Source organism: Corythoichthys intestinalis, chromosome 2, assembly GCF_030265065.1.
Source record: "Corythoichthys intestinalis isolate RoL2023-P3 chromosome 2, ASM3026506v1, whole genome shotgun sequence".
Lineage (NCBI taxonomy): Eukaryota > Metazoa > Chordata > Actinopteri > Syngnathiformes > Syngnathidae > Corythoichthys > Corythoichthys intestinalis.
The window spans coordinates 46500288-46615384 of record NC_080396.1 but is presented as its reverse complement, the minus strand read 5'-3'; the positions used below and the strand labels follow the sequence as shown (position 1 = coordinate 46615384).

Sequence of the window (115097 nt, the reverse complement as noted above, 5' to 3'; positions counted from 1 at the left end):
TAATTTCATGGTTAAGCAAATGAGATATTAACAGTTAAAATATTTATTTACAGATACTTCTGTAACAATACTGACTCAGAGTGACACAGCAGTGTTATATTCTAAAAAGCCTTGAGAGACTTTTAGTAAAATGCCTTTATTGTGAAGCTAAAACAGAAGTTATATCTTTAGGTGTTGAAGCAGCTTGAGAAACTTCTCCTTGGTCTCCAATGTTTTGTTTGTCTTTTGTTCCTGGATTCAAGTTATCAAAATAATGAGTTGACCGTCAAAATAATGAGTTGAACATAATATCTTTCTAGTGATCACAAGGAAGCTCTAGCATATAGGGTTGGTCAAAAGTTCCTCACATCCACTACATCACCACCACCACTACACGATTCATGTGCCATGTGACTGTTGATGGCTGTCGTTTATCGACCAACAATATGAGACTAATTCACAGTGCTTTTAGTCATGCTGAAAATCTACTTTTCTATTAGGCTGGTCATCACCCAATGTGTTTGCACAACTACCGTAATTTTTGCACTATAAGGCGCACCTGATTATAAGCCGCCACTCACCAAATTTGACACAAAAACGGCTTTTGTTCATAGGTAAGCCACACTGCAGCTGTCCTCACTGTATTATAAGTGTCTGTCATAAGACCAAATGAACCACCATGAAGCTTTGAACCAATTGGCTGCAAAACCTCATTGCTTCAAGAAGCTTCATTTGGCCATAACTGCTCCCTTGGAGGAGACAGTCAACCTCTGCTGCCACCTGTTGTCAATACTGTTGTCGTCCAACATGCCTCCTAGCATGCACTGCAGTGCTACAGATGTAAATAACAATCAAAATTCATGTTCTGTGCTAATTATTTCTTCAGTTAGCGTTCCAGTTGTTTCATTAATTGCTAGTTATGGTATTTGGTAACACTTTATTTGATAGTGGCGCCAAAAGACTTATTATACAATCATAATTATGACATGACACTGTCATGAGAATTAATGAATGCTTATAACAGATGTCATTTAGTGCTATCCGGCAAATGATCTCACTTTTGAGAAATGTAAAAGATCCGAGCTGGACATAAATGGAGTTAGGGATTTAATTTGCCAGATGACACTTAATGACATCTGTCATAAGCAATCAGTAACGCCCATAATAGTGTCATGTCATAGTTATGACGGTCTTATTACAGTCTTAATACGCCGCTGTCTAATAAAGTGTTACCTATTAACCCAAATAAATCAACAAATAAGCCGCATTGGACTATAAGACTCAGGATTCAAAATGAAGGAAAAAAGTAGAGGTTTATAGCCCGAAACTTATGGGTAGTTCTGAGACTGAGACTTTGAATCCATGCTTTTGTGAACCATGCATATTCTCACCGTCAGAGACTGGGTTTTCTGCGCAAATAAATACATACTTACATACTTACACACGTGTTAGTTAGCCAGGAAAATTTTCAACAAGTCACAACACTATCCGAAATGTGTATGCGTATTGCTGAAGGGTTTGTTTTAAAATGGTGAAAATAAGATGTTAAATAAAACGGTTTTATACAGATCAACAGTTGATTTTTCACAAAAATGTCAAAGAATGAACTCAACATTCAGTATCACAGCAGCCTACAAGAGTCCAGAGGTCATGCTGGCGTTAGCAAGCATTCAAGGTCTTTTCACTCCCTCCACACTTTTTGTTCAATTAAAATCCCTGTGACTTTCACAAACAATAAAGAGAGTGCTGGCCTCAGCACGGCTTCACACACACATACAGACAGACTCGCACCAAAACGTTTGATCCACGCATAATGTAAACCGACGACAAATGAAGCAGGTGAGCAACGGTACAAAATAAGTTTATTGAGTAAAACTTTTTTCTTTCCACATCTGAGGTAAATGAACATTTACATCAACAGTCTCTTCAACAAAAACTTCTATAAAGACTTCCTCTCGTTCACACGCTACACATACACACCTAAACACACACAACACACACAGTGTGGATTAAAAGCAGGGTTTGCCCCTACTAACAATGTTTGCCATGAAAGTCCCTCAGGCACGTGTTTAAGCTGGAAGTCTCAAGATCCATACACATATAACAAGCTAAGAACAGTCACTTTAGATGAATTTCTTCATCGTTGCAAACCTATTTTCTAAATTCTTCTAAGACAATTCATTGTGTTTGTATTAGCATCATCATACCCTAATTATAGCGGGCTACAAAGTCAATGTGCAATCCTTTATTAAAGGTTAGAAAACAGCTCGCTAACATTTAGTAAAATGAGCCCAGTTTAGAGACAAACAGTCTTTTTTTGGTGGAATTGTCATTTTCAAAGTGCTGTAAGAACAGAATCTTGTGGTTTCATTCACTGTTAAGGGTGATAACTTTATGCCACCCTCAACCATGGTGATCTACTTCATAATGAGTACGCTGGATAGCTCATCTCATTGTACAGGGTTGCAAGTGAAACTGTTTGAGACAGGCAGGAATTTGTGAGGGACAAAAAAATAACAATCCACAAGGGATTTAAAAAAAAAAAAAAAAGGTCATACGCATCCACCGTCACCCCTCCCGCGAAACCTAAAAGTCACAATAATAATCTACAGCTAGTCTAGAAAATGAAACTCGTCAACAGTTCTGTAACACACTGCAAACACAAGCATCAGAAAGAAGATGTACAAAATGTCCTCCAACCAAAACAGTGTTCAATGTTGAGCATTGGCTTTTATGAACTACAGTGTGACCTTTGGAGATGTTTATTGCCAACTTCCTCTTACAGTGAAATATTGGAAAAAGTCCAAACTGAACCAGAATGCTTTGAGAAAAAAAATTGTAAAACTGCATCACACATTGAGTGATCTATAATAGCCTCTACTTATTTATAGTGTATACATATTTATAATTGACCCTGATGTAACAGCAGAGATGTGTTTGTGTTAACACTGAAACAAATTAAACAAATTTAAACAAATCCAACACGCCCATGTGGACAGTCGAGATCCATCATATCAATAACAAAAAAACCAAAACAAAAGTGCAAATCTGTCTTAGTGTCTCTCCCAGCAAAGACACAAAAGACAAATACGAAGACGCCATACTGCTTCCTTTAAGCTCCCAAAGTTACAAATTAGTCCAATCATCAGCATCATGATTTTTCTCTGTTGAAGTGTTTGTCAAATCTGCATGTCTGAAAAGAGAAGCATTTTATTATTTTCTATGGATAATCAGCTGAAGTGGTGAACACATATGTATTTTTGAATCTACAGTAGTGACTAAAGATTTTGATTTAAACTCATCTCTCTTTGTATTATTAATGTGGATAATGATTCGGTAGACACGTTATACAAACAATCACTTAGTCCATGGCTCGGCCGTACTCAGTTAACTTAGAATCAAAGTTTGAAATCTCAAAATTTTATAATTTGGAGTCATTTATGACAATTGTGCCGTGACTGTTTTGCAAGCAGATTGGGGGGTGAAAATCACTCAACACGCCCTGCATCACAGGATAGTCTTTTTGAGAAAATCATGCGAAAATTCTCAAATTTGGTACATGTGTACCCATTTAGCTTGTTTTACGTATGTTAATACCAAGGCTTTGAAGCACAATTATGTAACCCAATTTAGAGCTCAATCACCTATCTTGCGATTGTAGTGCTTCAGCCAGCAGGAGGAAGCATTTTGTCAGAGAAGTAGCACCCTGCAACGAGTTCGTATTGCAAAAAAAACCTCAACTTTGTGACATGAACTTTAGTCTCCTTTAATTATCTAAACCTCGCCTCCCCGGCAACACCGCTAGATGAAAGCTAACATTAATTATTCTACTTCAGCGGTAGGCTCCACAAGACTTTTGGGGCTATTCATAACATAATTTTACAAAATCAGTGAACCAAATGTTGATGCATGTTTGTGCCAATGGGAACCTTAAACATTCAATCCAGCAGAAAATACACACTATGATTCACCCCTGCCAAGGAGGTTATGTTGTCATTGTTGAATTTCTAGTTTGTAGAAGAGCACAAAAGATATTCTACTGATTTTAACAGGACCTTGTGGAGGGGTGATGTGTGGGCCAAAAGCGAAACATAAGTATTATTGCAGATCTGGACAAAGGTGCAGATTTATTTTCCCTCTTTTTTTCAGAAGGAAGCTCCTCAATTTACATCAAGATAGTTCCCTGGCACCAAGCTGCCACAAGAGAGTGTCAAAGTCGTGCGACAATAAAAGATAGTTTCTGACCCAAAATAGATTGTGAATAGGTAAATTTTAGACTATACACTTTGATGCCGACTCATAGTAGAATCAATTGGCCTTGGCGAAAGTCTGCTCCCTCAGGAGTGTCATTTTTTAGTAAATATTTGAGGTCATGTCCAGACTTGCTGGAGTCAAGTCTATGTTGCTGCTGATGGCTGATGGGCACCTTTTCTAGTTGTATCCACTATTCACGTTGCCTTGGTTACACCGCCAAATCGTCAGGCCTGGCCCTGGAACTGCTGCTCTCGCTCACCCGTCTTGGCTTATGCATGTCGGGGGGCTGATGCATCTCTGCTTTGGTAACGACAGTGAAGTCATCACTCTGCATCGCTTTCCCTTCATTTGCCAAAGCCTCCTCCAGTGAGAGGAGGTAGAGGCGAGCATGGCAGGGGAGTGTGGGAAAAGTGGAGTGTTGTGATTCTGGAGGAGGGGGTATAATTGTCTCCTCCACATGGGAGGAGGACGAGGAGATCCTTGGTGAGGGAGGAGGGTAAGAGCCGGGGGAGTTTTTTCCATTTGGATCCTGCAGCTCCAATGCCATGTTGCTCCAGTTCTGCTTCTCTTCTGGTAGCGGTCTGTGGACTCCGCCATAAAAGGAAGCAGGCAGCGACTGTAACAGGAGGTCATCCGGGTGGAACAACGTACGGTCCATCTTCACAGAACCAGTTGCCATATCGGGACTTAAAGAAATCACCTCCGCAGGACTGTCGCCGCCCCCTTCAGCTGTGCTGCCCCCGACCACACTCACACTGGCGTACGTGGGCAAACAGTCGAGTGCTGGTGGACTGACCTCCTCGGGAAGCGTCTTGGCGTCCCCAGCTCGTACTCCACCCAGCAGCAACGATTCATTGTCAGCGACAAATTCATTGGTGACGCTCTGCTTCACTTTTTTCCAGCCCAGGTGGTAAATCTCCAGCAGATTAAGGACCAGAGAGACACAAGCCACAGCCAGCATAAAGATGATGAATATCGTTTTTTCAGTTGGCCTGCGGAAACACATGAAGAACCATTTAAGAGGATAGTTAAAAACTGTCAAAACTCATTCAGCTTCATCAAGCCTTAGATTTGTAGATTTGGCTGTGCAGACTGGCAGTGTTCTGTAGCAGATTAGAGTGCCCCAGGTAATTGTTAGTTTCACTGTCATGGATATTCGGCACCTGAATCCAAGTGTTTACTACTACAACCTTACACACTCATCAAACAGGTTTTTCAGTGTCAGCGTTGCATCGCTTTGGATTAAATGTAAGTAAATGATAAAAATATAGGGATGACTTGTCACATCAATTATAAGAGTGAAAGATGGAAATCTTATAGGTATAGGTACATCAAATTTCAAGCTGAAAATGTATCCGTATAGTATAAACCAGAGGTCACGGAACCGCGGACCGCGGTCCGGTTCCGGACCCCCTAGCCGTCTGGGCTGGATCTCAAGCTGTCCGGACTAAAACACGTTGCAACAACAAAAATCATTTTTTCCTGCGGGTTTGCAGAGCGGAAGTGATGCGCGTGAGCCAGCCAATGGGAGTGAAGCATTTGAAAGTTATTTTTAGAACAGCATGTCTCACACTCGCTTTCCAGACTCCGCGGAGTGACAGCCAAAAACTGAGCCGAATGAAGTTGGAGGAAGAGGCGAAAAGGTACGGCAAATGGCGTGCTCAAAACTACGCAAGATTGATGCAGAAAACAGTGTTTAAGGAGGAGTAGACCAACACATTTTTGTTCATTTTACCTGGCAGCAGCACAAGACAGCTGTGTTCAGAGACAGTGTTCTGCCAAAATCTGCTACATCGGCGAAACGTCTACATTAGTCGAATTTGACACCCAAAGTACTACCGGGCGCGCTAAACTTGTTTTGTTTGGATGCATACAGGCAGAACGTACTGCTAAATGCCTTAAGAAAATACTTAAATGCAGTTAGACCAAATAAGGACGGTTTAAATACGCTACGTGACCAATGTGGTCAACTGCTTCAAAGCTAACACAAAAAACCACAATGGTTAAAAGTATGAGAGGGTAATACACGCAAAAAGTATTTTTCAGGCAATGAAAAGGTTCTAAAAAAACTAAATAAAAAGAGAAATAGTGAGTACTCGCCGCTTCTAACCGATGTGCGCATGCGTGCGGATGCTTAAGCAAGCGCGCTGAGCGTTGTGTAGACGTTTCGCCGCGTAGTAAGGAATGGCCGAACAACGGAAGCGCTTGTAAAAAGCAGCCATTTGAAAAGGCACTATAAAACGAAGCACGCAGCTTTTTCGCAAAGTTTCCCTATGAACTCTGCCATCTGTTCTAAAAAAATAGCGGAATTAAGGGCTCAATATGATCGCTTTATTACTTATTACTAATTAATTATTATTAAATATTATTTATTACTTACTATAAATCTATTTCTTATATTTTATTTACCTTTTTCAATGTTGTAATTATCAGCATGGCCACGTAAAGATACGTTTGTATTTTTGGGAAAAAAAGAAGCATTAAAAATATTTCCGGACCCGAGATTGTTGTAATTTTTTAATTTCAGACCCAGAGGATTTTTAATTCATGACCCCTGGTATAAACAAAGCATTTCTTGCAGTAGTAGTAGTAGTAGTAGAAAGTGTGCAACAAGCTGGAGAGAAAAGGGAAAAGGACACTGACATAAAAACAGCCACCTAGAGCGTTAGCATCACTATTTACAAGTTAATTTTGTATACAGAATATGTAAATTAATGAAAGCTTTGCTGTCAATAACTTTTGTGCAAAGGGAATGACATCGCTATTGTTTGTACAGTTCAATTTTCGTTGCCGTGTTTGAATAGTTCACATCAAGTTTTGAGCCATCTGGGTGGCATTTTTATTGTTGTTCTTGGGTAATGTCTTTCATATGAGTTCAGCCACCGTGGGAGTCCCCGCATGGACGGTCACGCACATAAGTGACAATATTTATCATTTGACTATTGCGCATGACATGGAAAATATAAGATATTATTTTATTTTTAGTTATCTCTCTCTGTGGGTATCCTTTTAGTTTTTTCTATTGTATTAGAATGCATAAGTCCAATGTGATTGTTTGGAGTTAGTGACAAGTATCAAGTATGCCACTCTATTATTATTATTATTGCCCAATCTAAATAGTCAGAAATGGCCTGCTCTCTTTGAAGATGCAATGTTAGTGACTCAACAAACATGCTGTTTTTATTTCTTTTTATCAAGAAAGGTTATGGTTTTGGATTTGCCTGCAATATGCATGCCAACTTAAAACCTGATTTTATTAATTATTTGCTAAATAAGAATTACGATTCAAAATTTATGTAGGCTGAGGAATTGGCATGTGCCGGTATAATATTCTGACGGCATGATAACTTTACGCCAAGATATCACGGTTTCACGGTATTACTATTATAGCTCTAAAATTTGCTACTTTGAGATATCTTTTTTTTTTTTAAATAGTTTTTTTTTTTTTTCCATTGAACATGATTTTTATTTTTCAAAACATATTAGCAAATTCCAACATATGTATAATGTTAAGTAAAAATAAATTACAAAAAATATATATATATATTCTCAATAAAATTATAATAAATGCAGTCCTTTGGGGGAGCCTCAACCCACAGCCACAGCTCAACATTATTACAATCAGAACAAAAATAACTGAATTATTTTCCATAAAAAGCATGTGTGTATGACTCATATAATGTTTACATTATACACACACTCTGAAGTATTCCCACACCAGTGATTTCATTTTCTTCGATGGAGGAAAAAGTTTAGGAGTTTCACCTCCTCCAGCCATCGGGTAGCACAGCTGACTCACTGACACTGAGCAACAACCGGTAGGGGGAGGGTTGAGCCTTACAGCTGCAAGCGAGGGATTTCTCCATGCATTTTTGGCACATAAAAAATAGCTAATACCTTAGGGACAGCATGACGGAAAAGTTTTGCGGTTTTGAAACCTTGACCTTTTCATACCATGATATACCTTGAAAACGGTAATCGGCACATGTCTATTGAGGAATCAAAGATAAAAGGCAGGCAGTTTGTACACAAGTAAAGATTATTAAAAAACTAACCTGGATATAAAGCAGTCCACTGTATTGGGACAGGGCCAGCGGTGGCATTTGTAGAGCGGTTTCAAGTGGAAGCCATAGAGGAAGTACTGTCCCAGGATGAAGCCGACCTCAAACAGGGTCTTAAAAATGATGTTGAAGATGTAGGTCCTCAGTAATGCCCCGCGAATGCGGATTTTGCCATGCTCATCGCGAATGGGTGGCTTCTCTTTCTTCCAACCGCCCCCTCCGTCACCATTGTGGTAGAGGGGGTCATGATCCTCCAGGTGCCTTCCCATCTTCCTGTTCTCATCTTCCCGCTCCCTCCTCTTCTCCTCCATGCGGACAATGTGCAGCACGTGCCCCAGGTAGATAAGGGTTGGCGTGGACACAAAGATGATCTGCAGCACCCAGAAGCGCATGTGGGAGATGGGAAAGGCCTCGTCGTAGCAAACATTCTCGCAGCCGGGCTGCTGCGTGTTGCAAGTAAAGTCGGATTGCTCATCACCCCACACTTCTTCAGCGGCTGCGCCCAGCACCAAGATGCGGAAGATGAAGAGGACGGTCAGCCAAACCTTGCGGGGGAACGACCACAAGGTTTGAGGAACACAGAAGAAGCTGAAGAGGGACACCTTTGAACGTGTCATACAAAGTGCTAAATATGGTGGTCAACAGAGCGACATTATGTAAGAGAACACAGAATCGGCTTAAGCCATCGATCAGTCACCTTTCCTATGACAGTGGAGTGTTCCTGAGCGTTCTCCAGCAGCCGCCCCAGAAAGCTCCAGTCACCCATACTTGACTCGCTTTTTAACCTGGAGAGACATGTGTTTCGGTAAGGGTACTAGTGATTAAAAGACTCGTGATAATAGGTCGACTTGGATTAATCGATGATGTCATTTTTTTCAGATGTTTTTTCAGCGATATTATGCGCAAGTTTAACACAACTTCAACATGTCTCAACCTAATGCAGGGGTGTCTAAATTTTTTTCTCTGACAGATGCTTTCAGAAAAAAACAAAGAATGCAAGGGCCAGCTAGAAATCCTTCCACTTTCATTTGTTAAACAGGATCAGAATCAGGTATTAAAAATAAAAGAAAAAAGATAGCGCAGGTTTTCAAAATGCATTCATATTAAGGTGTTAGATCCATCACTGCCAGCACTACAGTCAAACTGGATTGATTTGGATCAGTGGCAGTGAAACCTGATCACTCACTGCCAGCCTTCCCTGATGAAATGGATTTGATATATATATATATATATATATATATATATATATATATATATATATATATATATATATATATATATATATATATATATATATATATATATATATATATATATATATATATATATATATATATATATATATATATATATATAATATATATGGCGGAAAACACTCAGGTGACTTGAAGTTCCGCTCTGAGACCCCCAATTTGGCCAAAGTCAAAATTGTCTCATATGCATGTGTGATACATCATTGGAAAGCTTCAAATCTCAATTTTCTGGGGGAAGAAAAATTTTGAATTGGAGGGCACTTAAATAAAAAAAATAAAAAATTTAAACAACAAAACCCTATGTGGAGGTGAGAGCACGTGAGAGCAGAATTACAGATGCCATGACTTTAACGAGATATTATCACGTAATTACCTTGTTTCGATCCAAAAACTCCATGTAGCATGTATCAGTGCCAAGACACAGCTGTGAATGGCCACAGCAGGATTTTTGGGGGATTTTATGGGTGAAACATGGTAACATAACAAGGATCGCGATGCAGAAATCGCAGACATCAAGGAGTGGTCGAGATATTCTTTTCCATATATTTACCCTTTTAAACATTTTTTTCCCATCATTCTTTGTTTTTTATCCATTATTTATCATCTATAATATCAGAGAAAATGCGACAGTAACAATTAAATAGAATTAAGCGATAGTTATGAGGTAGATATCTGTGACTTTTTTACAGACACAATTTTTTTCATTGTGACGTAATTTGATTAAAAATTTAAAATATGCGAGAGAATAATTTTTTAAAGTCGTTTTTTTTTTTTTAACGAAATATTAGACATCAATTAATGATTCAAAGCTAAAAATGACAGACATTTTGAATAATAAATATAATTAATTACCTTCGTTTTATGGCTGGGTTGAAACAAAAGCGGTTGTGCAACGTCTGTAAACCGGGGTTTCCAGGGTAAAATGGACAAATGAGCAAAAGTTCGGGGGCTTAATGAGCGAATCTGCTATGGCAGCATATAGATATATTGTTTTATCAAACACAACAGTTCTTTTGGCTTAAAATACAGCAGTTTCTTTTAAAGAGGAGTGCAAGAGCAGAAACTGCTTTTTCAGTCTTGTCCGTGTTTTCTGCCATATATACTGTACATATATATACATACATACATACATACATACATACATACATACATACATACATACAGATACAGTGTATCACAAAAGTGAGTACACCCGTCGTGTTTCTGCAGATATTTAAGTATATCTTTTCATGGGAAAAAACTGACAAAATGACACTTTGACACAATGAAAAGTAGTCTGTGTGCAGCTTATATAACAGAGTTAATTTATTTTCCCCTAAAAATAACTCAAAATATAGCCATTAATATCTAAACCCCTGGCAACAAAGTGAGTACAGCACATGGGAACTACGTACATCCCTAAATGTCCAAATTGAGCACTGCTTGTCATTTTCCCTCCAAAATGTCATGTGACTCGTTACAGGAGTGCTGTCAGCATTGCTGCAGAGATTGAAGAGGTGGGGGGTCAGCCTGTTAGTGCTCAGACCATATGCCGCACTCTACATCAAATTGGTGTGCATGGCTGTCACCCCAGGAGGAAGCCTCTTCTGAAGACGGTAGACAATAAAGCCCGCAAACAAAAAGTTTGCTGAAGACATGTAAACAAAGCACATGGATTACTGGAACTATGTCCTATGGTCTGATGAGACGGGCGGGCTTTCTTCTATTAAATGTACACTTAAAAAAAAATAAAAAAAAAAAAAAAAAAAAAAAAAATATATATATATATATATATATATATATATATATATATATATATATATATATATATATATATACAGTGGGGCAAATAAGTATTTAGTCAACCACCAATTGTGCAAGTTCTCCTACTTGAAAAGATTAGAGAGGCCTGTAATTGTCAACATGGGTAAACCTCAACCATGAGAGACAGAATGTGGAAAAAAAACAGAAAATCGCGCTGTTTGATTTTTAAAGAATTTATTTCCAAATTAGAGTGGAAAATAAGTATTTGGTCACCTACAAACAAGCAAGATTTTTGGCTGTCAAAGAGGTCTAACTTCTAACGAAGGCTAACGAGGTCTAACGAGGCTCCACTCGTTACCTGTATTAATGGCACCTGTTTTAACTCATTATCGGTATAAAAGACACCTGTCTAAAACTTCAGTCAGTCACACTACAAACTCCACTATGGCCAAGACCAAAGAGCTGTCGAAGGACACCAGAGACAAAATTGTAGACCTGCACCAGGCTGGAAGACTGAATCTGCAATAGGTAAAACGCTTGGTGTAAAGAAATCAACTGTGGAAGCAATTATTAGAAAATGGAAAACATACAAGACCACTGATAATCTCCCTCGATCTGGGGCTCAATGCAAGATCTCACCCCGTGGCGTCAAAATGATAACAAGAACAGTGAACAAAAATCCCAGAACCACACGGGGGACTGAGTGAATGACCTACAGAGAGCTGGGACCACAGTAACAAAGGCTACTATCAGTAACACAATGCGCCGCCAGGGACTCAAATCCTGCACTGCCAGACGTGTCCCCCTGCTGTAGCCAGTACACGTCCAGGCCCGTCTGCGGTTTGCTTTAGAGCATTTGGATGATCCAGAAGAAGACTGGGAGAATGTGTTATGGTCAGATGAAACCAAAACAGAACTTTTTTGTAGAAACACAGGTTTTCGTGTTTGGAGGAGAAAGAATACTGAATTGCATCCGAAGAACACCATACCCACTGTGAAGCATGGGGGTGGAAAGATCATGCTTTGGGCTGCTTTTCTGCGAAGGGACCAGGACGACTGATCTGTGTAAAGGAAAGAATGAATGGGGCCATATATCAAGAGATTATGAGTGAAAATCTCCTTCCATCAGCAAGTGCATTGAAGATGGGACCTGGCTGGGTCTTTCAGCATGACAATGATCCCAAACACACAGCCAGGGCAACAAAAGAGTGGCTTCGTAAGAAGCATTTCAAGGTCCTGGAGTGGCCTACCCAGTCTCCAGATCTCAACCCCATAGAAAATCTGTGGAGGGAGTTGAAAGTCCGTGTTGCCCAACGACAGCCCCAAAACATCACTGCTCTAGAGGAGATCTGCATGGAGGAATGGGCCAAAATACCAGCAACAGTGTGTGAAAAGCTTGTGAAGAGTTACAGAAAACGTTTGGCCTCCGTCATTGCCAACAAAGGGTACATAACAAAGTGTTGAGATGAAGTTTTTGTATTGACCAAATACTTATTTTCCAACATGATTTGCAAATAAATTCTTTAAAAATCAAACAATGTGATTTTCTGGGATTTTTTTCCACATTCTGTCTCTCATGGTTGAGGCTTACCCATGTTGACAACTACAGGCCTCTCTAATATTTTCAAGTGTGAGAACGTGCACAGTTAGTGGTTGACTAAATACTTATTTGCCCCACTGTATGTGTATATATATATTAGGGCTGTCAAAATTATCGCGTTAACGGGCGTTAATTAATTTTTTAAATTAATCACGTTAAATTATTTGACGCAATTAACGCACTAGGCCCGCTCAGACAGATTTAAATGTCAGTACAGTGAAAGGCCAACTTGTTAATTGTGTTTTATGGAGTTTTTCCGCCCTCTGCTGGCGCTTGGGTGTGACTTGCATATGTGATGTGGCGTAATGTCGCCCTCTGCTGGCGATTCAGTGCAGCTGATTATTTGGGTTTCGGCGCGCTTTTCTGACGTGATTATATGTCGACGCGAACTCACACTAATAGACAGTGCTATTCAGATCAGCTAACGTCCGCATCCAGTATTCAGTGGCAGTTCTCATAGCCCCATCACACTGTTTGTGTCTAATACATGCATCGCTTGTGAGTTATATTCCTCCTTTGTTTATATTCATGAGCATTAGATAGTTATTGATGGTGTGTATTTGAATTTGTTCACATATATGGTGAAATGCAGTTACATTGTTAGATGCTTGTGAGCTAATTGGCTAGTGCTACTGCTCAAATGGACACGTGTGTGTACATTTTATGTTATTTCGTGATTTATGCAAGTTATTGACACATTGCCTTGTTATTTTCAGTTTTACAAAAATACAAGAAACGTGCTCCTGTCAAAAAGATATGACTTCAGTAAAGCCCATGCAACTTTGCCACACCGTCTGAGTTCTTTTTGGAACTTATGTTCAATTTGTGTACTCACACACATTGAGGACAGAATAGGGCTACTAGTTTATTTTTTGATTGAAAATTTTACAAATTTTATTAAAACGAAAACATTAAGAGGCGTTTTAATATAACATTTCTATAACTTGTACTAATATTCATCTTTTAAGAACTACAAGTCTTTCTATCCATGGATCACTTTAACAGAATGTTAATAATGTTAATGCCATCTTGTTGATTTATTGTTATAATAAACAAATACAGTCCTTGTGTACCGTATGTTGAATGTATATATCCATCTTGTCTTATCTTTCCATTCCAACAATAATTTACAGAAAAATATGGCATATTTTATAGATGGTTTGAATTGCGATTAATTGCGATTAATTACGATTAATTAATTTTTAAGCTGTAATTAACTCGATTAAAAATTTTAATCGTTTGACAGCCCTGATAGATAGATAGATAGATAGATAGATAGATAGATAGATAGATAGATAGATAGATAGATAGATAGATAGATAGATAGATAGATAGATAGATAGATAGATAGATAGATAGATAGATAGATAGATAGATAGATAGATAGATAGATAGATAGATAGATAGATAGATAGATAGATAGATAGATAGATAGATAGATATATTTACACTACTGAAACAAACTTTGCAGGATAAAGAATGTCCAGCGACAGCCAACCAAGATACCTTGATTTAACACATTGGAGGTAAATGGTACTTTTTAACTTAACCATTTAACCATACCAGGTCGGTGTAACGAGAAGATGATTGCAAGGATGCATCCGCTGGAGGGAAGGGTGACCGAAGAAAAATCCTAGATGAAGGATTTCTCTGTTGAAATTTTATTTTATGATAAAGAATTTATTGACCACTGCTTGGTCAATGTTTCATCTTGTAAGCAGACACAGTATTGTTTGTGTTTTCACAGAGGACTACGTCGGGCATTTGGTGAATTCAGGTTGCTCATCGTCTAGCAAACTTTTGCATATTTTGCACGTGACCGCAACTCATCACAAATAAAATGTTTCGCTTTAGAACATCGATGTGTAGCTTGCCACACGACTCCCCCACACGTCGGTTTTCGCCAGGATACCGTGTTGTTGCCAAAACACATGATTGGTGGTTCATTGACCTGAAGCTACAGCAATGACTGCAGATTAGTGAGGTCGAACAGTTGGTTCAACTCCTGTGAAAAACACCACACTAAAACAAATTAACGGAACATTTAACTGAATTAGACAGAATTTGAATGAAATCAAAGAATTATTTGCATTTCGTCTTTTTGCAAATCATTTCAATTGAGTCGTTCTTTCAGTTTAAATAGTTTTCTTTATTCAAGCACAGTGTTATTGTTCAAATTGCCTCATCTTACAGTTACTTCTAATAATATTAATCACACAATTACATTACTTTTTAAAAAGATTTTTATGCAATTACTCCTTAAATAACTTTTTGTGAAGGGGAGCTCATGCAATTTGTACTTGGCAACTTAAAAATATAAAAAGTCAAGCCACAGAGAAAAGACAATTTATGATAATAACAATTACTACATCTATCAAACTGGATTTTGAAAAAGTTCTTATTTGGAATAGCAAAGTATTTAAAATGGTTCCTTACAATTTAAACCATTCATGCACGGATGATCATAGTTATTTATTTATTTATTTATTTAACTCTTACAGGCCAACTTTTGAACTAATCACACTGAAATATGGACACACACAGCCAGCCCTCGGCTTAAAATAAATTGGAGGCTAATCGCTGCTAATGGCATGCAATGAGCTAACCACTATTAAAAACAAACAAACAAAAAACAACAATTTTAGAGTGTTACGTTGGGCTGTAATCGGTGTGCATTTCTGTTTCTATTCATTTTAATTTGATCAATTTAGTTTTTATTAACATTGTATAAATGTAAACATGTATTTATAATTATAAGACCTATATTAAAAATACAATAATGATTAATAAAACAATAAAATAATAAATGCTATATATATATATATATATATATATATATATACATATATATATATATATATTTTTTTATTTTTTATTTTTTTAATGACATTTAAATTAAAAGTCACTTGTCCTATAAAAGATTCATGGTCTTAAGTGTCCCCCCAAAAAGTTTTTTTTTTTTTTTTTTTTTTTAAATTAATTAATTAATTAATTAATTTTTTTAAATGACCAAATATCATCACTTTCTCTGTAGGTTTAAAGGTCTTAACTGTCAACTTTAGAATAGTTTTCTGCTGTAGCGACCGCTGTCCCTGAAAGGGTTAAGGATTAACAATGTAAAATGTTTAAATCAAGATGTGTAATCAAAATTGGAATTTTCCTCAATTCCTTAATGAATGCCTTCCATCCTGGTCCAATCATGGAATTTCGCTCCAAATCTACTGCCTCGCATTGAGATCAACCGGGTCAGATGTGTTCACATTCACTTTGTTTGGAAGCAGTCGAATAAGTATCAGGTATCAGAACTTACTTCGATATGGTGGCGGTGGTAGTGACAAATCCATCTACTAGAAAACACTAGAAAAGGGAAATCTGTAAGGGGAAAAACATTGAAAATTAGTTTATTTGCATACCAACTAAATGCAAAATATCCCGAAGTCAGGTTTAATGATCAGTGATGTTCTTTCCATTTAAGCCAAGTACGGTATGCTTATTTGGAGAAAACACCAAGTTTACATTAACAATACCGTGTTAACTTTATACACCAGACGTGTTCATGTTAACAGTTGCAAGAATTTGTGCGTGTGCGTACGCGTGTGTGTGCCACAGGGCCGGCTGGCCGCTGGACAATGGCTGGCCATCTGTGGGAAGTGAATGAGTGGATAACAGGTTGTCCCTGTTGAATGCTGGACTCATCACATCCCAGGAATGCTGAGGAGGGCAAATGTTTGCCTGGGATCAACTGATATTCACAAACGCGCACGCACGCACACTTACAGTAGAATACTCTACTACAGTATGTCTAATCCACCTAATTTTCATAGGTTGACCAAGCTGCCCACAATGTATTTGGTTTATTCAGTAAGTTTTCGCCAATTGTTTCTGAGCGAGACTGGATGAAAATGATTAAGTGTAAGTCTTGGATTCCTGAAGAATAATGTATGAATGTTGATGTCAAAATATGAACGAGCATTGAAATGTACACGTCAGTTTTTGGCTTCGGCAAAGTTTTAGAATCGAATGTATTTTTACATTTGAGAATTCGATCACATGATGCAGGGATGAACGGTTAAACTAAGCGTCATATTCATGTTATAAATATGAAAAAAGATAAAAACTTGGCCTTAAAGGCATCACAGGTTAAAAAAAATCCAAATGATGCAATTGTATCAGTGTGTATGGATGGCTTTTTTATTCAAAGCCTCTTTAAGTAAAAATTTTCCAGCTATACGACAGTAATTGATTTGCATACAGACATGTACATGATCTTTTCACGTGATGAAATGCCACCCACCCTGACGCATAATAGAGAAGCTGCCAGATGGACATTGTCCCAGCGGCGCCGTGCACTATTGATGGCACATAGGTCTTTGTGCTCAAACAGTTAAATGGTTAACTCTTGTCCGACTGCCCCCCCCTCAAAATAAATAGATAAATAAATAATGTACACACACAGAAGTTTAATGATAATCAGCTGACCTCCCATTTAAACATTTGGTTGAACATTCAATCACATGGAGTCAATGCACATGAGATGACATGCATATTAATAGATGGATGTAAACATGACATAGATCTTAGTTGCAGAAGGTGTCTCACTCCCCGTGCTAGCATACAGATGTGTGCCAAATGGCCTTAAAAGATTTATTCTCTGTGTACAATATGTATTGTATCTTGTACAGGGTACAAAATACAATACTTATTGGTTAAGTATTTTAAATTCTGTTATTAGAAACACATAACAAAACTGTAAACGAAGCTTAGTCGCGTGCTTTAAGCAGAAAAAAAAATGATACAAATAGAGAATTTAGCAGTTTTGCAATTCGTACTTACATAAATGCCTGTTATCTGCACCTTTGGTATAACTATTATTCAAATGTAATACTTGTGTGGTGAACAAATTGCACAAATCAGTTTTACGATTATATTTCAAAATTTACTTCATTTGACCTGAGTAGCAAAACAGATAATTTTTTGGGGCAATCTATGCATTTTGAGGGGAAGAAAAGCCAGACTGCGATGATCATTAAAGCTTCGGTATCTGACACACATCGATATTAGTCGGCAATTATTTGACTAGCGTAGAAGATAGCATTGTGCAAAGTAACCCCAAATCCCTGCTTTCCATCACCATGATGATTAGAAGTGAGACAACATGGGAGGTGACCCTCTTCCCTCCCACTTTCAACAAGAGCATCACTTTGCACCCACCTTCTTCCCACTCTCCTCCGAGCACATCTGCCCAAGGAAGTCCTCTCCAATCCTTCTTCTCCCACAGGTGGGTAGGAGGCAACCACTTGTGGAGTAGGGGTGATGAGCAGTGGGGATGGGGGAGTGGGGTGGGGGGCCACAGACAGAGAGAAAGGGAGAGAGACTGGCTGAGAGAGCAAGGGAGAGTTTAAATGAAACAAAAGAAGGAATGAGTCAAGTCCAGTGTGAAGAAGGCGCGCGTGGAACAACCAGTCCCACCAAGGCCAAGCACAGCGGCTGCGTCCCGCGTGGCCAGGGCCATCCGCCTCTGTCACATAGTGTGCCCCTGCACAGGGGGTGCACGGGGTGGTGGGGGTCGCTGGGGTGTTTAGTGTGGTGTGTGGCTAAGGGTGGGTGGCATGTGTGGTGGTGGGTGGGAGGGCGGAGTGAGTGCAGGCATGTGTGCGCCCAGTAGCGTTGATATTGTTTCAATTAATACCACAGTTCAGTTGTCACCAGTTTGAGAAGCTTTACGGCCATCATATTGTTTTAACGTGGAGTACAATTTCTGCTATCTATATGTCTGCATGTGTCTCAAATTTGCTTTTGTTCTTGACCTGAGAATCTAGTGTAGGGATAGACTGTGTAAGGTGTGCTATAACCACCGCTAATGAACTCCTAGAGCACGCGTTCACTCAAACCCATGAAAAGCCTTTGGGCTGCACTTGAACTCAGCATCAATAAACCGTGCAGTAAGGATGACCTTGAAAATGATTGACCTTTACCTCTCAGCAACCTGAAACCAAAATTTTGTTACAAACAAATCCTTTCATGCATGAATTGTGGTTTTTTTAATTCTTTTTTTTTTTTTTTTTTTTTTAATTACATTCATATAGGATGGGGATTTACAGCTTGTGGCTCAGGGACAATATTTTAAGCCCCCATAAAAAAAAAACAAAAAAACAATTGTGATATTAGTGTTGCCCGTACATATTTTGCACTGAGCAATACAAAAGTGTATAAATAATTTTTTTTTAAAAATGAATGAACGAATTGACTGATTCATTTTGGAGGGAAAATGTGTCGCTAAATAGCAATAGATAATAGTAAAAAAGAATGCAAATTAAAAAAATAATAATAATAATAAATAAATTTAAAAAGCCAATAGAAATAAAACAAAAATATAATTCAAAATACAACAAAATTATTTTTTTAAATTATAAATTGTAATGAATTAAAACAAAAAGTAAGAAATCGAAAAAAGAAGTATAAAGACATACATTCAAATACAGTGGTAAATACATAGAATTCCCAGAGCAAAACACACACTGGCCCCACTTACAGTGGTATGAAAAAGTATCTAAACCTTTTGGAATTTCTCACATTTCTGCATAAAATCACCATCGAATGTGATCTGATCTTTGTCAAAATCACACAGATGTAAAAGCAGTGTCTGCTTTAACTAAAACCACTCAGACATTTATAGGTTTTCATATTTTAATGAGGATAGCATGCAAACAATAACAGAAGGGGGGGGAATAAGTAAGTGAACCCTCTGCCTAAGGAGAATTAAAGAGCAATTGAAACCAATTTTTACCAAACAATTTAAGCCAGGTGTGTGCCCAATCACTGTTGAGTGTTTTAAAGCTGCCCTGCTCAGTATAAAATACACAGCTGGTAAGAATTGTCTTGATGAGAAGCATTGTTTAATGTGCATCATGGCTCGGTCAAAAGAGCAGTCTGAAGACCTGCGATCAAGGATTGTTGATTTGTATAAAGCTGGGAAAGGATACAAAACCATCTCTAAAAGTCTGGATGTTCATCAATCGACAGTCAGAGAAGTTGTCTACAAATGAAGAGAGTTTGGCACTGTTGCTTCTTTCCCAAGGAGTGGCCGACCACCAAAGACAAATTATTAAATGTGATAGTTCACATACTTATCTTTCCTCCTTCTGTCATTGTTTGCATGCTATCCTCATATAATATGAAAACCTATAAATGTTTGGGTGTTTTTAGTTAAAGTAGACACTGTTTTTTCATCTGTGTGATTTTGACAAAGATCAGATCACATTTGATGGTGATTTTATGCAGAAATGTAAGAAATTCCAAAAGGTTCAGATACCTTTTCATACAACTATAAGTGTGGCCAGTGTGTGTTTTGCTCTGGAAATTCTATGCATTTATTTATTTATTGTATTGCTTGAAAAACCTCTTGTGACCACATATGGCTTAACTCTGCTATTGACGGAAATAGACGTCCAATCCATTTCAACTGGGAGGGGCTTTAGGCGCTCATTCAATGCTTTCAATTTTCCTGTTATAAGAATAGGATGATTACACGTACTGCAAAGCCCGAGATGACAAATGATGATGGCCTCACATCAGTCTTAATGATTCTGGAGACGAAAGTAAAAAAAAAAGTGTGACTTTTGCGGCAACCTTTGTAAAATATCACGACGATTTAGTCATGCTGTGTTTCAGGCCACTTCTTGCTCTAGCCTTATGACCCTGTCCACGTTATCACTAACCTTTTTTAAACTCCTATAGATATCGATCACCCCATTCAAGTAATGGCTCCAAAATTGATGAAAATTAATGCCAATTTTGAATTTGCGTTTGAGGTGAATGTTTTATTTTTGTCCACTTGGGGTTGCTAGTGTCAGGTTTGTCACTAAAGTGTGTGTGTCTGTCAATGTGTGTGGCTTTAAAAGACAGAGGCTGAAATGTCACCAAAATTGCAACTTTGCGGTTCTGCGCACGCGCATAACATTAAAAATGGCCGCAAATGCACCAATTTCAAATTAAACACTACAAACTTTCTTTAAATAAAGGAATATTTACTTAAGTTTGATCATGGAAGGACATGTAGAAAAGTTCTCCTCAGACACATCCTACCATGTTAGCTGCACACAACAACTGCACCACGCTCTCTCACTGTTAATGACTTCGCCGTGTCTTTAAGCACTAATTTGCGCTATTTTCGTGTTGCACATGTATGTTTATGATGTAACTAATTTATTTAGCACCTTTGGATAACATTAAGAGTCCAGCTGAATGTAAAAGAGGGCTTTTTTACTGCCACAAAAGCTTTGGGAGTAAAATTTTATAAGGGAGCAAATTTTGACAAAACACTGTTATGGATGGTGGGAAAACTGTCCCTTATACCAAGTGCTTGTTCACTTGCTTGGCTGCAAAACAGTGATTTAGGGCTACTTAATGTTGTTTTCTGGTTTGACATAAATGATAAATTACATATTTTGCACCTCTTTTGTACTTCCCTGTCAGAATTTAAATTTCATTGTCCTCAAAGGAATGTGCCTTCTTTTGGAGTAGCAAATAGGCAGCTGACTCTGGACTCCGTGAAGCGTGTTGCGCCATGTGCTTGTGTAAAGAGTGCTTGGTCTTGACTGTGGAGATGTCTTCACTCTCTTCACTGCACTGCAAAATACAACAACAACAAACATGAGTTTGTTCCTCAGGAATTTGCACTTGGGGTGGACACGCTTTTGTCTAAAGGTGTGACTCAGAAAACATATACATATTGTGACAGTGGACTTCTTAAGATGAATACTCGGTAGACACTGCTTTCTTAATGCAAGATGCCTGGTGACTTAAAACAATAATTTTTATGATGATGTGCACACAGAACACAACAATGTTCAGATGGTGAAAATCTGGAGCTCTTTGTGGCCCTAAGAACAATTAGTGGTTTAGGTTAATAAAGTAAATACATTTTTAAATAAATACATGATTTAGGAAATGTCTGCTTGAGCTTAGCAAAAAAAAAAACACATTTATTAAGGTAAGGTTTCCTTTATAAATTTATTTACATCATCTAGGTGCCATTGAATTATACAGAGCAGTTGCAATACAACAGTGATCATACATTCAACTTAAAAAACTAAAAACTTCTAAAGGATTTTATACGTAAAATTTTCTCAGTGAAGTACATGTTGTTCTTTACATGGCATCTCATTTTGAAGCTGTTATGTCATTGTGACATTTACATAATTATATTGAAAAAGTATTGGCTGTTTGAATTTTTGAAACCCGAACTTTTAAACCAAGTGTCTAACAGCTACACTTCAATATACTTCTAAATTCAAAATAAATTATTCTGATGGGTTTTTTTTGGGGGGGACATGAGCGAAAATACACACTATTGTTTTTGTTTATTTATTTTTAGAATTGAGAATTGAATTCAGTTTATGAGTAATATTATCACCCCTGAATCATGAATGGTTTTCATGCGATTACCTTTCAGAGTTAAAATGAAGATTTACCCGTATAAGAGGGATGCTGCACTGCGACCAGTCAGTTCTACCTGCCCTTTTTCGATCGGAAGAAAACTGAGAAATGAATTCCTTGTGTGTTTCATAATGTTGTTGACAAGCTCTGTCATGGTCTTGAGAGCACATTTGGAGGTTCCTGGTCTTGTCTTTGTCTTGAACAGGGCCATGTCCTCCAAGGGTGTAGGTTTGCATAGGACGGTAGGGACATAACACTACCAACTTTTCAGGATGCTCAAATTGTCCCCACCAGCTTTTAGGCAACCTTATTTGTATATAATAAAGATACACGATAATATCGGTGGCCGATAATTATCGGCCGATAATGGCAATTATGACGTCACACAGATAATCCAGATAATAAAAAATTCAACCGATAATGTAATCCGATAATTATATACTTGATTTAGCCTCCAAATGTGCACAACCGAAGAATTCAGCACGCCGCCTCCTCAACCCCTCCCCTCTCTGAAGCCCCTGAGGGAGGAGGGGTTGAAGAGGCGGAGTTGAATATTATGGCGGCTGTTACTAAAAAAACGACGCTCTCGCCATTTGCGAAACATGTACCGCAGAAGTTCCAAGAGGCCGAAAGAAAGCGTCCTCATTCAAAATCACTAACCCAGCATCCATTTAAAACTGCATCACAAAGATTTTTGGAACGAATGCCAGGCTGTTGCTGCTAGCGGGAATGCTAAAGCTATTGTAAACACTAAGTTAAACTAGGGGCTTGTGACGATTCAGAGTCGGGTTGTTTGGGAAAGCAGCCCAAGGCGGGTGGTAAACTCGCATCTAAGGCTAAACACCGGCACGACTGGAGACCGATAGTCGGCAAGTAGCCGTCTTCCGACGGAGCCCGCCGCTCTGGCCGGTCCGGCAGGCCGGCTTCAGGACCTCCGGCGAACACCCCGGTTTCTCGAGCGTTCCCTCACGGCGTGTGAGCAGAGCCAGGCCCCGAATACACCGCGGCAAACCGGCCGGTGCGGGCGGATTATCCGGTACGAACGTAGCCGCCGCCGAGACGAGACACGATTTTTTTTTTTTAACCGAAATGACCCGAGAGCCAAAGCCCTGGATAAAAAAATAATGCAGTTTATACGACCACCATTCTTCATGAAAAACATGCCAATCCCATTTTCACCACTACATTTGGAAAAGTGATGTCCAGTAAGCAAGCTTATCATGACGGCACAGTGTTTAGATGATAATTTAAACATGGAGAAAACGAAGTCAGCCCGTCAATAATACATTCAGTATGTAAAATGACGAGCGGTTAGATGACTTTGTAATGCCGCCTTTATTTTCGGCTTAACAAAACTCAGGCACAAAACAACACGCACGGAGATGCGAGCTCCAACTGCATCCAAATAGTACTGCCGTTTATCAGTTTAGCTGCTGTAAAGCGAATGTCGCGACTCGTGAGTGCCGCAAATGTAAACAAAGCGCTGCAGAATGGGTACATGACATCTCGCTCTTTTGAGTTAATCATTTTCACAGTGTGCAACAAAGTATATAACATTAGCAATCACTTTTCAAATTAATTTAACTTATTTGTCTGCTCAATTACAGTCACCATAGATAATCTAAACTTATTGGCACTTATTAACACTTATTAATTTAAATATGCACATTCCTGTTGTAATGAAATAACAATAATATTCTGTAGCCACAAATATTCAAAATCTTTTCTTCTTCCAAGTCTTTTTTAGGATTAAGTATAATAATGTATTGCTTAAAATAAGACTGTTGAGATTATTTTCAGCTAGCTATTTTTCTTCCAAGAAATCTGAGAGAAATACACATGAAGTGCTGGCAGATAATTTCACTTAATTCCAATAGATTTACACTTAAAACTGACTAGTTTTAAGGAAGTGTGTTTTGCAGTGTATTAATGTTATGTTAGGAATGGCTTACTTTTAAAGGCATTTTTGTGCAACTTAGGTATTTACTCTGTAAGTAATTGTTGCCAAAAGTTTACCATTAAACAATGTCAGACAATGTCATTATTTAGATGTTGGAATTGACGACTTGTTCATATTTTATGTTGAAGAAAAAAAAAAAACAATACATTATATTTTTGCACAGTAATATTTTCTTTTATTTAAAATTTTACAAAAATCTTTTAATGGAATTATCGGCTTGACATTATCGGTTATCGGTAGGAATGAGGAGGAAATTATCGGTTATCGGTATCGGTTGAAAAATGTATTATCGTGCATCACTAGTATATAATGCAATGAGTTCTGTAATATAAGCAATTTTGTTTGATTTTGTCTTCCCACATGCTGTAAGGATATAATTGACGCCACTATTATTAAGTGAAAAATTTTCATTATGTTAAGACTTACATTTACCTCTTTTCACTTGCTGAATGTGCCGGTCCATTTTTCCCTTCAAATGCACGTTTGATTGGCTGATGACTTGCATTTATTTAAAATGTATTTATTTATTTTCTACATTACTTATTTTAAAATATTTTTATTTGCAGCCTACAGAGACATTTTTTTTCTGATAATCATACATTAATCATAGTCGAGGTAAAAAGTATGTTAATATAATTTATGTTCAAATATTGCAATTTAAATTTGCTAATAAAATCCAGACATTTATTCTGGAAATTTTCAGGCTGTTTTAGTAGTTTTTTTGAAAACAAAGTTTTGAATCGAACAGTGTATTACCTGACCAATACACATGACAGTTAGTATGAATCAATACAGAATTATATTGCATTGATCATTTGGCAATCAACTAATTAGGTTCATATTCGTGAGAAATGTAGCCCGGACCCCCGTTCACCCAATCTGTTTGGTCTTATTAATGTCCTGTCCCCAGCAAAAAGTATACATGCAGATTATGCTGTTATACCGTCCCGACCAATGTTGAGACCAAACCTACGTCCTAGATGTCCTCGTTCAACCGTCAACCAGCAATTCTACGGAAAAATATTGGCCTTTCGTCAGTAGTTTGTTAGTTTCTTTTTCACAACGTTTGCTACAAGCCCTCCTAGTCAAATGGATGGGACACCTATCGCCGTCAATTGTATGGGGGTAGATTTCTGTCTTTATTATTCAATCAATAAAAAAAAAAAAAAGTTGCTACAATCAAAAAAAAGTTGAATTCCAGCTAATGAATTAACACTTTAAAAAATACATTTTAAAAACCTCATCCTTTTATTACAGTTCCTCTCCGTGAGGCCATTGGCTTGCATCCTCTGATTTTTCTGAAAGGCAGAAAAAAACACCCTGGAACGACTCCCATACAGCAGAGGGCGGAAAGAAGCAGAAAATCAGTAAACGGAAGACAGTAGCTTAGCATTTCCGGTTTTGTTCGTTGCGTTGCTTCACGCCGAGCCCTTTCAAAGATACAATAAGTGCATTGATAAAGTTGTTGAAAAATATCGCGCAATGGCCCTTGAATCGCGCGTTACACAGGAAGAAATCAAGAAGGAAACTGAGAAGCCAATTGACAGAGAAAAGGTATGTATTGCAACACATGGGTGTCACAGTTTAGCTTTTAGCACAAAGCTAAAATAATGTGGTATGCTACGGTAACAGAGTTAGTTTTTTTCTCCACCAATCCTATTTCCTATTTTTGAGAAGGGTTTAGTCATTATTGTTATGTTTACTATTTATTTATTCTGTGAAATTTCAAAACGTGTTTACCCTCCAAAACCGTACCAATATGAATGGAGTATTTTTTTTTATTTTTTTAAAGACGTACTCCATGTAGCCCTACCACAACAAAACACACACAAAAAATGCTTAGTAGGGTCATCAGAATGTTGTCTGATGAATAATTCAAATCAGGATAATAATTCAGGAAGTATGATCATCATGACTGTAGCATTATTCAGCTTTTAACATTAGCACTGCGCTTAGATATAGGTTATAAATGCATTTGAGATTAATTTTGCCCCCCAAAAAGCACTTTGTATCTTAAATCAAAGATATAGGTTAATGCTAGAGGTGGGAATCTTTGGGCACCTAACGATTCGATTAAGATTCAGAGGCTACGATTCGATTATAAATCGATTATTGATGACCCCCCCCCCCCCCCCCCCGCTATTAGCTGCTTTTAATGTTTTGTACAATAGTTACAAAAACTGTAAAAAAGAAAAGAAAAAAAAAAGCCTTGCAGGCTTAAATAAACGACCATTTCAGTATCAAGTTAACAGTTAAAAACCATAAATAATATACTCAAATCCCCATTCTGTATTAGCAGCTTTAAACTACATTCTATTAATTTAATGTTGTGAATCAACTGTTAAAGTTGTTAAAATTGCTCCCGTTATTCCATAATTTCCCTTTTGTCTACTTTTTTTTTTTACTAAGTTTTAAAACTATTTTAAAGATAGATTCAAGTCAATATTTTACCGATTTAGGAGTATTTTAGCTAAAAAGTTAATTAGGTTCGCTTGGAATGTTCGGTACAACAGCCTTGCAGGGAAGTCTACTGCTTTAAGATGGCAGCCCTTTACTAACACCGGCATCTAGCTTTCTGTCCACGTGCTGCTATCGCCACCGAGTCGGTTGTGCATCTAGTCCTATATAAATATGATATCTACCGTAACATTACGTGGACGTATTTTGTTGCAGCTGTCGGCAGCAGGCAGGTATGTTGTGTTTTTATCTTGCGGCATGAGTTGAGCTAGAGCCGTGTGTTGAGCATTGGCATTACCTGGGCTGGGTAATGACAAGCATGATGTCTAGCTACTCTCGCTCCGTTCCTCATTGTGTCGCGAAGACCGCACGGCGCGCTGAGTGTTTTACTTCCACTTTACTTGACATATTTCAATAATCGGAATTTGGATGTTTGTGAATCGTTCTCGAATCTTCCACGGCCGAATCGCAAATAATCTAAGAATCGGAAATTTCGCACACCTCTAGTTAATGCAAATGTTTAGAATTAAAAAAGCTAAGGTGACTAAACTGTACTTGATGTTAGGATGTCCTATTGGGCGTCTATTGCCGTCAACGTCAATATAACATGACCTTTCAATGCTAGCCTTCCCTGTTGAAATAGGCTTGGTGTCTATAATTCTCAGTGGTCGTGAAAGAGGTAAGGGCTACAAGCAACAAATCTATCTAGAAGTGTGTGTGAATATACATGTACGTATGTGTGTGTTTATTAGAGGTGCACGATAATTGTCGGACCGATAATAGGAATTATGACATCATCCCAATAAATCCGATAACATTACTTATCGGCCTGATAATATATAATATTTTTGGCACGGTGTCGGTGGATTGGGATGTGTGCGTTTGTTTCCACTCCTGTTTTGCCTATATGCAAAGTTTTATTACAGTTTTAGAGGCCAAATTTTTCCATCACTGAGTGATAAACCTTACTATGGCAATTAGCGGTGCAACAGTTTGCGGTACAAAGCCGAACCGTACGGTTTGCCCTGTACGGTTCAATACGCCTTTATGAACCGCGCCTTTTCGGTTTTGCAATTAATGCATTCCGAACGCTTGTGGAATGAATTGATCGAGCTCTGTGTGCCTGTGTGTGACGTGAAGCACCGCTGTGGAGAAATTCCCGCCCCGCAAGTAAATGTCGGATCGCTGTCAAGCACCTGTGTAAAAGAAGCCGAGTAACGCCCTCTCTTGCTTACGAGCGAAGTGAAAGTGAAAGAAGAAAGAAAACAGATAGCTATGGCGAGCGGAGGAGTGGAGAAACCGAAGTTTGAGGAAGCACCGGCTTCTTTCAAATCTGCGGTGTGGCAACATTTTGGTTTCCCCGTGGACTAAAATGCGGAGGGAGAGAAAATATTGGAAAAAAAAAATGCAAGCATTGCTCAGCGCTTGTTCCCCATGCTAATGGCAACACTTTTATAACATGACTCCGGCACCTCAGCTGGCATCACCCACAGATATCACTTTCTCAGGGTAGGATGACACCAGTGAAAACACACGGCGGGCTTTGTTAATTTATTTGCAACGCTTGACCCGCGTTACATTGTTCCCTCACGGACATATTTCTCCAACAACGTAATCCCCGACATTTATGAAATGTCACGCAAAGCCATCGAACATGATTTCGCTAAAGCACATAGTTTCGCCCTGACCACTGATAGTTGGAAGTTGGACGTCCCGTGCTACAGAGTGCCACTACCTAACTGTGACGGTCCACTATAATTCATACGTGTCAAGTTGTACGGTCTCGTCGTAATTTGTACATGTGAGTAAGCCTGTCGCAATATGCAATAATTCCATTTATTGCGCGATATATAAAAATGAAGGCGGTAATTTTTCCGCTGCGATTTATCGCCTCGCGTGCACACATGTGCACGCGTGCGGCAGACGTGCTGTTAAAAGTTCGTTACCAACTGCGCAAAATGCATCTTCGTTCCAGGTCCGGCAAAAACTAGTGCCGGAGCCAATCGTTCCCATTATATCCCATTGTTCAACGTATACCGGCCGCGTCAGTGCTCCGGAGTGACTGTGGACCATCTATGGCTCGCCGATGTTGTTGACGTTTGGGCGCTCCCGTGAGGAGTGACCTTTCACGCGGGGCAGCTATTTTTCGGCACAACGCTGGATATTTACAACGAAGTCCGCCAAAACATTGTTACCGACTTGGCTGCTACGAATAACCTCACTTTGACAACGAACAGCTGAATGAAATTAAGAGCGCTGTGCTTCAATCTCGTCCTGTTTATGAAAGCCGTCATATGCTGGTGTTGTGTAGTAATGAGCAGACGTGACTTCAGCGGCGCATGCTAACTTTTTTAATGCGCGGTTGCGCGCACACACTAGATATCATGAAATGGCAAACTAGATGTGCTACCTCCCATGCCACTGGCTACGTGAGCCCAGAGTGATTATGGGACATGTAGTCCATATACTACATCGATGAATTCTAAACTGTCATTTGTCACATGAGGTTAAGAAGACCAAATCAATCCATACCATTGACTATAGATAATGTTGCAAATATTGTTAATTCAGTACGTGACACAGATGGATTCGGACCATAAATAGGATGTCTTGCTCATGTAGTAAACCTAGCTGCTAAGAGAGCTGTAGCAATCAGCGGTGTGCCCTGCCTCACTTTACAAACAGTAAAGATTGTTCTCAGCACTTTTATACAAATTTTTTTCATATCATTAAGAAGTAAGCACGTAAATATTATGCACTAAAATGCATGTTTATATGATGGCAATTTAATTTTTGCTCGTTAGCAAAAAAAAAAAACAACAAAAAAATGAAACAAAAAATACAATTGTTTTTTTTTTTTTTTTTTTTTTTTTTTACAGAGCATTAAATGTATTGAATCGGATCGAAAATCGTGTCCCCTGTATCAAAATTCGTACCGAACCATGACTTAACTGTATCGTTGCATCCCTATGGAACACCATTGCAGAAGCTATGACGGGAAAAGTTTTCATTTTCCTAAATGCTTAAGTTATTAAGTGCAATTTTTGTTAAAAAACACATTTTATTTATTCTGTGCGGTATCAATATTGTTTTTTACTTAAGAGGCAGGGTCTATTGTTTTTAGTTGTGATTTCTTAAAAAGTATATTTGAATTTAAGAGTAAATATTTATTGTGTTTAAATGGGTGTACTTGATCTATTAATATATACTGTATTCGCACTGTGTTATTGTAAATTGGTTAAAAAAAATTGGGGGGGCGCAATAATATCGCATATCGCAATAATTTATGAGAATAATTATCCCACACTAAAATTTGTTATCGCGACAGGCCTACATGTGAGCACTCATTTTTAAATGTGTACGCCGTACGTTACGTTCAAAATCTGCACGTTTTTCGTGCGTTATGGTTTTTTTTTTTCCATCCGTTCAGATTTGGTCACCGTTCCTGCAACGAGACAGTGTTCGTTAATACAACGCAAGAAAAGTCAAGAGGCACGGAGAGGGAAGAGTGTTTGTTGAGACGCTGTAGCAAATGCGATGCTAGGCTAGGTGGCTCCAATATTTCCTGACTTAGCCGACAGCATACAATCTGCGCCTAGATATCTCATGCATATAGAACTACATGTGAAATACAGACTCCGTAGCGTTAGTAAACAGCCGCCATTTTAGAGCAGTAAACTTCTCAGAAAGGCTCTGTTGTAGTAAACCTTAGGAGCGAACCTAAGCAACTTTTTATCTAAAATACTCCTAAATCGGCAAAATCTTGACTTGAGTCTATCTTTAAAGGATGAAACAGTTTTAAAATTTTCACATGTTGAAAATAGACAGAAGGGAACTAATGCAAAAACGGGAGGAATTGTATCAACTTTAACGGTTGATTCACAACATTAAATGACCTCCAAACATCGCAAAGGTTACTATGTTTTTGGGTTTGTTTTTTTTTTTTAATGAAAAAATAAAAATAAAAACATGGAAGGTATTACCTGTTACTTTGCCAAGTAACTTTTTTACCACTGTGTGTGTATTTCAGTAGTCAGTCACTACACTAGCCAAAGAGCTAAGAAGCTAAGAGGCATTTTAACAGTCGAACATGATTACATTTTAAGTGTTCATTTCATTTTTTAAAAGCAAAATAAAGGCAGTTAAAAAAAAAAAAAAAAAAAAATGCAAACCGAAACCGAACCCAAACCGTGATCCCAAAACCGAGGTTCAAACCGAACCGTGGGCTAACTGAACCGTTGCACCCCTAATGGCAATTAGCAAATGTTTGCATTTTACAGTGTTATGTTTACTAGTTCTCGAGAGGCCTTTTGGTTATTGATAGGCTTGCTGTCCTATAATTGCCAGGTTAAGAAAGACCTGGTCCGCAAAAGCCTCCTCTCCTGTTACACCAAATGTTTTATCTCCTGACAAAGCACAATACCTGTTGGGTTTATGTTTTAGTTCAGTGCTCATTTTTCAGGGGAACACATTGTCAATGATATTGACTGATTGATTGTGATTGATTCAAATGATATTTATTTGAAAAAATAAATATGGGCACTTTATTTGAAGTCAAAACTTGTCTTTTTTTTTTTTTTTGTTCATTATAATAATGTTCATGTGAACATGAACATTCTGGTGAGGTCAAAGGCAAATCTATTTTGAATCCACCACTAGTATTTTTGACCTACAGGTGTTCAAAAACTCAGGTTAATACAGGTTTAAAAATTCTATATATATATTATTGGTTATCGTATCGGTATCGGCGTTGAGGAGCAGGAAGTTATCAATATCGGTATCCATTTCAAAAAATGGATATCGTGCACCCCTAGTGCATATCTACATAAATAGACACACACACACCTCATATTTAGACTTGTGAAACAACAACAAAAATGTTCAGCAACAGCAAAAAAGTCAAGAAAATCGCAACCAAAATATCTCATTTTATCACATTGGATGACCAACTTTATTATTTAGATAAGTTTATGTAAATCAAAATTCCCACCTCCTTGATATATTTCTGATTAGGATACTCAAAACCAGAGGACCTGGACTCGCATACAAAAACGTGTCCAAATCTGTATTTGTTTTACGTGCAAGGTTTGAATATCTATTTAGTGACTATTCAGCATGATGCATAGCACGTCCGCCTTACAGTTCTGAAATCAAGTGTTAAATCCCGGGCTCCGACCTTCCTATGTGAAGCCTGTTCTTCCCGTGCTTGCGTGGATTTTCTCCAGGTAGTACGGTGTCCCCAAAACATGCATGGTAAGCTGATTAAACACGAAATTGTGCCTAGGTGCAAGTGTGTGTGACTGGTTGTTCCTCTCCTTGTGACCTGTGATTGGCTGGGAACGAATTTAGGATGTAGCCCACCTACTGCCCATTATTAACTGGGATAGGCTTTAGCACCCCCGCAACTCTTGTGAATGCGCTTACCAAAGTAACAACAAAACTAGCGTTATCAGCAATGGTTACGAAGGGTTTTTGGCCATATCACTACAAGAACAAGCTTACACATTATAGTTTAATGTTGTACCCCCAAACTTCTCTGTTTCAGACCTGTCCTCTTCTCCTGCGAGTTTTTACCACAAACAATGGGCGGCACCATCGACAAGAAGAATTTGCCCGTGGCAATGTTCCCTCCAGTGAACTGCAGATATACACATGGTAAGACCACAATGAGATCACTGCGAGCTAGGAGGAAATGTATGTCAATTATATTTTTAAAAAATCATTGCATTTTGCATCATATTGGTCACCAAGTCCCTTAACTTGGTTTGTTATCAGCCAGACCAGGCCCTGCAACCCATATGCATTTACAAGGTTTCCACGGATTTTTGACAAGACTTAAAGGCCTTGAATTCATTACTTTAAAAATAAAGCCTTCATTGGCATTAAAATGTCTTAAACACAATTTCAAAAGACTTAAAATGTGAACCACTAAGTATAATTAATTATTCAATGTTTATTCATGGTAAATACGAATACATGTGTGATTTCTGGTAGCGATATGGCGTTGATCTCATTAGTTCTTGTGACATTTCACGCAAGCGTAACTAAACAATGGCACAAAACACTGAAATTCAGCAAGATTCTTGACGATGCAGGTCTTTTGCAAGAACTCTTTACTTTGTACTAAGAATAAAACTGATAAATGAAGTGTTGTCACTTCCTCATTCTCTTAGTTGTTGATGTGGCTCAGCTTCCTGGTCATGCTGTTGGGCATGACTTTTAGCAACGATTGGACCACACTTCTTGACTTCCTATGGGTTTTTTTTCTATTCTTTCAATTTAGTTGTTTTTTTTTGTCTAGTTGGTCTTAAATTTACTTTCAAACAACATTAAAAGGTACTGAAATTACCTTGCCCTTTAGCTGTAAAAATCCTGTAACAAAGTAGCAGATACTACAGGAAAAATTGAGGATGGTGACTCCAAGGGGACACAAATAATTTCAAGATGCACCTCAATTGTACATTTTAAAGCCATGTAACAATGCATCCTCCACCACGATAGCGTCTTATGTATTTAACTACTGTCTTTAATGTGTACGACCGCTCCAGGATGGACGCTACTCTGCGAGAGCTGACCAGCCTCGTGAAGGAGGTGTATCCAGAGGCCAGGAAAAAAGGAACTCATTTTAGTTTTGCCATAGTCTATCCTGACCTTCGAGGGAAAGTGTATCGGTTAGTGGCAAAAGAGCGCTTTGTACGTCGATTTGTGTTTGCTTTGTTTACAGTATTGATTTTTTTTTTCCTGTTTCTGCTTCCTCCTTTAGTTTTAAAGACATTGGCAATACAGTGTCGGGAAAGAAGTGTGCTGACGACTCCATGACACTGCAGTCTCAGCGCTTCCAGATTGGAGACTACCTGGACATAGCCATCACACCACCCAATAGGGCCCAACCCCCTGGTCCGCGTATGAGGCCTTTTTGAGTGAATGCATTCTTACAGTTTTGCCCAAATGTTGAATTTTTCTTTTTTCTTTTAAAGTTTTTTTTTTGGTCTGATGCTGTACAATATGAAGTCAAATAAATGTGGTACCCCACCTTTTGAATGTATTTTGTTCTTCAAACAGTGTGCTGTAGCTGCCATAGGAGTGCACCCGATTACATCGAAAATCAAACGCACTATACTGTTCTTCTGTGAATTTTAGTTGTCATGAGACTAAATGTAGGTCTAGTAAAAACGTCACACCAAAACATCAAATATCACTTCAGAACCCTCTAAAATGCCTCCCTCCTCCCATGTTCCTACTATATAGTCAACCTGCTTAGCAATCAAAAGAGCTATTTCTCTTTCAATTTGCAACCCTGTGATACCAAATTAAAATTCTATTTAAATGCAATCAACTATAAATAGCATTTAACCCTTTTGGGGACAGTGGTCATTTATTCATCCATTAGCCTAACATTTACTGCCAGCCTAGGTAAGTATGTTGTGGTAGGGAGTAAAGACTGAAATTGCTATTGAAAACACGTCAATTCATGTCCAGTCCATTTCAACTGGAGGGGCTGGAAGCCATAATTCCATCGCTTCTATTGACGTCAATGCCAACCATACCATTAAGCTATATGAGGTCACAAGTGATGCATAAAACAATACAAAAATATAAAATTCCCAGAGCAACATACACATGGCTCACACTTACTTGAATTTATCTCTATTTCTTCTAGTTCCATTTGTAATTTTGTTTCATACAGAATTACATTGTCATTACTCATGGCTTCAGAAAACACTCAGGTGACTTGAAGTTCTGCTCTCAGACTCCCAATTTGGCCAAATTTCAAAATTGTCTTCTATGCATGGGTGATATATCATTGGAAACCTTAAAATCTCAATTTTGGGGGGGAAGGGAAAATTTGAACAGGAGGGCATTTAAAAAAAAAATTGAACAACAAAACCCTAACGGGAGGTGAGAGCATAATTAAATACGGCATGATTTTAACGAGATATTATCGCATACTTACCTCTTTTCGATCCAAAAAGTCCATGTAGCATGTATCTCCGAGTGTCAAGAAACAGGTGTGAATGGCCACAGCTGGATTTGGGGGGGATTTTATGGGTGAAACACGGTAATATAACAAGTGTCGCGATGCAGAAATCACCGACATCAAGGAGTGGTTGAGGTTGTAATATATTTACCCTTTTAAATATATATATATATATTTTTTTTTTTTTTCTTCTTTTTTTGGATCGATTATCATCTATAATATCGGGGAAAATGCGACAGTAACAAAAAAAAGTATAACTAAGCGATAGTTATGAGGTAGGTATCCGTGACTTATTTACAGACACTAATTTTTTCATTGTGATGTAATGTGTTTAAAATATGCGAGTGAATATTTTTTTAACTCAGTTAAAAAAAACAAAACTAAACTTTAGACATCAATGATTCTAAGCTAAAAATGGCAGCCATTTCGAATAATACACATAATTCTTTTCATGGCTTGGTTGAAACAAAAGCGGTTGCGCGGTGTCTGTAAACGAGCGTCTCCAGAGTAAATGGACAAATTAACAATTGTACATGGGCTTAATGCACCATGAATCTGATATGGCAGCATAGAGGCATATTGTTCTATCAAACACAACAGTTGTTTTGGCTTAAAATACAACAGTTTATTTTAAAGAGAGGTGCAAGAGCAGAGCAACTGCTTTTTCCGGCCTTGTCTGTGTTTTCTGCCATATATATATTCTTAGGTTACCATTTTCCCACAAAATGCATCCTTCAATTAATTAATTCATTTTATTTAACATTATTAGGATATATTTTTTACCCATCGCAAAATGAGTACAGGTAACACTAATAATTTCAAATGGAGGCTGCAAAATATGGTCCCGTGAGCCGCAAGTTATGAGACCCCTCTTTTAAATGAATGGGGGAAAATTTTTAAATAAAAAAAAAGTTTAAAAGAGGGCGGGGGACCATAACTCGTGCAGGAAAGGTTTTTTTTGTTGTTGTTGTTGTTTGTTTTTTTTTTTAAACAAACAAAAAAAACGCATTGGACGTGTTTTTCCAACGCCAGTACTCCAGTACAGTAAATTGCAGTAATGCACTCTTAAGATGGTTTACGAATTGTCACAAAACACCATAGAAGAAGAAAAACCGGAAGTCGTGACAGAACTGCTGGTTTTGCGCATGCGTGCTAACACCATCGTCTCAGTGTAGTGACAGCTGGTGATATTAGCCTTTTGCAAACGTGACGAGCATAGAACTGGAAGTCAGAAGCCAAGACAGCAATGTTTAAAAGAAAACTGACCGCCTTAGACTATCACAGTCCGGGTGCATTTGACTGCGCAGGTAACACAAACTCAACATTTAATGGTGGCTATAAGGGATGTAATATTGGCTCAGTGTTCGGCTTTGTAAAGTGTCGTAGTGACTAGCATTTTTTTCGATTCAGGAAGCCAACCCCTCAACTTTATGAGGTGTCTGTACACCAGTGGAACTAGTACATCAACTAAGTAGTAAGATTGTGGCAGATCTGTGCAGTGGTTGAGAACTTTGTGTGACTAGTCAACTCGTGCAGAAATGTTATGTAGTAGTGACGTAGTAGAGTTGAGTCAGTGGTCTTCTCTGTTTGACGTACGAGTCTAGTTGACATCTAACGCTTCAACGAGCGCAGGTATCATATCAAATGTCATACACTTATAGAAGGTGGTGAGGAGGAAGAGCACCTGACAGTAGTATATTAAACAAACGATGAAACTGCTTGTCATGGTGAACTTGAATCCAAAGGCAGAAGACTTTTATAAATGACTCCAAAATGTCTGTCTCCTGATGTCTATTCCCAGATGAGACCCAGTTTAGGAACCTTGTAGTGTGGCTGGAGGACCAAAAGATACGACACTACAAGATAGAAGACCGAGGCAGCCTGCGAAACATCCCTAGCTCAGACTGGCCCAAAGCATTCCACAGGGTGAGTTCAACCAACTGTCCCACTTCCATCGCTTATTTCCACAATCTCATGAGATCCATTAATTGATAAGCAAAGTGAGTAATTCGCAAACCATTGTTTTCCGAAGTAAAAACCTATTTGCAAAAGTCTCGTTTAAATAACTCATTCAGTGTCATTAAAGGAGGCAGGACAGAAAAGACTTGGGTATAAATGACAGGGTTAGTGTGATATTTGAACTCATTGACTGCCATTGATGGCGATAGACATCCAATGGCGTACCGCACGCAGGCTATTTTTAGACCGTGACGTCGCATCGTAAAGCGGAAGTAAAGCCGAAGTTGGACATTATAGATCCGCCCTCGCATAGACACAACGCAATTAGTGCTACTTTTCGCCGGTAATCTTTCAAAAACGAACATGCCGATCACGCATTGCTTTTTTGGAACTTGTAGAAACGACTCTAGACATTACGACCATGAAGGATGTTTTCTTCATACGTTCCCGGAAGCCAAAAAACTCGGGAGGAAAAAATGTGAAGACCGAATCAACTTGCGCGGACTTTAACACCAGCTCGGCGAATCCATTCACGTTTCATATGCAGTAAACATTATGTTGGGTTGGCATGGTCTTTCAGAGGACAAAGAGGTAAGCCATTTTTATATTTTTACTTTATTTTTTTAGCGTAACGTCGTGCCGTACTGCTTCTGTCTGACAATGAATGACCTGAAAAAAATTACAATGGTATCTGACTGCCACTGTTACCGTTTCTGTTATATATATATATATACATAAAAAACAACTTTAGTAAGGGGGAAGTGTAAATAAATTATAGGATTAAGATGTGTTATCAATGAAAAAATTAAAAGTGTTCGTTGGCTGTCACTGAGTAGCATTTGCGATCGCTACACAAAACTAACTAAATTACCCCCAAGAACGGTAAGAGATGTAGGACAGGATATATAAGAAAGACAGGACTGATGGTAAAGGATAGCGTGTTGAAACCGGAGAATGTCATTGTCAGTCGCGTCGATAGAAAAAAGCTAAAGCTATGCTTAGGTCGGCTCGTTTTTTTTCGTCTTTTTCAGCCTTCGACACTAAAGCCATCTCTTTAACTGAACATTTTTATGTTCTTCCACATCTATGCCAGTCAATTTGGCACCAGGCACATCATTTTCGGAGAGAATTGGTAGGGGGTAGCTCGGTAAACATCTCCTTGGTACACGATTTCCATTCATTTCCTATTAGGGACAAACGGTGGCTTGTCCTTGCTTAGCAACAGTAGCTAATGTCATGAATAATAATGAGCGGAAGTGACGTGTTGCTTGCGGTACGCCATTCATTTAGACGAGGAGGGGCTGTTAAAAGCATAATTAGCCTACTATGCTTTCATGAAGGAATACAGAAATGATAGCATGCAGTGGTCTGGTAGGCAACTGCTGGCCTGAACGGCAGCAATTATTATAAATAAATGTCACATTTGTGTATATTGATCAAACAGACTAGTAAAAGAAAACCTATGATTGCAGCTCTTGATCTTTTCTTCCTCCCTTTTTTTGTTCCTCAGAGAGAACAACAATGTTGTAGAGATTTGTTTTGATCCCTAATTTAGGCATGTGGAAGATGGCGCAGGCAGGCATCAGTAACGTCCTATAACGTCCTCCATCCATGTTCTTTGCACAGTACCTGCAGGATGTCAGCTGTCCATTCGGCACATCAGAGAGAGCGGAGGCTGTGGACTGGTTGCTGGGCCTGGCTGTGCGATATGAATATGGAGACAATGGTAGGAGAGCAAAAGACGTTGATTTCCTGTGTGTTTCTTGCCATGCAGATGTTGTTCAATAGATGGCGCCATTAAAAAAGGAATACATTGCCATCAAGCAATGAAAAACTAGCCAGGCTAATGAAAAACACTGGTCAGCCCAAAATTTGTTGCACTGTTGCAAACACTACAGCACATTTTGGAGTGCTGAAACTAAATATGAGCTTGATTTTTTTTGTAAGCTCTAGCTATTTTTTATCTTTATTTTTTTGAAAATATTTCAATACAGTATTTTAATTTGTTGTGCAATACAAAATTATTGCAATAATTGATATGATGATGATAATGATATTAATATGAATATGAAGACAATGGTAGGAAAGCAAAAGACATCGATTCCCATTGTATGTTTCTTGCCACGCAGATGTTGGACAATAGATGGCCACCAAGCAATGAAAAACAGTAGTCAGCCGAAAATGTTTTGCAATGATGCAAACACTACTTCTGTAATTTTGGGTGCTGAATCTAAATATGATTTTTTTTTTTCTTCTAAGCTCTAGCCTTTTTTTCCCCCAATTTAAACTTTGTAAATACTCCAAGATTTAAATTTGTTGTCCAATACAAAATCATTGCAAAGCAATATTTTTAACAAAATGGTTATATAGCTGGCAGTTAAAACTAGCCCCAAAGTCACAATATTTAGCAAAATAATGCCTGTATGCCAGCTTTTGTGTTATTTATGTTACGACGAGCTAAAGTTGGCAAAAAATCTGAAAAATGTTTACAATTGTGCAAATGACCGAAGAGTTACGATGGTGTTGGGGGAAAATATATTTTGACAATCGCCATGTCTAAAATACTAATGAAAAATATTCTTAAAATGCTGATTACATGAAAATTAACACATACAGAAAAGGTGACAGAATTGGATACCAAAAAATGGATGGAATCAGTTTAAGAATTGCTGCAACAACAAATGGGGGTGGGGGCGGGGGTGATTGTTGACCAGAGTAATTAATATTCAGTACATGCTGATCTCAGTACATGCTGATCTTGGTGTAGACACCAATGGGTTTATTTTGCCAGTACATAAAGTGATTCCATCTATACGACTTACGGGAACAGAAAAGAATTCATTTTAATCTCAAATGGCTAATGACTAACTACTCTTCTGTCAAAACACAAATTTCAGCACAATTTTTATGAATAATCAGGATCTGAGTTTGTATTTTGTTTCTCTTCCAAGTTGACAAGTACAGAAACTGTCCACCAATGGAAGCCTCCAGCGATAGCCGGGTGACGTCAGACCCTCTCGTTAACCTCGACAGTAGGCGTTACAACGGGGCAGATGCCTCCTTGCCCTTTCTCCAAATGTTCTTGTGGATGAACTAAGACCATGTCTTTGTGTGAAACAGGTGACTCGCCGGATTTCAAGGCGGGTGTGCTCGCCCTGGCCAACATCCTCAAAATACAGAGACACGACGATTACTTGGTGATGCTCAAGGTGAGTCCTGACAGATGTTCCTTGCAAATTGAATGTGCACACAACGTGGGGTGTGGCAATATATCTATATAGTGAGATGTTGCGATACTTTGTATCCCCATAGGCTACGATATGCTCCTGCCAAGAATCGATAAATCGTTTTAGAAATAAACTTCTCAAATTCTCCACTAGACCAAAAATTTCTACTGAAATGGTGTCTATGCTAACTCATTGACTGCCATTGATGGCGCAAGACATCAGAATTATTTAACGGGGAGAGGGCTGCCAGCCAAAATGAATTGGACGTCAAGGGCCGTCAATGGCACTCAAACATCTGCATTGAAAGCCAGTCCTCCCAGTTTGATTGAATTGGATGCCTATTGTTGTCAATAGTGTGCAATGAGGTAATAAACTAATTTTTTACAAGAATGTTACAATATTATAGTGTTGCTGTGTTTATTTAGAGCAGGAGTCGGCACCCTATGACACGCGTGTCAGCACTGGCACGCGAAGGGTTAACCAGTGACACGCAAGCACATGGCAAAATAAAATTTTAAAAAAAGCGCCTTTTTACCTGAAATTAAGACATTTTCAGTTGCGTGCCCTGTTATTTAGGGGCTTTACGGGAGCGCCCACCCCACCCTCTCTGCCTTATAGCTTTATATGTGAGCAATAATGGATTTTTAACAGACCTCCAGCGCTTCCTCAATTTCTCGATTCCTGCGCTCGTCATTTTTTTTTCTCTGTGCGCTTAATTCAGCACATGCTACTAACGTGTCACAAAGCCAACCAATCAGAGAGCTGGCAGAAGTACACTGTGTTACAAATAAGTTGCTAGTGAACAGGACAAAATGTAAGCGTCAGCATTTATGACTTTGAAGGTTAAAACAGCCCACTCTGTACTTTTCCTGCTGGTCTGTGTGTGTGATATGATGCTGCTGTACAGCTGTTATTACTGTTGCACTTATTTTCAAGTTTTGATATTTTCTGCAATATGCATTTATTTTTTTATTAAATTGATAAAGATGAATGGTAGTTATACGAATTCAATGTATGTCCATGTTTTTTTCTTTGGAGTAAAATTTCAGCTCTGTCGGATATAAAAATTCGGATGTGCGTCATTAATGTTGGTGTGGCACACAGATTGAAAAGAAAATTTGAAAGTGGCACTCCACACCAAAAAGGTTGCTGACCCCTGATTTACCGAAATGTTGGACTGAAACATTTTCCTAGTCTGTGAGAGGACAAAATGGCATTGTATACGACAGTACAAAAAAATGAACATTGTTTATTTCATTTAGAATTCGTTTTTCTCTTTATTGGCTGAATCATAGAATATCATAATTTGGTTTCCTGACCCGTGTATGGAAAATCGTATCATTGGTTCCTGATACATACAATGTGATTTAAAAAAAAAATAATTTTTTTTTCTCGTTACCTAAAAGGCTATTCGCATCCTTATCCAAGAAAGACTTTCACCAGAGGCCATTGCTAAAGCCAGCCAGAAAAGAGAGGTAAACACATTTGATTTCCAACTGTTCAGCCCCTTCAGGACTTTCCCGTAATACAATTCCCACATTCGGTCGTGTTTTTGTCCTTGTTCCTCAATTTCAATAATTGGCTCCGCTCTTCTGTGTTTAGGGTATCCCAGTAGCCTTAGAGAAGCACATCTTGGGTTTTGATACAGGCGGTGAGTATTTTTATTCATCTCCAAATAAGACTCATGTTTTTTCAAGGCGCATAAATGTGACTTGTGGTCTCATCACCAGATGCGACGCTAAACGAAGCAGCTCAAATCCTACGCCTGCTTCACATCGAAGAGCTGAGGGAGCTTCAAACAAGGATCAACGAAGCCATCGTAGCAGTTCAAGCAGTCATTGCCGACCCAAAAACAGACCACAGGCTGGGCAAGGTCGGCAGATGAAGCCCAGGAGGAAGTTGTGCAAGACTGCAATTATTATTTCAAAGCCTGTGGCTGACACCATTTTTCGTCTGTGTGGCACCTTTTGTGCACATTGATATCTTCCATTTTAAAAAGACTTTCGTTTAAAATTGATACACATGTTGTGATTTAGAAAAGGCAGTTATTGCCATACTGCAGATTAGTTTGCCTTTTTTTTTCTCCCCCCCTTTTTCTGCTCTTCCACACAGGTGCAAACTTGAAAAATAAACAATGAGTCAGTACCAAAACACATTTTATTGTTATAAATATCACATCTTATAAACCTATCTTATAAAGAGAGAAATCAGAAAGTGGGGATTAGGAGACTTTGGTGGTGCAGGGTATTGGTGGCATGGATGGAGCTGCTGCATTGTGAGAGACAGTGGGAAATGAGAGAAGCCGTAGTGATTGTAATTTGATTACATTCCTCAGTTTGGATGGCTGTTTCCTCCTGCTTCCTGTCCTCATACTACGCTAAATTGAGCTCATCTACTGCTGAATAGAAACTTGGCTCTTTTATTTCTTCTACAGGTTGTGTGCAAAGGGTTTACAGCTCTGTTTCTTAAACACAAATTTTTAAAATGTGATATTACTCTTAGGCTTTGGTGGCTACAAAAACAAACTTGCATATAAAAATTCATTTGGGGGAAAAATATGAGGTACAAAACAAATGTACAAAACATTTAATGTGCGGTTATATCTTTAGGAGGGGGGTGGAGGGTCTGATCCTCGGGAAGGTGGGAGGACTTGACACACACTCGGCTCAAAAAATGGCCCAAAAACTTTAGCACCAAAGGACCGTGTTGCTGCAATTCTGCTGTTAATGGTTCCCTGGAACACATACACAACATATTTTGTAGAATGTTAAAAGCACAGTATACAATTTTCAGAATGTTTGTATCAGTATGACCAGACAGTAGCTACATGAGTGTTAAGTGCAAGTATCACCCTTCCCAAGTGACACCCAAAACCTGAAGTGTCTGCGTGGGTTGAACAATAACAGCTTTTAAGCCAGTGTTTCTAAGCTGTCATCAAGCTCACAATTACACCACAAACCAACATCTTTGAAGCAGGCTGCTGTTATTACAGCTTTATGGAGTGTCAAGTACACTTGACATTTTGTGTGTACTGTATGTGTAAGGATTTGGGGTGGACAGGTTAGCAAGGTACTACTTTGGCCATCATCCTGTGTTTAGTGTGATACTTTGTACTTTACAGGTGTTTTACAAAAGGAAAAAGCTGTCAGAGAATCTTATGAATATAGCACCTTTGTCTATGCCTATAATGTAGAGTATAATAAAGCATAAAACTGGTGGCAACATCTTATATTATTGGCTCACCTGATAGGCAGTGGGATGTTGCTATGGCGATTCCATACAGGTGAGACCTCTGCTCTGGCAAATATTCATCAGTGAGCTTTCCACTGTGTTTATTGACTGTGATCACACCGTCCCTGTAAGAAAAGTGTAAGTGGCAAAATGGTAGCTTTCGTTAGTTGAGATAGGATTAAAATCAGTTGTGGAAAATGAAATGAAGATGCTGACCTCCTCCAGTCAGTGTAATAGAAGTGGTTTCTGTGGTAAACCATGCTAAAGGGATAGTTCAGTCCGGGGTTGATTACTCTTCGCCCTGAGCCGTCTGGCAATATACATTCTAACCGCTTAGTACCTGACAAAGAGACCATTTCAAACTATTAACAGCAATACACTACATACCATTGATCCCAAATACATATTTAGGATATTTTTATCGCTGAGAAATGTCCCATTGGGCCAGATTTCATCTGAACATTGTTTGGGTTACCTGTCCTGCCTCTAATGTGTTTTATTTACCTGCATCGGCCCAGCAGATTTGCCCAGAAGAATAGTCAAACGTCAGCGCATTAGGTAAACCAATTCCATCAGAAACCACCACCCGGCGGTTCCGTCCATCCACTGACGCGGTCTCAATTTTGGGAGCCTCTCGATTCCAGTCGGTCCAGTACAGAGAACTGCGAAGGGGCACAGGTTGGATTGGAGTTTTTGCACTTTAATATTTTATTACAAATACATTTAGTTAGTATTGTATGCATAGTAGAGTGACAAGCATCTCAGTAGTGGAAACAAAAAAATCAGTATTTGTGGGAAATTGTTCAGCAGTGTGTAGGGTTTCAATTGTGTATGAATTTTTCAGTATTTGTTCTATAACATTTTCTTCAGTGTGTGACAAGTTTTCAGTAATTCATGCAAGTTTGAAAAAAAGGTTTAGGGTGACCACCTGTTTGGTTTTAGGACGGACACTCAGCCATTTCAGTGATGTATCCGGCGTCCGGCACAACACATTAGCCGGACGCTATTTGCCCAGCTTTTAAAGAAAATGGGCCACGGTTCAGTTTATGTGTCGCAACTCAGCCCCACCGTTGTCAGAAATGGTCTGTGATTGGTCAAGAGTGGCGGCAGTTAAAAACGTCCTCTATCATTAGTTCAATAAAATGTAAACAAAGCTTCAAGTGTGGATATCTGACATCATTTCTTCACCGAGATTTTACAACAGCTGTTGCTAGTGGCAAACATGCCAAAACAGCAGACATCTTTTAACATTGAATGGACGAAAGAGCACGATTCCTCGTCAAAACCAGTCCAGACTCGTTCCACGGTTTCTGCACGCTTTGCCGACGTGACGTGGACATGAGCAGCAGGGGAAGAGCAGCCGTAGAACGTCACGTGGAGAGCGCGAAACAAGAAGAGTGAGACGAGTAGGAAAACTGCAGCTGGACATTGTAAAGTTGTTACTCTTATCAAGGGTTAACTTCTTTTGAGCAGTTCATTGCTCACATTGTTTTTACACAAAAATATTCTTGTTCTCAAGAATCCTATTTGTTACAAATGTCCCTTGTTAATACCGTTGTTCTGCCAAAATATCCTACACCTGCGAAACGTCGGATTTGACACCCTAAGTGCTACCATGCGCTTTCAGCTTGTTTTGTTTGGATGCAATCAGGAAGAACATACTAAAAATGCCTTAAGAAAATACTGAAACGTAGTAATATCAAATAAGGGTGGTTTTAATAGACTACATGACTAACGTTGTCAACAGAGAACCACTCTGCTTTAGAGCTACGACAAGAAAATACAATGCTTAAAAGGTATCAGAGGGAAAACACAAGCCAAAAGTATTTTGAGGCAATGGAAAGGTAAAAAAAAAAAAAACATAAACAAAAACAATAAGTATGCGCTGCTATGAACTGATGTGCGCATGCGAGCGCAATTGCACTGGGCATTGGTTGACGTTTCGCCGTGTAGGATATTTTGGGAGAACACCGTTTCAAAATAAGATTTGTTCTTGGGCACGTTGCAATTTGAAAACACAGTACTGTAAACTAAATAGTCCCAAAAAAGTTTGACCTTTAATTGGTATTTTTTTTTACTATTTAGTTACACAAATACAGTGGGGCAAATAAGTATTTAGTCCACCACCAATTGTGCAAGTTATCCTACTTGAAAAGATTAGAGAGGCCTGTAATTGTCAACATGGGTAAACTTCAACCATGAGAGACAGAATGTGTGTGTGTGGGGGGGTCGCATTGTTTGATTTTTAAAGAATTTATTTCCAAATTAGAGTGGAAAATAAGTATTTGGTCACCTACAAACAAGATTTCTGGCTGTCAAAGTGGTCTAACTTCTTCTAACGAGATCTAATGAGTCTCCACTCGTTACCTGTATTAATGGCATCTGTTTTAACTCATTATCGGTATAAAAGACACCTGTCCACAATCTCAGTCAGTCACACTCCAAACTCCACTATGGCCAAGACCAAATAGCTGTCGAAGGACACCAGAGACAAAATTCTAGATCCGCACCAGGCTAGGAAGACGGAATCTGCAATAGGTAAAACGCTTGGTGTAAAGAAATCAACTGTGGGAGCAATTATTAGAAAATGGAAGACATACAAGACCACTGATAATCTCCCTCGATCTGGGGCTCCATGCAAGATCTCACCCCGTAGCGTCAAAATGATAACAAGAATGGTGAGCAAAAATCCCAGAACCACACGGCGGGACCTAGTGAATGACCGACAGAGAGCTGGGACCACAGTAACAAAGGCTACTATCAGTAACACACTGCACCGCTAGGGACTCAAATCCTGCACTGCCAGACATGTCCCCCTGCTGAAGCCAGTACACGTCCAGGCCCGTCTGTGGTTCCTAGAGAGCATTTGGATGATCCAGAAGAGGACTGGGAGAATGTGTTATGGTCAGATGAAACCAAAATAGAACTTTTTGGGAGAACCACAGGTTCTCGTGTGTGGAGGAGAAAGAATACTGAATTGCATCCGAAGAACACCATACCCACTGTGAAGCATGGGGGTGGAAACATCATGCTTTGGGGCTGTTTTTCTGCAAAGAGACCAGGACGACTGATCTGTGTAAAGGAAAGAATGAATGGGGCCATGTATCGAGAGGTTTTGAGTGAAAATCTCCTTCCATCAGCATGGGCATTGAAGATGAGACGTGGCTGGGTCTTTCAGCATGACAATGATCCCAAACACACAGCCAGGGCAACAAAGGAGTGGCTTTGTAAGAGGCACTTCAAGGTCCTGGAGCGGCCTAGCCAGTCTCCAGATCTCAACCCCATAGAAAATCTGTGGAGTGAGTTGGAAGTCCGTGTTGCCCAACGACAGCCCCAAAACATCACTGCTCTAGAGGAGATCTGCATGGAGGAATGAGCCAAAATACCAACAACAGTGTGTGAAAAGCTTGTGAAGAGTTACAGAAAACATTTGGCCTCTGTTATTGCCAACAAAGGGTACATAACAAAGTATTGAGATGAACTTTTGGTATTGACCAAATACTTAGTTTCCACCATGATTTGCAAATAAATTCTTTAAAAATCAAACAATGTGATTTTCTGTTTTTTTTCCTACACTCTGTCTCTCATGGTTGAGGTTTACCCATGTTGAAAATTACAGGCCTCTAATATTTTCAGGTGGGAGAACTTGCACAATTAGTGGTTGACTAAATACTTATTTGCCCCACTGTATGATTTATAAACCGTGCAAAATGTGATGAAAATACACCGCAAGTCTGATGTTTTTATTTTGCTTTTAAATATGCCCACCATTTTGACCTTATGGAAGTGGTCACCCTACGTGAAAGTTTGCGCTTGCAAGTCAAAGGAAAAAGAATAGTCAAAACAATGGTTTGCTTTAAAAACAAGCACAGTAACAATGGGTCACTAGTATCTCAAAGCACAATTGGAATAACAATAAGATTAGGTTAAAACAGTCAAATCTACATCCCTAGACACGGGAACCGAATTAAGAGTCAAAAATAGAAGTTCAAGCAGCTAATCAAAGATGCTCAGCAGGATGATCACAGCTTTGAGCAGTCTGTGTGTGGGTATGTGTTCTGCTTTTGATCATAAATGATCGTGTACATGTGGCAAGTCTTTAGGGAGCAACAAGTAATACACACCACATGTGCTATCAAATTCCAAACAGACATAGAGTTTGTGGCAGTTAATCAGTTTGAAAAACAAGGTATGTTTGAGCAGATGTTTATGTAAGAGATGTTCACGCACGTACATCGGTCGTCATCAACTCAAAGGCTGCGAGCTGGAATGTACAGTAAGTGTACCCATGTGAAGCAATAATCGCCTTTGGAGTTTTTTTGTTTTGTTTTTTTGTCTGACAACATAAATACAGGCATATATGCACATACGCATCTATACAACGCTGGCCTGAGTTTAGAAAAGACTTTTACAAGCATTTTCAAATTTGTGGTTTGAGTTATTGGTGTTGTATTTAATGATGGATTAAACACACAAACACATGTTCCTCCTCTTTCTAAGCAACCACCCCACACACACGATGATGTGTGTTGATTAGTTACAATGATGAAAAGCAGATGTTATTCCTGAAAAGCTGACTACGGTGGCCTTGTGCTCTAACTCTGCATTCATGAGTCTTGGCGGCCATGACTAAGAGAGCACTAAAATGTGCTGGTGTCTTGCAGAGAATAAACACATGTTGCTAAAAAAGCCTAGTGATTGAAATGTTATCAGCTGGTGATGGACTTGTGTGTATGCTGCCATGTCTCCAGCGTGGAACAAACCAGACTCAACAAACGTCAGCACTAATGAATGAGATACAGACCTTGCAAGTGCATGGTTCATAGTAGATCACTTCTGGGATGCGTCACTGTATTTAGCTTTTTTTAAAGGAGAATAGTGGCTTTAAGAAAAAAAAAAAAGAAAAGTGGATTACCCGGTTGAAGAGACCACAATTATGGCCCGTGGGTTGACCAAGTCTGAGTCGAAAAGTGTCTTTCTATCACTGCCATCCAAGTTGGACCTTTCGATTAGGTCAGGGTTGGAATCCACCCAGAACATCAATCTTCGATTAACATCCACAGCCAACCCCTCTGGACTGACCAGATCTACAAGGAGAAAATGAATGAGAAAATTACACAAAACATTACCCCGTGAGTGAATGTGTGTGTGTGATCAATCACTTGAGTTTATGAGTATCTCTGGCTCAGCTCCTGGCACCAGTAATGCTCTATTAATGGTCCGCGCAGACAAATCTGTCCAATATACTTGGTTCTGTTTGCAGTCATAGGACAGACCAACAACTATGGAGCCCTGCGCACATGCATGAGGACATGATCAGTGAAACACACAGTAAATACTATCAAGAAATGCATTCATGCCAGAGTGTCTATCTGTGCATTTACATGTAGAGTCAGTAACGTTCTGGACCGGCTTGTATCTAGTCTGCTCCCGTTGAGAGGAAGTGCTCCTATCTTCTGTCCCTGAGCATAGAGCAATGTGACATCAGCATTAGGGGGAGGAGTCACATCTGGACGGGGTAATGGGAGAGTGATTGGTGGAGCCACTGATGGAAGGCCTGCAACAAAATGGAGATACACGTCATATATCATGTAAGGTTTTGACAGCAAATACAGCAGGAATGATCCAAAGCTCACATGCAGGCTTGACGACATCATTTGACCTGGTACCAGGAACCTCTCGCCCATCCTGGTCCACACACCAACAATAGGTGGTCTCCCCATAGCACTGAACTGGACTGAGAGGCCACAACACTTACAATAAGTCATTAAGATCCTAATGTGGGTAATCTGCTACTTGGTGTAGCTACATATACACACAGTAGTGTAAAAAATGTGTACTTTTTTACTGTGTATTACTACTTTTGTCATGGATGAGGAACTACCTGAACTGCCCATCTGGCTCACACTGAGGCAGGTACTGTTGTGGTTCTGGCTTCCCACCATAGTGCTCCATTAAACTGCTCCTCCAGCGCTCACACACACTCTCGGGACGTTCGGTTGGAGCCACGTAGACTGTCAGGGACATATCAACAAAGCTTATCAGCTCTGTTCTGATTCAGTCATTCGTTAGGCATATATTCTCATAGATCCAGGTCATGTTAATTCGCAAAGGTTGATTCAAGATAAATGGACACTTATTGCTCGTTGGAGATGTTTCACCTTTAATCCAAAAAGATTTTTTAGAGTTTAACCATTACTCTCCCCTTTTATGTCTCTGGTTGGTGTGGTCAGCTTATGGTTGTTGTTTCAAGGTGTGATCGCTGAATGTTTTGCAAACTACATGCCAGGTGGCAAATCGGCTCATTTGTGGCCAATCTTTTTAATCCATAGTGGAGTCTTAATTGATAATAAGCTATAGGGAAAAAAAAAACAATGAGGAATGTCAGATGACAACAACCTTAAGGATTGAAGGGTCACCCTGAAAAAGGCAAGGTTTGGTTATAGTTTGGTTGCCAAAGGATCGACCCATCTGTCTTCCCACGAAACAAACACTGAAGATGTTTGGACAGTCATAAAAGTAGTTTACAGCAACAATTGCTTTTAGTCTATACATTCGTGTGTGAGTGGGTGTGTGTGTGCACCACAGACAGAGGTTAAGTGATTACATTAGGGCTGAAAGTAAAACATCTAAAAGGGAATGAAATCTATAGAGAAAACATGGTCTCAGCCTACCTGGCTTGTCACAGTCTATAGGTGAAAATGCATCTTGAGATCTTGTTCCTGCTCTCTCTTGGCCATTGCGGTCCACACACCAACACTGTCCAATGGAGCTGTGGCACTACTCCAGAGAGTGAAGATGATTTGAAATGAAATACAAGTAATAATCAGTTTCATGTATTTCATATAGATTTTGATCCATATACCAATTGGATTTTCTGAAGGTTGTTAAAAAAAACAGCAGTGTATATTTAAACTTTATTTTTAAGTCACACCTGAAATGTTATGGTATTTACCTGTTGAGGAATGTACTGTCCATTCGCATCACACTGAGGTACAAAGACACCTACTAGTGAATAACCTTCTGAACTGGTCGTCTGTGCACGGTCTCTGTGGTGTTCACAGTGGGTTTTAGGACGTTCGTCTGAAAATTTGTTTGAGGGAAGGGAAATGACATTAAACAGTCCAATCACTCGCAGTGACGGACAAAATATCTTTCTTCTGAGGGTCTTTTTCTTACCCGGTTTCTCACAGTCAATGGGTGTTGTGCCCGGGGGAGTTCTGGTTCCAGGTCTTTCCTGGCCTTGACTGTCCACACACCAACAATGTCCAGAAGAACCGTGACACTGAATCATAAAGAAAACATGGTAAGCGAGTAAGATCTTCAGCCCTCCCTTTGGGCGGTCTAAAAAAATGCTTACCTGTTGGGGTGTATATTGTCCATTAGTATCACACTGAGGTACAAAGGCTCCGACTAATGGATATCCTTCAGGACTGGTAGTCTCTACACGATCCCTGTGGTGTTCACAGTGGGTTTTAGGACGTTCATCTGAAGATTTGTTCAAGAGAAGGGAAATAATAATGAAAAAAAAGACATGTATAAAAACCTGAAGTGGCAGAAAAATATATCTGATGAGAGTCTTTCTTACCATGTCTCTGACAGTCAATGGGTGTTGTGCCAGGGGAAGTTCTGGTTCCAGGTCTCTCCTGTCCTTGGCTGTCCACACACCAACAATGTCCAGTAGAGCCGTGACACTTAAATATAAAAAACATTTTAAAATATCACATGGTAAAGATTTATTCCCGTCATTCAAAAGGTGAGGCTGCCAGGTCTCAGAACCATTCGCGGGTCCTGGGTGCTGGGGAATTGCCTCCAGAATCTATCTGTCTGTCTGTCCATCTAGCTATACAACAACAGGAGTACACCAAACTCCCATGTGGCATGTGTGTTCCAGCCTTCAAAGACAATTGAATAACTATATAAATAATAATAATTTTAAAAAGGTGCTTACCTGTTGCGGTATGTATTGTCCATTAGTATCACACTGAGTTACGAAAGCTCCGACTAAAGGATGTCCTTCAGGACTGGTGGTCTGTACACGGTCTCTGTAGTATTCGCAGTGGGTTTTAGGACTCTCATCTGAAAATTAGTTTGAGAGAAGGGAAATATCCATTAACATAGTGTATAATCGCTTAAAGTCACATATCTTTCCGCTGAGTTTTTTTCTTACCCGGTCTCTCACAGTCAATGGGTGTTGTGCCAGGCAGCGTTCTGGTTCCAGGTCTTTCCTGTCCTTGGCTGTCCACACACCAACAATGTCCAGTGGAGCCATGACACTGAAATATTCCCCCCAAAAAATCAAAATATCACATGGTAAAGACATTATCTCTCTAAATTGAAAAGTATTTACTTGCTGAGGTGTGTACTGTCCATTATTATCGCATTGAGGTATGAAGGCTCCAATTAAAGCATATCCTTCGGGACTGGTGGTCTGCGCACGGTCTCTGTGGTGCTCACAATGGGTTTTGGGATGTTCACCTGAAGATTTGTTTTTTAAAAGGGAAACGTCAATTAACAAAGTATTGTATAATTACCTAAACATTGTACGACGATGGTATAGGACCAAGTTTTCTAATACTGAGTGATATTCCTGGTGACAATCTTTTTTTTTCACCTGGTTGCTCACAGTCAGTGGGTGTTTCACCAGGTGGAGTTCTGGTTCCGGGTCTTTCATGTCCTTGACTGTCAACACACCAACAATGTCCAGTAGAGCCATGACACTTAAAATTTAAAAATGGGAAAAAAATAAATAAATAAATAAATAAAAATGTCACATGACAAAGACATTATTATTTTAATTTAAAAAGTGCTTACTTGTTGAGGTGTGTACTGTCCATTAGTATCACACTGAGGTACAAAGGATCCGACTAATGGATATCCTTCAGGACTGGTTGTCTGTACACGGTCTCTGTGGTGTTCACAATGGGTTTTCGGACGTTCATCTGAAATTTGTTTGTGAGAAGGGACATGTCGATTAACATATTGTATAATCTCTTAACACGGCCAATACTTTTTTTATGCTGACAGTCTTTTTCTTACCTTTTCTCTCACAGTCAATGGGTGTTGTACCAGGAGGTGTTCTGGTTCCAGGTCTTTCCTGTCCTTGGCTGTCCACACACCAGCACTGTCCAGTAGATCCGTGGCACTGGAACAAATATGACATTTTATATATCCATCCCATTATCTGTACCATATATCCTTAAGAGCAGGGGTGTCAAACTGGTCCGGGCGCTGGATTTCATTCCAACCAAACGAGATGAATACCTTTTCACCAATCTAGTGTCTTAGAATTGTAATCAGCTGGTTGCAGTCATGCTGCTTGTTTTAGCAGAAACCTCATTGGTTGAACTGTCTCTGCTGGATCTTTTGGAACAAAGACCAGGACCCATTGCGGCCCTTTGTGGAATCCGTTTGACAACCCTGGGTTGGAGGGTCACACGCGTGCTGGAGTTCAACATAGCTGTACCATCTACTGCCGATGTTCTGAAGTATTTGACAGCCAACAGCCGGGACAAACAGGCTACATTCAGACCACAGGTCTTAATGCACAAATCTGACTTTTGTCAAATACAATCTCTTATTTTTTCAGACTGCCGTTAATTGTTTTGTCTACAGCGGCCCTAAAGTAACATGCATGTGAAGAAGATTCATAACAAGATGCGTCACACTATAGTTTGTTGAAAAGCGACCCACTGGCGCAGAAAATAATAACAAATGCCAGCAGCCGCAGTTTAAGAGACCGACAGCTGAATTCCTTCTATTTCATTTGTGTTAAAGAATTTAGGATCAGACAGGAGACTCAAACATTCCTATGCTAACAAACCCTCAAAATTTCAAACATGGATATTGGTGTAACATTACATGTTAAACGTGAAATACTTATATTGCATTTGTATTTACCTGTTGAGGTGAATATTCCCCATCAGCATCACACTGAGGTACAAAGGCTCCCAACAGGGGATAACCCTCTGGACTGGTGGTCTCTATACTGTCTTTGTGCTGTTCACAGTGGCTTTTGGGACGTTCTAGAGATTAATTTTCGGTGATATAGATAAAAATTAAAGTCTTTATGGAAAACACGTTGAATGCTGGGTACGGCTCAGCTTTTGCACCTGGTTTGTTGCATTCAATGGGTGCTACACCAGGAGGAGTTCTCGTACCAGGTCTCTCTTGCCCTTGGTTATCCACACACCAACAATGCCCACTCGAACTGTGACACTAAAAAATGGTTTTAATGTCATTGGTGATACACCAAAGATATCCAAGTAATACCTCAAACTGTCAAGATATTACCTGTTGAGGAGTATAGTGTCCATTAGCATCACACTGCGGTACAAAGGCTCCCAATATGGGATAACCCTCTGGACTGGTGGTCTGCACACTGTCTCTTTGCCTCTCACAGTGGCTTCTGGGAAGTTCTACAGATTACATTGCAAAGTTATGCACTGATTGAAAATACTGTACAGGCCAGTATCAGTCATCAGACAACTGGAAGAACGGTCCACTTTAAAAGCACCTGTGTTTTTACAGTCGATGGGTGTTGCACCTGGAGGACTTCTTGTACCAGGTCTTTCTTGTCCTTGTCTGTCCACACACCAGCAATGCCCAGTGGAAACCTGACACTTAAAAGCACTATATGTATTAGTCGCATAGATAATTTATAGTATAAAAATAATGGCTCAAACCATTCAGTATTTACCTGTTGAGGAGTGTACTCTCCATTAGCATCACACTGGGGTACAAAGGCTCCTACCAGTGGATAACCCTCTGAACTTGTCGTCTGTATACTATCTCTGTGCAACTCACAGTGACTTTTAGGACGTTCTAAAGATTAGATTGCAAGTTATACCTACATTGAACATGTAAGTGGGTTAAATTATAGTGTAAATAGAAAGAAAGGTTGAACCTGGTTTTTCACAGTCAACGGGTGTTGTACCAGGAGGAGTTCTAGTACCAGATCGTTCTTCCCCTTTGTTGTTCACGCACCAACAATGTCCACTAGAACCATGACACTTAAATACAACCATTTTTAGTCAGATAGATGTCATACAAATGACACAATATCAAACTGTCTCGCATTTACCTGCTGAGGAGTGTACTGTCCGTTAGCATCACATTGAGGTACAAAGGCTCCCACAAGTGGATAACCCTCTGGACTGGTGGTCTGCACACTGTCTCTGTGCTGCTCACAATGACTTTTAAGGCGTCCAGGCTCTTCTGTTACATTGAAATATATAATGCAGACTCTATCAACCATTTATCCATCAATTTCTAACACTGCTTATCGTTGTCAGGATCCTGGTGTGCTGGAGTCGATCTCAGTTAACTTCAGGCAAAATGCGGACTACAACCTAACCTGTTCAACAACCAATTGTAGGGCATGCACAGCGACAGAAAACCATTTGCACTTAATATCACAACGCCACGTCCTTTTTTTTTTTTCCATTGTGCCTTGCGATTAGCTGACAACCAGTTTCGGGTCTACCCCACCTCCTGTCTAGAGTCTGTAGCACCTCCTTAACACTCGTGAGGATAAGCAGTGCGGGCATTTAATGAATGAAGACACCCTTTCTCTACTGTAGTACTGCGACTGCACATAATTGGAAAGATTTGACTTTCGCAATTCGCACCTTGGTGGGCACAGTTAGTCGGTGTAGTACCAGGTGGAGTTCTTGTTCCAGGTCTTTCCTGTCCGTGGCTGTCAACACACCAACAATGTCCAGTAGAGCCATGACACTGAATGCACAATACACTTTGATTAAACATAACACACAGTAAATCATGAATGTTACCAATATTGAAATAATTTACCTGTAACGGTGTGTAATGTCCATTTGAGTCACACTGAGGTACAAAGGCACCAACTATTGGATAACCCTCTGGACTAGTGGCCTGTGAGCTGTCTCTGTGATGTTCACAGTGGGTTTTTGCATGATCTGGTTCATCTGATTGAGAAAGAGTCAGAGAACTTGTTTATTTTATTTCTAATCCCTTTTTGAATGTACAACTGAAAGTCCTGTAAAAGAAAGAAAGAAATAACTTCATTTTTCTGCATGCTTACTTGCTGAATAGAAATTCTGAACCTTTTCCCATCAAAACCATACACATACATACAGTAGCAATGTTTATGACAATATCTGAACCTCTTTTTTCCTCGGGCATTTCAAAGTACATAATCACCTGACCTCAAGGGAGAGCCACGGTACATGTTTGACTCATCATTGAGGAAAAAAGAAAGAAAACCTTGTAAAATAACAAATAAGTACACCCGCTTCTTTAAGTTGTTTTGTAACGCCAGAGTACAGTTTAATGACATAGAGAAATAACTTTGTGGAATTGCTTGTTTCTTCATCTAGTTTTCCTTAATTTACCTGGTTTGCTACAGTCTGTGGGTTGTTCACCAGGCCTTGTTCTGGTTCTGGGTCTTTCTTGTCCCTGGCTGTCTACACACCAACAATGCCCAGTCGAGTCATGACACTGTGACACACGGGTATTATCCAGTTTGTGCAGAATAAATGTTTGGGTTTATAGAAATGAATTGTTAATAATAATAATGATATCTCTGTAGCTAATCGTTCCGATATCTTCTCCTGACCTGCAGAGGTGTGTATTGTCCATTAGCATCACACTGAGGTACAAACGCTCCCACGAGTGGATAGCCATCTGAATTTGTAGTCTGTCCGCTTTCTCTAAGGTATTCACAGTGGGTTTTAGGACGTTCATCTAAGGACATACGTCTCATTTTAGAAAGTGGAACGCATAAGCATAGTCACAACAAATCTTTCTAAAAAAATAAAATCCATTACAATGACAGCTAATGAAATGTTTGTCCTTTTTTCCTTACCTGGTCTCTCACAGTCAATGGGTGTTGTACCAGGCGGAGTTCTGGTTCCAGGTCTTTCCTGTCCCTGGCTGTCCACACACCAACAATGTCCAGTAGAGCCATGACACTGAAACATCAATATTTTTAAACCTATCACATGGTGAACACCGTATAGTTACAGCTTTGAAAATACTTACTTGTTGAGGTGTATACTTTCCATTTGTATCACATTGAGGTACAAAGACTCCAACCAAAGGATAACCCTCTGGACTGGAGGTCTGTACACTGTCTCTGTGGTGCTCACATTGAGATTTAGGTTCTACTGGTTGCCCTGCTTGGAATAAAGGGAAACAAGGCATTTAATGTTCCTTTTTGTGGGTATAACAAGATGATTCTCAAGGTTTATTGTATGTGTTCCTCACCATGTCTATCACAGTCTGTTGGTGTCATACCAGGAGGAGTCCTGCTTCCATCTATCTCTTGCCCCCGATGATCCACACACCAACAATGTCCAGTAGAACCATGGCACTGCAAATGAGTTATAAACCTTTTGAGCTGCACTCGTCATTTATTGGCCAATGAACATCAATGAGCTCAGGCTGGCCCTCAGGTCCCACCTGCAGTGGTCTGTATCGTCCATCAGAGTCACACTGAGGGATAAAGAACCCAACAGGAAGTCGACTATCTTGGCCAGGCCCATTCTGTAGACTGTCCCTGTGCTGCTCACACAGGCTCTTAGTACCATCCGTCTGTCCTGTAGAGACGTAAGCGTCTTAATTAGATGTTGTTTGCAGTAACTCTATTTTTTTTTTTTTTTTTTTTTTTTTTTTTTTAAACCTGTCCTGTTCAGCTGTTTGACACAGAGAATGGAAGTCTAAGTGCCCGGATTCTGAACAGTTTTAATGTTTCACATTGAGAGTCTGACATACTTTACATTGCAGTAACTCTAAATACACAGTATTAAGAAAATTACTATTTGTATGACATTTGAATTTAAATTTAAACACAACTTTTTTCCAAATATGTTGGCGTGTTTTTCAAATACCTGTTCCTCTAGAATAGCAATATTGAGAGAGTATCTGGCTCACCATTTATTTTCTATTTCATTTCATAGTTGCTAATCATTCAAAAGCTGAAGCTAAGAGAAGGCTTGCTTTACTGGCGTTGACTTACCATATTGATTTTTTTCCCCTCGAAATAATAATATATAATAATTTTGACTTAGTCCATTTGTAAGACAGCCAGGACAGTCCAGTTATGATCGACTCAATGTCCAGAGAGTAAAGGAACTAGAAGTCATCAAGGTGTCCACATGTTCCATTCTCATTAAACATCTCAGTTTGTGGTACCTACAAAAACGTGTCTGGCTGTAATTTTCTAGGATTTCATTACCTCAACCGATATGAATGCTTCCGCTACACAACATTTTTTAGTTACAGTTCAGGCAATCGGCATGTCGTACTCAATGTGCATACATGTCAGTTATTACTGTTGCAAACTGATCAACAGAAGTAGAGGTATGGAAACAACCTTCGACAAATGACATTTTTACCTACAGCAAGTACTTCTATCACAATTATATATGTTTGCTTTACTATTAACCTTGCCATCTTCTGAGTACTTCTATTTTTTTGGGCAAAGTTGATGAGTGTTAAACACATCCAAGTTCAAGGGGGGGGGGCTTTAAATCTGGGTGTTCTGGCTTCTTGCATGTGTGGAGTAAAGTTTACATCATCTCTTTGTGCTTGCTGCTTTTCTCCAGCTTCATCCCACATTCCAAGAACATGCCTTTTAGCGTAAACTAAAAGTCTGATAAATAATCAACACGTGCCCTATAATTGGCTAGCGACCAGTCCAGGGTGTATGTTATCTCTCGCATGCAAGCTCTGGATCCAATGACAATCCCGATCACCCTAAAATCTAGGATTTATGAGTGTTTAAAGTTGTACAGTTTTGAGCATTGTGACACTCATACATTAACAGAGTGATGCCTGAAGGGGCTCGGAAATTTCAGTACTCACATTAAATGCAAGTTATAATCTGTGCTTCATTTTTATTTTTCGGCAATGATACAAGCAAATTGGGCAACCACATATTAGTTCATACATAAGGCAGTTAAGGTAAACAAGGAAAAGTACTTTTGAAAGTGGTTTTGAGGACTGTACCTCAAAATTATGGCACTATTTTCTGGCAGAATATAAATGTCAGGGAAGCTCAAGTTTGAACTCCGAGACAAGTGTTACCTCGATAGCTAGATTAGAGAAATAAATACGACCACAACCATGGATTTAGTAGGTTTTAGTACAAGAGCTCTTGGGTACAGACAAGGAGTAACGCACAAAGTGCCTCTCCGCATGTGGACAAAAGAGAGAAACAGGGCATCCCTCTATTTATGGGTTGACACCATAGAAACAAAATCGAAACTTAGTAAAAACATTTCAAGTTACAGAAAAACATCTCTCATGGGGGAAAACCATCTTAAGCTGTAACCTTGAATCACCAGCTGTGGCCAGGAAGAAGTTTGATAAGCCACAGTTGCTATATTGTATTCATTCAGGGCATATTGGAAAACAACACGAACATGACAGTCCATATTTGGGCATATTGACTCCGTCTACAATCGTCAAGGCTATGAGAAGGCCCACTTAAAAAGATTACAACAGATTATTTTTACAATGATACTCTATGCTATAATGTTCTCATGCAAGGATAACAAAAGCATTCAACATATAATATATAATGGTTGTGTTTTAAGCATGAATAAATTCTCTCACAATAAGTAGTTATTTAAATGGTCATTATTTACATGTAAATGCACAGAAAAACAAACCCATGGCAAGATCACTGACCTTGTTGGGAGCAGAGGAAACCATCTCCATCAAAGCCATTCTGGCACTGACAATGGAATGAGCCTAAACTGTTGGTGCATCTTGCATTGATGTGGCATGGAGAGGAGCTGCACTCATCCATGTCTGAAGACATACAGTTATACAAAGAGAAACATTGTGGCGCGTGCTAATATATCTAAACAGATGCCATGTTGCTACAGGAAAGAGATGCTGTAGTTGAGCTGGATTGTATTTGTAATTTTTCCAACTAATAAAAGAAATGTATGCTGTAGTAGAGCTGGATTGTCTTTGTAATTTCCAACCAATAAAAAAAAAAATGTGGAAAGAAAGAAGCGTATCAGGGGAAGTTCATCAAAAGTTCACACGGTTGGCTGAAAAAAGGTTGTGCGCTCATACACAAATGGATGCACGTCCCATTTAAATCAGAGATGAACAATATGTCATATTGCAAAGGCTGTTTAAGTTATGAACTGGTTGGAAGAACGCTACATACTGCTAAAAATCATTCTAATAACATAACTGACTTAATCACAATAAAAAGTTAATCATATCAGGTTGCAACTAATTTTGATGTTTGTGAAATGTCCAAAAAGGCTAATAATGGACTACAATGAAAAACTAAAAACTATCAGTGTCGTGTGTGCTGGCATTCAACATACGTATCTAACATGTTAAGAAGTTAACACAGTAACAACTCACCAACACAGGTACGGCCATCAAAACCAAATTCATAGCCGCTCTGGCACTGGCAGCGATGGCTACCAGGTAAGTTGATGCATTGCGAATGAGCACCACATGTCAGCAAGCTCTCCGCACACTCATCGACATCTAACCAGAGAGAGAAAGGCAAGGCAAGGCAAATTTATTTATATAGCACAATTCAACACAAGGCAATTCAAAGTGCTTTACATCACATGAAGATCATAAAAATCACATTTAAATCAATACAATGTAAAAACCAAGACAAAAGATCGCATTTAATCACAAATAGAATTAAAATAAATAAATAAAAATAAAACAAAAATATAACAAAAACTACTACTAATAATAATAATTGAAATCAGCAATGGAGATAAGCACAAGAGGAATAGAAAGCAGGTAGATTGAAATATATAGCCAGTTATGGATATGCAGTGCTAAACAAAAGCGTTTTTAGCCCTGATTTAAAAGAGCTAACAGTTTGAGCATACTTCAGATGTTCAGGTAACTTGTTCCAGAGGTGAGGAGCATAACTAAATGCTGCCACACCCTGCTTGGTTCTTGTTCTTGGAATATGCAGAAGACCCGTTCCAGACGACCTTAGGGGTCTAGATGTCTCATGGGAATCTAACAAGTCAAGCATGTATTTTGGTCCAAGGCCATTAAGTGTTTTGTAGACGAGCAGTCGTATTTTATAGTCTATCCTTTGACTCACTGGAAGCCAGTGTAGCGATTTCAAAACCGGTGTAATGTGGTCCAGCTTCCTTGTATTTGTGAGGACTCTGGCTGCAGCATTCTGTACTAGCTGCAGCTTCCTGACTGATTTTTTTATCAAGACCTGTAAATATACCGTTGCAATAGTCCAATCTGCTGAAAATGAATGCATGCATAAGTTTTTCCATGTCTTGTTGAGTCAGAAGCACCTTAATTCTGGTTATATTTTTTAGGTGGTAATAAGCGGATTTAGTGACGGACTTTAGATGGCTATCAAATTTTAGGTCTGAGTCAATAATTACGCCAAGGTTTTTTGACTTGATATGTAGCTGTAAGTGACATTGTGCTAAGTTGCCTGCTTATCTTTGACCTTTCCTTTTTTGGCCCAAAAATGATCACCTCTGTCTTCTCCACATTTAACTGGAGAAAATTCTGGCACATCCATTCATTGATTTGATGAATGCATTTACTCAGGGAGACTAAGGGACTATAATCATGTGGGGACACAGAAATGTACAGTTGTGTGTCATCTGCATAGGCGTGATAGGAGATGTCATACTGTTCAATTATCTGAGCTAACGGAAGCATATAGATGCTAAATAAGAGTGGTCCAAGAATTGCCCCTTGAGGGACTCCACACGTGAATTTGGTTCGTTCTGACTGATAGTTTCCGATTGACACAAAGAAATCCCTATCATGTAAATAGGATGTGAACCACTGAAGAATAGTGTCAGTAAGCCCTACCCACTGTTCCAATCTGCTGAGTAGTATGTTGTGATCAACCGTGTCGAATGCGGCGCTGAGATCCAATAGTAACAGAACAGATGATTTGCCTGCATCGGTATTCCGACGAATATCATTTAGGACTTTGATAAGCACGGTCTCGGTACTGTGTTGTGGCCGAAATCCAGACTGAAATGGATTTCAGAAAGAACATATGAACTGCAGAACATGTTGCCCGTTCATATGTGAGTGCAAACACCTGGAGCCAAGGCTGCATTCTTAGTACTGTACAAGGCATTGTGATTATGTGGTCAGAGAGAAACACGAAGGCCCAGCCATGGGAACTGAGGCAGAGCCCGGGGCTTTCCTACTGCTGTCAGCAGGGGACACAGACATAATGCTGGGCTAATGACAGGCCACGAACAAGCTTAAAGCAATGGAAGTCCCTGATAATTAAATCATTAAGCACATGAAGGGGGGACAGACAAGGAGGGGGAGAGGCAATGATGATTCCTTCCATACACAATGCATAGGCAGATGTTAAAAGCACGTCCCAGCGCCTTGTCTCCAAGTGTGCGTGTACATGTGTTTGGTGTGGAGAAGTAAAAATACCTGAAGTAGGTTTTTAAAGTTGAGCATTTAATTTCTTACTTTTGCCATTTGCTGGTCCTTCTAAAAAAATTGCATATTGTGATAAAGTTCTTTATTTTCTGTAATGTACTGATAAACACTAGACTCTCATATATTTTAGATTCATTAGCCACAACTGAAGTAGTTCAAGCCTTTTATTGTTTTAATATTGATGATTTTGGCAAAAAAGTCAAGAAAAAACAAAAATCCCTATCTCAAAAAATTAGCATATCATGAAAAGGCACTCTAAAGAAGCTACTAACCTAATCATCTGAATCAACAAATTAACTCAAAACCCCTGCGAAAGATTCCTGAGGCTTTTAAAAACTCCCAGCCTGGTTCATTACTCAAAACTGCAATCTGGACTGCTGTCCAGAAGGCCATCATTGACACCCTCAAGCAAGAGGCTAAGACACAGAAAGACATTTCTGAGCAAATAGGCTGTTCCCAGAGTGCTGTATCAAGGCACCTCAGTAGGAAGTCTGTGGGAAGGAAAAAGTGTGGCAGGAAACGCTGCACAACCAGAAGAGGTGACCGCACCCTGAGAAAGATTGTGGAGAAGGGCTGATTCCAGACCATGGGGCACCTGCAGAAACAGTGGCCTGAGTCTGGAGCAGAAACATCCAAAGCCACCGTGCACAGGCGTGTGCTGGAAATGGGTGCCGCATTCCCCAGGTCAAGCCACTTCTAAACCTGAAACAGCGGCAGAAGCGCCTGACCTGGGCTACAGAGAAGCAGCACTTGACTTTTGCTCAGTGGTCCAAAGTACTTTTTTGAAAGCAAATTTTGCATGTCATTTGGAAATCAAGGTGTCAGAGTTTGGAGGAAGACTGGGGAGAAGTCCAGTGTCAACTACCCACAATCAATGATGGTCTGGGGTGCCATGTCAGCTGCTGGTGTTGGTCTACTGTGTTTTATCAAGGGCAGGGTCAATGCACTTAGCTATCAGGAGATTTTGGAGCTCTTCATGCTTCCATCTGCAGAAACGCTTTATGGAGATGAAGATTTCATTTTTCAGCACGACCTGGTACCTGCTCACAGTGCCAAAACCACTAGTAAATGGTTTACTGACCATGGCATTACTGTCCTCAATTGGCCTGCAAACTCTTCTGACCTGAACCCCATAGAGAATCTGTGGGATATTGTGAAGAGGCAGTTGAGAGACACCAGACCCAACACTGTGGATGAGCTTAAGGCCCCCATCGAAGCATCCTGGGCCTCCATAACACCTCAGCAGTGCCACAGGCTGATTGCCTCCATGCCACGCCGCATTATAGCAGTCATTTCTGCAAAAAGGATCCCGACCAAGTATTGAGTGCATAGCTGATATAATTAATTGCAGGTTGACTTTTTTGTATTAAAAAACACTTTTTTGTATTGGTCGGATGAAATATGCTAATTTTTTTAGATAGGGATTTTTGGTTTTTCTTGACTTTTTTGCCAAAATCATCAATATTAAAACAATAAAAGGCTTGAACTACTTCAGCTGTGTGTAATGAATCTAGAATATATGAAAAAATAATAAACTTCATCACAATATGCTAAGTTTTTGAGAAGGACTAGTATATTCGAAAACAAAACAGCTGGCTATACATTACACACATTATAAGAATTGTTTGAAGTAGTCACCTATTAGAATCAAATGCAGTGAATGCATTGTGTCTTGTACCAATCTAAATGCCAAAGGCTTTAAGTGTTGAAAAAAAAAATCTCCATTTAATGTGAAAATGACATACAACTTTGGTGTATTTTTAGTTGTTAATATTAGCTAATCGCGTGCTTGTCATTTCCAGAGGTAGGTAGAGTACCCAAAAATTTTACTCAAGTAAGAGTAGCGTTACTTCCAAATAATATTACTCAAATAAGAGTAAAAGTAGTCATCCAAAAAATGTACTCAAGTACAAGTAAAAAAGTATCCAGTGACAAGAATACTCAAGTCATGAGTAACATTGAGTAACTGTGTATTTTTGTTTGATTTTTTTTTTCCAATGGTATTTTTTTTCTCTCTCACACTTATCTATATGAACTGTTGTGATAATGATGCTGTACAATAACCCATTGCATAACCACATTAAGCCAAAAAAAAAAAAAAAAGATCATTAAATAGAGAAAAAAAAAACAGTAATCAAGCACTATTGTCTAAAGAGCATGAGTGCCCTGCCCTCTAGTGGAGAAAATAGTTCCTAGTTTGAGTAGTGAATACTGTATAGTTCCTTCATAATTACTATTATGAAATTAAAAGGATCATATCTTCGGTTTTCCGAGGGCAATCGGTGGCAAATAAAAACTGTGAGAGAGTTTTAAATCTGCGATTTCGATTCATTTTGAGGGCAGCGCTCTTTGTCAAATATTTCATTTGTTACGGTGCTTTAAAGACGTGTGATTGAACAGGCTTGTGTGATCATAAAACGGCAAGCTTGCGTCTGATTGGTGTAATGGAGTCATGTGATTATTGTTGCGACGTCTCATTGGTGAAATTAGTAGCGCTACACTTGGCAATAGCATCGCTAGCAAAAATAAATAAATAAATCTAATATGCAGAATAAAGAGGAAAAATGTGAGGACTCTTGTCCAGCCCAAAGTAGCGGAGTAAGAGTTTTTTCTTCACAAATCTACTCAAGTAAAAGTAAAAAGTATGGCTTAGTAAAACTACTCTTAGAAGTACATTTTTCTCAAAAAGCACCCCAGTAACATGTAATACATTACTACCCACCTCTTGTCATTTCACAACTTTAGCAAAGCCATGAAAACACATTGTTTTGCTGGCGTAACGTACGGCAGGGTACAAGCATTATTCAAAGTGATAAAAGAGCAAATTACATTTGTGAACAGAATTGTTATCTTCATTGTGTGAAGTTAAGACATGCAGTATATCATATATTTCACAGTAAATATTGTTTAATTTTTCCCTTAAGTACATTATAGTCGTTTTTAATTTTACTGAAGATGTTGTAATGCTTGCAATACTTTTACCAGTCACTTATTTTTATTTATTTATTTATTTATTTTACCCAAGTATCTGTATCCAAGCAACTACACAGTTTGAGTACTACCTCTCTACTCATACGATAGTCCAACAGAACAATAAAAATATAGGCCTCAGGTCACTTATTGAACATGTTAACAGAAAACTAAGCATCCTACCGTAACAGTTTTGTCCATCCCCTCTGTAACCAGTTCCACATCGGCACTGGAAAGCTTTGTCCTCCAGTGGAATGCACTGAGCAGTTGTGTCGCAGTCATGGGTTCCATCATAGCAAGGGTTAACCAGCTCTGGTCCTGTCAAACCCGCTGAAGCAATGCAAGAGAAACAAATCGTTAAATACATTTGAAAGTTGAATAGACAAACACTGTAGGTTAGTATTAAATCAGAATGTGTAAAAGTTACATTCATATTTCTAACTTATGTATCAAAAGAGTAAACATGGTTTCATATTGACTCAAGTATACATTTGGGTGCACCTTAGACAACTGGTAGCAATTTTGTAGAGCCATACAGGACATATTGTAAATGGAGATATTCACAATATGCATCAATTATTAGTATCATCAGTTTCTCCACAGAAGATATGTAACAGGCAGTGGGACATGAAGGTGTGGCAAACGGTGTGCGAGCCCTAACTCTTCTCCCTGGTTCTCCAAATTGAGACAAATGAACACCTGGACACATTGATTTGTGGATGGGAAATGTGGTCAGCTACAAATGCGGCATGGGCAGAGGATTCCAAAGGGTTGACCGTCCATCTCTGTGGACGGACGCTGCATGAATACGGGAGGACTGGCAGTAGTTGGTAAAGGCACATTGTTAGCAGGGGCGGATGGGTAAAAATGTTATAATTTTACCTATTTTTTTTTTGTTTTTACTAACTGTTTTTACTGCTTTTAAAAGCGATTTTAAAGTCAAGTCTCTGGCTGTCCACCAATAGTTCCAGAGGGGAAGCTTTGTTTGCTGTGTTTTTTTTTTTGTTTTTTGTTTTTTTACAGTGCTTTCTTTGATTGCAGTGTCCAACGTTTGTCTGCTGTGCAAGAGCAGTGCCGTCCTCCCTGTGTAGCCCGAATCCCATGCTGTCCAGCCTAAAGTGGCTCACATTTTAGCCTTTAATCATCTTGTTTTCTAAATAAATTCAGTTGTATGGACTGAAAGCCTCGTCAAGCCTCCTCTTGCTTTGTCTCAGGGCCGAGACTAACCCCCGGGTCGTTACAGATATATGCTACAGTATGTCGTTGTATTATTTGTCTCCATGTTTTGCTTCACCTTTTTAATACAAATCTTTGTTTTTTAATGGGTTATAACTAGGGGTGTCAAACGATTAAAATGTAAATCGAGTTAAGTACAGCTTCAGAATTAATTAATCGTAATTAATCGCAATTAATCGCAATTCATCCATCCATCCATTATCTTCCGCTTATTCCGGGGTCGGGTCGCGGGGGCAGCAGCTTCAGCAGGGAAGCCCAGACTTCCCTCTCCCCAGCCACTTCAGCCAGCTCCTCCGGCGGGATTCGAAGGCGTTCCCAGGCCAGCCGAGCGACATAGTCTCTCCAGCGTGTCCTGGGTCGACCCCGGGGCCTCCCGCTGATGGGACATGCCCGGAACACCTCTCCAGGGAGGCGTCCAGGAGGCATCCGAACCAGATGCCCGAGCCACCTCAACTGGCTCCTCTCAACGCGGAGGAGTAGCGGCTCGACACCAAGCCCTTCCCAGATGACCGAGCTTCTCACCCGATCTCTAAGGGAGAGCCAGGACACCCTGCGGAGGAAACTCATTTCGGCCGCTTGTATCCGTGATCTTGTTCTTTCGGTCACGACCCACAGCTCGTGACCATAGGTGAGGGTAGGAACGTAGATCGACCGGTAAATCGAGAGCTTCGCCTTTTGGCTCAGCTCCTTCTTCACCACAACGAACCGGTGCAGAGTCCGCATCACTGCAGACGCTGCTCCGATCCGCCTTTCAATCTCCCGCTCCCTCCTACCCTCACTCGTAAACAAGACCCCAAGATACTTGAACTCCTCCACTTGGGGCAGGATCTCATCCCCGACCCGGAGAGGGCATGCCACCTTTTCCGGCTGAGGACCATGGTCTCGGATTTGGAGGTGCTGATCTTCATCCCAACCGCTTCACACTCAGCTGCAAACCGCCCCAGTGAGAGTTGGAGGTCACGGCTTGATGAAGCCAACAGCACCACATCGTCTGCAAAAAGCAGAGATGCAATGCTGAGGCCACCAAACCGGACACCCTCAACGCTTCGGCTGCGCCTAGAAATTCTGTCCATAAAAATTATGAACAGAATCGGTGACAAAGGGCAGCCTTGGCGGAGTCCAATCCTCACTGGGAACGAATTCGACTTACTGCCGGCAATGCGGACCAGACTCTGACACCGGTCGTACAGGGACCGAACAGCCCTTACCAAGGGGCTCGGTACCCCGTACTCCCAGAGCACCCTCCACAGGACTCCCCTAGACACACGGTCGAACGCCTTCTCCAAATCCACAAAACACATGTAGACTGGTTGGGCGAACTCCCATGCACCCTCGAGGACCCTGCCGAGGGTGTAGAGCTGGTCCACTGTTCCACGGCTGGGACGAAAACCACACTGCTCCTCCTGAATCCGAGATTCGACTTCCCGACGGACTCTCCTCTCCAGCACCCCTGAATAGACTTTACCGGGGAGGCTGAGGAGTGTGATCCCTCTATAATTGGAACACACCCTCCGGTCCCCCTTTTTAAAAAGGGGGACCACCACCCCGGTCTGCCAATCCAGAGGCACTGTCCCCGATGTCCACGCGATGTTATAGAGGCGTGTCAGCCATGACAGCCCTACAACATCCAGAGCCTTTAGGAACTCCGGGCGGATCTCATCTACCCCCGGGGCCTTGCCACTGAGGAGCTTACCAACCGCCTCAGTGACTTCAACCCCAGAGATTGAAGAGCCCACCTCAGAGTCCCCAGACTCTGCTTCCTTAAAGGAAGGCGTGTCGGTGGAATTGAGGAGGGCTTCGAAGTATTCTCCCCACCGACTCACGACGTCCCGAGTCGAGGTCAGCAGTACACCATCTTCACTATACACAGTGTTAATGGTGCACTGCTTTCCTCTCCTCAGACGCCGGATGGTGGACCAGAATTTCCTCGAAGCCATCCGGAAGTCGTTTTCCATGGCCTCGCCGAACTCCTCCCATGTCCGAGTTTTTACCTCGGCGACCACAGAAGCCGCAGTCCGCTTGGCCAGCCGGTACCTGTCAGCTGCCTCCGGAGTCCCACAGGCCAAAAAGGCCCGATAGGCCTCCTTCCTTCCTTCCAGCTTGACGGCATCCCTTACCACCGGTGTCCACCAGCGGGTTCGGGGATTGCCGCCACGACAGGCACCAACCACCTTACGGCCACAGCTCCGATCGGCCGCCTCAACAATGGAGGTGCGGAACATGGTCCTAATCGCAATTCAAACCATCTATAAAATATGCCATATTCTATTCTATTTCTGTAAATTATTGTTGGAATGGAAAGATAAGACACAAGATGGATATATATACATTCAACATACGGTACATAAGTACTGTATTTGTTTATTATAACAATAAATCAACAAGATGGCATTAGAAGACTTGTAGTTCTTAAAAGATAAATGTTAGTACAAGTTATAGAAATTTTATATTAAAACCTCTCTTAATGTTTTCGTTTTAATAAAATTTGTAAAATTTTCTCTCAAAAAATACTCTAGTAGCCCGCCGTTGTTGATCTCAATAATTACTTACTCAGTGTTCATGGGTGCTGAAGCCTATAAAATCAGTCGCACCCAAGCGCCAGGGCGACAAAACTCCCAAAAACACAATTAACAAGATGACATTTCACTGTGCTGTCATTTTAATCTGTTTGAGCGGGGCATATGCATTAATTGCGTCAAAAACTTTTAATTTTGACAGCCCTAGTTATAACACTACAACAGCACTAGTATACCGTATTTTCGGACTATAAGTTTTTTAAGCAGTTTTTTTCATAGTTTGGAAGAAGGTGCGTCTTATACTCTGGAGTGACTTACGTGTGATTATTTACGGTCGGGTCGGGGCGACTTCTCTCTCACTAACTGTTTTAAAATAAATATATATTCATATATTCATACTAAAACGGTGTGTGGATGTTAAATAAAATAAATAATTTGGACAAAACAGAAAAGGCGCTGTGCCTGTCTGCGCACGTGAACAAAGTGGCTCTTTTTTCAATCTTCCCCTCCCAGCGCCCTGCGGCGCCCTCCGCGAGCATCCTGGTATTTCCTTTACGATATGGAGCAGCTATAGGAGTGAAAAACAAACTAAAGACAGGGGAATTGAAAAGCAAACAACTGCGGTGGGAGTGGGATATGGAAAGGATTCAAACTGATTGTTGAAGGTGCTATACGGAAACCTGTGTCGGCTTCGCTGAATATAAACAAATGTGGCGCATTGGTCTCATACGAGAAATATATTTAACAAACTTTTCCAACGTTATTTCGTTGTGTAAATCCATTTATAATGATCATATAAATATGTAGACTATTTAAACATGGAGAAAACTTGCGTTTTTTTTTTTTTTCTGCAAACTTGAGGAGATTAAAATAAATGTCAAATCCACTATCCGCCTGTCCGAACAGACACGCAAATATAAAAGATATAAATGTTTATTGAATATCCATCTTACAGTCTTGTTTAACTGGGAGAATTCGTTACAAAAGATAGGCTTTAATTTTTTATCATTATGCATATATGCGCCTCATCGTCGCAAACGTGATCACACAAAACGCAACCAAGTATCGCATCCCCGCATTTCTTCCTCCTGAGTCCTCACTAATAAAACATAAAATTTCTTTTTCTTTTTTTTTTTCGGGCTTGGCCTACAAATAAAACATAAAATTTCAGTTTTTTTCGGACTCGGGCAAGCAAATCAAGTTAATTGATTGGGATCGGGCCGCGTCGGGCTTTTACACCCGCGGGCCGGTCGGGTCAGGCTGGATTTCTTTAGACCCGATCTAACTTCTAGCGTCATGTAATGTTAGTGTACCGTACACCTATTCAGCCTGTTGTTCTCTATTGTATTTTAAATCGCCTTTCAAGATGACATGTCTGTTCTTGGTGCTGGATTCTGTCAAATAAAATTCCCCCCAAAAATGCAACTTATACTCCGGTGCGACATATATGTTTTTTCCTTTTCATTGTGCATTTTTTGGCTGGTGCGACGTATACTTAGGTGCGACGTATAGTCCGAAAAATACGGTAGATATCTGGTTGAAACATCGAAAATCTTTTTCTTTTTTAAATGCACGCAACAACAGTAAAAGTGCCAAACAATTAATGAAAACAACCTAAGTGCAAAATTCACATTGAGTTGACCTTTTGACTATCGAGTGTTAAGTGCTTAGGATGATTACCGCAACAAGGCTAAGTAAATACGTCAGACCAATTCCCACAGGATGGTTTCATTTTAAGAAGTGACTTCCTTCATGTTCTAAATATTCAACACATGGTTGAAGTTAGGCACACTGCGACTTGACACACACACAGTGTGATAAGTGAGCAGATGTGTGTGTGAAAGGTTCCCTACACCATGACCTCACATTGACCATGTTACAACACAAAATGTTTTCAACTTTTCAACCCCCCATTGGCACACTGTTTCAACATTACAAATGAAAAGTACAACTTCATTTTAATCTGTTTATCAATACAAATTCTGGCAGAGGCATTCACTGAGATGAAATCTTGGATAAAGAAAATTATTTTCTTGGTTTCCGTGTCCCATATGTCATTTTTTGCTAGTAAATAGATCAAATCAAAAATGCAAGCAAAGAATGGCTGGATGCTATGAGTGTTTTGATACAATGCCATTGTTTTTTTGTTTTGTTTTTGTTTTTAATCTTTTTCCCCAAAAAAAAAAAAAAAAGTTCAATATTTCAGAAACACTCGGGGGGAAAACACAATAGCTCATATTTTCCAAACAAGCTCAAAAACCAAAAAACAAAATATAATTTTCTGAAATACTATACCAGTGATTCTCGAACTTTTTACTCCAAGGATCACCCATAAAACTGCCACATTGTAACCAACTTTGAAATATTCTAGTGTATTAGACCCAATAATGAATAAAAATGTGGCAGAGATTTTATTCCACAAAATATATATATTCTATATTACGTTGGTGACTCATTCATCGTGGTGGCTATGTTCCCCACCTCCCAAAAAGTAAGGTAAGTAGTCACTTTATTTTTTTTTTACAATTACTCTGTATTTTTAAGGCTATTAAACCCCTTAACACACACTTTATAAACTTTTCTCAGACAAGCATTAACATTTCCTCACATTTATGTCTTCTTTAAATACTCTTAAACCTCAAAGAAAATTACATAAGGCAGCATTATATGCTGTTTAAAAAAAAAAAAAAAAAAAAAAGGTCACACAAAATTGCACCAAGAAAACTCTCCAAAAACAAAGAAACTGTAAAATATGAATTGCTCTATAGTGAGTAGACACTTTGACATAAGGCAGTTTTAACACAGCTTTTATAAAAAACTGCACTTAAATAACAGTTTCATTATTTCACACAAAATATATGGTACATAAAAATTGTGCAACTACCGTAGTTTTCAAAATAAAAAAAAGTTGTTGAAGTTGAAATATTTAGAATTTAAGATAAAATACAAATGGAATGTAAAGTGCTTGGCTAGTTTTTAGTTCACATTCCTTACTTTGAGAATCCCAACCTAGCACCATTAAATTTCCACTTTTAACCACATGCTACTCAGCACTCACAGTAGAGTGAGTCAGACATGGATGGTATACACTACACAGACAGAAAATCCCCTGCACAGTGCACACAGACACTGACGTTTAGTCCAGATTGCTTCCATCTCCTGAGGCCAGAGCTTGATGTTTGCTTGCTTGTAATCAAGGCAAATGTGGATATGAGAGGGAGATGTGAATACGGACAAGTGCAAAACACTTATGGGTCAGCTAGCTGGAAGCGGCTTTCATTAAGATATACGGTATTAATCAACTATCGAGACTGTCAAGTTAACAAAGTCAGCACATTTGTAATCCAATATTACAGTATTACAAAGACCCCACCAAAAACAAGCAATTGCGATGTGGCCCAGCCTCATATTTCTGGATTCTGACATCTTGTAAATTTATGTGCTTCTAATTGGGATTCAAGTATTATACTTAATCAGCAAGCTAACTTAAAAAGAGCTTTGATTACCTAAATCCATAAAAAAGAACTACTCGTGGAAAGCACGTGGGTGTGCTGCAGCTGGTCCTGCCTGGTCAAGGGAACCAGGGGTGTAAGTTTGCACACTGTTGGCCCATATCCAAGTTTCACTCTTTCCCAACTCCCATGTTCAATAAATTCCTCCAAACATTGTTCATTTCATCGGCACTGACAGCTATAGTTTATCAGTTAGGTGTGAATTTTGTATTCAACATGTTCATATTATGTCAAGATTGTCAATGGTAGATGAAGAATGAAAAACTTCCCATTTTAGTCTTCATAGAGAAGTAGAAGATGAACAATTTGGTAGTTATACAATTTAATGATTGGCTGGCCTTGGGGGAGGTCTGTGCTCAATTGAGTACCATACAAGTCAGTCCGGTGATTCTCATGACATCAGTGGTAAGTTATTCTGCCCGGCAACCCACCCCCTACTTTAAAATCTGTCATTGGATAGGATATTATTTCCCAGAGTGTGAGAGACCCTTCCTTGCACGTGCATGTGCATACACACTCACAAACGCACGGCACTTAGCCCATGTTTACAAAACCCCTGATCCCCAAAAGCTCTTCCAGCTGTGCTGTCGGTGTAAAAGCGTGTGTGTGTGCGTGTGTGTATGTGTGTGCAGCTGCGCGCGCGTGTACTTGAAGGTCTGTGTCTGTTGGTATCCTGTATAATCAATGTGACATCAAAATGAGACCTGGTGCTGGTGCTTTTTTTCTTGTCTTGGATATCTATCTGTTTTTATTATCGGATTAGATTGATTAATTAAAAGAAGACCACATCAGATGAAAAAGAACAAGAGATTTTGTCATAACAATTCTTCCATATTTGTGTGACATATTATTTTTCCTGTTGGAGTTGAATAGGAAGCTTAGCGATGCAGCACCTGCTGTGGTGCCGTTCTTCGAATCAACAAGCAAGACAGAGACAACTACAAAATACATTTGTGCTACACAATGACCACAATTTAACAGGGTTATAACCGCTAACTTTAACTAACCAACCAGTAGGAATCCAATGACAAGTGAAACTACAATCTTACCGAATTTTAAATCCTAAGCTTAATTAACCAAACAGTAGTCATCCAAAGATTCCTTCACACCCTCTAATGCTTGGTGGAATTAGAAAAAAAACAACTAAAAATAGTAATTCTGAGTTTCGATTACAAATTTGTCACTTGCGTGTCGACTAACCTCCTACTGGGCTGATCTTGTTGGTGATGAGTGAGTTTCGATTACAAATTTGTCACTTGTGTGTCGACTAACCTCCTACTGGGCTGATCTTGTTGGTGATGGCATATCTCAGGATCCGCTCCTCCTTCACATACATCACAAACACCCTCTCCATGGTAATCTGCAGGGTCTCCACAGGCAGAGCCCTGTTGCCATGTCGACAGTCACGGAAGGTGATGTTCTGTTTTAGCTGGAATGAGAAGGATTCGGATCCTTGGTCCGGTGAGACCACGGTATACTCTCTCACGGAGCTGGATGTGGCAACTGGAGACAAATGCAACAGGTGCTTATAGGCCAGAAGGCACACTTCTATGCCAGGTCATTTCTGTGGTTGCTGTGGTTACCTGATGGGTAGTAATGGTATGTTTCCTTAAAGGGATCCATGGTAACTTCAGAAGCAGGAGGTAGAAAAGGTACACCGCCACTGAGCACAGTGTCTACAGTGAAGTGATTGTGATCGTCGAGGCCTCGTCCTGTCTGAGTGATTGATAGCCGCTGGTTGCCCGGGTAAAAAACAAGCTCGGCACGACGAGTGAACTCAGCCCCTGGTAACAACAAATACGGTACATTAATTTGTAAAATATACATATATTTATGGCTTTCAGCGTAGAACCTCACTTGTAATTAAACGGGAGTTAATGTGACAGTATTACACTGTTTTGCTATCTTGTGCGTTGGCCAAATGATATGATAAATTGTGGCGTCAGGGAAAAAAATTATATACCTGTTGTTTTGAATCCTGCTTGGCTGTTAGGCAGCTCCAGCGCAAACAGCCACCCGAACAGCTCTCCGATCGGCGCAGCTGGCATCAGGGCCCAGCCCACCGGCTCGGGGATCTAACAAATCCCACAAAAAGGCAGCAGAGAACCCAGCAAATGAAATGTGTATCGTGCAGTTAATCTGTCATAGTTTTTTAAGCTTCATTAAATTAATTTGTGAACGGCTGCTACCTCACTGACGGCTGTGTAAGCCCTCCCATCTCCCACCACAATGTAAGCATGCAGATCGATGTTGTTGAGCTCCACAGGAGTCAAACCCACGGTCACAGTTCCGCTGAGTTTGCCACTGACGCGCTGGGGGGCGGCTGAAGACAAAAACATAAACAGGCTCACTAAGATTCGTGTGTTTCACAGACTTGAAAAACCCAACAAGAGCACAGTAGGAGCTGAACACTAACCATCCGGCAGGCAGTGGTGGCCATTCCCATAAAAGCCGGGTCGACAATGACAGCAGAAACCCGTTGCATAGTCAGAGCAAAATGCATTCTGAGAGCACTGCTGCTGGAATCTGCATCAAAAACAAATCAATTACTCTGAAATTCGACGGACGGAAAATTCCATAATAATCCAATACTTATAACAGCAATGTACCTTGCACATGTTTCCTTATTTTCAGTGGTGTAATGAATCACTGAAAAACAGACAAAAGGCTTAAGATTTAAGTAATTGAATAATGAATGAATTAAATAAATACATGCTTGACTTTATGATAAATATACCGAATACTACTGACAGAAAGAAAAATGGGCCAGCATTTCTGAAAATCACACACAGTCACATCCAGAATATGTGCACATGTACGGACACATGATGTATGTGCACAACTTTGGAGAATGAATAGCTGTTGCAGTGCTGCATCCCAAACCATTACCCTCACTTTATAGCGATGACAAATGCTTACATTCTCCTTCAAAAAGACAAGGATACATTTTTTTTACGGACCTTAAAAGCTTTTTCAATGTGATAGAATACAAATATTTTGTTACTGTACTTTACCAGAATATTCAGGTAACCAGACTCAAATTTGTTATTTTTATTTATAGCAACTTTTTAATATGTTTCGTCTCTAAAATAAAACATTATACCATCGTGACATACATCCCGTAACAAGGTTCGTCATCACAATTAAAAGACAAAAAGAATTATAAGAAATTTTTCATTGACTTGGAACACAAAGTAGGAGAATAGTAGTGCCTGTCCAGAGTGACAGACTCTCATAACACCAAAACACCTATGTTAATGAAAATACATCTTAAATGCCACAAAGTTTCTCTGTTTATTTGACAGTATATGCCCATTCGCCATGTGTTGAGTAATTTTTTTCAGTGGCATCAAACTCATTTGCGCCTATTTTGTGGGAAAAATGTGTGTTTCCATAAAGTGGGGCAAATAAGTATTTAGTCAACCACAAATTGTCCAAGTTCTCCCACTTGAAAAGAGTAGAGAGGTCTGTAATTGTCAACATGGGTAAACCTCAACCATGAGAGACAGAATGTGGAAAAAAAAAACAAAATCACATTGTTTGATTTTTAAAGAATTTATTTCCAAATTAGAGTGGAAAATAAGTATTGGGTCACCTACAAATAAGCAAGATTTCTGGCTGTCAAAGAGGTCTAACTTCTTCTAACGAGGTCTAACCAGGTCTAACGAGGCTCCACTCGTTACCTGTATTAATGGTACTTGTTTTAACTCATTATCGGTATAAAAGACACGTGTCCACCACAGTCAGTCACACTCCAAACTCCACTATGGCCAAGTTCAAAGAGTTGTCGAAGGACACCAGAGACAAAATTGTAGACCTGCACCAGGCAGGGAAGACTGAATATGCAATAGGTAAAACACTTGGTGTAAAGAAATCAACTGTGGGAGCAATCATTAGAAAATGGAAGACATACAAGACCACTGATAATCTCCCTCATCCCGTTGCGTCAAAATGATAACAAGAACGGTGAGCAAAAATCCCAGAACCACACGGGGGGACCTAGTGAATGACCTACAGAGAGCTTGGACCACAGTAACAAAGGCTACTATCAGTAACACAATGCGCCACCAGGGACTCAAATCCTGCACTGCCAGACGTGTCCCCCTTATGAAGCCAGTACACGTCCAGGCCCGTCTGCGGTTCACTAGAGAGCATTTGGATGATCCAGAAAAGGACTGGGAGAATGTGTTATGGTCAGATGAAACCAAAATAGAACTTTTCGTTAGAAACACAGGTTCTCGTGTTTGGAGGAGAAAGAATACTGAATTGCATCCGAAGAACACCATACCCACTGTGAAGCATGGGGGTGGAAACATCATGCTTTGGGGCTGTTTTTCTGTTTTTCACTGCCATGGGGTGAGGAGGGAGTTGAAAGTTCGTGTTGCCCAATGACAGCCCCAAAACATCAATGCTCTAGAGGAGATCTGCATGGAGGAATGGGCTAAAATACCAGCAACAGTGTGTGAAAAGTGAAGAGTTACAGAAAACGTTTGGCCTCTGTTATTGCCAAAAAAGGGTACATAACAAAGTATTGAGATGAACTTTTGGTATTGACCGAATATTTATTTTCCATCATGATTTGCAAATAAATTCTTAAAAAATCAAACAATTTGATTTTCTGTTTTTTTTTCCACATTCTGTCTCTCATGGTTGAGGTTTACCCATGTTGACAATTACAGGCCTCTCTAATATTTTCAAGTGGGAGAACTTGCACAATTAGTGGTTGACTAAATACTTATTTGCCCCACTGTATGTGAATAGAAATACCGGTATAACTTATCATAATGTTTATTGAATTTCAAATTTTAGAAGAATGCATAGAATCCATGTTAATATATTTCAATAGATTAAAAAAAAAAAAAAAAAAACTTCCAAAACGTCTACATTTCATGGGAGGTCCAATTTTATTGAGAAAGGTATTTATGTATAGCAATGGACATTAAAATACACACAAAGTGCACACAACCACACACACACACACCTCAGAGCAGTACAACAGCCGTATTGTTGTGCAGCTGCTGAGGGGGAGATATCGTTTCCTTCGCTTCCTCTCAGCCATCCTCCTTTCATGCATTTACGACTATGTATGCCATAAATATACATTTCTGCGAAGGTGTCTTACCTCCTGTGTCAAAGTCAACATCTTCCTCCACACTGACCACATGACCTCCAGGGGACAGTGGCGGCTCATTTCTGTGAGGGGGATACAAATCTCCCACCTCCACAGGAACCTAAAGCAGGAAAAGCATGGGATTTGAAACATATATTTCAAACAACCCTTCATATGTGACGAGACATAAGTGACGTGGTAGATATTGATTGAACTTGTTTTATTTCAGCAATTTTCTGATTTTGGTAATTGCAGGTTTACCTGTGGTTGCTGCTCCCCTGACCACTGAGCACCCCCATCTGGGTTGGCCTCTTGAGGAGATGGCGGTGCATACTGCCTCTCCACTACCTCTGATCTGAGCTTTGGTTCAGAGGTCAAAGGTAAATCTTCACCATCGTGAGAGACTTGGGATGCTGCTATAGGAAGATTGGAGCTTCCTGGCTGTAGGGATTCATTAGCGAGCACTGGCTGGAATTCTCGATCTTCAACAGCCACAGGGAAAACACTTTCTTGTTCTTGATGGGCAAGGTCAAGGTTGCCTTTGTATGAGTACTCTTCAAAGTCATACTCGGGGGTTGTGGCACCCTGAGGCAAACAACCACAGAGGAATCAAGCCTTGTACAGGCATTATAAGTAACAGCAGCTTTAAGAGTTTTTATTTCCTTTTACATAAAGGTTGTTATCTTATTGGTGACCATTGCCAATCTATTTTGACTGGAGGGCTGGCAGAGATCATTCAGTGACTTTATGACAGTGACCCTTCGTTATCAGCCCTCACAGTCAAAACGGATTGGACGTCTGTCGCCGTTAGTGGCGACCAATGAGCTAACAATACTCGTGTCTGTAGTGTTTCACATTTAAAAGATATGTATCTTCACGATAGAGGGACTATAAAAAAAAAAAAAAAAAAGAATGAAAACTGTTACAGAGAGAAATTACCAGAGATTGGTCGTAATCTCTTGAGGAAGTTGCTGCAAGGAGACCACCAATGGATGCAGGGACAATGTTGTCAAATGAATAGCGGTTCCCAGTGTGAAATAGCCAAACGCCTGGATTTCCAGTGTTACCAACTCTTGAATTGGGGATAAAAAAAAAAGTCATTGTAGTAAAGCATTGAATACATTATTTGGTTTAACACGTATTGCTTAAAGTGCATGTGACACCAGAAAGCATGTTTATTTCATATTACATGCATATTTTATGCTCCTGAATGAAATGGAATGCTTGGATGTGTGTGGAAGCGATCGATATATTTATTCATCTTTTTGAATCCCGCGCCATTAAAATGTGTGACTTCCGGCTTGAGTCTCGGGTTGAGGAAGAAGGTGAATGTAACGTCAATAATTGACATAATCTCCACTAGTATACAGCCATATGCATGCATGTGTATATAATACACAATATGTATGCAAAAAAGACTGCGGATTGAGCTGATTTTGCAGATCAATTTGTTTATCTTTCGAATCATGCCAGCCCAATGTGGTGCAGGTTTTTGTTCCTACACCAGAGAGAGTGGTGTGAGCCTTTCTGGGTTTCCAAAAGATCCTGTTCATCGCAAAGAACCGGCAAAACAAGTTCAACAATCGAGGGACCATTGGACGGACGAGGAAGTGAGTAAGCTACGTGTTTTTTTTTTATGTCAAACACTGGGATCATGGCACACGTTTTAATAAGGAGGTGGCTTGCATTTTGTGGGTGACAATGCTCCTTGTCCATCGAGAAGGCAGGAGTGCCTGCCTCCGTCAGTCGACGACCGGCGGCTTGTCGCACAGCATTGTTGCCGGCCGAGGTAGACGGGAGCGCCCGTGCTCGGGCAGCCAGGGCCACAGCAGGGGAAGACCACCCGAAACTTGCTCGCCGCCGGGGGCTGGCTGATCGGTGAGGGCAATCACCTCCGCCGACGTGTGTGACATGAGTCAGGGTAGTTTTGTGTGATTTTTCATGTTTGAAAGGCGAGGAAGAGACTTGAAAAAGCCGCTCAGTTCGGGTTAGCATGTAGCTTAGCTCTTACCCTCCTCTTTTGTTTACTCTTTCCTCTATCTCCGAGTCCCCGCAGGGAAATGACAAGAGCCAGACTAACTCCGGTGGTATGAGATACCGTTCGGGAGGTTTAAGAAGTCGACAGTTTTTACCATTATGCAGTACTTTAGCCCTGTCGTACTGAATAAATGCATTTTTAATATTTCATATTCCATTTAGCACAAGACTGTTATTTGTCATGACCATACAATTTATTTAGCAATCGGCGGAAAAAATACTTAGACAAATAATATCTGAAAAAATATTGGAGTAGAGAGATAAAAACGATGACATTTTGCAGTCTGCTCTGGTCATCAGCCTCATGTTTGTTGTGTCTGTCGCCTCTTTCTCATTTTGAATCTTCCTCCCCCTCCAAATACGACTCAAACATCTATTGCTGTATGTCACATAATTCCTCTGGATCGACAATATCGTTCGAAATATCCACACTTGAACCAGAATCGCTAAAAAACGCTTCCTCCTCCATTGGGCTGAATGCTAAATCCGCAGAAATCTCATCCTTTGACGGCAGATTTAAAGATTCATGTCTCGTCATCTGCGATCTGCCAAATTTTTGTACATACAGTAGTCGAGTCGTCTCAAGATATGATTTTAGTTCCAATAATAATGCTATTTAAGATTTTTTTATCATGTCGCATGCACGAGGGAGTGATGATTCTAAATCCTCTTTGTAGCTGTCAACAACTATATTACAACACAATTTTACGAGTCCCTATTGGTCATTTTTTCATGATTTAATAAAAACAATAGCCTTGCTCAATCTGTGGTACGCAATTTGTATTGAAGGGACATCTGGAAGTTAACATATAAAATTGAATGCCATTAAGTGGGGTTTTCTTCCCATTCATCAAGGAGAACATTTGTGAGGTCAGGGGTGTACTGATGTTGGCTCCCACTGATAGATGGGAGGTCAAGGCTCAGTTCAGGTTTATTTCAATATGGAAATATTATTTTGGATTTGAGTGTTTTGTGTTACAAGCCAGATCCCCTTGTTCTAGATATTGACACATGTACTGTTGTCATACTATCACAGTTTGCACTAACTTGTCGAGATGTTTGATACTCTGCTCGTTGCCGGTCACACTGTAGTAAGGTCCCTCCGTTCGGGAAAAAATGAGATAGGTTATTTCTCCTCTGCTGAATCCCACCCGAGCGGCAAGTTCTATCTCCACGTTATATGACTCCTGGGAACAGGACAAACAATACAAAGTTGTATGAACAGGCGAGGCTCCGTTTTCACTGGTGTGCGGGGGATGCGGAGCATCTGCATGCAGGAGTGTTCACGAAAAAACAAGCGCGTCCTTGTTTTTGCTTAGTTTACCTTGGGTCTCGTCCCAAAGAAGTTCAGGCCATGTTCGGGATAGAGGAAGAGAACGTACGAGTCGGTTTCATCGTAACCAATTACCGCCTGGAAGGTGTTGACCTGCAAGAGGGATTTTGTGCTTTAATAAAAAACTAAAGCGTGAGTTCAGTTACTTCCAAGTTTTAAGTACATAAGATAGCAAATTATATATATATATATATATATATACATATATATATATATATATATATATACATACATATATATCATTTCTGACAGTGAGAAGTACTGTGCGTGAACAGGCGATTATTTGAATGTATAAAACTTTTTTTCAAATCTCACTTGGACACGTTTTTCTTATTACATATGTCATTGTAATGGTCTAATTTGATGTGAATTAATAAAATAAGCTTTAATATATCAAATGCTGTTATGATATAGTGTTTAATTTTACATTATCCATCTAAAGAGCTGCCAACAGGTAATAATTACACTGGGGAACAAGATTTTGTTGTTTTAGGTTTAACAGCTGTTTTTATGTAACTAGTTTTTGGGTGTAGAATCAGAACATTATTCCATTTTTTTCTCCATCACATCAAGTTTTTGAATTATGGGATCCCATGTTTTTGTTAAAAAAATAAAAACCTTGTACTCAACATATCTGCTTGTTTTATAAGAATTTTAAAACACTGACATGCAATAAAATATGAAAGAACATGCATGATAGCAATGTTTATTAAACAGGTTTTTATAAAAAAATTGTAGCCTGTTGTGCGCTTGTGGTGACAAAATAGCAAGTAGGTAGGATGTGGGATTTTATTTTTTTTTAACGTGGTAGAAAAGAACTGAGATCAGTTTTGGATTCCTCACCATAAAATTCACTAAAAATAGTTGTCGGACCTAAAATAATAATTTTGTGGTCTTTCAAATTGTTACCCAGGTTTATTTATGTTTTGTAAGGATAAAAATAAAACAAACGTAAGGGGCCCACTCGATCTAGAATGACACTGTGCACCGCTCATAACGCAAAAAATTATTGTCATATATTTCAAATTTGGAAAATGTAGACCAGTTCCAATCTCTCACTTGATCAAAATCAAGCGTTTTCAAGACAAAAGATACGGATCTTACAGTACATTTGGAGGACTGTGGATGACTCCATGTGACTATCATCTGTACACACAATTCCCAAGCTACATGATGTGCACAGCTGTCTTCCTGTGTGTGTACATCTTTCATGATGATGTTAAGGACGTGTGAGTAGGACTCACAGCTGTCTCTTCACCTTCAGTCTAGCCATGGAAAGTATACGTGTGTTGTTCCTAATTGTTTACCACAACATCTTTTAACCATCTTCTTTGTTGTTTTTGCAGCCTGTAGGCTTGTTTTAATTACAGGGTCTAGTCTAGGAGATTGCAGGGTGGCTTTTTGAAATCTGCTTTTGTTTTGTCTTCACTACAGTGACAAAATGAAAAAAGGGACCAAAAGCAATCATTGCAAAGCTTTTTCCACCGTCAATATGACTTATACACACCCTATTGTAATTGAGATGCGACTCAATATACTACAGTCCCTCTGATTGACCCTAAATACATTTCAGCTGTTTTACTTTTTCTTTTTTTTTCTTTTTTACTTCTCAGCAGACGCCTGAAGGTTTTGTTCATTTCAAATGGCCTTTAATTCCCTCCACCTTGTCGAAGGCCCCAGTTTCAGCTAACGAAAAACAGCTCCAAAGTATGATGTTCCCTCTCATCGTGTTTCAGTCTAGGTATGGTGTTTTACAAGGTGATAGCCAATCAGGTCGCCACACAGGTTGTTGTTGTTGTTCTTGTGGACATTAACTTTGAAGTCCTATTCCTCTGCTAAGTGTGAATCGATCGTCTTGAAATATGGTAGCTATTTAGTATGGGCTGGTATATGTTGATCCTCGGAGCCTGTTTTTTTACTTTTTAAATCAGGGCGGGTATAATTAATCATGAAATTATTAACCAATAGGTGGAAGCCTGCCCTAGGTTAGTAGTTTGCCAGCAGAGGCCATTGAGGACGTATTGTTCTCAGCTCATGCTTGTTTAATCTATATACAGCTCGGGGAACAAAACTACGACCGGTAAATACTGTATTGGCCCGTATATAAGACGGTGTTTTTTGCATTGAAACAAGACTGAAAAAGTGGGAGTCGTCTTATATTCGGGGGCTGGACATTATACCCATTCACGATGCTGGATGGCGCCAGATATCATTGAAGCGAATGCTGAACTTGAGGCGTAATGTTCTGTCATGACACATCTCAGCTACTCTCAAGTTTAACCAGTTTGCATTATTTTATTGCAATGTTTTTCCTTATTCAGATTTGTTTCAAGACTACAGTTACAGTTAGACCTCACTTTGATGGTTAATGCGGTTATTGCAATTTTGTTGTTTTATCACAATAGATTACATTTCAAAAACCAGAATCCATTCATTTACGAATGTGATTGCACTTTAGTTTATATATTTAAATGTTCAGATATTAAGATTTGAATGAGGCAAAATAACATGCTTTTTCTCTCAAATATATTTTTATAATCATTTGTTTCAGATGTAGTGTAATTATTTTCTGTATAAAAATTAATTTGGTGTTCAAAAGAGGGGGTCGTCCTATAATCAGGGCCGTCTTATATTCGGGCCAATACGGTAAAACACAATGGGCCCATAATACACTACTATGCAGTATTGTTTTTGGCAGCCATTTTAATTTTCGTCTTAGTCTTTTGGACAATAATACTAATTAGTCTTCGTTATATTTTAGTCATTTCAAAATGTTTTTGTCTTCGTCTATTTTTTTTTAACGTTTACTCAATATCTTCGTCTGTAAAATTTGAAAGTTTTACTCTAAAAATAGACTATTAGACTAAAAATAAAATTATTTTGAAAGAACATTGACAGATGGGCACATATTATAGCATCTACAAATCTATCACATGATAATACACACTCAGCAGGAAACCAGTACAATTATTCATACCCACCTGGACGCCACGAACTATGTAAAAAAAAAAAAGAGTTCTCCGAGAGTTTAAAAGCACGCTCGCCATTAGCAATAGCCTAACGCTCACGTGAATCTGAATGCTATGCTAATGCTAAGAGTTACATTTGGTGTGTAAGAATCAATCAGCACATACCTTTAAAGGCTAAAACAACATTGCATATTCTCTCTTACCTAAATAAGAAGACAAATCTTACCGTGTGTGTCTCAAAACAAGCAATGGGGAGACTGGAGAGGAAACTAGTGGGTGAGTTGGGGGGATGCAGTACGTCACATGAGTGACACAACCAGACACTGCTACGATGTAGGCTAACTACTAATAAAATGTCAGTCATTGTTAGAGCTGTCCCGACTAGTCGACATAGTCGACGTCATCGATGACGTAAATCCGTCGACGAGCACAACATCCCGTCGACGGTTAATGAAGGGTTAAAAAAATATATGCGTGGAAAGTTAGAATGTCGGATGCTCTGTTTGCAAGCGGGGAAAGCGGCACAAAGCCAAAAAAAAAGCGCACCAGAGTGTCCAAAACATTGCCTTATTTCAAAGAAACAAAGGAGAGTACACTCTTATGTCCTGTCTCTTCAATGCCAAGCTTGGCTGCACGTTGGCCATGAATAAAAACCTCAAGCGCCTTCACGCAGTTTGTAATTTTTTTTTTTTTTTCATTTTTTGTACACCAGAGGGTGCTGTCGCCTTACTAAATAATAATGTTTCATTGACAATGGGCCTATAAGCGCTATTACTATTGTTCTTAATGCTAATTGAAAGGTTTATTTCATGTTATGGTTTATTTTATGGTATAGAAAATTATATAAGGTTAAAAGGTCATAAATATATACAGTATATACAGTGATTGCACTCAAGGGAGAGATTGTCAATGATAAGGTAATAAATTAAGGTAAATGCAATTCATATAGGCAATTCATTGATATATAAATAAGGTTTAAAAGGAAAAAGGTGAAAAGTTTTTGTTAATTTCTAATTATGTTGCTTTATTTGTGTGCACCGTAGCTCTTACAGTGTGTTTACATCAAGGATGGAATAAAAGTTGTAAACCATCAGTTTAAGAGACCATCTTTTCAATCGGGAGGCTACACTAGTTAATTCTATCAGCATTTGAACTCATTGTTTATTTGTGATTTATTATTGTTATTTACGTGTTTATTTGTACTTTAATAAATAAATTGAGTGTTCCAATATGTTTTTTGTGAATTGATAAGCGTCAACAAAAATTTCATTGCTAAATTAGTAAAAAAAAAAAAAAATTAATTATTAGATTAGTCGACTAATCGTAAAAATAGTCGGCTGACTAATCGGGAGAAAATTAGTCGTTTGGGACAGCCCTAGTCATTGTGAACATGTGACGGAAACTAGGACGCATTTTCGTCTCGTTAGATGATATTTGGCATTCGTGTCATTATGTCATTATGTCATTAAAACAGACACGTTTTTTGCATTTATCGTCTCGTCATTGTCATGAAAAAAATTGTTCGTCCACGAAATTTTTCGTTTTAGTCATTGTTGACGAAAACAACACTGCTACTGTCATTTTTTGACCGTAAGTATAGCAAAAGCAAAGAATCAATTGGCGCACCGCTTACTCCTCCTCAGCCCTGACATTAACTAGAAAGCGAAGTCACCCTATTAGCGCTGATCCCTGGGGAGCGTCGCTGCGATGGACAGGTGAGTTTGTGGTATTTGTGTGGTGTTAGTCGATCGGCATTTGTGTCAGAAAAGACGTGAAAAAAACAATTTGCTTTATCTCTCTATGCTGTTCAATTTTCTCACGGAAAAAAATGTAAAAGTGGGCAGCATAGAGAGAAGTGGTTCACTTGTCTTCCTCATAGTTTTGATGTTTAGGCTTTTTCTGCATGGTAGCCTTTGTATAAAGGCTCATTAATTAATTGCAGACTTACCGTGCCTGTAGATTCTGAGTTAGTCAGTCGAGGGCATGTGTGCACAGCCTTAAGCCTCGTGTCTGATTTGGTAGTAAGCAGTGCTGTAATTGTGCCAACCATACCTTTTGGAATTATGGCGAGAAACTTCAACATTGGATTCATAAGACCATAACACATGTCATAATTCAATTTTCTAAATGTCTTCTTTTTTTCAATTGATTAGTATAGTTTTGAAGTCACTTTAACAGTGGCGACATTTTTTATACGGTTTATCTTGGTATATTAGTTTCATTTGTTTTTAGATCTTAAAAAACAGCTATTAAATGGGGTGTACATTTGTATTCACATTCACACATATATATACACTTTTTTTTTTTTTTATTATACTTTTTTTGTGAAAAAACATGTCTTATATGTATCTCTTTCCAATGCTAAATCCGAATAAATACATTGAACACACACACAAAAATAAAATATCTACAGTGGGGCAAATAAGTATTTAGTCAACCACTAATTGTGCAAGTTCTCCCACTTGAAAATATTATAGAGGCCTGTAATTGTCAATATGGTTAAACCTCAACCATGAGAGACAGAATGTGGGGGAAAAAAACAGATACTATACATATTACAAATGTTACATTGCAAATAACAGCAACATTCCAAATCTTTTTCGGATTAGGGAAGAGAGGAACAATTCACAAATTACTGTGTAAATATACATATGTTTGTGTATAGTTAGTACTTAAAATGAAGGAACATTTAAAACAGACCCCTTTTCAAATGCTAGATTTGGGTGACACACACACAAAAATGAGCCCAAAAAACATTTAAAAACTTCTCCCCATTAACGCTTACAACTAATTTGAATTTTGTTAAAGGAATTTTAAGAATTTATGAAGAATTAACCAGGCTCATTAAAACATGTTCATAGGTACAGTACTAAAATGGGGTTACATGTTATCTTTCTTCAGATTACTTTTTTACTGTAAGTAGCAGTGTAATTTAACTTGTGTTGTCCAACCTTTTTTTTAACCTAGGCAAATACAGTATTTGACATTGAAAACCTCTTAATAAAATACAGCAAAATGTGGATACACAGGATGATTTGGTATAATTTTTCTATCAAGTGTTGGAGGATTAAATCTAATGCATCACTACTGCAATTGCAGAGAATAGGAGCAAAGTTCAGTATTTTGGGCACTAAGGATTAAACGTTTGGATAGGCGACCACTACTACCAGTACCACTTAAGCCATGCAGCCTTATTGGCTTCATAACATTCGCTACCTATCAAATCGCCTATGACAAACCTTAAATACGGTTCAGCAGTTGCCATAGATGTTTTTTTAGGGCGAATCAGAAGCACTATAACACGAGTTGAATGTGATTGGTCAATTCTGACAGAGCTGAATAACAGAGGAGGATGTGCACACTTGTTCTACCACATTATTTCAATCATTCTGCTTGTTTGGAGGTCACGTTAAAAGTGGGAAAAGTTTTGAAATGTTTCATCTTGGCCACATTAATATCACAAACATCTGGCATTTCAACAGGGCTATGTAGACTTCTTTAATCAGCAATATTGTAAGAACACTTTGGTACAGTGGGGCAAATAAGTATTTAGTCAACCACTAATTGTGCAAGTTCTCCCACTTGAAAATATCAGAGAGGCCTGTAATTGTCAACATGTGTAAACCTCAACCATGAGAGACAATGTGAAAAAAAAAACAGAAAATCACATTGTTTGATTTTTAAATAATTTATTTGCAAATCATGGTGGAAAATAAGTATTTGGTCAATACCAAAAGTTCATCTCAATACTTTGTTATGTATCCTTTGTTGGCAATAACGGAGGCCAAACATTTTCTGTAACTCTTCACAAGCTTTTCACACACTGTTGCTGGTATTTTGGCCCATTCCTCCATGCAGATCTCTAGAGCAGTGATGTTTTGGGGCTGTCGTTGGGCAACACCGACTTTCAACTCCCTCCGCAGATTTTCTATGGGGTTGAGACCTGGAGACTGGCTAGGCCACTCCAGGACCTTGAAATGCTTCTTACGAAGCCAATCCTTTGTTGCCCTGGCTGTATGTTTGGGATCATTGTCATGCTGAAAGACCCAGCCACGTCTCATCTTCAATGCCCTTGCTGATGGAAGGAGATTTTCACTCAAAATCTCTCGATACATGGCCCCATTCATTCTTTCCTTTACATAGATCAGTCGTCCTGGTCCCTTTGCAGAAAAACAACCCCAAAGCATGATGTTTCCACCCGCATGCTTCACAGTGGGTATGGTGCAATTCAGTATTCTTTTTCCTCCAAACAAGAGAACCTGTGTTTCTACCAAAAAGTTCTATTTTGGTTTCATCTGACCATAACACATTCTTCCAGTCCTCTTCTGGATCATCCAAACGCTCTCTAGCGAACCGCAGACGGGCCTGGACGTGTACTTTCTTCAGCAGGGGGACACGTCTGGCAATGCAGGATTTGAGTCCCTGGCGGCGCATTGTGTTACTGATAGTAGCCTTTGTTACTGTGGTCCCAGCTCTCTGTAGGTTATTCACAAGGTCCCCCCGTGTGGTTCTGGGATTTTTGCTCCCCGTTCTTGTTATCATTTTGATGCCACGGGGTGAGGAGGGAGTTGAAAGTCCGTGTTGCCCAATGACAGAGCCAAAACATCACTGCTCTAGAGGAGATCTGCATGGAGGAATGGGCCAAAATACCAGACACAGTGTCTAAAAGCTTGTGAAGAGTTACAGAAAACGTTTGGCCTCCGTTATTGCCAACAAAGGGTACATAACAAAGTATTGAGATGAAGTTTTGGTATTGACCAAATACTTATTTTCCGCCATGATTTGCAAATAAATTATTTAAAAATCAAACAATGTGATTTTCTGTTTTTTTTTCACATTCTGTCTCTCATAGTTGAGGTTTACCCATGTTGTATATTACAGGCCTCTCTAATATTTTCAAGTGGGAGAACTTGCACGAGTAGTGGTTGACTAAATACTTATTTGCCCAACTGTATTAAAAAAAAAAAAAAAAAAAAAAAATTCAAATATTATTTTCTAATAAAAAAAAAAAACATTTAAAAAAAATATCTTTTAAAAAATAGAATTTTTTTTTTGAGGGGGGGGCGCTACTTCACGGTTTTTCATTTATCGCTGCGGGTTTTGGTCCCCATTAACTGTGAAAAATGAGGAATCACTGTATTTGATATTTGCCGGACAGACAGAAAAGTGTCCACACCTACCCCCAGCTAATTTGCTCTGTGTCTTTAAATTGGGGGTTTTAAGTGACATGCAGGTGAAAGACAACTAATTCGAACACAGGACCCCCCCCCCCCACACACACACACACACACACACGCACAAAAAAAAAAAACAATTGCTTTTTCCTCTCATATCTTCTTTAGAAGTGCAAAAGTGTTGTGTGGGAGTAGAAAATAGAGATACCTTCTCACACACATTTAAGATAGTTAAAGTTTTGGTAAGATTTAACAAATGTTAATTTTAGTATATGCCAGTAAAAGACTGAGGCCACAAATGGCTGATAGGGCAAACTTTTGGACACCTCTGGTTTGCTGTTTTATGCTTCAACTTCAAACAAATAAATGACTTCAAAAACATTTGTCATCTGTTTTGAGTTAAAACAGTATTGCGTAAACCACCCCTTGAGTAACCGATGTTATGAGCTTACTGAACTGTACTGATTTCCAACGACCGAACCTTGTCCTAGGGACAGTCACAGTTGACCAAGAAGAACTCAATCATGGCTACTGCCTTGCTTCAAATACATCTAAATGTACATTTAATGGGCACTTCCATTTAATGTAACATTGTCAAGTGCATAATTGGCATAATGCCAAATTAGTCTACTACATTCATGTAGTATCAATATCACCATATGGTACGTTTGGGAACACCTTCCCCTTCCAAAAAACGTGATTGTTTCCATGCAGCATTATATTCTATCTCAGGAAGTGAACTGGAGAGTATTCTAGAAAATTGTTTTAAAGTCCTTTTATCAAAGTAGTCAATCCCTGGCTTTTATAGTTAGATCCTTGAGGGCTAACCAGATGATTAAATCTTCAGCTTAGTGAAGTCTCAGAAAATAAAACTTTGTAGCGAAAAACAACAACTTGTCAAGTAATTGACTACAGTAACTCATTGTCATTATACAGTAGTTCCTCATCACTGTATGAGGAGTCCCATGTTTGAGCTGCTTTGAGCCAGTAAGAACACCCGTGTGGATCAGTGGGCCCCGAGAAACAACAAATACAACTAGGAAGAATAATAGTTCTTATTGTTTTACATGAGGGGAGAAAAAAGAAAGTACAAATAAGCGATGAGAAGAGGGGAAACTACATCACATCAAATAATGTATGTATATCTAACGACACACAGTTTTGGAAGAAGTGAAAAAGCCACTAAAAAAATGTAATCAAGTTGTGGTGTCGCGGGGTTTCCATCTCGATTTCTAGGCAAGCAGCTACAGTATGTTGTTCGATGTAAAGGTACTCATATTTGGAGGCATCCTATTTTAACTCACTCCAGTCTCTCTGTCTGAATTTTTGTCCATCTTTATTTGGCTGTCACACTTGGTGGGAGGGTGTATCTTGGGGTGAGGAAGAAATAGTTAAGATTTTAAAGTGATTAGTCAATACATTGGTAATGATTTTAAAATGCCCTCGGAATCGCTATAAATTTCATAAAAACCAGGGCCATTAGACGACAGGTCAAATGTACAAATGTCATGCAGGTGACTTGTGTTGATCCTAGTCAGATATGTAGTACAAATATTCATATATGAAGGAGGGAGAGGGGTAATGTACCAGAGTAATTGATTTTTGAGACGTACTCCTTTACTAAGCTGGGATAGGCTCCAGCACCCCTGTGACCCTTGTGAGGACAAGCGGCATGGAAAATGAATGAATAAACTCCTTTACTAACAGACTGAAACTTCAATGCAAGCATAACAGGTGCAAGCGTGGCCCCTGAGCATAGTGGCCCCTTAGCATAGTGGCTAGCATGATCTCCGACCACACTCGTGGAGTTGGTTTGCGCCCTGCCCAGGGAAACAGAGACAGATTCCGCCATCAGCACCATCAAAGATGAACCGGTTACATAATTTTAATTTATTGTTTATTTCGTAATGAGCCGGGTTTAGTACGCCAGTCACTGTAATTGACAAAATGTCTGTAATCTCTCAGGATAATACAGATGATGATCATTTTCAGTCAATGCCATCATGATCATCTCTTTGGCGCACAATAAACCACCTTCCCCCCACACAACGCCTGAGTGGCACACAGGACTGCAGTTTATCAGTTGACACATCCCTAACACTCCCCCCCCCGACTCAACTCCACCCACCACCTCCGGCTAATCACTTCAAAGCAAGATGTTATCTGTTCAGAGACCACCAGACTGCTGTGACGGGCAAGACCGTTTAACCGCCCGCCTCCAACTTCCTCATAACACATATTAAAATTTTTAATACTGTCACAGGCTCCATCGATATTCTCACATACCGTAGTCTTAATAAACCTTCAACACTGTCATCATAGTCATCACTGTGAGATTCGCAATGCATTTCGCATTTGCACATTTGTCCTTTTACTCCGCCAATTTGAGTGCGGAGGAGGGCTAGGCTCAAGATAAAACAGCCTGTGAAAGACCAGCAAAGACAAACACAGATGAGAAGGCGAGACACAGTGAGATCCCCTGTGGTTTTCCTCCAACCACTCCCTCCATCAGCCACCCATCTACCCATCCAGAAATGTAAAAATAGCACAGCAGTATTCAGCTTCATTTATAATGCTGAACCAGACAAAATCCTGAGACGGCAGTCTTCAAATTCTGTAAATAAGTGGAAGGGCTGGTTCAATCAAGGGCGTAGGTTTGCATAGGGGTGGTAGGGAAATAACGCCTCCAACTTTTCAGGATGTTCAAATTGTCCCTTCCAACTTTTAAGCAACCTTATTTGCATTACATAATGAGTTCAGTTCAAGGACAGAATAAACCCTACCATTATTAAGCAAATTATCTTCATTATTTTCAGACTTACATTAATCCCTTTTCACTTGCTGAATGTGCCAGTCCATTTTTTCCCCCCTCAAACGCACTTTTGATTGGCTGATGACTTGACCCCCCACCCCTGACAGAGACACACTCACCACAGCCCCGACAGATTCATGTCGACAACATGCCGCCTCCTCCGAAGAGGAGGGATATTAGAAGTTTTTTCGGCCAGCAGCAGCCACTGTAAGTAATGTAAAAAGACGTCATTGTTGTGGAGGTGGGGGGAACACTACTAATTTTGCTACTGAAAATCCGACCAGCATCAGAGTTAGCATAACAATAAACTTTATGAACTTGATAATCTGCAAAACCACACATGAAATCACACATCAGAATTTCATGAGAGTGCTTTGGTCCATGTCTTGGGGTAGTCTAGTATACCTCGGATGTACGTAGATCAGTCCTTGGATATCTCAGATTTTTTCATGATTTTTTTTTCCCCAAATCACTTTTACATTACAATACTTTAGTTCGAGTCTAGGAGTGCTCCAGTGTCCTCCAGAAGTGGACTCATTCTTGGATAGCTCCCCGTTTTTTAATAAAGGCACTTCAAAATGTTTCTTTAGTTGTTTTTGAAAACCAAGGTTTGAATCGAGCCTGAACCAAAACCCATGAAAGTTAGTATAATTCAATACAGATTTATTTCGCATGGATAATTTTAGCCTACCAATTAATTAGGTTCATATACATGAGAAATGTAGCCCTGACCCCCATTCAATAATCTGTTTGGTTTTATTATTTTCCCGTCCCCAGCAAAAAGTGTACATGCAGGTGATGCTGTCATATTGTCCCTCCCAATGTTGAGACCCAACGTACGCCCTTGGTTCCAACATATGTAATTCACATACATATTCAACACTGATATGTACTAAAGTACATTTCTAAAAAGCACAAATGAATTATTGTATTTAAACAATATGAACTCTATAAAAGACATTAATTCATAAAACGGGCGTCGCCAGACTTATTTCACAGGGGCCAACCCACAGTATTGATCTGCAGTGCCCCAGTATAAATTTCAACGGTTAAAAAAAATATTTTGGAGATTTAAATCTGCATAGCATAATCTACAGAATGTGCCTGTTTAATATGGTCATATCACACGATTCACTCCATATACACAATCTGCACGTGGCTCCTTAATATGGTAATTTATGCACATACCTTTGGCTGTGATAGGCATATGAGTTGATACTTCCGCAAAGCACCTTGATATGCTGCGTTCATGTGTGTCAGTAGATCTACATAAGTTCCAAAGTTAGAAAATTGTTCCGATGTGTTGTAAAGTCGTAATGTGAGATAAAAACATGGTTGCTACGAAGAAGAGTAACCTATTTTAATCCTCCAACGATACATCATAAGGGTGAGTGACTGTGGGGCGCTTTTTATAAACACCATGTAATAGAGAATCATTTTTTTCGATTACTCCAACAACATGTGAATATTACGGTGCGTGTGCCAATCAGAGTTGACGGTGCAAATTACATCTTCCCTCCTGTTTAACAGGTTAGTGCCAGATAAACTGCCCATAATTGTTGCTCGTTTTTACCTCTGAGTTGATGTTTGTTTGGTCGCCTATTCCCATGAAATGTGAATTTAAACGGTTCAGCTTTACTCTTTAGGTATCAGGCTGTTAAGTGCGATAAACTATTGTGGTCACAATCGGAGTATCAGATTAGGTGCTGTGTTTTTTTTGTTTGTTTTTTTAAGCTAAGTGGCTATGAGTACATTAACACTTAAATGCAATTTTTGTGAGAGGCGCTCACTCAAGAACTTTGTCTAATATTGTGTTAATATCCATCCACCATCCATCCATCCATCCATCCATCCATCCATCCATCCATCCATCCATCCATCCATCATCTGCAGCTTAATCCGAGGTCGGGGCAGCACTTTAGCAGGGAAGCCCAGACTTTCCTCTCCCCAGCCACTTCAACCAGCTCCTCTGGCAGGATCCCAAGTCATTCCGAGAGACATGGTTTCTCTAGCGCGTCCTGGGTCGTCCCCGGGCCTTCTCTCGGTGGGACATGCCCGGAACAACTCTCCAGGGAGGCGTCCAGGAGGCATCTGAACCAGATGCCCGAGCCACCTCAACTGGCTCCTCTCAAAGCGGAGGAGTAGTGGCTCGACACCGAGTCCCTCCCGGATGACCGAGCTTCTCACCCTATCTCTAAGGAAGAGCACCGGACACCCTGCGGAGGAAACTAATTTCGGCCGCTTGTATGGGGGATCTTGTTCTTTCGGTAACGACCCATAGCTCGTGACTATAGGTGAGGGTAGGAAAGTAGATCGACTGGTAAATCAATTGTGTTAATATGATATGTGGTATGTGGTAACTGTATCCAATACTGATGCCAAAAGGAATGGACTCAATCTGTATGAATGAATTGGCTTGAAATTTGGGATATAACCTCTAACAATTTTGTATGTGTGCTCATCATAATTACCAGCTGTTTAACAAGAATTGTATTTGTTACTGCAGTCCCTGTAATCTGTTACAAGATGTGTTTTTTTTAGGGCTGTCAAATGATTAAAATTTTTAATCGAGGTAATTACAGCTTAAGAATTAATTAATCGTGATTAATCGCAATTAATCGCAATTCAAACCATCAATAAAATATGCCATATTTTTCTGTAAATTATATATATATTCTGTAAAATAAATTGTTGGAATGGAAAGATAAGACACAAGATGGATATATACATTCAACATACGGTACATAAGGACTGTAGTGGGCATTTCACTCTACTGTCATTTAAATCTGTCTATGCTGTCCTCACTCCGAAGCGTCTACTTTTTCCAAAGCTAGACAGCTAGTGAACGACGCCATAATAATCAGACTTCTTTCTTTTTCATCTGATTTATTAATAAAATGGCCTCAAACCATTGTCCTCTTTAGACCGTCATAAAACTACAAAAAAAAAGTACACAAGCATTGCATTAGCAACAACGTTAGCTTAGCACGCTATACAGGTTCACTAAACATAAACAAAAATCGTCTCATACAAAAAATATAACATTTCGCTTACTAACATAATATGTACATTATTTACAACAACCATACTTACGGACAAATCTTGTCCAAGGATCATATAAGCACAACATTACAACGTAGGCGTCAGCCCGAGATGTCGTGCAGCCATATTGAACTGGCAAGACAACAATAAACCATGTCGCAAAGTGACCACAAGAGTTCGCTGTTAGACAGCACAAAAAGCCTTGCTGTAAAACTTACCAAAAGGCAGAATACTGTCTGAGCAGGACATGTGCGTTAATTGCGTCAAATATTTTAACGTGATTAATTTAAAAAATTAATTACCGCGCGTTAACGCGATAATTTTGACAGCCCTAGTTTTTTTTTCTATTTGACTCAAACAGAATTTCTCCTACAAATGAATATTAGAAGGTTATTTGCTCGCAGTAAGGATAAATCAGCAAGGAGGAATTAGAGAGGTAAGCTAGGTAACCCACCTAGGCAACATAAACCAGTTTTAGGTCACAACCTACCAGTCGAGAAACACTGATTAATTGTATAACACTTACAGTGATATATTCCCATTCCTGTCTAGACAAAGTAGAGCAGCAGAGTGTAGGAAGAGGTGAAGGAGAGATGGAAGTTGATGAGCATGAGCAGAGGTGAATTGATCATAAACAAGGGATGCCCCAATTTTTATTTTGAATACTGATGGCTGGGGGAAAAAAAACATCATTTTTCTACAGAAACTTTAAAGTGCTATTTCTGACTTTTTATGATAGTAGTGACGCCCCTGATCTATAAAGATCACACCAATGGCAGGGTTTACATTTTTATAATCGGTTGTGAAAAAAGTAACATTTCTAAGGAGTGCTATCGAAGCATAGAGTAAAAAGTCGTCAGACAAAAAAAAAAATACAGGTACTTATGTAAAATACTGATACCTAACAAAATATTATTAACTCCAGCTCGCTGCATATCTGAAGGTTTGAATATTCATTAACCTTAAAATGCGAGTTTAACCAAACATTCAGCTATTAAATCATCTTTTTCTGCTGTTTTTTCATGAGAGGAAATAACATTAATCATTTAAGGACCCCCACTCTCAATTCTGTTTTACAGGTTTTCTCAATTGCTTTGGTACGTTTCTCAGAACAGACTTGCAATTCTCAGAACTACTTGTTCAATCCTCACAACATCGCATCACTAGTGCACATGAAAAAAACAGTTTCTCATTCCTTCGAGCAAGTTTCAGATGTTTTTGTGCATCCATGCAAATTTTTTTGTACAATTCTCTGCTGTTTCCACCATTATCAGTTACATCTGCCATGATGGTCAAAATGGATTATCATGGGTCTCTATTGAATAGTCTCACCACCCACAACATCTAGTCATTACTTCATTGCATAAGCCTTTACATGAAAAATGGATGAACATGTTGTCAGAATATGTCAACATGTGTGCGCTTATTTCTGAGCATTTTCATTACTTATTTTAGGTAACTTATTTTTAATCGGGCAAAATTTGAAATAGTTTGGGACAATGTAAGTTTACACCCCATCAGCATAATCAAGGAATGGTTTGCAACCCATAACAGAATGTTAATGAAGTTTCTACCACTATATACCCCATTCCTCAATCAAAAGAATTTTTCTCCACATGGATATGGCAAGTGTATGATCGCCAGCCTCACAATCAGATGACTCTCCTAGATGCCATCACAGGAGATGCCTGCAGAGGTTGGGCAAGGCATTCAAGAAGATTCTCTCCACGCTGTATAGCAAGAGAGGACATCCGTTGTGACGTGGATGAAAATTTGTGGCCAAACAGAGAGGAACGTCAAGATGTGTTGAAAGAATGGGTGAATAATCCTGATGGCATTTGAAGTTTAGTTGTGCTGTTTGTCTTATGTTCACACATAGACATCAAGATACTTGACAGGTCACATCACGTATTCTCTGCGCCCCGCCGGCCCGTAGGGGGCTGTGCGACTCAGCTTCATTTACTAGAAGTCGGTGGGAATGACTCTCACACATGCTTTTGAACACAAAGCCGGAATTACATTCAAAAAGTACAAAATCTGGACCGCATACTAACAACAAGGATTGTTTCAGGAGTGATTTGTTTGAGGATTGAAGATAATTATTATATTTTTCGTACAATGCATGCATTTTGAAACGTTGTGAGAAAAATCAGTGGGAGCCGCCACGGCATTGGCCTCATTCTTCAACAAATTTATGTAAAATAACTGCCAACTGCCCAGTTTTTGCTTTTAACCAAGAATCGAGGCTGTTTTACGTCCATGTCTATAAAGAATTCCGTGATTTAAGCATTTATTCACAAGAATTTTGAACGGAAGAAGCCATTGTGGCAGCCCCTTTATCATAACAAAGCTAATAGACTAGCATCATTCTTCGACAGATTTAAGTAAATTCAAACAGTCCGGGTTTTTTTTTTTTTTTTTTTTTTTGCTTTTAATCAAGAATGAAGACTGTTTCACACCCATATATATAAAGAATTCACGGATTTAAGCATTCACAAGAAGTTCAACGTAAAAAGCTCTTTGCTATGGACTTGTGGTAATGCGGCGCCACAGTGAATTTAAACACAAGCCGCACATTCGCCATTTTTACGTGAAGTAATTGCTACCCGCACTGTTTCTTTTGCTTTTGCCAAGAATCAAGATTGTTTTACGTCCGTATTCATAAAGAATTCAAGGATTTAAGAATTTATTCACAAGAATTTCAACGTAAAAAGATCTTTGCTATGGACTTGAGGTAAGGCGTCGCCTCAGTGAACTTAAAGACGAGCCACATTTGCCGTCTTTACGTGAAGTAAATGCTACCTGCACAGTTTCTTCTGCTTTTAACCAAGAATCAAGAATGTTTTACATCCGTATTTATAAAGAATTCAGGGATTTAAGCATTTATTCACAAGAATTTAACCGTAAAAAGATATTTGCCATGGACTTGTGGTAAGGCAGCGCCACAGTGAACTGAAAGACGACCCGCACATTCGCTGTTTTTACGTGAAGTAAATGCTACCTGCACGGTTTCTTTTGCTTTTAACCAAGAATCGAGAATGTTTTACGTGCATATTTATGAAGAATTCAGGGATTTAAGCATTTATTCACAAGAATTTCAACGTATAAAGCTTTTTGTTTTGCTACGGCGACCACGTTGGATTTTGTACCTCTAAATTTAATTTTAGACATTTCTGCGTCCATATTAAAAAACAATCAGCTTTTATGTGTTTTAATTTATGTAACATTTCAATCTAATAACTTTCAGTGAAACACCATGGGGAAGAAGTGTTGGGTTGTGAGCTGCAAGACCGGATACCTTTTCCACCAAGCAGCCATCCAGGAGCAGGCAACCTTGGGGACCCCGATCAGTCTCCACAAATTCCAGAGAGATAATGAGCTGAGGGCCAGGTGGCTCAAAAACATAAAGAGGGCCGAGAACGATGACCCAAGTGCGGAAACGTACTGCTGCTCCTTGCATTTGAAAGAGAGTGACTTAAAAGTGCCACCCACAGTGCATGGAGGGAGGCAGAGACAGAGAAAGCAGCTTAGAGAGGACGCCGTGCCGACCAATTTTCGCCACAGTACGGTCTACCCGCCCTGCATGCAGGAAGCGCCTCCTGCCCCCAAGAGGTCTACATCCATGGCCACATCGACGGCCAGGAGGTTGATACAGGTTGCCGAGGCGGCGAGGATGGAGCAAAAGTTCATGGAGAGCGACAAGTTCACCTCCCTCGAGGACCTCAAGGATAAGCTCAAGACAGGGGTTTCTGCAAACTACAGGCAAGTTTTATCCACAACTCGCTGAAGATAAAAGACACTTTGGCTCTGAAAATAAATTTTTTAGCCGGCAATTCAATTTTTATATTGGATTTCGTTACAGAATCTCCCTGGACAAGGACGCTATAGAGCCGAACAGGCAGTTCCTACCCTCTTCACGTATGAGCCCGTGCTGGGAGTGTTGCCCGCCATGGCCAATGTACTGAGGATTGGCGAGACCGGGAGCTTCGTCATGGCCAAAGGCGGCATCAAGATCGCTAACAGCAGGCTGCGCCACATCAGAGACATCTTCACAAGGTTGAGCAAGGTTACCAACGCCCTCGCTTTCCTTAACAACTACAGCGTTGAGGAAAAAGCATGCTTCTCTAGAAGCGAGGACGTACAAGGCCTTAGAGTGGCAGACCGGCAGAAAGGAGATGGCGAGGAACAGAGACTTGTACAAGTCCAGGAAACTGACCGGAAAACACAAGGCATAGCCAGTATTCATTTGCATGCAATATTCTATGTTCAATACTTTCTCACCTGCAATATTCAAAGCATTAACTGTCAAACTGCTGCTCATTCACTTCGATTATTTGCACTGCCTGAACATACGACTATCTCATACGCATTTTATATTTGTTTATTTTGGGGCCGTCAAACGATTAAATTTTTTAATCGAGTTAATTACAGCTGAAAAATTAATTAATCTTAATCAATCGCAATTCAAACCATCTATAAAATAAGCCATATTTTTCTGTAAATTATTGTTGGAATGGAAAGATAAGACACAAGATGGATATATACGTTCAACATACGGTACATAAGTACTGTATTTGTTTATTATAACGATAAATCAACAAGATGGCTTTAACATTATTAATATTCTGTTAAAGCCATCCATGGACAGAAAGACTTGTAGTTCTTGAAAGACAAATGTTAGTATAAGTTATAGAAATTTTATATTAAAACCCCTCTTAATGTTTTCGTTTGAATAAAATTTGTAAAATTTTCGACCAAAAAATAAACTAGTAGCCCGCCATTGTTGATATCAATAATTACACAATACTCATGGGTGCTGAAGCCCATAAAATCATTGGCACCCACGCGCCAGCAGAAGGTGACAAAACTAAAAAAAACACAAGTAACAAGTGGACATTGCACTGTGCTGTCATGTTAATTTGTTTGAGCGGGGCATGTGCGTTAATTGCGTCAAATATTTTAACGTGATTAATTTAACAAAGTAATTAGCGCCCATTAACACAATAATTTTGACAGCCCTAGTTTATTTAGATTTTATACATGCAAGTCACTTTTGAGATTTTCATTTATAATTTGGTAGGGAAATGCTCCACAATTTCATTGTACACAATAAAGGGCTATTCTATTCTATTCTATTCTATTCTATTCTATTCTATTCTATTCTATTCTATTCTATTCTATTCTATTCTATTCTAAGTTGTGATTGTATATACAATTTATTAAGATTCTATTTATAAATTATTTATAATTGATTCTGCATGTCTTCCTCCAGTATTAAGTTTCTGATGTGAAAACTGAGTGATTTATTATCTGTTGAAAACTTGGAGTAAATAGAAAAAAAATTTTTTTTTAAGTTGCTATTTTGGGCAAAAACATATATCATATGTTTGATATTGCTATTGATCCTGAAAATATAGGTGATTATCCCTGCATTTGGTGATTTTTGTGCATCTAGTGTAAAATCTGAGAATTTTATAGTTTTGTTATACTCATATAAAAAAAATAATTAATCGGGATTTTATATAAGGGAACGACTTTGAATTTTTTTTTTTATGCCACTGCTCATGGAGACTCATATATGGCTAAGGTATGTGCCTGTTTTGGTTTGAGGTCTGTAGCAGCTTTGGTTTTGAAAATATTTGAATTTGAAGTTTTTGAAAATAAGCCCCCTACAGATCGGCCCTCTTTCCCGTGTCCTGTCAAGTATTATGAAGTCTATGGTTCACAATTCAAATTTTGCTTTTATGTTATATTTCATGGTGATACTCAGTGCTGTCTTTTGCTTTCTGTATTGCAATGACAGGGTCTTTAAAGGTTGTGAAAACCCTAAAAGTGAAATGAATGAAAAAATGACATCATTCTGACAGCACTGACATGTTCATTAACACAGAAATTTAATTTTGAGCGATAGACGAAGTATTTTGCACAGAAAACTGGCTTTTGCCGGTAATCCATGTTGTTTTGCTATTCTGCGACATGTTGTGAGGATTGAAAAAGTAGTTTTGAGAATTTCCATTCTGAGCTGAGAAATGTACCAAAGCAATTGAGAAAAACTGTCATTAAATTTTGAATTTTTATACTGTAATGTTTGTACTATACTTATTTACTCGGGAAGTTGAGTTTTAAATGTAAGTAATAATGTATTTTTATATTGACAATGTATATTTGTTATGTGAATGCATTAAGCAATTTCTTGCTGTGTTTTTTATGTCTTAAATTGGTTATTTATTTACAAGTGAAATGTATTAACGTTTTGTGTTGTTTTTTGTTTTTTGTATTTCTGTAAATTCGCAATTTGTTAACTTTTCACAATTTCCACTATGGTGAAGACTAATGGTTATCCAGATAAACAAACATAACCACGACTTCCAACCACTGAGTAAACCCTTAACCCTTCATATGCAAGCATTTCAGTATACTGTACTGTACATGTACACTAAGTGGTGCTACATTCTTCAACGCGCACCCCCAACCTTTTTTTTTTTTTTTTTTTTTTTTTTACTTTTACTAGAACTCGTTTCTTGGAGAGGATGGCGTGTCGTCCATGTGGCCTCTCCAAATATTTGTTTAATGTACTCTGGTTTGGCTTAACATGCAAAAATGTGAAATTTGACCCCATAAAAAACCCTGCAGTGCAGACCTCTGTCAGAGGAATCCAATCTTAATTTAGACCATTTTAGACGCACATCTAGGATTTTTCAACGATGTATATTTAAGATAACCTCAGGTGGAGATTTTCCCAGATTTTAATAATTGGTTTTGAGAGACCAAACAAAAGTGGAAGTTGTCACCAACCGCGCTTGGGATTAGGATAGTTTTTGTCTACCTGTGTGTAAATTGTAAAGGGGAACGGAAGGCACTTTGATGACCCTTAAAGATGACCTCTGATCCTTTGAAAAGGTTAAGAGGTAGATTAGAAGCTGAAGAAGGAGTACAAATGGACCTCCCGCACCCATCCCTGAGGCTGACTAGGTACAAGGGGTGTATGCAATTTCAAGGAATTCCGGAATTGTTCACTGTGTGTTTTGCTTGTATGGTCAAAGCCTCCCTATTCATCTTACCTTGCTTGAGGCCCCCCCGCTGGTTCGAGTGGGCTCCTCATGTGCGGCCACATTCTCCCATGTTGCCACCACAGCGTGGGTAGGTGTGAATTTGGCATCCGGAAACCCTTGGTGAACTTCCTAAATGGGCAGGTGAATAAATGAGTGCATGGTTGATGGGATTGAAAAGAATCTACTTTTCCATATTACAAATGTTACATTGCAAATAACAGCAACATTCCGAATCTTTTTCGGATTAGGGAAGAGAGGAACAATTCACAAATTACTGTGTAAATATACATTTGTTTGTGTATAGTTAGTACTTAAAATGAAGGAACATTTAAAACAGACCCCTTTTCAAATGCTAGATTTGGGTGACACACACACAAAAATGAGCCCAAAAAACATTTAAAAACTTCTCCCCATTAACGCTTACAACTAATTTGAATTTTGTTAAAGGAATTTTAAGAATTTAAGAAGAATTAACCAGGCTCATTAAAACATGTTCGTAAATACAGTACTAAAATGGGGTTACATGTTATCTTTCTTCAGATTATTTTTTTACTGTAAGTAGCCGTGTAATTTAACTTGTGTTGTCCAACCTTTTTTTTAACCAAGGCAAATACAGTATCTGACAATGAAAACCTCTTAATAAAATACAGCAAAATGTGGATACATAGGTTGATTTGGTATAATTTTTCTATCAAGTGTTGGAGGATTAAACCTAATGCATCACTACTGCAATTGCAGAGAATAGGAGCAAAGTTCAGTATTTTGGGCACTAAGGATTAAACCTTTGGATAGGCGACCACTACTACCAGTACCACCTAAGCCATGCAGCCTTATTGACTTCATAACATTCGCTACCTATTAAATCGCCTATGACAAACCTTAAATACGGTACAGCAGTTGCCATAGATGTTTTTTTTAGGGCGAATCAGAAGCACTATAACACGAGTTGAATGTGATTGGTCAATTCTGACAGAGCTGAATAACAGAGGAGGATGTGCACACTTGTTCTACCACATTATTTCAATCATTCTGCTTGTTTGAAGGCCAAGTTAAAAGTGGGAAAAGTTTTGAAATGTTTCATCTTGGCCACATTAATATCACAAACATCTGGCATTTCAACAGGGCTATGTAGACTTCTTTAATCAGCAATATTATAAGAACACTTTGGTACAGTGGGGCAAATAAGTATTTAGTCAACCACTAATTGTGCAAGTTCTCCCACTTGAAAATATTAGAGAGGCCTGTAATTGTCAACATGTGTAAACCTCAACCATGAGAGACAGAATGTGGAAAAAAAAAACAACAGAAAATCACATTGTTTGATTTTTAAAGAATTTATTTGCAAATCATGGTAAATCATACCCTTTGTTGGCAATAACGGAGGCCAAACGTTTTCTGTAACTCTTCACAAACTTTTCACACACTGTTGCTGGTATTTTGGCCCATTCCTCCATGCATATCTCCTCTAGAGCAGTGATGTTTTGGGGCTGCCGTTGGGCAACACGGACTTTCAACTCCCTCCTCATCCCGTGGCGTCAAAATGATAACAAGAACGGTGAGCATAAATCCCAGAAACACACGGGGGGACCTAGTGAATGACCTACAGAGAGCTGGGACCACAGTAACAAAGGCTACTATCAGTAACACAATGCGCCGCCAGGGACTCAAATCCTGCACTGCCAGACGTGTCCCCCTGCTGAAGCCAGTATATGTCCAGGCCCGTCTGCGGTTCACTAGAGAGCATTTGGACGATCCAGAAGAGGACTGGGAGAATGTGGTGTGGTCAGATGAAACCAAAATGGAACTTTTTGGTAGAAACACAGGTTCTCCTGTTTGGAGGAGAAAGAATACTGAATTGCACCATACCTACTGTGAAGCATGGGGGTGGAAACATTATGCTTTGGGGCTGTTTCTCTGCAAAGGGACCCGGACGACTAATCTGTGTAAAGGAAAGAATGAATGGGGCCATGTATCGAGAGATTTTGAGTGAAAATCTCCTTCCATCAGCAAGGGCAATGAAGATGAGACATGGGTGGGTCTTTCAGCATGACAAAGATCCCAAACACACAGCCAGGGCAACAAAGGAGTGGCTTCGTAAGAAGCATTTCAAGGTCCTGGAGTGGTCTAGCCAGTCTCCAGATCTCAACCCCAAAGAAAATCTGTGGAGGGAGTTGAAAGTGCGTGTTGCCCAACGACAGCCCCAAAACATCACTGCTCTAGAGAAGATCTGCATGGAGGAATGGGCCAAAATACCAGCAACATTGTGTGACAAGCTTGTGAAGAGTTACAGAAAACGTTTGGCCTCCGTTATTGCCAACAAAGGATACATAACAAAGTATTGAGATGAACTTTTGGTATTGACCAAAAACTTATTTTCCACCATGATTTGCAAATAAATTCTTTAAAAATCAAACATTGTGATTTTCTGCCCCCCCCCCCCCAATTCTCTCATGGTTGAGGTTTATCCATGTTGACAATTACAGGCCTCTCTAATATTTTCAAGTGGGAGAACTTTTAGTGGTTGACTAAATACTTATTTGGCCCACGGTATGTGAGTGGTAATATGCATATGTTTGGTAGCTACCTTTGAGGGATACCTTTAGGTGAGCTCATTGATATATATATATATATATATATATATATATATATTTTTTTTTTTTTTTTTTTAAATCAGTCAATCAATCCAAAAATACCTTGCTTACTTACTCACCATTGTGAAATGTACATATGTTTAAGTGCAATTGCCTTTAGAGTGTCAACAAGGCAATCTTCTTTGAGTCAACACACCTGGGCCACTCTGTTGAGAACGCTGGGCGATTCAGTCAGCCTGTAATAAATCTGTCCTCGTCCTCCACTCGTGTCCATATCAGCCAGAAACGGCGCCACCACCGGGAAGTCTGTGGGGAAGCCATCGTCAACGTACTGATTTTCCATGGGTAAGTCCTGAGCTGAAATGATCCCATTGGTGGCCACCTGGACAATGTCACAAAGAAATAATACATCCAGTGTTTGAATAATGAAAACATGAGCGACCGCACCGAGCCTTCTGGTAAAGTCCTTTTCATCAGCCATTTCGCTGGCAGCTTTTGCACCACTTGCATGTTCTGTACTGATACTGTATATCTGTACGGATATAAAAGGCCTTATCACTCATTTTCATATGCCAGTTTTTTTTTATGGTAAATAGAAAATGACACCAAGATAAGTAATTTTTAAACTTCCACCATTAATGTGACTTATACATTGGAGAACTCAATATGATGTTACGTTTTAATTATGAGTAGTCGAGTGAACAAATGTGGTTGCACTAATGTCATCCTCTTGAGACTCGCATGTTGCCATCTTCAGGATAAAATAATCACAAACAAACTGAGTAAATAGGGGTCAACATACACTTGCCTCATAGTTCAGATGTTCTAGAAGAATTATGTTAACATGTTTTTTTTCTTCCAAACAGAAGCCTGAAGATTTTGTACAAACACTGATTGCTTCCTTGCACCTACCCATTTCACCACTAACCCTACCACAGTTCCTACGGTTTTAATTTTAAACATGTCAATATGGAGGTTTAGCACAAAACATTCACCTTTTATTCTGAAAAGTCTATTAGCACATCCTAATTTTATTTGGGGTTAAATAATGACACTGTAAAATGATGGAAGGTGTGTGTTGACTCTCATTTATGACTATAACCATGTTGGTTATTTCGAAACACATGTTCCAGTTAGAAGAGGGTGTGCACAACTGCAACCACATTGTAATTGCTCTTTAACTAAAAAAAAAAAAAAAAAAGTTTTATCCGATTACTCGATTAATCAAGGGAATTTTTAGTAGAATACTTGATTACTAAAATATTGATAGCTGCAGCTCTAGTCTAAACAGCCAAAGTAGTCATTTTTTTTCAAACTAACAGAAAAATGTGATGTATTGACACTAATCTTGCTAGTTGGAAAAGCTCAAGTCTTGGGCTCATTCAACCGCTGCATGTACATGTTAAATAAAGAAAATAATTACATGCTATTTGAGAAAACAGAGATGTTCATTTTCCCAGTGAGAGCACTTGAATGCTTTTTGCAAAAGTGAAGGGCGAAACAAGCATGTAAAAGCATGCAAATATACTTACATAAAGCTTGGAGAAGGGGGTGTCGTAGAAGTAGAAGGGTTTGGGCAGAGATACGACTTTGGAGGTTTCATCGTCTCCTTCTTCCAAAATTGAATCTCCACTTAATGTACCATAGGGGAACATTTGGGCCCTCTGGATGGCTGCAACCATACACATGCTGCAGCACAGGCCCATAAGATAGATAGGCAACATTTGCCCACTCTCCATTGTACAAGGCTGAAGAAGAAGCTTTAACAAGGAGACAGCTGGACTCACAGGGAGGAAAGGAAAGAGGAAGAACTCCCAAACTCCACTCAGGAGAGGCGCTAATACTTGGGAGAGGGAGGGCGGAGTTAAGGAGATGCTGGGGGGTGTTGGGGGGGTAGTGGGTGGTACAGCGGTGGAGGCAACATCTGGCTTGAATTAAGACAAATCAAACAACATTTTTAATCCTGATGTAACTTTATCTGTTTCACAACAACCAAAGCCATGAATATTTTTTACACACTTGGACGTGATTAACAATGTAAAACACACATACTTGGAGAGTGGACACATTCATCTTTTCTTTACATGAATAAATGTGATACGTAATATTTACACCTCATGGGATACATCTATAAAATATAAAAGTAGATTTTTACAGTAGCTTGAGATTTATTCATAACGTGCCCAGACCAGTAACTCAAAATGATCACAACTCTCAACACTCAAATCTCATTCCATGTTTTCCTTAACAGGGGCTCCCTCTGGTATGCATTACTTAGTCACGGGGTGGCACTGAAAACCAAGGAAGAGTTGCCTGCCACTTTGTTAGTGACTCAGCAACCTGCGGTGACATAGTCTTTTCTCATACAACACAAAAGATATGCAGTTCGAAGCGTTGTTATATTGTCTTTCTAGGTGTGCTGCTGCATCACTTAATGGTCAAATTCATTGCTGTCAGTGTTGGAAATTGTTACATAACACTGTCACATAGGTGCTATTTGTCATGCCGTTTTTCTTATGTGTGAATATTAGACTTTAACTTATTGGCTGCCATTGACAGCACTAGACGTCCAATTCATTTTGACTGGGAGAGTCTGCCAGCGAATGATCCCTGTCAGCCTGGATTGGACATGCAGTCATGTGAAAAAACTAGGACCCCCCCTATGGAAGCCTGTGTGTTTTGTAACGTATTTGGTCATATGGATATTTAATATGAATCTTAACAATCTTGAGGGATTCAAGTAATAGAACTAAACAATTCAAACTGAAAAAACAATTTTTCATAAATTTCTGTGAAAGTAATTTTAAATAAATGCAATTTCTGTTGTGAAATAAATTAGGACACTCCCACATTCAATCCCACTTGAAATGGCTAAAATCACACAAATGGGTATGACATCAGGTGCACATGATTAGAACACCATTACCTAGTGTTTTGAATGAGGCTTGCCTTATTTAAACCACACATTTAGTTTGGTGTGCCCCTGACTGCAGAAGTGAGAGAAAACACCATGGTGAGATCAAATGAGCTGTCTGAGGCCTTCAGAAAGAAGACTGTAGGGGATTTCAAAAGATCTCCGAAGCATATAAAATCAGCCATTCAACTGTCCGGAAAATAGTCTACAAGTGGAGGACATTCAAAACAACTGCCAACATGCCCAGGTCTGGCTTTCCAAGCAAGTTCACCCTGAGAGCAGACAGCAAGATGCTAAAAGAAGTCTCCGAAAACCCTCAAATGTAACTAGGGACCTACAGCAGGCTCTTGCTATTGTTGATGTGAAAGTGCATGCCTCTACTATCAGAAAGAGTTTAACCTTCATGGGAGGTGTGCAATGAGGACACCTTTGCTCTCCAAGAAAAACATGAAAGCCAGACTGAAGTTTGCTAGAGTGAATGTGGACAAAGACCAGGACTACTGGGAATAATGTTCCTTGGGCAGATGAATGTAAAATTGAATTATTTGGACATCAGAAAAGAGCATATGTTTGGCGTAAACCCAATACAGCGCAGGTGTCAAAACAATTCCAGAAAGGGCCAAGTGGGTGCTGGATTTTGTTACAACCGATACCGTGCAGAGAGTTTACCCAATGAACTTCCTACTGAAACAAGCAGCACCTGACAAAGTTTAACTGATTACACATGTAAAAGATCTGATTGGTGAAAAGGTGTCCTCTTCATTGGTTGGAAAGCAAACCTGCACCCACTTGGCCCTTTCTGGAATCGGTTTGACACCTGTGCAATACAGTATTCCAGGAAGAGGGTTTCATAACAACTGTGAAGCATGGAGGTGGAAATGCCATGGTTTGGGGATGCTTTGCTGCAGCGGGACCTGGCCAGTTCACTATCATAGAACCCACCATGAATTATATCGTGTATCAGAGGGTGCTTAAGGAACATGTGAGATCATCTGTGAAAAAATAAAGCTGAAGTGAAAGTTGACCCTGCAAAATGACACTGACCCAAACCATACCAGTAAATCCACCAAGGACTGGCTGAAAAAGAAGAAATGGATAGTTCTGGAATAGCCGAGTCAAAACCCAGATCTTAATCCCATTGAGATTAAGGGAGGAGTGGGGGAAACTTTCTTCAGAGCGATGTCAAAGACTGGTAGATGGCTACAAAAAGCGTCTCACTGAAGTTATTTCAGCAGAGGGGGTAACACTAGCTAATAGGTGGTAGGGTGTCCTAACTTTTTTCTCAGTTAGAATACGCATTTTTGTTGATATATTTGGTTTAATGAGTAAAACAATGTTAATTTGGCGTTTACTGGTAATTAAATCACTTTCTTTTCCAGAGATAAAGAAAAACAAGATCGGACATTAATATGTGAACACTTCTTAATAAAGAGCTGACTATTTAATGGGGTGTCCTAATTTTTTCACATGACTGTATTAGTGCAACTAATAAATATGTAACATATTAGTAAGATGTGGTGCGATGTCAAACTATCACAGATTTCAAATCTGCTTGTTTGCACAGTGGTTTGACAAAAAAAAAATCATAAACCACAAAGATGACTTAACATCATCAAGGTCCCACACTCATCTTTGCCACCTTTTTCTTATGTCACCTTCAGAAGAACAGACAAACCTAATCTAAATGACAGTCATGCTAATTTCGTAGACCTGTTAGAATGGAGAAAATGTTTAAACACACACAAAAAAAAATAACATCTTATGGGAGCAGCCATTTTGTAGTGTCAGTTACAGTATACCAACAATGATGTTGTGGAAAGTGTGTGTGCGTGGGGGGGGGGGGATCTAGGATACTCATATTTGATTAGTTCAAAGGGTACCAGCATTGATGCCCTCGTGTCGGGTATCCACCTCCTGGAAATACTAGCATTTATTTACATTTTTCTACATCAGCAAAACAAAATTTCCCTCCCAATTTATTGAACACTGGGAGGCACGATTGAGTTGGTCCCTTTCAAGGCACCAAAGTGGTCTGAAAACACACATACAATATATTTCCATCTTTAAAAGCTGTTTTAAATGAGGTTTACACACTGCCAATAGCATTTCACAATTCACACTGTTTATAAAATGCAAGAAAATGAGGCAGATACAGGTACACAAGGAATGAGCCGAATACCAAAAATATGTACCAGTTTGTAACTAGGCATAGAATAGAATAGAATAGAATAGAACAGAATAGGGGAATCCTTGAGTAAAATAGAGAAGCTACTATAGAGCTAAGTTAAAAAAAAAAATTAAAAAAAAAAGGGGAAAAAAAACAGATTGTGAACCGAGCAAAATGGTACTAGAAGTAGAAGATGACCAGTCGAAAAAATGATGTAAAGATGCTTTTAGAGTACAAATACTGATTCCTAAGTAAAACTTCCAACTTGTGCTAAAACTGTCATCATTATTGTGCCATGCGTCAAAGCTCTACTTGGCGTGCGACTCTGAAAGACTTGGGGTGGGGTGTCATCTAGTGTCTGTAATGGTACAATGCATTATCACACAGCATGAAGCACTGCAGCAGTGGTCCTCAATTTCTTTTTACATCAAGTACTCCACCAACTACCAAAAGCTAAATATATAATATATTTGGCTCTCCAAGTAATATAAACATGTTCAAACTAAAAAACAACAACAACAACAACAAAAACTGAGGGATTTTATTCTTAAAATTAGACCTTGTACTGTACTGTATTATTATACAGTTTAAAACATTAAGAATCGCCTTGGCTGAAAGAAAAAAATAAAATAAATGCAACCGCTTTACTTAAATGATGCTTCCCTTACACTATATCACACCTGAGGTAGATACATAACATTTATTTAAACATCCGTATAAGTGAAGAGTCTAAAAAAAAAAACACACACTGTACAAGCGTTTTGGGAAACTTGCATGCTCAAAATAACTTAATTGTACACTGGTGGCCAAAAGTATTGGAACCCCTACAATTCTGTCAGATAATGCTCCATTTCTCCCAGAAAATGATTGCAACTACAAATTCTTTGTTGTAATATCTTCATTTATTTTGCTTGCAATGAAAAAACACAAAACTCCAAAATGGGCCGGACAAAGGTTTTGGCACCTTCAGGCTAATACAGCACAACCTTTAGACAAAATATCTGCTGATATAATGCTTCCGGTATACATTCATGAGTTTCTTATAATGCTCTGGGGGAATGTTAGACCATTCTTCTTTTGCCAACTGCTCCAGTTCTCTGGGATTTGAAGGGTGCCTTCTTTAAACTGCATTTTTCAGATCTCTCCACAGGTGTTCTATGGGATTCAGGTCTGGACTCATTGCTGGCTACTTTAGAAGTCTCCAGTGCTTTCTCTCAAACCATTTTTATAGTGCTTTTTGAAGTGCGTTTTGGTTCATTGTCCTGCTGGAAGACCCATGATCTCTGAGGGGGACGCAGCTTTCTGACACTGGGCCCTGCATTATGCTGCAAAATTTGTTGGTAGTCTTCAGAATTCATAATGCTATAAACACGGTCAAGCAGTCCAGTGGCAGAGGTAGCAAAGCGATCCCAAAACATCATGGAACCTCCGCCATGTTTGACTGTGGGGACCGTGTTCTTTTCTTTGAAGGCCTCTTTTTTTCCCCTATAAACTGTATGTATATGCCTTTTCCCAAAAAGCTCTACTTTTGTCTCATCTGACCAGAGAACATTCTTCCAAAACGTTTTTGGCTTTCTCAGGTAGGTTTTGGCAAACTCCAGACTTGCTTTTTTATGTCTCTGGGTCAGAAGTGTGGTTTTCCTGGGTATCCTACCATAGAGTCCCTTTTCATTCAGACGTCGACGGTTAGTACGGGTTGACACTGTTGTACCCTCGGACTGCAGGACAGCTTGAACTTGTTTGGATCTTAGTCGAGGGTCTTTATCCACAATCCACACAACCTTTCGTTGAAATCTCTCGTTAATTTTTCTTTTCCGTCCAGATCAAGGGAGGTTAGCCACAGTGCCATTGGCTTTACACTTATTGATGATACTGCGCACTGTAGACACCGGAACATTCAGTTCTTTGGAGATGGACTTGTAGCCTCGAAATTGTCCATGCTTCCTCAAAATTTTACTTCTCAAGTCCTCAGACAGTTCTTTGGTCTTCTTTTTTTTCTCCATGCTCAATTTGGTACATACAAGGACAAAGGACAGAGGTTGAGTCAACTTTAATCCATTTTAACTGGCTACAAGTGTGACTTAGTTATTGCCACAGCCTGTTATGTGCCACAGGTATGTAAGAGGTGCTGTTAATTACACAAATTAGAGAAGCATGACATGATTTTTCAAAGGGTACCAATACTTTTGTCTGGCTCATTTTTGGAGTTTTGTGTAAAATGATAATGATTTAATTTTATTTTCCATTCTCTTTTTTTTTTTCATTGTAAGTAAAATAAATTAAGATATTACTACCAGAGCATTTGTAATTGCAATCATTTTCTGGGAGAAATTGATCTGACAGAATTGCAGGGGTGCCAATACTTTTGGCCAGCAGTGTACTTCGACAGTGATCTCTCATTCCACTAGAAGGAGCCCCTGTTCCACTAGAACTTGAACTACATTTTGAGGCTGTACTGTACTGTTACTGTATTGTTGCAGTAGCACTCCTGCTCTACTAGCCTTCTTCTGTCATTTTGACAGTTTAAAACTGAGAGATGGCAATATGTTTTTTTCCACGGTAAAAAAAAAAAAAAAAAAAAAAAACTGATAGAAGAGGTATTGAGTCCTCCTTTTTCATAAGTAAAAAAAAAAAAAGCTACAGATTCTGAAATGTATGCAAAACATGATATGAATATAAAAATGATATAAAGCACAGACAACTCACAAATCTAATTAGGAAATTAGTTACTTTTCAAGACACGAAATAAATGTTTCACCCTCTAGTTACAGATACTGACTGCAATAAATATTTGCCGCAGCGAACCTCAGCTTACATTTGCAGAAATGGATACCCACAAAAAAAATCCAATAAACTCATTAATATTTCAGGATGGGGCCATTAGTGGGCACACAAAAACAAATGCACAGAAATGATCTGTTTACTGTTACAACTGGGACACTGCTGTCACTAATTTCTGGTAAAATAACTGCCATCATATCTTGCACTTAAGAATCACTTACCCCTGTTCAATCACATGCCTGAAGGAGGAATAAGTCGTGACTGTGTGTCGGTTGGTATAATTAATTGATGCACTTGCCAGCTCTTTAAGCACCTTCGAAGCTCCCAACAAAATAAAAAAGTGTTTACCCACATTGTCATATCCACACACGATAAGTGTCAGTGTATCAAGAACACGTTATATCGTATATTTTGTATTATACACAGTATGTAATATTATGTATGTGTGTACAGTATGTTATCATTATGCATCACTGTTTTTGCTGGTTTTGGACCCAAACCGCTCATGTCAATTCTATTTTTTTTATTTTTTTATTTTTTTTTTAATGAAGCAATACAAAGTGCTGGGGAAATGCTTTTCCGTGCCTTTTTTTTTTTGGGGGGGGGGGGGGCAATGAAGTGTTAGTGGCATGACTTTTTCTTTTTTTCCTGCAAAGTGCTTTTGGTTTGTGATGAGGGTTGTTTCTTTTGTTTCTTTCCGCTAGTTTTTCTCAACTGCCACAATACTTCCTTTTTATATATATTTTCATATATTTTTATATATAAGCTGACACCTTAAACATAAAAAGTAATCCCCTTGTTAAAGATTGTCTAACTGACATTAGAACAGTGGGTTACACTTTATTTGAATATTTATCATAACACTATCATAAGATGTGACTATTGTCATGACTACTACTACTATATGACTTATAACACGTTATTAAGTGTCATTCAGACATTATGTCACCTTTGATGCAAAGTTGACATTGTTTCATTATTTCAAATGTCTTTGTGTTAGGGTTAGGGCAGTGAATGACATTAATCATAAGCATTCATATATGTTCATGACAGGTGTCATGTTATGCTTATGACAGTGTTATGTTAAGCATTCAAATAAAGTGTTACCGAATAGTGTTGCATAAATTTGCTGCCTGGCAAGGTGTTTTTCTGTCCATGACTGCAGTTTAGCGGCCTCGTAAAAATCTCTATTGCCATCATGTCTATTCAACGTGTAATACAACATACATTTTTCAAGGTAACTTTCTTGAAACAGGATCTGTCCATAGAGTTCATAATGATTGACAGGTCAGATTCCACCTTCACCGCGTAACGCCTTTAAGTAGGGGGCCAGGGTTCAGTTCCGCTTCAGTTATCCACAGGCGGTCGCAGAGTCAACACATGCAGTGATCCAAAGCCTGATTTAGGATTGAAAAAGTACGAAAGCTGTACCGCATACAAACAGGAAGGATTGTTTCAGGAGTGATTTGTTGGATGATTCAAGGTAATTATTATATTTTTCGTACCATGCATACATTTTAAGATGCTGTGAAAAAAAATCAATGGGAGAAATTAACCGCTACGGACTAGCATCATTCTTCGACATATTTACGTGAATGCAAACTGCCAGTTTTTTTTTTTTTTTTTTTTGCTTTAAACCAAGAATCTCGACTCTTTTACGTCCATATCTATAAACAATTCAGTGTTTTAAACATTTATTCACAAGAATTTTCAACGGAAAAAGCCATTGGGGCAGCCACCTTATCACAACAAAGAGCTAACAGACGAGCATAATTTTTCGACATATTTACGTAAAGTAAATGCAAACGGCCTGTTTTATTATTTGCTTTAAACCAAGAATCTCGACTCTTTTACGTAAATATCTATAAACAATTCAGGGATTTAAGCATTTATTCACAAGAATTTTCAACGGAAAAAGCCATTGTGGCAGCCCTCTTATAACAACAAAGAGCTAACCGACCAGCATCATTCTTCGACATACTGTAGTTACGTAAAATGAATGCTAACTGCACTTTTTTTTTTTTGCTTTCAACCATGAATAAAGCCTTTTTTATATCCATATCTATAAAGAATTCAAGGATTTAAGCAATTATTCACAAGGATTTTCAGCAGAAAAAGCGAAAAATATAAAATCTATGATCTGTCCTAGACAATCACCATGACGGCATACATGCTCCTACCATCACTGATGAGAGCATTGAACTCCTGGTTCAAACGCTCCCAACAGAATGTAACAATGCTCAAAAACCTGAAGTTGTTACAGGAAAAGCGTTGTTATTCTACGAAACGTCCGATAATCGAGCTCTTGCTTATGTTGATTTACTTTGCATCCTTTAGACTTAGCCTCATTTTTCATCAAAGCCTTTTCCAGAATATTTGTGTTTTTATAAGTGGTGGTCTAGTAACAGGCGTTCAAGACCGGATTAATTTTAAGAAAACATACCTTCGAGAGCATAACTTTTAGTATGCATTGGAGCAGTGTGAAGGCCGTAAAAATTCTAACACTGGAACTGAACTGTACACCCGTGGTCAAAGGTTTTGAAACACTTAACCATTTAGTGGGATGAGAAAGTGTCTAAAACATTAAACCTCGGGTGTAGTACATAACAGGGGAAGTTGTTAACTGGATAGAACTTTGCAAAGATGCTTCAATGTTAATTGGCAAGCTGATGTCTAGGGAATGACACTGTGTTTGCCTACAAAAATTGCAAACCTAATCAGTCAAACGCGTTTGGCCTCGTGTCTGAATAATACCCGGGGCCGGATCTATGGGTGGGCCAGGGTGGGCACGGCCCACCCAGATGTGAGTCGTGCCCACCCAATCAAAATGTCGGTGTTCTGTTATGCATAAAAGATTGATGGGTTTTGTGATTGAATACCTGAGTTTATTGCTTTTACGTCTTATTAGCATCATCTAGTGGACGCCTTAATTTACTGCATCCCATGTGCACTTTATTTGAAAGAAACAGTCACACGGATGTTCAGTAGTTGTTCACTTCAGTAGGGAATCACACGACGACGGCCGCAGTCAGTTCGCACCATCTCTGTGACCACTTTGCCTTGAATTTGAGGTTGCATCGCCGGTAGGTATTGTTTAAATGTGTTTAAAAACGTAAATATGTGAATTGTGTGTACTTCAGTGCTAAAAAAGTGAGACAGATTTACTTAGCATGAAACTTGTGATATGCTAATTACCCACGAGTTAGAGGGTCGGCAAAATGGCGTCTCGGGCGCTCTGCTAATTGTTTATTCATATTTTCATATGCAGTTTGCTACAGATAGGGCAGTACATATGCGATTTCATATATTGTG

At 39.2% G+C, this 115097-nt stretch overlaps 4 protein-coding genes across 6 annotated transcripts; 2 read left to right on the top strand and 2 right to left on the bottom strand.

The window, feature by feature from the left end:
* Positions 1-1835: 1835 nt before the first annotated feature.
* Positions 1836-16264, bottom strand: LOC130905346 (gap junction alpha-3 protein-like). The gene is made up of 4 exons (XM_057818651.1): positions 16201-16264; positions 8992-9079; positions 8289-8839; positions 1836-5225 (listed from the first exon to the last, which is right to left on the bottom strand). The coding sequence occupies exons 2-4, from the start codon at positions 9058-9060 to the stop codon at positions 4442-4444; spliced, it is 1404 nt and encodes a 467-aa protein (XP_057674634.1). The 5' UTR covers positions 9061-9079; positions 16201-16264; the 3' UTR covers positions 1836-4441.
* Positions 16265-25635: 9371 nt separating this feature from the next.
* sap18 (Sin3A-associated protein) lies at positions 25636-33788 on the top strand. Its single transcript, XM_057858443.1, has 4 exons — positions 25636-25842; positions 32291-32400; positions 33294-33416; positions 33509-33788. Exons 1-4 carry the CDS (start codon positions 25771-25773, stop codon positions 33663-33665), a joined length of 462 nt encoding a protein of 153 aa, XP_057714426.1. The 5' UTR covers positions 25636-25770; the 3' UTR covers positions 33666-33788.
* Positions 33789-35861: 2073 nt separating this feature from the next.
* On the top strand, positions 35862-44258 carry rtraf (RNA transcription, translation and transport factor). Of its 2 annotated transcripts, XM_057829282.1 has the most exons (8): positions 35862-36030; positions 36525-36649; positions 38309-38408; positions 39634-39714; positions 39803-39891; positions 41316-41384; positions 41512-41560; positions 41640-44236. In XM_057829282.1, the coding sequence occupies exons 1-8, from the start codon at positions 35970-35972 to the stop codon at positions 41792-41794; spliced, it is 729 nt and encodes a 242-aa protein (XP_057685265.1). In that variant the 5' UTR covers positions 35862-35969; the 3' UTR covers positions 41795-44236. The 2 variants fall into 2 exon arrangements, with proteins under 2 accessions (XP_057685265.1, XP_057685266.1); XM_057829283.1 differs by lacking the exon at positions 41316-41384 and having other exon boundaries at positions 41640-44258.
* Positions 42054-105724, bottom strand: LOC130911671 (nidogen-2). 2 transcript variants are annotated; one of them, XM_057829276.1, is made up of 52 exons: positions 105456-105724; positions 104120-104305; positions 101342-101461; positions 80275-80376; positions 79998-80137; positions 77853-77985; positions 77175-77498; positions 76926-77034; positions 74413-74452; positions 74220-74329; positions 73993-74126; positions 73767-73878; positions 73387-73587; positions 73076-73306; positions 64723-64869; positions 59512-59640; positions 58813-58935; positions 56581-56717; positions 56386-56491; positions 56161-56297; positions 55985-56090; positions 55736-55863; positions 55512-55617; positions 54952-55085; positions 54771-54876; positions 54224-54357; positions 54047-54152; positions 53840-53964; positions 53657-53762; positions 53434-53558; positions 53253-53358; positions 53041-53165; positions 52180-52285; positions 51955-52082; positions 51755-51860; positions 51491-51618; positions 51311-51416; positions 51092-51219; positions 50729-50834; positions 50501-50628; positions 50320-50425; positions 50096-50223; positions 49815-49920; positions 49025-49154; positions 48777-48877; positions 48525-48697; positions 48303-48432; positions 48056-48227; positions 43645-43802; positions 43357-43480; positions 43153-43265; positions 42054-42643 (listed from the first exon to the last, which is right to left on the bottom strand). In XM_057829276.1, the coding sequence occupies exons 1-52, from the start codon at positions 105660-105662 to the stop codon at positions 42633-42635; spliced, it is 6723 nt and encodes a 2240-aa protein (XP_057685259.1). In that variant the 5' UTR covers positions 105663-105724; the 3' UTR covers positions 42054-42632. The 2 variants fall into 2 exon arrangements, with proteins under 2 accessions (XP_057685259.1, XP_057685264.1); XM_057829281.1 differs by having other exon boundaries at positions 56161-56294.
* Positions 105725-115097: the final 9373 nt, after the last annotated feature.

What these genes read in the sequence shown, in the direction of transcription:
- sap18 (XM_057858443.1), top strand. Translation starts at nt 25,771, where the DNA reads ATGGCCCTTGAATCGCGCGTTACACAGGAAGAAATCAAGAAGGAAACT. An exon ending in AGCCAATTGACAGAGAAAAG is followed by an intron (nt 25,843 to 32,290) that starts GTATGTATTGCA and finishes TCTCTGTTTCAG; the next exon opens with ACCTGTCCTCTTCTCCTGCG. An exon ending in CTTCGAGGGAAAGTGTATCG is followed by an intron (nt 33,417 to 33,508) that starts GTTAGTGGCAAA and finishes TTCCTCCTTTAG; the next exon opens with TTTTAAAGACATTGGCAATA.
- LOC130911671 (XM_057829276.1), bottom strand. Translation starts at nt 105,662, where the DNA reads ATGGAGAGTGGGCAAATGTTGCCTATCTATCTTATGGGCCTGTGCTGC. An exon ending in GACACTATACTCCTCAACAG is followed by an intron (nt 53,359 to 53,433) that starts GTAATATCTTGA and finishes ACCATTTTTTAG; the next exon opens with TGTCACAGTTCGAGTGGGCA. An exon ending in TGATGTCGTCAAGCCTGCAT is followed by an intron (nt 48,698 to 48,776) that starts GTGAGCTTTGGA and finishes ATTTTGTTGCAG; the next exon opens with GCCTTCCATCAGTGGCTCCA.
- rtraf (XM_057829282.1), top strand. Translation starts at nt 35,970, where the DNA reads ATGTTTAAAAGAAAACTGACCGCCTTAGACTATCACAGTCCGGGTGCA. An exon ending in ATTACTTGGTGATGCTCAAG is followed by an intron (nt 39,892 to 41,315) that starts GTGAGTCCTGAC and finishes GTTACCTAAAAG; the next exon opens with GCTATTCGCATCCTTATCCA. An exon ending in AAGCCAGCCAGAAAAGAGAG is followed by an intron (nt 41,385 to 41,511) that starts GTAAACACATTT and finishes TTCTGTGTTTAG; the next exon opens with GGTATCCCAGTAGCCTTAGA.
- LOC130905346 (XM_057818651.1), bottom strand. Translation starts at nt 9,060, where the DNA reads ATGGGTGACTGGAGCTTTCTGGGGCGGCTGCTGGAGAACGCTCAGGAA. An exon ending in ACTCCACTGTCATAGGAAAG is followed by an intron (nt 8,840 to 8,991) that starts GTGACTGATCGA and finishes TTCCCCCGCAAG; the next exon opens with GTTTGGCTGACCGTCCTCTT. An exon ending in GTGGACTGCTTTATATCCAG is followed by an intron (nt 5,226 to 8,288) that starts GTTAGTTTTTTA and finishes GTGTTTCCGCAG; the next exon opens with GCCAACTGAAAAAACGATAT.